At 44.6% G+C, this 144,179-nt stretch overlaps 2 protein-coding genes across 21 annotated transcripts; both read left to right on the plus strand.

Annotated features, from left to right (window-relative positions):
- The first annotated feature begins 36,545 nt into the window (after window positions 1-36,545).
- SRP72 (signal recognition particle 72) lies at window positions 36,546-81,882 on the plus strand. The gene is made up of 19 exons (XM_040362046.1): window positions 36,546-36,751; window positions 43,103-43,223; window positions 47,858-47,981; window positions 48,155-48,298; window positions 55,217-55,328; window positions 56,355-56,386; window positions 58,628-58,752; window positions 58,844-58,901; window positions 58,984-59,115; window positions 61,322-61,450; window positions 64,248-64,320; window positions 64,407-64,471; window positions 67,143-67,238; window positions 69,087-69,190; window positions 69,271-69,348; window positions 69,478-69,612; window positions 78,998-79,035; window positions 79,124-79,283; window positions 81,381-81,882. Exons 1-19 carry the CDS (start codon window positions 36,637-36,639, stop codon window positions 81,562-81,564), a joined length of 2,025 nt encoding a protein of 674 aa, XP_040217980.1. The 5' UTR covers window positions 36,546-36,636; the 3' UTR covers window positions 81,565-81,882.
- A 23,643-nt stretch (window positions 81,883-105,525) lies between these two features.
- Window positions 105,526-139,481, plus strand: ARL9 (ADP ribosylation factor like GTPase 9). Of its 20 annotated transcripts, none has more exons than XM_040362168.1 (7): window positions 105,526-107,084; window positions 107,460-107,554; window positions 107,696-107,796; window positions 107,860-108,197; window positions 123,163-123,334; window positions 126,927-127,102; window positions 138,567-139,481. In XM_040362168.1, exons 1-7 carry the CDS (start codon window positions 105,672-105,674, stop codon window positions 138,756-138,758), a joined length of 2,487 nt encoding a protein of 828 aa, XP_040218102.1. In that variant the 5' UTR covers window positions 105,526-105,671; the 3' UTR covers window positions 138,759-139,481. The 20 variants fall into 20 exon arrangements, with proteins under 20 accessions (XP_040218102.1, XP_040218109.1, XP_040218048.1 ...); XM_040362175.1 differs by lacking the exon at window positions 107,460-107,554 and having other exon boundaries at window positions 105,526-106,585; window positions 106,664-106,709; window positions 106,788-107,324; window positions 107,763-108,197; XM_040362114.1 differs by having other exon boundaries at window positions 107,460-107,584; window positions 107,726-108,197.
- The last annotated feature ends 4,698 nt before the right edge of the window (window positions 139,482-144,179 follow it).

A 144,179-nucleotide genomic window follows, 5' to 3' on the forward strand; every position in this document is an offset into this window, starting at 1 on the left:
GAACTAAAAAGCCCTGGAACTGAGCGCACTGGTGTGAACTATGCTATTAGAAACCATATAACCTACTTTCGGTGTGAACAGGCCCTATATGTTCGGGTTTCTGAAATAAAATGTGCATTCCTCATAAGACAGCTAACTATTTGTTAGCTTAATTTCTTGCATCTGCTTTTGCATAGCTCTTACACCAACATTTAATTAAAAGGCTATATAAAAATAGTCTGTATGTGAAAGCAAATGAATTGTTAATGCCTGTGTTCCCTTTTTATAACCAATGATCTTAAGGTGAGGTGGACTGACCAGAAGGCGGGAGATGGAGTGGCACTATTGCGCCTGTGCTGCGGCACGCGGCCTTGTCAGGTGGAAAAGCCACCCACGGCCACGCACTTGATCGGGACCAGTCCAGAAGGAAGGCAGGTGTGACTGTGAGGCACTACAGTCAGTGTATGTCAGGTAGGTCAGTGTGGGTCAGGTAGCAGGTAGGTCAGTGTAATGGTCAGGTAGGTGAGTTTAGTGGTCAGCATTGATGGGCACTGTTAAGCCAGGCAGCAATCAGCAAGTGAGCTTACAACCCCCCCCCCCTGCCAGGTTCGGACTTTGGGCTGAAGTCCCTGGTCTTTTTGCCACCTAGCAACGCTCCTGCATAGAACCATTAATTATAAAAGTGCAAAACGAAATTCAGCATGTAATACTTCAGTCTGTTTTCTGTTCAACTTTTTTCCAAGGAAAAAACACTGTGCCTCTTCTCTTATTATTTTATGTGGCCCAAAATCAACCGAAAATCCTTCTTTCCTGACTGACTCCATGGCAGCCTACGTGTGGGTTAATCCCGCCTCCTCTCCAATGTGATAGGACCCCATACCCATAAAAGTTAACTCACCAATAGCCTCAGTGTTCCTTTTTTTTCCTCCTCCATGGATCAAGGTCATATTCTTCAAGGAATGGAAAAGGGCACACTTTAAGCGGTGCAGCTCGGATCCCAGCCATGGGCGGGTGGAGAGCTTGCCCAGCATATCTGGTTATTTGCTGTGGCGTGTGCTGAAGACCGGATTCGGCTGGCAAGGTCCATCTTTATCTTATTCCATGGCAGTCGCCTATTTGTTATTCTATGTTGTCTGTTTGTACATGTGTGGCGGCTGGAGCGCTTCTGCGTTCCAGCACGCCTGTGGCTTCCTGATTCCCATCGCCTGAGCCCCGCGCATGAGCTGTACCCGCTCTCGGAGCGAGGCTTAATCGCGCATGCGCAGTCTGTTGGTTCCCGCGGCGGCCGCGCAGGCGCCGTGGGTTCGCGGTCCACTGCGCAGGCGCGTACGTGGAGGACGTGTGACGTCACCGGCGGGTGTTTTAAAAATCAGCTGCTCGCCTGTGTGCATTGGGTTTCCCTACAGGCGAGCAGCTGACTGAGTGTTTACTCTCTGTTGGCTGTCAGGTCAGTGTGTGTTCTTTGCTTCTGGCTAAATTGATTTTACCTTGCCTTGCTATGTATGCATACTATCTTATTCATTGTATTTATTTTAATTGATCATTCATTGAGCTATTTAATATTAATTTAAATTAATTTATTTGAATATTTATTTATTTAAATCATTTTATTTATTTATTTGAAAAAAAAAAAAAAAGAAAGAAACTTTTACTCTTAAAGGGGCAGTATGCTTATGTTCTTTTGTATCGTTCGGCACCATAGGTTCCTTATAGGTTCCGAATTAGTGTCATCCGTTACACGCAGGTCCGGGAATTATGGACCAGTCACCGTCTACAGGCGGCCAGCCCTCACGCACAAGGTATGTGCGGGAAAGGGTTCGGGCTAGGGGTTGCTAGTCACAATCCATGTGTGTTGACAGTTTCCTCCCTAAATGTTTTTTTCTAGCCCTTCCAATCCAGAACCGAACGCCGAAGACCTTGCCAGACCGCAACGCACTTCTTCTTCTTCTAAGTCGAGGTCCAAGCGTAGATCTCTATCTACTTCTTCCCACCGGAGGAGAAGCTCACATTCCTCCTTACGACACAGCTCCCACCGCCATGATAGTCGCTCTGATCGCAGAGCCTGCTGGGGATGTGACACTCGTGTCCCTGAGGGCAAGTCATTATGCGACCGATGCTATGCCCATGCGGTCGGGGAAAAAGAGACTGAAGGTCATCATATCGAGTCTCTGGTGGAACGTGTGGTTCAACGTACTCTAAGAGAGAATATTTCCCACACACAAAGTTGGACCAATATTGTCAGGTCCGTTTCTCCGACCATCGAGATCCATGAGGATCCAGGTCCTTCCCAGCCTCAAGCCTCTGCACCGGCTTTTCTCGAAGGTGATCTAGAGAGTGACGAAGAAGGCTTAGAGTTTGATTTCGCGCAAGTGATACCGCTCATCAAATCAATTAAAGAGGCTCTTCTATGGGAAGAACAATCCACTTCTCCAGCCAAGCAGAAAAAATACTTTAAACGCTTGGGGAAAGAACGCCCTACGTTCCCGTTCCTGACTGAACTAAAGGGTATCTTTGAAGAAGAATGGAGCAAGGTGGACAAAAAGTCATCCATGTCTAACAAAACCTCAAGACTTTATCCCTTCAAACCAGAAGATGTCAAGCATCTGGAGAATGTTCCTCTGGTAGATGCTGCAGTAACAAGACTGGCTAAACACGTCACACTACCGCTTGCTGACTCTGTCTCTTTCAAAGATGGTCTTGATAGGAGAATGGACCAAGACCTTAGAAGGATCTATGGCCTGGCAGGCACAGCGTGCAAACCGGCTTTAGCGTTAGCGGCATTATCAAAAGCTATGGAGGCCTGGACGGAAAATGTAGACTCTTTCCTCAAAGGCGTCTCGGAAGACCTGGCCAAGAACTCAGCCGCTGCGGAACTGAAGCTGGCAGTTGCATTTCTAGGAGAAGCTTCCGTTGACTTAATCCGTCTATTAGCTAGGATTATGTTATCATCTGTGACGGCAAAACGGGCCCTCTGGCTACGCCCCTGGGTCGCTGACCCATCGTCAAAGCAAAACTGGTGTAAAATCCCCTTCGAAGGGTCAACCCTGTTTGGCAACAAGCTAAATGACGCCATCTCTAAAGCTACTGGTGGCAAGTCAGGTTTTCTTCCCCAGGACAGGCGTCAGACCGGGAAAAAGAAACCTCAATTTCGGAGACACAGCCCGGACCGCGCTAGGGAAGCTCGCGCTTACAGACCTGGCGGGAACTTCAGAAGGAACTGAGTCTCCTTTCGTAAACCCACTTCAACTACCCAGGCGTCAAGCGGACGCGATCAGGGGAAATCTTTTTGAAACAACGCCCGCCCAAGCGGATCGTGTGGGAGCACGTCTACTCCTCTATCGGCACGTTTGGGCGGCCTCAATCAAGGACTTTTGGGTTATCAAGACCGTGACTTCAGGACACGCATGGTCCTTTTCCAGTCTTCCTCGTCCCAAGTTCATTTCCACCCTTCTTCCAGGGTCACCGGAACAGAGACAGGTTCTCCTAGACTACATAGACCTCCTGAAGAACCAAGGAGCAGTAGTACACGTCCCAAAAGACGAACAGTTTCTTGGGGTATACTCCCCTCTCTTCTTGGTACAGAAGAAAAACGGTACCTGGCGCCCAGTCATAGATCTGACGTATTTGAACAATTTCATAACACGCAAAAAATTCAAATGGAAACTCTATCGACAATCAAGCAAGCCATACAGCCGGGCGACTGGATGATTTCCGTGGACCTAAAAGACGCCTATTTTCACGTCCCAGTAGCAGCAGAGCTACACAAGTATCTCAGGTTTCACGTCAATCAGGAACACCTTCAATTCGTGTGCCTACCCATCGGCCTTACAACCTCGCCACGGGTCTTCACCAAAACCCTTCTAGCAGTGGTAGCTCTCATCAGACTGAAGAAGGTTCGCCTTTATCATTATTTGGACGACCTCCTTATCTTGTCCCAAGACAGAACTCATCTCTTGGCACAGAGAGATCAGGTTATCTCGACCTTGTCCGAGTTCGGATGGCTCCTGAACCTAGCAAAAAGCCACCTGGAGCCAACTCAGTGTCTAGTCTATCTAGGGGCTCAATTCGACACGGTAAAGAAGACCATCTCTCTACCATTAGAGAAGATTCCGGTAATTCAGGAGAGGATTTCTCGGGCCCTAGGTACTCGCCATCTAAAAGCACATCAATGTTTGAAGATCATCGGAACAATGGTATCCACAACACCAATGGTGAAATGGGCACTATGGAGACTACGTCCCTTCCAATCCGGCTTTCTCAGGCAGTGGAAGTCAGGGAGCAAGAATCAACGGATTCATATATCATGAACTATGAGGGGCAGCCTCTTCTGGTGGCTTCAACCAAAGAATCTGCTGAATTGCCACTCTAACGCTCCAGTCTCTTGGGTCACGGTGACGACAGATGCCAGTGGCTCCGGTTGGGGGGCCCTGTGCGGCACGAGCATGGCGCAAGGCAGGTGGGATGCTCGCCTCCACAATCCAGGCTCGAACATTCTGGAGCTCCGAGCGGCTTGGTGTGCCCTGCAGTCCTTTTTCCAACTCCTGAAGGGAGAATCAGTAATGCTGAGGATGGACAACACCACGGCAGTATCATATGTCAAGAGACAGGGCGGGACTCGGAGTTCATCTCTTCTTCAGGAAGTCGAACCCATTATGAAGTGGACCCAGGTGAATCTGGTCAACCTGACGGCTGTCTTTATCCCGGGTATTCAGAACTCACAGGCGGATTTTCTGTCACAAACTCAAGTGGACATCAACGAATGGTCTCTCCACGACCAATCATTCCGTTGGATCTTATCTCTAGGAATCAATCCCCAAGTGGATCTCTTTGCCTCCCCGTTCAATGCCAAGTTGGAGAAATTCTACACGAGGGGTTATTACAGTCAGGCAATCGGGACAGATGCCCTAACGGATCGGTGGAGATTCCAGAGGGCGTATGCTTTTCCCCCGATCACAGTAATCTTGAAATTTTTGAAGAGGCTTCAAGCGGAAGAGGTAGAAGTTACGATGGTAGCTCCATACTGGCCGAACAGGCCATGGTTCCCTCTCCTGGTCCAGCTGAGTCTTCGGGACCCAATTCCAATACCAGTCAGACCAGACCTTCTCTCCCAGGGATCACTCCTTCATCCCTGTCCGGCTCAGATGAAACTGATGGTCTGGTTCTTGAAAGGGAAAGGCTGGAATCCCTTGGCTGCGCCTCTCGGGTGATCTCTACTCTTATGAGCTCAAGGAAAGTAAGCACAAACAAAGTGTACGGTAGAGTTTGGGCCAAGTTTGTGGAATTCTCTTTAACTTCAGGCAAATCCTTCAGGAACCCGGACATTCAAGACATCCTAGGCTTTCTTCAATCAGGGTTAGATCTTCCCCTGTCTGTAAGCTCACTAAGAGTTCAGGTTTCGGCACTATCAGCCTTCTCTGGAATTTCTTGGGCAGCTCACCCGCTAGTCAAACAATTTTTTCGAGGAGCTTCAAGGCTGAGACCTCTAAGGAAGACAAGATTCCCCAAATGGGATCTCCCGTTAGTACTCGATTTCTTGAACGGACTCAGTATGTCGGGGCCCTCCCCGTCCTCGTTAAAGGACTTTTCAGCCAAAGTCGCCTTTTTGGTCGCTATCACCTCGGCCAAGAGAGTGTCTGAGATCGGTTTTCTTGGTTACAAAGAGCCGTTTCTCATGTTTTTTCCAGATCGAGTGGTTCTGATACCTATGCTGGGCTCCAAACCGAAGGTCTCGTCGGTTTTCCATGAAATTTAGGAAGTAGTCCTCCCTACTTTTAAATCCCCAGATTCTGACGAGACTCACCCTCTGGACATGGGCAAGATACTCACTGAATACCTTCAAATTACATCTACCTTTAGACGCTCCGATCATTTGTTTGTCCTACACTCAGGCAAGAACAAAGGGAAAAAGGCTTCTTCGAGAACAATCGCAACCTGGATCGTCCAGACGATACAGCAGGCTTATTGTGCAAAGGGCTTGGCTCCTCCGCAAGCGGGAGTTTAGGAGAGTTTTAAGTTTTTTCGGCCAGTGAGCTCCAATCAGAAATGCGAATGAGAAGGTTTTTTTTTCCTGGCTCTAAACGTTGTTCTCAAAAATATGCCTGTAAACGTCTTAATGTGCATGGACACAAAGGATAACATTGAGTTGCTTCTACAGGAAGAACACAAAACTCCTGTAGAAGAAAAACGTTTTTTATTCCAGTGTGCATGGAGCCTTAAAGTGGAGGTTCACCCGCAAAAAAAAATGTAAGATTAGATTCATGCTCATTTTGTCTAGGGGAATCGGCTATTTTTTTTTAAAACGAAGCAGTACTTACCGTTTTAGAGAGCGATCTTCTCCGCCGCTTCCAGGGATGGTCTTCAGGTCTGGGCGTTCCTTCTTGATTGACAGGCTTCCGACGGTCGCATCTATCGCGTCACGAGTAGTCGAACGTCGGTGCGGCTCTATACGGCGCCTGCGCACCGACGTTCGGCTACTTTCGGAAAATCGTGTCGCAATAGGTGCGACCGTCGGAAGCCTGTCGGAAATTCCTGTCAATCAAGAAGGAACACCCAGACCCGAAGACCATATATTTTCAGTTGTTTCACACTTTTTTGTTATGTATAATTCCACATGTGTTAATTCATAGTTTTGATGCCTTCAGTGTGAATCTACAATTTTCATAGTCATGAAAATAAAGAAAACTCTTTGAATGAGAAGGTGTGTCCAAACTTTTGGTCTGTACTGTACTTATTGCCCCAGGGTGGCTGTGCTCATTGCTGGTTGTCACCCAGGCTGGACTTCAAATGTTTTCCTCTGTTCATCTCTATTACAATAGTAGGCAGGCACATTTGTAGTGTAGCGCCTGGTTACTTCCAAGTACCGCTGCTAGTTAAATACAGAGGGGAATTAGAGTGTTAACTGACTCTGATACAATTATTATGTTTAAAGTTGGGTCTCTGTCTCAGCTTGGCTGTGCTGTGGGCTTATTCTGTTGCTCCTGGGGTGCTTTTCCCACCTCAGGACGATAGATGGCAGCAGTGGAGTCGAGGTTTGGGTGCTTTTTTCCCAGCAGCCTATCAGGAGGGTTTCTCCTTGCTGTGCATGCTGGGGGAGGGTATTTATGAGACAGACGACATTCGTCTGGGTCTTCTTCTTCGAGTGCGGCACCCACCTTTAGGGTGACCGCATCACGGCGCCCCAGCGTAATGGCCTTCCAGGCCAGGGTGCGCGTGCCACGCGGTGTTCCTGGTTCCGGGACCATGTTGGTCCAAAACATTTAAGCTGTGGCGGGGAGCCCAGTAGTGGACTGGGTTCCCAATTTTGAAAGATCCCAAGCGAGTAAGCTGTTCGGTGGGGAGTCCATCTGAGAAGAGCCAATGAGAGGCTGGTGATCCAATAGGGTCTCGACAAACCACCGAGGATCGAGGTAACCCGACACTGAGAGGCTGGTCACCTGTCAGTCGGTAACCTGAAAAACTACCTGAAGGAGATCCAGGCAACTAATCCATTAAGGAGGTTCATCTCCGTTATGACAATTCTGGGGAGGTTCTGTGGCAGAGACTTTTCTTTAAGTTCATTCCAGGAGGGTCCGTGGCAGGGACTTTTCCTCCAAGTTCTGAGTGCTACCAAGGAGGGTCTGTGGCAGAGATTTTTCCTTCAAGTTCCAAACGATACTCTGGCTGCCAGGCCAGTGAGAGAGGCCTGTTGTCAGGAACGTTACTTACCGAGGCCGAGATGCCAAGGGCGGCTCACCTTTGCGACTCGATGCGATCCACCCGCTGGAGTTTGAGACAGAGCGAAGGACGCACCAAGAGGCACCGGGTCCAGTGGCAGGAGGGAATCCAAGGTGGACCGGGAACTGGATAGCCGAAGCTCACTGGAGGCTGTTCAGAAGCACACAGGAAATAGTCTAAACAGAAGGTGCCCACGGGAAACAAGGTTGAAGATAATACCAGGAACGAGCCGGGGTCAGGGCCTGAAGCAAGCAGAATATCCAAAGTCCAAAGCCAAAGGTCAGGGAATAAAGAGATCAGGTAGTCCAAGTCCGAGCCGGGGTCAAAGGGTTACAGAAAGCGACAATCCAAAAGCAGGCCAAGGGTCAGGTAAACAAGATATCCCAACAAGGTTTTCAGCAGCAAGGTAAATCCAGAAGCTGTAACGAACCAGCAATTTGCAAGGAGGAAGGGGCTGGCTTAAATAGGCCGCTCAGGCCACTGATTGGTCCGAAGTAGCACGAGTTCAGAACCAGGCTCCGACGGACAGCAAGATGAATATCACTGAGCAGTGGCTCAGAGGCAAAGACCTGGACCAGCAACGGAGAGGCCCTGAGTTCAATTCCACCCAGAGCCAACTGGGGGACGACCACGCCTCGCTGTCTGTTTGGCACGGTAGCGATCGTAACAGTTCCCCCCTCTTAAAAACGCCCTCCGGGCGTTGGAAGGAGCTTCCTCATAGGCACAGTCTGTAAAGTTCAAACCACCCTCTTCACTAGAGTAGCTAAACACATCGTCCGACAGGAGAGATATGTTGCCATAGGCATCCATGCCATACACACAGTTCTCATCCAAACCATGGGGAAACAAAGCACCAACAACAGAGTCCGAAGACTTTTTCTTTTTCTTTTTGGACTTCGTTGCTTTTGAAGTTCTGGTAGGGGGTGCACTCACCGCTGGCAAAGCTTGTTCAAACACTACTAGATCCTGCTTACGGACCATAATACCATTTGAGGCATATGTACAGTCAGGTGGAAGAACTTCACTTGGGGACACCTGAGCTGGAACTTCAACTGGGGACACTGGAGCCGGAGACACAGGAACTTCAACTGGAGACACAGGAACTGGGGACACAGGAACTGGAACTGGAGACACAGGAACTGGGGACACAGGAACTGGAACTGGAGACACAGGAACTGGGGACACAGGAACTGGAACTGGAGACACAGGAACTGGGGACACAGGAACTGGAGACACAGGAACCGGAACTGGAGATACTGGAGCCGGAACTTCAACTGGGAAGGTAGGTACAGATTCTGAGGTATAGAAAAAACTCCCAATAGTACCCACCTGAAGAACCTTTGGCCGAGATGGACGAGTTGGGCAGAGAGATATAAGGTGCCCGCTAGCACCACAATAAAAACAAAGTCCAAAGCCTCTCCTCCGCTCTCTTTCTGTCTTAGATAGGCTGGACCGGATGACCCCGATTTGCATGGGTTCCTCATCCTCCAAGGTAGGCGTGTGTGCATCCACAGGAATGTCAAGACTTTGTGGTGGGGGAGCTTCGTGGCTGGGCACATACAGAGCTTCATAGCTTGGCACATACTGGGCTGGCTCGATGTCATAACTGTACTGGGGCTTCCTGTCCCTGGATACCCGTAGGCCACGTGAACTGAGAGCAGACCTGGAAGTGCTGATCTTCTTGGAAACAGGAATGTATGAGTCCAGAGCAGACATGAACGTTTCCCAGCTGTCCAAGACTGGACTCTTTTCCTGCAACAGCAGATGAGCCCATGATTTGATCTGCCCTGTTAGCAAGTTGATGGAAGCACGAACCTTAACATAGTCCGTGGCATAGGTCCTAGGTTTGAAGGTAAACAACAGCTCACAATCAGTTTTAAAACACAAGAAGGATGCACGGCTACCATCAAATTTCTCTGGCATGACAACAAACGGCTCAGAATATGCTGGTTCCGGGGCTGGGCGTGCTGTCCCTTTAAATATTTGAACTTCTTGTTGTAGTTCCAGAATGGTATGGTTCAGGCTGGAGACTTGCAGAGCCAAGGAGGTGAGCATTTTGTACAAGTCTGCGGACTCCATATTATTGGTCAGTCCATTATGTAAGGGCTTACCTTCTTGCAGTTTTTGAATGGCATCAGTCAATACAGACACCTGTTGACACAGGGCTTCAAAGGGTGAGCGTGCCCTGTCGGCCTCATACATCTGGCTGGTTCGTATTGTCAGGAACGTTACTTACCGAGGCCGAGATGCCAAGGGCGGCTCACCTTTGCGACTCGATGCGATCCACCCGCTGGAGTTTGAGACAGAGGGAAGGACACACCAAGAGGCACCGGGTCCAGTGGCAGGAGGGAATCCAAGGTGGACCGGGAACTGGATAGCCGAAGCTCACTGGAGGCTGTTCAGAAGCACACAGGAAATAGTCTAAACAGAAGGTGCCCACGGGAAACAAGGTTGAAGATAATACCAGGAACGAGCCGGGGTCAGGGCCTGAAGCAAGCAGAATATCCAAAGTCCAAAGCCAAAGGTCAGGGAATAAAGAGATCAGGTAGTCCAAGTCCGAGCCGGGGTCAAAGGGTTACAGAAAGCGACAATCCAAAAGCAGGCCAAGGGTCAGGTAAACAAGATATCCCAACAAGGTTTTCAGCAGCAAGGTAAATCCAGAAGCTGTAACGAACCAGCAATTTGCAAGGAGGAAGGGGCTGGCTTAAATAGGCCGCTCAGGCCACTGATTGGTCCGAAGTAGCACGAGTTCAGAACCAGGCTCCGACGGACAGCAAGATGAATATCACTGAGCAGTGGCTCAGAGGAAAAGACCTGGACCAGCAACGGAGAGGCCCTGAGTTCAATTCCACCCAGAGCCAACTGGGGGACGACCACGCCTCGCTGTCTGTTTGGCATGGTAGCGATCGTGACACCTGTCCAGGTTCGCTATACCCACTCTGGCTAGGGTGGCGAATAATTTAAAGTGTTGTTGGAAGCAGGACTGTTTCCTATTGTTACGCCTGAGTATGCTATTTCTCCTTCTACTTCATCTCTACTCTTCACCACAAGTTTTATTGTTTTTACCCGGCTGGGTAATAAAGAGCACAGAAAAAGACATGTAGTTACTGTTACATTCACCATACACCCCTAGGACGATGGAGGAGCCACAAGGTAATGTAGCGCTACCCCCTCCGGAGCCGCTGGTTGATTTGGGATCGGCGTATTAAGTTCCCTCTTATCGTTGTCTAGGGGTGATGGTAGTGAGTAGAGCAGTGAACGAATGTCCAATCAGCGAAATAGGTTTTCTGAATGCTTTATTTCTCGGCCCAACACGACCAATATCAACATGAGGTAGGACAGGAAAGGTTGATGAGGTAAAGAACTTTGCGATATCAGGCTTGGATGAAGAAGAAAGCAATCCTGCTTTCAGTAGTAGTAGATACAGTTCGTCGCCACTCCAGCCAGAGTGGGTGAAGTGCCCCCGGACAGACCCCTGCCACAGGCCTGGCAGCCGAAGTGTCACTTTAAGTATGCTGGGAGGAGCAGGTCTCTGCCACAGACCTGGCTCTGACGGAGCCTCTGCCACAGGCCTAGAACTTGGATGAGCTAAATGGTTGAGCGTATCCTCCCAGTAAATTTGCGCTAGGGTCACCGGTTGACAGTGGAAGTGTACCTGTCAATGTCCCGGTCACCAGATCCCCGATGGTTCGTTCAAGCCCTTTTGGACAACCTGCCTCCGGGTTCTCCTCAAGCCGACCCCCCACCGTACGGCATACAGCCTGGGATCTCCTCAGTAGAAGGGGGACCCAGTCAGTCACTGGGGCCCCTCTGTGGCATCAGTTGCTCCGGGCCAGAAGGGCCCAGAGTCAGGAACTCCGTGTTGCGTGCGCTACAGTAACGTGCCACCCAAACAAACCAGCAGCTCTTTCGGGGGTAGTGCTACAGTAGTTTACATAAAATATATTGGAAGGCAACTGAGATTGCGCTTTCAATTCAATTCACAGAAGTCTCATTCACATTATATGTGGTGGTGACCTGTGTTTTTATGCACTGTATTTACCACAATGCTAATGTGATGTGCAGTTGTGGTGTGGAGCACTGGATAGCATGACATTGCAGCCCAATGCACTGTGCTGCTGTGCAATGACATGAATCAAGTGTCACATGTGCTTCGCACTCTTCCCTGATGGAGCTCACACCGAGCTACCAACACCAATGCTGATATTTACCATGCGGGCTAGTGTGAACCCCCCAGAATTTCAAGGACACTACATTTCTGGCAAGGTATTTTCTGTACTTGCTGAAAATGTTCTTAGCCTGAAAGAAGAAAACAAATCCAGCCACCACATTTAGGAATTAGTAAGCTGAATTTCTTGTTCTTGGGTTTAGATATATATTATTTAACATGAAATCCCCCATAAACAAAAGGCTAGAGAAAATAGTGATTTAATGTGCACCTGTGCTTAGACTTTGGACAATTAAAAGCAATCCATGTTTTTAAGCGCACTACTGCCCTTAGGCCTCTTTTACACCAATGCGTTGTAGTGTACAAGATTCTTCAAATACTTTCCATCAAATTGTTTTTAACCAATATGATTCACATATTCGTGGTGCATTGTGTAAAATAGAATCTGTGGTTGTGCATCAGTGGGCCCATAGCAGTTGATAGGACTGTTAGAAAATGCGTATTATAGTGGGTAAATTAAATATTAAACACATCACCATGTTTTTTAGGTAAATATATTTCTAAGAGCCAGTTCACACAGGGGCAACACGACTCTGGGCGCGACTTTGCGAGGCAACTTCACCGCGACTTGGGGCCACTTACAAGGGCGACTTTAAGTCGCCTCCAGAACAGGTGACTTTGCCAGTGGCCAATCAAACAGTAATCAGCTCTGTGGGAGGGGTTTGCCTGAGAATGAAAAAAGGGGTCACACTATGGGAACACTTTCCTGAGACTGCGGCCTCCTTAGCCCAGGTTATAGGTAGTCTGGGTTAATAATGGGTTAATAAGTAGCAGGGCTTAGTTAGGCAGCACCTGTCCCTTTAAGAAGCTAGGATGAGTGCACAGCAGGAAGAGCCAATGGGTTTCCTAGGCATTCTCTGGAAATTTGGGATTGGCTATAAAAGGGTCTGCAGGTATGGGGTCCTTCCTCTTTTCTGTTGGACAGCAAAGAAGCTTGAACTCTGTTTGAACTCCCCTAAGTTGCTCTTACCTGATGGAAGCCCTGGTGTTGCAGTTGTTGGAGAAAGCAGGCAGCTCAGGAGGGGAGGCATGGCTGAGACAGTGCCTGGCGTCTGCTCCAGAAGAAGAAGCGCAGCTTATGGAGCAGGAGGGAGGCGTCTTAACAGTGGGCGGTGAGCAAGCTGAACTGGACACAGTACTGTGTGTAGCACGAGTCAGAACGAGGAGGAGCGTGCTGCCAGAGAGGGCAGGACAGGCTACAGAAGAAGCTGAAGCCATTTGTGTTTCTCAAGACCAGTGTGACAGGAAGTCAGGTAAATCTGTGGGTGTTGTCACAGACGGGACATACATTTCTGCCTTGTTTAGACAATACACCAATTGTTATTAGGCGTCGGCTGCAAATGTAGCCAGAAAAGGCTAAAGGCCGTTGAAAAACGTCAGCTGTTCAGAATGAGGCAATTAAGGCCTCTATAAGTAGTCCAGAGGATTACCACTGTTTGGCTGCATCCTGAGTCTTTGTGAGTAAGGAGAGCAGTGCCAGAAAGTCTTCTGAGAAGGTGAGGAGAGGATTGATTTTTCTGTGTGATAAAAATCAAGACTATTGTTTTTGTGCTGTATGACCAGCAGTGTCTGCCCAGCACTATGCTGTGCCAGACTCCATAGATAGGTTCCTGTGTGGAAGGTAGACGCCCAAAGTGGCCAGGGTTTATTTTATGTTTGATTTTGTTTATGCTATTTGGATGCTTGCACTTGTTTCCAGCAAGATGGAAGAATAAACCAAAATCTTTGTTTTCAACCGTTTTCGACTGCCTGTCTGTATAAATTCAGTGTGTGGTGAACCCATCCAAGGGGTCACACACCCCGCTACCGAGCTAACCCCTTACACATGGTGGAGAATGCGGGCAGTTAAAGTAAACCCAAAATGGAGGAGATACTGAAACAGCTGGCTATAGCAAATGCAAATCAACAGCAGACGAATGCAGGTTTGCAGCGGAGCCTTGCAGCTCAACAACAGGCTCACGCAGCTCAACAACAGGCTCACCAAGAGAGCATGGCAGCTCAACAACAGGTTTACCAAGAGAGCATGGCAGCTCAACAACATGCTCACGCAGCTCAACAACAGGCTCACCAAGAGAGCATGGCAGCTCAACAACAGGTTTACCAAGAGAGCCTTGCAGCTCACCGAGAGAGCATTGCAGGCTTGGAACAGAGACACCAGCAGCAAATGAAGGCCATTGTGAAACAGCTTCAGAGACAGCAGACCGAGGCTGGGAGTCAGGCCAATAACATACCGACTTTTCGGGTACGACACTTATTGCCAAAAATGACTGCAGATGAGGACCCTGAGATGTTTCTGACCACGTTTGAGAGAGCAGCGGAAAGAGAGAGTTGGCCTAAAGAACAGTGGGATGAACTAGTGGCCCCCCTATTATCTGGAGAAGCCCAAAAGGCATATTTCGATTTGGAGCTTGCAGACGCAAAAAACTATGTTCGATCAAAAGAGGAAATATTGGCACGTTTCGGTGTAGCCCTGGATGTCCGTGCTCAGCGGGTCCACAATTGGAGTTATCAGCAGAGGAAGCCACCTCGGTCGCAGATGTATGACCTCATCCATTTGGCTAGGAAATGGCTGCAGCCAGAAACTCTGTCCGGACCAAAAATTTTGGAGCGAGTAGTCATGGACAAATTTCTTAGGTCTCTTCCTAACACCCTGCAGAAATGGGTGAACCATGGTGGTCCGGAAACCGCAGACAAACTTGTAGACCTGGTCGAAAGGTACCTAACAGAGAATTCGTCCTCTTCCACCAGAGACGCACAGACTTTTCACCCCAAGACCAGACCCTCCCCACCTATAGGTAAGTCTGCATCAAGGGATGGGGGTGGAGAGAGGGACCAAGGAGCAACTAGAGGAATTATCGGGACTACTGCTAATGTTTGGCGACAGCGGCCTGGAAGACCCATCCCACAGATTTGTTACCGTTGCCGGGAAGAGGGACATGTCGCAGCGGTTTGCCCAGCGGTTGATGAACCCATGCAGTGTGACTTTCTGACAGAGACGACAGTCCCTTTTTGCAACCACATGCACTGCAGTAAAGGGAAATGAGAAACCTTTATATAGAATGTGCTTAGATGGTAAAAATGTTGTGGTATTATTGGATTCAGGTAGCCTGGTCACCTTAGTGAAAAGTGATCTAGTGGTGGGAAAAACCTTACATCCGAGGAAAATGGCTGTAGTTTGTGTACATGGGGACACTCGAGAATATCCGGTGACTACGGTTTCCTTTGAAACCTCCCTCGGTAACTTGTGTCACCAGGTGGGTTTAGTTCCCAAACTGCCACATGACGCCATTGTGGGAAGGGATTTCCCAAAATTCTGGGAACTCTGGAACTGCCCAGATTCCCCAGTAGGTGGTTCTTCTGAGTCTGAACCATCTACTCCAGAAACCTATAACTGTGAGGATTCTCCTGAGTTTCCATTCTCAGTATTAACAGGGGAAACACCAGTCCCTAGGGAGGAGCCTGCTACCTCAGAAGAGGAACAGCGGCCGTTAGGGTTTGATGACCTCGAGGTGCACAAAGAAAACGTTGTCACTGAGCAATTGAGGGAGCCCACATTGCTAAGAGCCCGGGAGAATGTAGTGAAGATAGATGGGGAGTTAGTTAACCCTGACGAGAGGGTTGCCCTCCCTTACTTCATTATTGAAAGTGACCCAATTACGTACATCAGTATATCACCCTCAGACAGACGGGTTAGTGGAAAGGTTTAATAAAACCTTAAAACAAATGTTGAAGAAGGTGGTGGATAAAGACGGAAAGAATTGGGATTATCTGCTCCCTTATCTGATGTTTGCAATAAGAGAGGTTCCCCAATCGTCCACAGGGTTCTCTCGGTTTGAGCTACGGTATGGGAGGCACCCTCGGGGCCTACTGGACATTGCCAGGGAAACATGGGAGAGTGAGAGTTCCCCCTCATCGAAGTGTGATTGAACATGTGGCCCAAATGCAAGACAGAATTGCCCAAGTGATGCCGATTGTGAAGGAACATTTAGCCCAAGCCCAATTGGCTCAACAAAGGATTTACAATAGTGGGGCCCAGGTCCGTTCCTTTGCACCTGGTGATTGGGTGTTGGTCCCCACGGTCGAAAGTAAATTCCTAGCCAAATGGCAGGGTCCATATGAAGTGTTGGATAAAATGGGAGTGGTGAATTATAAAATTAGCCAACCGGGAAGACGAAAAGCTGAGCAGCTCTATCACGTGAACTTGCTGAAACCATGGAAGGATAGAGAGTCCTTGGTCGCTAAGACTACCCGATTTTCTGCTCCATTTTAACCTGGCTGTCCCTGAAGTTGGGATAGCGGAGACTCTATCCAAAACTCAGAAACAGGAGGTTAAAGAATTTGTGCTCCGTAATAAGGAGAAGTTTTCAGACCTGCCAGGTTGGGTCTCCGGAGTTGAACATGACATTATCACTACACCAGGGGATAAGGTCAAGTTGAAGCCAATTCCAGAAGCCCGGCGAGAGGCAATTCGCCAGGAAGTAAAACAGATGCTTGAGGTGGGGGTGATAGAAGAGTCAAATAGTGATTGGTCAAGTCCCATTGTCTTAGTGCCCAAACCAGATGGAAGTTGGCGGTTTTGTAATGACTTTCGCCGCCTTAATCAAATCACTAAGTTTGACACCTATCCCATGCCCCGCATAGATGAACTGATTAATCGCCTAGGCACTGCCCGGTACATGACAACGTTAGACCTGACCAAGGGTTATTGGCAAATTCCTCTCTCAGAGTCGGCCAGCGAAAAAACAGCATTTGTAACTCCAGACGGATCTTTCCAATATCGGAGGATGCCTTTTGGGTTATAAAATGCTCCCTCCACATTCCAACGCACCATGGATAAGACCCTTCGGCCTCATCGAGCCTATGCTGCTGCATACCTCAATGACGTTGTCATCCACAGTGAGGATTGGGAATCACACTTGCCAAAAGTTCAGACTGTGTTGGATTCCATCTGGAAAGCCGGGTTTACAGCCAATCCAAAAAAATTTACCCTTGGGCTAGAAGAGGCGAAGAATCTGGGGTATACCATTGGAAGAGGTCTTATCAAGCCCCAAATAAATAAAGTTGAGGCTATTCAGGATTGGCCACGTCCCACCAACAAGAAACAGGTTTGTGCATTTTTGGGGATCGCGGGCTACTATCGCCACTTTATCCCCCATTTTGCCTCACAGGCTGTTCCCCTGACCAATTTGACCAAAGGGATGGAGTCTGTAATGACCTAATGGACTCCCGAAGCAGAAACAGCTTTTCAGGCTTTAAAACAGGCCTCATGTAGTCAACCAGTTTTAAATTCGCCTAATTTTTCACAGGACTTTGTGGTTCAGACAGATGCGTCAAATGTGGGCTTAGGAACTGTACTGTCTCAGATTATCAAGGGGGAGGAACACCCTGTTATGTACCTCAGCCGAAAGTTGAAGGCCCATGAAGAGAATAATGCCACCATTGAGAATAAATGTTTGGCGGTGAAATGGGCTTTGGATTCTCTCCGGTACTACCTTGTGGGTAGACAGTTTGAACTAGTGATGGATCATGCCCCATTGAAGTGGATGGCACAGAACAAAGAGACCAATAGGAGAATAAATAGGTGGTTCCTGGCCCTCCAGGAATTTATTTTTGTGGTAACGCATCGCCCCGGTGCTAAAATGGGGAATGCAGATGGGTTGTCCCAAGTGCATGCCTGCCTGGCAACCTGTGTCCCAACCCTAGGGTTGAAACAAGAGGGGGGGTATGTGACAGGAAGTCAGGTAAATCTGTGGGTGCTGTCACAGACGGGACATACATTTCTGCCTTGTTTAGACAATACACCAATTGTTATTAGGCGTCGGCTGCAAATGTAGCCAGGAAAGGCTATTAGGCCGTTGAAAAACTTCAGCTGTTCAGAATGAGGCAATTAAGGCCTCTAAAAGTAGTCCAGAGGATTACCACTGTTTGGCTGCATCCTGAGTCTTTGTGAGTAAGGAGAGCAGTGCCAGTCTTCTGAGAAGGTGAGGAGAGGTTTGATTTTTCTGTGTGATAAAAATCAAAAGACTATTGTTTTTCTGCTGTATGACCAGCACTGTCTGCCCAGCACTAGGCTGAGTCAGACTCCATAGATAGGTTTCTGTGTGGAAGGTAGACGCCCAAAGTGGCCAGGGTTTATTTTATGTTTGATTTTGTTTATGCTGTTTGGATGCTTGCACTTGTTTCCAGCAAGATGGAAGAATAAACCCAAATCTTTGTTTTCAACCGTCTTCGACTGCCTGTCTGTATAAATTCAGTGTGTGGTGAACCCATCCAAGAAGTCGCACACCCTGCTACCGAGCTAACCCCTTACACCAGCCAGGAGAAGATGGAGAAGATGGAGGCGGAGTGATGTCACGTGGCCGCCAGGACATTAGGAAGAAGCGGACCTGTTCTCAGTCGCCGGCGGGGAGCGGCGGACGGCGTGTACAGCCCCAGAGGCTGGCTCAGGACAAGAGAGCAAGCAGTACCAGCACAGCAAGGCACTCAGCAAGTGGAGGTGCCACAGCAGTATGCTAGTGTGGACACACTGTAGGTTCAAGACCCCTCTTCACTGCTGGAGCAAGTCACTCAGCAGCAGGTGTTACAGACTCCAGCAGGTGGTGAGTTAAACCAATTGTCTGTATTATCTGGATTGGTAGGCTCACTATCTTCCTTAATTCAATCTTTATCTAATGTACCTACTCCTACTGTGTCTGCTGCCTCACTGGTTTCTCTGCCAGTTAACTCTTCTGTGTCTTCTTTTCCTGTCAGCTCTTCACAGCAAAGTAATATGTGGAATGTAGGTTTACAGTCTGACAGAGTAGCCCCTGAGTCATTGCATACAGCTGCGCAAGCTAAAGTTAATGTACCTGAGACATACATGAAAGAGGTCATGCCCTGTGAAATGTTCCCTTTAGGGTATCATTTGAATACCACTATTAAAGAAAACATTTGGAAAGGGGATTATGTGGACATTCTCTCACTCTTGCCTGATCATAAGGACCTCTTGGCTAGAGCTGACAAGAGGAGAGAGGTGAGGAGGAACGGCGCAGGTTGATCGCTAGGTCATTTAACAGTTGGCTGCAAGCCTTTTGCATTTACTCCGGTATAATGGCAGAAAGGCATCCAGAAATGTGTGGGGGGCTTTTCCAGCATCTGGATCACATTCTGGAGGCATACAAAAATTTTGGTGGCCTGGGGTGGTTTTATTATGATGAGTCATTTCGTCAGAAATTGTCTATCCATCCGTCCCTCAGATGGGGTATTAAAGATGTGGGCCTGTGGCTCAATTTGATACTGCCGCAGAAGCAAGTAGCGCTTAGGCAACCAGCAGTTAACCCTTCCACAGCGTCCTTTAGGAAGGGCTGTTGTTTTGCATTCAATGACAGTCAATGCCGCTGGAATAATTCTTGCAGATACAGGCACGAGTGTTCAATCTGTGCGGGGTCGCACCCAGCGGCAAAATGCTTTAAGAGGAATGCAGTTGCCGGTTTTAGTCAGGCACAGCATATTTTTTCCAAAAGCCTGCACACCAGTGAGGCTGGAAAAATTATGCTTGTGGCTGGACATCTACCCAAACAGGGAGAAAGCATGTTTTCTCAGTGAAGGGTTTGACCAGGGATTTCCATTAACCTCCTTTTTGGGGGAAGGGTGTATCAGGGAGCGTACTTACCGAGACCAAGATGCTGCGGATGGCTCACCTTTGCGAACTGGCGCTAACCTCCCTCTGAGGGTGGAAACAGAGAGAGGGAAGCACCAGAAGGCACCGGTACCGGAAGCGGGTAGCTGGGTTGCGGACCTGGTGATGATCACAGGTGAGGGATCAGGAATCACAGGATTCACTGGGAGCTGGGAACCAAATGCCAAGTCAATCAGGAGCAGTGATTGAAGAGGGGAGCAAGTCCAGGAAGCTTAGCCGGGTTCAGGAATCGGAGACAGCAGCAAGTCCGAGATTCAAGCTGGGATCAGGGGTAACAGAGAGAAGCAAGTCCAAAGTCCAGAGCTGGGGTCAGGGGTTGGAGAAGGCAGCAATCCGTTAATCAAGCAGAAGTCAGGTATCCAATCAAGAAGTCAGGCAATCCGGGTCAAAAGGGTAAGTTCAACAGGTAAGGCACATACAGGAGCTGATGACAAACCAGCAACCTGTCATGTGTCAAGGGCAGGTTTAAATAGGGCGGTCAGAGTTCTGATTGGCCCCGAGGGAGCCGCGTGCGTGCCCGTGCGCGCTACCGTGCGCGCGTTCCCGTACCCGACGCGCCGCTAAGCCGCGCATGCGCGCGCGCTGCAATGATGTGCCCGAGAGCGCCGTTCTTCTGTGCATGTGCGCGAAGCCGTGGGCAACTGGACTGGTGCCCTGACAGGGTGTAAATTGGTGGGGAATAATTTGAAATCGGTGGACCAGTTTCCCCGGGGGGTGAGGGAAAAGTTATGCAAAGAATTGAAAGAGGGACGGATTGCAGGGCCCTTTGTACACACCCCTTTTTGTAATTTTTGGATTTCCCCATTAGGAGTAGTGCCCAAAAGGGAGCCTAATGAATTCTGCATCATACACCATCTATCCTTTCCTAAAAGTGAGTCATTGAACGATGATATTGATGGAGGTTTATGTTCTTATGCTACATTTTATAAATTCTTTATTTTGGTCTTTCTTTCACATGTAGAGAGATACAACCTTCAATGCGGTACATTTTATATAACAATCCTAATAAATATTTCTATCTCATCTACCTTATATTGTCATAAATCATATTTTCCAATATAACACAAAAAAAAAAGATAAATCATTCCTCTAGATTCGCTCTCTTTTTATTTTCATCTCGATTCATCCTATTCTATCATTATCTGCATTGGACTGCCGTAACTCTGTTATTTTCTCCCCCACCCCTCCCTAGATCCCTCCCTCCCCTTGTACCCAAGGCACTATCACCCGGGATTTAGTTTAGAACAGTTCAGTTATGTAGTAAAAGAGAAAAAAAAACACAGGGGAACAGAAAAAGAAAAAATTCCCCCCCTCTCCCCTCCCACTCCCTAAAGGTGATATATGGGGCCCAAATTTCTCTATATTTATCCTCCTGCTCCCTCATACTCATAGTAAGACTCTACATTTGCTGGACCTCCGCTATTTTCGTGATCCATTGTGCTCAAGTTGGAGAAGCTATGCTTTTCCAGAGAGCTGGAATACATGCTTTCGCTGTTACAAGTAGATGTCTCACCAATGATTTTTTATACTTTTCTGTTGAAAGCGGAATGTCAAACAAAAGGAAAGTAGCTGTTTTTTCTCCATGAGACACATTAGTAATTTATTTTATGGTTTCAGTAACCATCTTCCAGAAATCTTTTATTCCCGGGCAGTCCCAATAGCATCCATTTGAGGATGCTATTGGTAGGAACAGACGGTTTGGCCCAGGGGCATTTCTGGCGAAAGCTGACAAAGTCAGCGTTTCGGCTATTGCCCGTTTCCCCGGCGGCCTTTAATTCATTGGGTTTTTATTTTGAAGGGCACTACTTCTTTGACATGTGCCTCCCCATGGGAAGCTCATTGTCATGCTCGTACTTTGAAGCATTTTCAACCTTCCTTCACTGGGTACTTGGGGTTCAGACAGGGTCTGACAGTATAGTGCACTATTTAGATGATTTTTTGTTTATAGGACCACCGGATTCAGGGCATTGTGCGGAGTTGCTGGTAGCATTCCAAGGTATGGCCCGTTAGTTTTGTATCCCGTTGGCGGAAGAAAAAACTTGCTTGCCCAGCGCATCATTGGAATTTTTGGGAATCGAGATAGACACCCGCTTGTTTTCCGTAATCAAAGTTGCTGAAACTGAAATGCTTGATTGCGTAGGTGTTGCAAAGAAAGAAGATACGTCTGAAAGAGATGCAGTCACTCCTGGGTGTCCTGGCCTTTGCTTGTAGAATCATGCCAGTTGGCAGGATTTTTTCATGTCGGCTCTATCTAGCGATAGCGGGCTTGAAATCTCCCTTGGACCATGTGAGGATAACTTTGCCTATTAAGGAGGATTTGATGGTTTGGTCTAGTTTCCTTCATGGCTATAATGGGAAGTATTTTTTCCAGGAGGAGTTTTTTGCGGCACAGGATTTCTGTTTGTTCACGGATGCAGCAGGCTCCAAAGGCTTCGGTGCCATCTGGAGAATGCATTGGTGCTGTGCGGCCTGGCCGGAGTCCTGGGTAGGTTCAGGTGCTACCAAGAACGTGGTATTGTTAGAATTGTTCCCAATTTTGGTGGCTTTGGAATTGTGGGGCGCGGAGTTTGCTAATAAGCGTATCCTGGTAGAAACCGATAACAAGGGTGTGTTGTGTAGCGCTCACCCCCGAAGGAGCCGCTGATAATTAATGGGATGGCAGATTTACCTCATGGCTCCCTCCTCATGTCTAGGGATGAAGGATGCATACAACAGCAGCAAAGAAATGTCCACGAAGAAATGTCTTTTTATGTGCTCTTTATTACCCAGCCGGGTAAAAACAGTAAACAGGTGATGAAAGGGATAGAGATGGAAAAAGGAGAACAGCAGATTCAGGCGTAGTATTTGGAACAGTCCTGCTCCTATGCGTAACACTTTTCTCACCACTCCTATTTGAGTGGGCTTAGCGTACCCGGATAGGCCTCTCTCACTGACCTAGCAGCCGATGTATCGCTCGAACCTCTTCAGGATGAAGTCTCTGCCACAGACCCTCCCTGATTGCAGATACGGAGGAAACCCTCCTAGGTAAAGTTATGCCTTAATCTTCTCAACGTCGCCCAGGTACCGACTGAAAGAGGAGTCAATCCTTCAGTGTCCGGTCACCTCGATTCCCGGTGGTTCGTCGGAATCCTATTGGACCGCCAGCCTCTCATTGGCGCTCCTCAGATGGACTCCCCACCGAACAGCTACACTCGCTTGGGATCTTCAAAGTGGGAACCCAGTCGACCACTGGGTCCCTGTCCTGCTCAAATGTTCCGGACCAACTTAGACCCGAAACCAGGAACACTGCATAGCACGCACACTCTGGCCAGGTAGGCCATAGCGCCGTGATGTGGCCACCCTGAAGGTGGTGCCTCACCGGAAGAAGACCCTGCCTCAATGGCGTCTGTTCCAGAAGTACCCTCTCCCAGCATGCCCAGCGAGAACACTCCCTCCTAATTGGCTGCTGAAAAGGGGCACCCAAGCCTCAACTCCACTGGCGTCACCTGTTGTCCCGGGGTGCGATAACACCCCAGCAACAACAGAATGAGCCCACAGTACAGCCAAGCTGAAACAGAGACCCTAACCAAACATTGCAATTGAAATCAGAGTCCATACACTCTGATTATCCCTTAAATTTCAACAGCACCGGTTACCTTGAAAGTAACCCGGCGCTACAGTTGTATGCGGTGAACTGCCTATCATCAAGCTCCTGGTTGGTAATTAAAATCTTGCGTCAGGTGGTCTTCAGATGCCTCAAATTTAATATTTGGTTGAAGGCAAAGTATACTCCAGGGATATACATTGCTATCTCGTTTTCAGGTGGATCGTTTTCGGAGTTTGGTTCCAGGGGCGGACGTGGAAGGTACCCCTTGCCCAGCCCATCTTTGGGAGATGATCTAAGTGCAGTGACAGATGCTATTAGGGGTTCACTGGCCCCTAGGACTTGGTCAAGTTACTCCGCAGCTTGGAGCAGCTGGTTAGATTTTGCTAGCACGGAAGGTTTTCAGTATAATAGGCCTTCTGAGGGTGCTATTTTGGCATTTTTGTCCAGTCTAATGCGGCAGAATTTTTCTAGTAGCCATGTGTCAAAAGTGTTGGCTGGCATTTCCTTTTTCTTCTGTCTGTTAGGTCTGAAGTCGTGTACTTCTTATTTTTCGGTAAAACAGGCACTGAAGGGGTACAAAAAATTAAATTTTGTCACAGATGGCAGAAGACCAATCTCTCTAGGTATTCTCAGTAGCCTTTGCAGTGTTACTTCAATTGTTTGTTTTTCTTCTTATGAAGCTTTATTATTTAGGACGGCCTTTGTGTTTGCCTTTTTTGGTGCATTTCGTATCTCAGAATTGGTACCAACAAACAAGCAAGGTGGCTCTGGGATTCTTTTTGATCAAGTATTGGTGGATCATTTGGGGTTTCATATATGGCTACGGTATTCCAAAACAGATCCATTTACGGGAAAATGAGGAGTTACTCCTGTGCCCAGTAGACTTGGTAAAACAGTTCCTGGGGATTAGGCCTCCCGGGGGGGGGGGGGGGGATTTTTTCTTATACACGATAATCTGCTTCCCCTTACAAAATACCAGTTTGACGCAGTCCTGAAGAAGTGTTTGGAGAGCTTGGGATTAAGCAAATTTAGGTTTTCCTCCTATTCCTTTCGGATAGGCCAGCCTCGGAAGCGGCCCGGTTGGGTTTCCCGGAAACTGATATCAAGGCATTGGGGAGGTGGAAGTCGAAATGTTTTAAGTTGTATGTTCGCCCTAATTTGTTTGTTTAAATTTTAGGTACCCAGCAAACAGTTTGGATTCTGGGGCACTCATTTATTTATTGGGCGCAAAAAAGAGCGGCTTAACGCAGTTATTCCACTAATTTATCGCTGCACCCGGATTATTTTCGTGTACTATGGAAAGGTATAAGGGGCCTTCAGTGGTTCCAGCTGAACTTGCATTTAACCAGGTTATGTCACATGTGGCCGTTGCCATCTATCTTAATAATTCACTTGGGTGGTAATGACCTAGGGAAGGTTAAAACACTAGATTTACTATTTATGATTCAGAGTGATTTGCACTGTTTCAGTACGACTTTCCCAGGTACAACGTTAGTTTTTTCAGAGGTGGTTCTTCGTTTTTCCTGGCTCTCCTCTGCACAGAGGAGGGTTATGAAAAAAATGAGGAAGAGCGTCAATAGGGCTTGAGAAGTTTATGCCCCAGGTGGGGGTATTGTCCTCTAGGCATGTGGACTTGGAAGGGGGATATCCCGGGCTATACAGGCAGGAAGGTGTCCACTTATCAGAAGTGGGTATCGACATATTTAATGTTGATTTGCAAAACATGGATTGAGAAGGCCGCAACGCTTGGGGTGGGCCGTCCTTGATGCTCAAGTCCGGCGTGTGGGAACTTATTTATTTTTGAAGTTGTGCTACTACTCGAGTTCTAATAACTGAGCAGGTAGTATAAAGGTGTCGCGGCCAAGTTTTTGCCAAATAAAATGTTTCAAGTATTTTATTTACTTATTTGTACCTGGGAGGTTTGGTTTGGGCAGGTAGGGACTGCAGTCTCAAACTAGTTTCTCTTCCTGTAAAGTTGCTTCAGTTAAAGCAGAGGTTCCGTGGGTTTTTCGTTTTTTTTTTTTTTTTTTTAAATCCTTCTGCCGCTCTTACCTTGGTAAATAAGGAACTCGTGTGTCCCAATCTTCTAGCCGCCAGGAATTGTTTTCTCCCGCAAACGATATTTTATAAAAATCCATAGATGGACATTTCCATCTTGTTTGTGGGCACTGTGAAGCCCAGCATGATGTCCTTCCGGGATACTCCATACCTAAAATGGAGAATTCGTAGCCGCCCACGTCACATGACCCGCTTGCCGAGTCACGTGACCCGCGAGATATCGCTGGATTACAGCACAGCGCATCTCCTGGGATTCTCATCACTCACTCCCAGGAGATATTGTGCAGAGCCCCCAGTCAGGGAAAAGGAGCGACACGCCCACTCCCCGCAGGGAAGAAGACCCGGAAGTGAGGCTGAAGACAGGTAAGGGTTCAGATCTGAAAAAAAGACAACGCTAGAGGCATATATTAAGGCTGCAGAAATGATTGTTATAAAGTTCAGTTTGAGGGTGAACCTCCGCTTTAAGACAGGGGATCCGACTTGGAATCAATGGGTACAAGTCGCCTTGAAGTAGTACAGGAACCTTTTCTGAAGTCGGAGATACTTCAGTAGTGTGCATTAAGACGGCTCTCATTCACTCACATTTAATTTGTCAGGTCGCGGTAGTGTGAACTGGCTCTAAGGGTGAATAATATGTTAAAGGATATTGGAGCCAATGGTGAAACAAAAAGGAGAGAGGGGTTGCTGCACCAGAAACTAGTACAAATTAACGAAGAACAAATGATGTAATAAAGAGCACTCCCAAAACAATCACTATAAGTGCAAAAAGTGATCTATGCAAATAATATATATGCGTTTGTGACCGTGTATTTGTGAATTGCTTCACTTCATGTGCACAAAATGTTACAGAAAATTTGATTGATATGTTTTTTGATTGCTCAAACAAATATATATTATGCAAAGCTCAAAACGGCTCCAGAAATGTTTTTAGATGATTCCGCTCCAACACCATGTGAAAAATCAAATTTGTGTTCCAAATAAAATTTGTGACTTTTTACCCAAAGTGACAACAAAATGCGCTCACCAGATGGCTCTGGCCAGCAAGTGACCATAAGGCCCCTTTCACACTGGGGCGGGAGGTGCGGTGGCGGTATAGCACCGCTAAAAATTGCAGCGGGTTTTGGGCGCTAGCGGTGCGGTATTAACCCCCGCTAGCGCCCAAAAAAGGGTTAATACCGCCCGCAATGCGCCTCTGCATTGCAGGCGGTTTCCCATTGTTTTAAATGGGAAGGAGTGGTGAAGGAGCGGTATACACACCGCTCCAAAGATGCTGCTTGCAGGAGATTTTTTTCTCTCCCGCCAGCGCATCGCCTCAGTGTGAAAGCCCTTGGCTTTCACATTGAGAATGCTGGGCAGGAGTTTTTTAGGTGGTATTTAGGCACGATTTTTATCGCATAACCACCTGAAAAACTCATCAGTGTGAAAGGGGCCTTAGACATGAAGTAAACTCCTCAATTCCTGGAAACCATTCAACGATCTCCTTCCAATCGATCGTTCACAAGTGTTTGTGAACTTGGTTGAATGAACCCGGGACCAACCAGATCAAATCCTTAGTGTCTATCCTCTGCTCCAATCTCCCACATCTGCAAATAAAGCTCCGCCAAATAGAGCCAGGGATGGCAGATATAGTGTGCTAACGCTTGTTTATTGTTAAAAATTGTCACTTACAATTTTTCCAGCAGGGGAGTGCATCAGTATATCGGGAACATCTAGTGCGGTGGAAGTCCGTTCAGAAAGCGCTATCTGACCAACGGTGTATACTATGCATTAGGCAACTCCCCAGCGGAAGCCAGCAAGGATACCATCAAATGTGTAAAAATTGTGAATGGTATACACACCAATTTTGGAATCTGAGCAAAGGGCTTCAGGGAGAATATAACAACTTAAGATGCCAGGCCCACTCAGGTAATATAATTTAATATATAATATAATAGTTTTACCCCCTTTACAACCAGGGCATTTTTTGCTATTCGCCACTGTGCTACTTTAACTGGCAGGTGCTCTGTCCTGCAACACTGTACTTAAATAAAATGTATATTTTTTTTTACACAAATAGGGCTTTCAGTGATCAGGGATACTGACTTCTGAAAAAAATATCTACATGCTGTCATCAGTTCAATGTCACCATATGGATACTGTACTACTCTGGAAGGGGGGTAATTATCAGTGTTTTTTTTTTTTTACACTTGATTGCTTCTAAAGTGATGAGCTGTCATGAATGGCTTTCATTTATGACTCATTGTTTACTATTGTGATGCTGTGATTGATCCACAGCTATCACAGGGTACAGGGTACTGTAAATTTTCCCAGATACTGTATTATGTGATCAATGATGACCAATCACAGATCACACACAGTTGTAAGCAATGTATTCCAATCATGAATATTGTTTGCTATGTGACATATGATCACACAGGGATCATGTGGTATATGGGCCGCTTACAGCAGCCAGATACCGAGCACTGCAATTCGCTTTGTCCACTAAACACAATGCGTATGCGCACTGCGACGTACATGTATGTTGCGGTGCCTGGGGGAGCCACACGCCAGCAGTAAATATACTGTTGGCAAATGGTTAATGTCACCTAAAAACATAGACTTTTTACATCTTCGTGAGCCACTAGGAAGTCCCATAGTCTCTGGCTGTTTAACCAATTACTTTGTGGGGAGGGCGTACATGGACATCCTCCTGTGATCACACTGCCCGTGCGCTCCCTGCAACACGCTCTGTGATAGCAGAGTCCTTCGGACTCAGATGCTCACAAATCGGGGTGAAGGGCCAATTATAGCTGCCCTTTACTAAGTGATCAACTGTCAGCCAATGATTGCTGATCACAGGATGAAAACACAACCGGTTATCGGTTATTCTTTCCTCACGCTGATAGAGAAGAAAAAAGCCGATAACCAGCTTCTGTTAAAGGGACATCGGCACTGATAAGTGTCTTAAAAATGACAGCCCCCTGGGCTGCTCTTAAAGGCTACATCCAAGGTGGAGTTACGAGAGGTTTGCAAGAGTCACTCAGTGTGTTAAACTGTCAGGTAATGTAACTGCTTCCAGGGATTCCAGCTGTCAAACCGAGCGGTGATGTCGGGGGTGGGCGGGACCGAGCAGCTATCAAACACCAGCCAGTAAAATGTAGTGGCTATCCCAATTATTAACCCATTGGCTGGTGTTTTATAGCTGATCGGTGCCGCCCACCCCTGACATCGCTGCTGAGTTTTGACAGCTGGTCTTCTACCTGGAAGCAGCCGTGCACACCAGTGAGACTGACGCCAAAGACTTACTATTTAAACACCTCAGCTGCACAGAGACTTTGCTGTCTGATCTGCAGCTTGTACCTGTGAAAACCTGTTCCTGAGATCCTGATCTGATTCCTGTGTTTAACTCTGCTTGTTCTGACTATGTGTGCTCTCTGTTATCCTGACCTTGGCTTGCCTTGGTGACTACGCTTACCTCTCCACTGCTTGATATCCTGTTGCAAAACCTGGCTTTTTTGACCACGCATCCAGTGTTTCCTCTGCTCTGCATATACCAGCTTCCTGCTCCTGTTTGCTGTCTGCATCAGCTGAACTGACTATACCTGGTGTTAACCTGCTGGCCCACCCTGGTGACACATTCCCTGCACCCATACACCGCCAGGCTCTTGTAGCCACTGTTACAACATCGGTGGCCCTCGAACCGTTGTTGTAAGCCAGGCCTTCCCGTTGCACGTCAGGCTCACCCGTCAAGTATGTGAAGGGGCACTTTCTAAATGCAGCAGTTTGGTGAGCTTCCAGAAATACTTATTTTTTTTACCACCCCTGCCCCAACCGCACCCCCTTTAGCTGCAGTGGCCGGGGGTGTACACATGCCACAACCGCAGCTAGAGTTGCATGCCCTGCCATGGTTGGTGGGTGTAGTAGCTGCCATTGAAGCGAATGAGGACACACTGCAAATGCCCTGCAGCCTTGTGCATTACAGCAAACAAGGTTTTAAAGCAGGCAGCATTGTTGCTTTCTCACCACCTGCTTTAACCTCTTGGACACCGCAGGAGCATGCAGTTGCAGAGTGCTTGCAGAGTGGCCTCATTTGTTCAAATGGGTTGTGATTGGCAGGCAGTAGCACCCACCAAAAGAAACAGAGGATTTAATTTCTGCTGTGGCATGTGCACTCCTTTGGCTTCTGCCTCAGCAGCTAGAAGGGGTAAGAATTGGGGATGGTAAACTCAACCACAGGGTTTTACCAACCCCCAACTTTATGTGTGCACGAGCCCTAAGGGTGCCGCAGCCAAATGCAACTAAGGGCTCATTCACAAGTGTAGCCAGCGCTGCTGCTCCTCTGAAGAGCAATCCAAGTGTATTTGACAGGTGGTGAGGAGGCAATATGTTGCCTTCTCACCATCTGATTTAAACCCATTAATGCCGTGCAATGCACGTGATTGCGACACGGGAGTAGTAGCCCTGTTGTTGGAGACAATTTGTTACTAACGATATAATGGATATACAGTGTATGCATATTTTGGGACAGGTTTAAACTTATCTTCTCTCAAAAGGTTACTAGTGAGCTGCAAGATGAGAGTAAGTTCCAGGTTAGTTCCATATAATACAAACTTAGTTTAATTCTAGGAGCTTTTTTTATGTGTCTTCCTTTCCTTCACTTGGCTTCTCCTACCTTTTAGGGCTCCCCTGCCCATGGGGAAACCTTTGACTGGTCCAGGTTTGCAGTTGCGGAGTTGCTTTGCTTAATCACAGTGAGCATGTTTTAAATTGGTGTGTATTTTGTAATCGAATACTTCAGTTATATCTCATTGTTATATTGAAAAAGTTGTTTGGTGTAATGTATCCATGTTTTAATTTTTGAATTAAAGATATATCAGCACTCTCCACTCTTCACTCCTGAAAAACTTGCTAATAATCTGCAAAACCCGTAGAGAATCCCTTTGGATATCCCATGATGTTTAATATAGGCATTAAAGATGTTATCTTGATGATTTGTTTTCTACATCTTGAATTTTGGTAACCTAGGAGAAGTTTGTTCTTTTGGGTAAATTGCACATTCTAGTGCTGGTAGAATTATACAGGAATGATCTTTTAAACTTCTCCACAATTTTGTTAATTCTATTTAATAAAGATTTTGTAATTCAATAAAAGAAAACATTGTTTGGAAGTTCCTTATGCACCACAGAAAGTCCATATTTTTGCAATTTTCAATTCAGTTTAGATGGAACACCTGGGCCTATGATAATTCCCGACAATACTGTAGAATCCAGGGAGAACTGACTACCAGAGACTTCAGAGTGGAGACCCGGCTCCTTTTTGGACCAATGAGGCTATCAAAGTTATTTCTGCTTGGTCCTGGATGATCTTCCTGAACATTAGGGGTAGCAAAAATATTGGGGGAAAGCTTACCCCAAATTGAACCTCCCTTTAAAGAGGAATTAAACCCTGATGGGTTTTACTTCCTCTTTATTTCCCTGCAAAGGTAAAGCATAATGGGCTACTATGCTACTGTTGATTCTGAACTCTACAGGTTAATTGAAAGAGTGACTCATTCAATGTGGGAACATCGACTGTTAGGTGTTAATGTCGTCTGCTACTGTGATGTAAATGAATCTTAGTATGGCTCCTAAGAACCTTCCATTGTGTTGTGCTAATGGACACTGTATTGTGTGAAGTTCTATTGATGATAAATGTGGATTGTGAGTTAACACAGTCTAAAGGTCAGATGTCTGACTTATCAGCTGTAGTTAATTAGCTCATGTAAATGATGTATACTAAAGGAATGTGTATTGTATAGCAGATGTCTATCTTGAAAGGTCATATCTCAGAGTCACCTTGTCTGGCTAAATGATTAGTTAATTAGCTCATGTAAATTAGATCAAGAGCTGTGCCACAAGGTCTACCAAAAATATGTGTATTGAGCTCCTTGTGTCATGTGGTGGATGGAGTTGAGTTATTGTTCATTTTTTGTTACTGACTGTATATAAAGAAGAACCTGAGTTTCTCATTAAAGAGTCTATTCGTTTTGAACCAGAGAACAGAGCTGTGTGTCTTGTTTCTGGGGGAATCCGTATGGGTCGTGTTCGCCGGATTGTGGAGTGTCGATAACCTGTCTTGGGTTCGGAATGGAATATCTTAAACGGCGTTAACCCCTGTCCCATTTGGGGTTCCGTTACAGTTCTTTAGCTAGAAACATCCAATCCTCATTGCCTCTAGCATTGCTCCTGTTTCTTCTTGCTGGAGGCTGCCATTTTGCTGAAACCCAAAGCCCCAGCAGAAAATAATACTAAACCCATCAATTTAGTGGTTTCAAAAAACAGTTACATTCCTGGAAATGCAAACTGTCACATTTGTTTGTGTCCTCAACCAAACTATCAATCATTAAATGGCTGGTGTCATAACTGATCACTAGGGATAGGCTATCTGTTCGAATCGAACATGAGTTCAACTCGAACATTGCCTGTTCGCTCGTTCTGGGGTGTTCGCTGCAAATTCGAAAAGCCGCGGAACACCCTTTAAAAGTCTATGGGAGAAATCAAAAGTGCTCATTTTGAATGTTAATATGCAAGTTATTGTCATATAAAGTGTTTGGGGACCTGGGTCCTGCCCCAGGGGACACGTATCAATGCAAAAACAAGTTTTAAAAACTGACGTTTTTTCGGGAGCAGTGATTTTAATAATGCTTAAAGTGAAACAATAAAAGTTAAATATTCCTTTAAACTCCGTACCTGGGGGGGGGGTGTGTATAGTATGCCTGTAAAGTAGTGCATGTTTCCCGTGCTTAGAAAAGTCCATGCACAAAATGACATTTCTAAAGGAAAAATAGTAATTTAAAACTACTCGTGGCTATAATGAATTGTCGGGTCCCGGCAATACAGATCAATGTCATAGAAAAAAATAGCATGGGTTCCCCCTTAGTCCATTACCATGCCCTTTGGGTTTGGTATGACTATTAAGAGAAAAAAAAAAAAAGCATGGTGGCCCCCCCCTCCAAAATCCATACCAGACCCTTATCCGAGTACGCAACCTGGCAGGCCACAGGAAAAGAGGGGGGGAGAGAGGGCTCCCCCCCCTTCCTGAACCGTACCAGGCCTTCAACATGGGGAGGATGTCCCCATGTTGATGGGGACAAGGGCCTTATCCCCACAAACCTTGCCCGGTGGTTGTGGGGGTCTGCGGGCGGTGGGCTTATCGGAAATAATGTGAATTGGTAAGGGGTCACAAAGAAAAAGTTTAACATTTTCACAATTTTTCTTTGTGAAATGAATTTACATTGAATTATGTCCCCTGGGGGAGGACCCAGGCCCCCAAACACTTTTTTTTTTTTTTTGAGAATCAAGAAGATACTTTTATTACAATTTGGGTTAGGAGACTGTATGTCCTCATTAAAACTGCATTTTTTTTTTTTTTTTTTTTTTCCATAATTAATTTTATTGGTAAACAAAATAAGGTTTACATTACATTAGGACAAGGAGTCTGGAAAAAAACAGTAGGTTTTACAGCATTAATAATCAGAACTAGCATGCAATCAGGAATATAGAAAAAAAAAAAAAAGTACAGCATTTGTCGACATATTTAACAAGTTATGGGATGCGAGCAAAGTTTATGACAAGTTTAATGACTATCTGCGCATCCAACGCCCAAACACTTTTTATGACAATAACTTGCATATTAGCCTTTAAAATTTGCACTTTTGATTTTTACCGTTCGTGTCCCATAGACTTTAACAGCGTTCGTGTGTTCGAACAAATTTTTTGCCTGTTCGCATTTTCTGCTGCGAACCAAACCGGGGGTGTTCGGCTCATCCATACTAAACACATGTGCAGCACAATGGCAGTTGCAATTCAAACAGAAGCAGCTTCCTTAGCTGTGAAGAATAGGAGTGTATAATTCTAATTTAAGGCTGTCATCAGATCAGCCTCTACAAACTTGGCAGTGCCTAAAAATGGAGAGAAACTGAGCATGTGCAGAGCAGGATGTGATAGTGTATTAGTGGATTTTACACAGTATTATAGGTACTTGTTTGTATTGTTTTCCATAGCTATACCTGCAAAAGGGACCAGCCTGAAGTGATCTAGCAGGACTTAAAGCGGAACCCTAAAAAAATTTAAAAAAATTGACAAAAACGCTCCAAAAAATGTGAAAACATTTCTTTTTTATACTTACCAGCAATGGCTGTTGCTAGGCAGATCGTCCTAATCTGCCACTTCCTATTCGGCGGTAGTCTTCATTCTTGTCCTCCTCGTGTTGTCTTCTGGGACATTTGGGCACGCTGTCTTCTGGGACCTGTGTGTGTCCTTGAAGACAGCCAGCCATTCACAAAGCGTCACACGACTCGCGCATGCGCAGTGGGAAATGAGCAGTGAAGCCGCAAGGCTCCACTGCCTGTTTCCCTTAGTTTAAATGGCGGCACCGTGACCCGATCAAATGGACGGATCGGCCTCGGGCGGCCGACATCGCGGGCACCCTGGACAGGTAAGTGTGCTTATTAAAAGTCAGCAGCTACAGTTTTTGTAGCTACTGACTTTTAAAAAAAAAAAATTTACAGCTGGACCTCTACTTTAATTTTCTGACTAAAGTTCCACTTTAAAAAAAAAAAATTGTGGGTGGCCTTATGTACACTGCTGCTGGTAAACTGACGTTTAGGAGCAGTTGGGCATTTTTATCAACTGCTCCTGAACTCTCCTCTGATATCTTATCAGTACACGTACACATGGGGCCAGAGGCGATTAAATTCGCATGTGCTGCGCTATATAAGTTTTCATTCATTCATTCATTTTTTTTCATAAGTTTTTTTCATTCATTCATATTCTCGTATAATTCCGGCGGGAGGCGCGTAAGCCATTTACACTCCGCCGCCCCAACCTACAGGAGCAAGTGCTGTATTCCCCAAACACTTGCTCCGTAGTTTGGGGCGGCGGAGTGTATTTGGCCCGGCGTATCCCCGCGTATCTCCAAGGGGGCGGCTTCTATTTAAATTAAGCGCGCCCCCGATTCTAACGAACTGCGCATGTGCCGGGCTTAAAATAGCCCAGTGCGCATGCTCCAGTTCTCGGCGGAAAACGTCAATGACGCCGACGTGTGCGTCATTGACGTAAAGTCGTATTCAAGTACGACTTAGTAAAACGACGTACCCGACGGGAAAACACGACGCGGACCCGACACCATACTTAACATGGCCTACGTGGGACTGGCGTAAGGTTACCCCTCATATAGCAGGGGTAACCTTACGCAAACGACGTTAGCGACGGTTACGCGACGCAAATTAGTTCGGGAATCGGCGTATCAGGCTCATTTGCATAAACAAATGAGACCTGAACGTAAACGCCACCTAGCGGCCGGCGGAGTAATTACATTTAAGATCCGACAGTGTAAGTGACTTACATATGTCGGATCTTCAGTGTATCTATGCGAAAATGATTCTAATAATCACTCGCATAGATACGCGGGTCAAAAAAGAGAGATACGACGGAGTATCCTGAGATACTCCATCGTAACTTTACTCAGAATATGGCCCAGGGTTGTTTATGGTCATTTCTAGGCAGTTCAGAAACTGTGTTTAGAAGCATTTCAAGCGCTAAACGCAGTAACTCACATTTAGTTTACAGACGTTTTTCATTTTAACAAAAAAAACGCAAATGCAACTAAACGTGGCATGTCAACGCGGCTAAGCGGCCATTTTTAGACGTCGGTTTCTAGATGTCAAGTTAAATAGTTCAGGGGAGGTTGAACAACGTCCCAAGTACACAAAGCCAAAGAAATGCGTTCAGAAGCTGTGTTTAGAGGCATTTCAAGCGCCAAACGCGGTAACTTGTGTTTAGCAGCGTTTCTTTTACAGACGTTTTTCATTTTAACATCAAAATAATAATTTTAAACGCTTCTAGAAGCAAACGCGGCTAAACGAAGCATGTAATTTGCGGCTAAGCGGCCGTTTTTAGATGCCGGTTTCTAGCTGTCAAGTTAAATCATTCAGGCGCAGTTAAACGTCCAGTGTACATGAAGCCTAATGCCGCATACACACCATCACTTTATGTGATGAAAAAAACGACATTTTCTGTGAAGTATAAAACGACGTTTTTGAAACTTCAATTTTCAAAGACGAAGTTGCCTACACACCATCGTTTTTCTCACAATGTTCTAGCAAAGCGAGGTTACGTTCACCACGTTTTTCCATTGAAGCTCGCTTCATAACTAGCTTCTGGGCATGCGCGGGTGTAAAAACGTCGTTTTAAACGTTGTTTTTTGCTACACACGGTCAATTTCTGTGAAGTAAAAAACGACATTTTGAAAAACGACACATAAAATTGAAGCATGCTTCAATTTTTTTTTGTCGTTTTTCACAAGACATAAAACGACGTTTTCCCCCACACACGGTCATTTAAAGTGACGTTTTTAAAAACGTCGTTTTTTTTCATCACATAAAGTGATGGTGTGTACGCGGCATTACCCATGTTTTACATTTCATCATTGTTCCACATAACTGAGAACATATCCCACTTTCTGTGTCTAGTCCGCGTACCCAACACATTCCCCTAGTTCTACAGAGCCTTTGCTGGTAACACTGGACCCCGTAAATAAGAATGTCTTCTATACGCAATGGGAAGAATTAATAAAAAAAGCTTTGTCTCCGCTGCAGCACAGCCAATCGGTTTTTAATCTGTAAGGAACAAATAAAAGCTAGAAACTGATTGGTTGTTATAGGCACTGGAATGAGTTACAATAGAAGACACTTTTTAGTAATTATCTCCAATATGTCTGCTTCTATATATGAATTGCCCCTTCATGTGAGGGAGAAAACCCTATATACGGGATTCATTCCTTTTCACCTTGAGAATATTGACTAGCGATCCCTAGTCAGTTTTAGGCAAACTAGATGGCAATGGTCGAGTATCACTCGACACACTCCTTTACACGTATGTAAGTTACACAAAGGTGCTGCTGTTGATTTTATTTAAAACAAAAAAATCGAACGCTATCAACACAGAGAACGGAAAACAATCTCCATAAACCATGCGCATAATATCATAGTTCAGGAAGCGGAAGGGCGTGTATGTACAACAAGGCCCCGCCCATCAGCCTCTGCTGAAACGTGTCAGTCGCGAGCGCTTGCTCGGAAAATTGAATCTTCAGCTGCCATCTTTGCTGAGGTCAAGGCAACCCATGCAGACGAATGACTGAAATATAGCACGACAAATATTAAGTCAACGTAGCTCAGTCGGTTGATATACCTGTAACTCTCACGTAGGTTTAAAACGCAAAGCAAAGTGTATCATATATATGGATAGTTCTTCAGTTTAGCGCAGTTCCTGCCCTCAACAAACATGGAGTGAGGTGTTGTCGCGAACTTGACGTCATCATTACTAGACGTTCTCCCCATCGTTACTTTACGTGCCCGTACTATTCCAGAGGCTGAAGATGGCGAATTCCGGGGCCGCAGCAGGCTCCGGTGCCCTGGCGTCTCTGTGGAGTGATGTGAATAAAGCGGGACAGAACGGGGACTTCACAAGGGCTCTGAAGTCTATCAATAAGAGTAAGTAAGGGCAGCCGGCACTGTCCCATGTGTTTGTAAGGCTTGTGACAGGTAAACATTGATCTGTGGGTATGGTTTTACTGAAGCACAGATTACACATTTGTTTATAGAACATACATTTTTAGAAAATGAAATAGTGAAACACATTCTCCTTCCTATGTACTTCTGCTTACTGCAGAGTCACTGGGAAGTCACATCATGCCTAGACTGCCCTGCATTATGTGTCATGAAGTGTGGAGGACTTCTGCAGACTTTATGAAAGATGAAGCTTTGAGGATTTTATTTACAATACCACCTTCACCATGTAATCTGCTGGGGAAAAAACAGATCTGCTCCCTGCAGTATGACCGGATCCTACTCTGTGAGTTGTCCACATTATTCTCACGTAATTCTCAACCAAACACATGCACTTGTACATTTTTTGGGCTTTATAGCCACTGGTGCTGGATGCTGGCTTCTCCATTTGAACGCAATCTGATCACGACAAAGGCTGCTTTTCCCTAAAATAGTTCCAGGGTGTACAACTACTTTAAGAACCATCTCCTAAACCTCCACAGTTTAGGAGATATTTACAATGGAGACGTGCACCGATTTCAACGGCGCAGGCGCACTTTATAAACAGTGATCGTGCCGTTTTCTAAAGGAGGTCGTGCCATCACTGGCGGCTCCGGTCAGTCACAGAGCGGGAGTTCGCGGCCCCAAAAGAAAGAGGGATGAAGATGGATGCTAGTTGGGACAACAGTGACATTGCAGGCTTCGGTTTCAGGTAAGTGACAATAATGGGCTACTATGCGATACATAGTAGCCCATTATGCTTTACCTTTGCAGCGAAATAGAGAGGAAGTAAAACCCATCAGGGTTTACTTCCTCTTTAAGTCATCTGTTTGTTCTGCAGTTTCCATGGTGCTGCACATTTGATCAGTTATGACACCAGATGTTTGGCTTGACAGCTCAATTCCTTGATGCCTTGAATATAACTGTTTTGGAAAACTGTAAAATCGCTGGGTTTAGTTCCGCTTTAAGGTTACTTTCACACTTCAGGCGTTTTAGTGCTAAAAATAGCGCCTGAAAACTGCCTCCCATGCCTCCCCAGTGTTAAAGCCCGAGTGCTTCCATACTGGGGCGGTGCACTTGTAGGACGGGAACAAAAGTCCTGCAAGCAGCATCTTTGGGGAAGTGTAGGAGCACTGTATACAGCGCTCCTACACCACCCCTGCCCATTGGAATGAATGTGCTGCACTTCGGAAGCACTTAAAGGAGTTGTAAAGGGAAAACTTTTTTTCCTTAAATAGCTTCCTTTAACTTAGTGCAGTCCTCCTTCACTTACCTCATCCTTCGATTTTTGCTTTTAAATGTCCTTATTTCTTCTGAGAAATCCTCACTTCCTGTTCTTCTGTCTGTAACTACACATAGTAATGCAAGGCTTTCTCCCTGGTGTGGAGTGTCATGCTCGCCCCCTCCCTTGGACTATAGGAGAGTCAGGACGCTCTCTACGTTTCAGATAGAGAAAGGAGCTGTGTCTTTTTTTTTTTTTTTTTTTTTTTTTTTTTACCTTTACAACCCTTTTAAAGCGGAGTTCCAGTCACAACATTTTTTTTTTAAAGTCAACAGCTACAAACACTGTAGCTGCTGACTTTTAAAGCGGAGGTTCCGACGATTTAAAAAAAAAAAAAAAAGTCAGCACCTACAAATACGGCAGCTGCTGACTTTTAAAAAATGGGCACTTACCGTTCCAGCGTGCCCGCGATGTCAGCAGCCGAGGCTGAGCAATTGCTCGGTCCTTGGCTGCTTCCACCGCCATCCTCGGTGAGGGAATCGGGAAGTGAAGCCTGACGGCTTCATTGCCCGATTCCCTACTGCGCATGCGCGAGGATCGCGGCGTGCCGTCACTAGTCCCCGCTCTCTCCTGGGAACAGTGTTTCCCAGAGGACAGCAGGGGTGAGTGACGTCGCAGGCTGGATTCCCCGCGGGGATCAGACCTGGAAGTGGTGCAAATACCTGTCTCAGACAGGTATCTGCACCCCCCCCTCCCCCCTGAAAGGTGCCAAATGTGTCACCGGAGGGGGGGAGGGATCCAAAAAGCGGAGGTTCACTCCCGCTTTAATAAGGCCACTTGCCTGTCCAGGAAGCCAGCGATGTCGCCCCCCCACCGGCCCAGTGTGAAAGCAGCCTAAAAGTGGGAATAAATACTCCTATCATCTTCAGCCAAGGAAGCTGCAATCTTAGGGCCAGATCCACAAAAGGGATACGCCGGCGTATCTACTGATACGCCGTCGTATCCCTGTTTCTATCTATGCAACTGATTCACAGAATCAGTTACGCATAGATATTCCTAAGATCCGGCCGGTGTAAAAGTTTTACACTGTCAGACCTTAGGATGCAGTACCGCGGCCGCCGCTGGGGGGCATTTCTCGTCGAAATTCCGCGTCGGGTATGCAAATTAGCACTTACGGAGATCCACGAAGCGGTTTCCCTTCGTGAAGTCTCCATAAGTTGTTAGTTTTGCAAACGCAAAATTAGGGCTACTTTTACAAAGTGTAAAGTTAGTACACCATGTAAAAGTAGACCCTTCTTTCCCGTGAGGCTGTCCAATTTTTTTAAAATTTTCTTTTTTTTCCCGACACAACTTTTTTTGCCCGGCGCGATTCACAAAACTCGGCGCAATGTAATTTCGCGCAATGCACGTCGGGAAAATCGCGTCGGGAGCATGCGCAGTACGTCCGGCGCGGAAGCGCGCCTAATTTAAATGGGACTCGCCCCATTAGATTGGGCACGCCTTGCGCCGGCCAGATTTAAGTTACACCGCAGAAAATTTCTAGGTAAGTGCTTTGTGGATCGGGCACTTAGGTAGAAATTTTCTGGCAGTGTAACTTAAATACGAATATTTTAGGGTCCTTTCACACGTCCTGTCAGTTTCTTTTTCCGCTCCGTCGGCTCAGCGGGGACCCCCGCTGAGCTCTCGGCGGATAGGGCGGTCCCCGCACACAGTGCGGGGACCGCCCTGTCTCAGCTCCGCTCTGCCCTATGGGGAACCGGATGCAGACGGACCGTGTGTCCGTCTGCATCAGTTCCGCTCCGCCGGACGGAAGAAAAATAGGGGTTTCTTCCGTCCGAAAACCGGATGCGGACGCTAGCGGATGCTCCATCCGCTAACGGACGAGTTCCCATAGGGATTCATTACAAGTCCGTTAACGGACTTGTAATGAACGGACAGGCGGAACGGACATGTGAAAGGGGCCTAAGTTACACCCGCTGGCTGTGGATCTGGCCCTTAGTCTTTATTTGATCTTCAACTGTCAAATTGCTGCACATGTGATCAGTTATGATACCAGTCATTTGATGGGTTGACAGTTTGGTTGAGAGCACAACCAATGACAGTTATATTCCTGGCATAATCTAGGCATGCAACTGTTTTTTTAAATTAAATTAAATTGATGGGCTTGTTTCTACTTGAGGCTCGGTTCACATACACTATATTGCTAAAAGAAGGGACACCTGCTTTTACACGCACATGAACTTTAATGGCATCCCGGTCTTGGTCCGTAGGGTTCAATATTAAGTTGGCCCGCCCTTTGCAGCTATACCAGCTTCAACTCTTTTGGGAAGGCTGTCCACAAGGTTTAGGAGTTTGTCTATGGGAATGTTTGATCATTCTTCCAGAAGCGCATTTGTGAGGTCAGGCACTGATGTGGACGAGAAGGCCTTCCCCGTTCTTCACTGTGGCGCTGTCATTGATCATGTGTTCCCTAATATAGGGAAACATGATCAATGATGTCACACGTCCAGCCCCGCCCCCCTACAGTTAGAAACGTATATGAGGTCACACTTAACCCCTTCAGCGCCCCCTAGTGGTTAAGTTCCAAACTGCAATTGTCATTTTCACAGTAAACAATGCATTTTTATAGAATTTTTTTGCTGTGAAAATTACAATTGTCCCAAAAATGTGTCAAAATTGTCCGAAGTGTCCGCCATAATGTCGCGCTCACGAAAAAAAAGCTGATCGCCGCCATTAGTAGTAAAAAAAAATTTTTTTTAATATACAAATGCAATAGAACCATCCCCTATTTTGTAAACCCTATACATTTTGCGCAAACCAATCGATAAACGCTTATTGCGTTTTTTTTTTATTTATTTTTTTACCAAAAATAGGTAGAAGAATGCGGCCTAAACTGAGGGGGAAAAAAAGTTTTTTTTTATATATATATATATTTTTGGGGGATATTTATTATAGCAAAAAGGAAAAAATATTGCATTTTTTTTAAAAAATTGTCTCTCTATTTTTGTTTATAGCTCAAAAAATAAAAACCGCAGAGGTGATTAAATACCACCAAAAGAAAGCTCTATTTGTGGGGGGAAAAAAAGACGCCAATTTTGTTTGGGAGCTGACCGCGCAATTGTCAGTTAAAGCGACGCAGTGCCGAATCGCAAAAACTGGCCAGGTCCTTTTACTTGCATTTTGGTCTGGGTCTTAAGTGGTTAAAGTTTGTGTAAACCATTATCCAGTGATGTCACTGGCCTCAGGTGATACACGGCAATAAAACAAATCCTCCTACATAAGTTGGACCTGTCTATCTGTAGTCTTCATTTGTTCAAATAGTTGAATTTTATAAAGCTTGTTTGACAGTTCAGAAAAGGGAGCAGAGAGCTGAAGTTATAATCTGTAGAGCTCAGTAAGGAGAGGTCTGAGAGCTGATTGGAGGGAAGGGACACACACACACACCCTTCACACAGGAACAGAGCTGAGGCTGTCAACCAGCTTGAGCTCCCTCCTCTGTCACCATTTTTCTCTTGGTGTCAGTAAAACTTGTCAGAAGGTATTCATGATGAGGGCAGAGTGATAAAGCAGTGGACCTAGGTGAGCTTAATTGAGACAAGTGCATACTAAAGAGGCATATGCTTTGTCCAGATTTCATGTCTAAGATTTACAACCACTTTAAGGTAAAAGGGGGGAAAAAAACACTAACTGTCCTACTCACACCCATCCCTAAACACTTACTGGACTCATCTTGCTGCTTTAGGTCCATCCTGGCTGCAGAACCACTCTCCCATCTTCCTATATTCATAGGAGACACTAAGAGTAGCAAGAGCCATAGGCTACTGCTGCTGTCAGACAACCTCCTGTGGGCAGGGGGCAGCGTGTGTTTTATTGATGCACACAGGCTAGCTCAGGCGTATGCATGTGCCAAAGAGGCAAGGGACCATTTAGTGCAACATCATTGCACAGATCAGATTAGTACAACCTTTTGTTTAAAAAAAAAAAAAAAAAAAACGGCCTTAATATCAAACAGTGAATTGGATGTGACCTGGCACACTCTCTTACACATGGAAGACCTCCATCCCTATATTGGTTTATAGAAAATTAGAAATTGTGGGACTTTATGTGAGGCCCGCCATGTCAATATAGAAACGGGATCAATGCAAAAATGAAATTACAGAACATGATTTATTGTTGCAAACTAAATTCATACCAAATTCTTGAAAAAAATACTTACACTAAGATATGCTGCTCATAGCATGCAATACAATAAATAGATATGATGCATAATAAGAAGACCTAGTACCTCGACATCTAGTGGCCCTTGATGCGTTTCTTGGCATTACAAATATTCATCAGGAGTGTATCGGCATTTTTTAACAATCGATATCCATTTCCACTTTCTAGTATATTGCATCATTACCCTCCTAATGAATGGTTGTAATGCCAAGAAATGCGTTGAGTGCCACTAGATGTCAAGAGATACTTGGTCTTATGTACATGTATCATATCTATTTATCAACTGTGCAAGGACCGCCCTGTCTTTTCTCCGCTCTCCCCTATGGGGGGATAAGAGGAACACGGACCGTCTGTCCGTGTTCACCCGATCCGCCAGACGGATGGAAAAGTAGGTTTTTCCTCCGTCACACTTTGGCTGTTCAGAGCGGGTCGGATGTCAGCGGGAATGTCACCGCGGCTCCATAGAGGAGCACGTTTACAGCCACTGCAAGTGCTGATCGGATGCTAATTTTCCAGCATGCTCTTTCGATAAAAGCTGATCGTCTCTGTGAACTGGAAGATATTCAACATGTGTGTACCACACTTGAGTTGTGGCCCTTGTGCTGATTTTTCTGTCTTGTGATTTATTTGGCTGCACATATGCTCTAATTATTCTAATCTACATATTCCTCCCTTGTGATTGCCTTTACTAACAACTATTTCGAAAAAAGCAAAAAAAAAAGTCTGCATGCATGAGTTATGCATTTGGAATAAACTCCCAAATTTGTAACACTGTTCTAGTCTTTTGCTGCTATAAAAAATTGTATATTTTTTTTGCGTTTAGTAGCAACTTATGTTTTTCTTTGTTTTTCTTCCAGTATTGCAGGTGGCAAAGGATGATGTTAAAGCGCTGCACTGTAAAGTGGTTTGCCTTATTCAGAATGGAAGCTTTAAAGAAGCCCTTACTGTAATTAACAACAACACTAAACTGCTAACCAGGTAAAGTCTTACAGCCTTTGTGAACAGGTTAAATCATTGGTTTGTTGTAATACAGCAGGTTGCAGAGTTTTATTTTACCTCAAGTCTGCATATCTCCCCTTTGTCTCTATGCTGATACTATATATGGGTAGTTTTCATCACCTGTGATGGGAGACAGTTTGTTGTGAACTTTATACCACCAAATGTGAAATTCTTCACACAAAACAGCTGCTGTGTGTTAAAGTATAACTGAAATGTCGTCTTCTTTTTCTTTTCTTAAAACACAGGGACGACTAAGTACTGTGAATGCAACTGTTGAAGTGTACCAACGTCCCAATAGTATGAAAATGGGAATTTAATCTGGACTAATGGAAATGGACTTTTGGCTGTACAAGTAAAAAAAATCTATAAATATTTATTCGTAAAAAGGATATACGAAGAAAATTATATACATAACTTTGTGAACAAATGTTAGTTATATGGTATATACAGCGCTGTTACCTAGCCAGCCTTTTGGGCATGTGGTAGGTGGTTTAAAACACTGTTGTATATGGAGGTAAAAAGTTTGTGCCAATGCATGATTTACTGAAGAACGGTAGTGTAAGGTAGGCGACGGTTACCCCATCCAAAGTCCCCTTAAAGTGTCCCAGAGTCAGGTATGACTCCAAATATTAGAAGACTTGTACGCTGGATAACAGGGGGGAGAAAGTAAGGTGAAAAATCGCCACCCCAGCACAGAAAGGAGGGTAGTCCTTTAACGAGTGCAGTAATATCTTGGTATCCGGAAAGTGGCACCAGAGGGGAGCACGGAGGGGGTAATATGTCCGTGTCGCACTTCCACGTGCAGCGCGTGGAAGTACCTGTCGCCTACCTTACACTACCGTTCTTCAGTAAACCGTGCATTGGCACAAACTTTTTACCTCCATATACAACGGTGTTTTAAACCACATGCCCAAAAGGCTGGCCAGGTAACAGCGCTGTATATACCATACTTTATTACTAACTGTCTGATCCACATAATTTTGCGGAGACCTGTTCAAGCTACCTCTATGCTCCTGATGAAGCTACCTCTATGCTCCTGATGAAGCGACCTGTACATGAAACATGTCGAGAGTAAAAGCAAGATTTACCATTCCGCATATCAAACTCAGTCTCAAGGATTAAAAGTTTATTTATACTCTCTGGTGCTATATTCTCATGAGTGTATTTGCATAAGTATAAGCTTTTATGTATTGTTCCTTTATAACATGTACTGAGTTAATATGCTGATACTGTACCAGTACCAAGTTATGTATATAATTTTCTTCGTATAGCCTTTTTACGAATATTTATTTATAGATTTTTTACATTTATTACTTGTACCGCCAAAAGTCCATTTCTACGAGATCTAAGAAAAGAAATTGATTAACATATAAGATGGAATAAATCCTCTTCCCAGTGGCACCACAGTGATTCCAATCACTTTTAAAGCCTCGTACGCACGGTCGGACATCCAACAAATTGGATTTTTGTCTGAAGGGAGTTGTCCGGTCACACCCATAGCATACACACACTCTGACTTTTCTGCAAACTTTTCTAAAACTTTCCCAACATCACATGTTTTTTTTCTGCTCTTTACCGCCACCCTTTGATTAACTTCTGCTATTGTTGGTTAATTTTAACATTGGTTCTGAGCATGCGTATTTGCACTTTGTACAAAAGTCCAATGACTTGCTGTACACACGGTCGGACTAGGCACCATCAGACTTTTGTTGCCGAAAAGTTTGTCCGTTTGCAGACCGAACTTTTTGGTCCGATGAAACCCGAAAAAGTTGGTCCGATGGAGCGTACACACGATCGGACAAATTTGAAAACTTGTGGATTTTGAAGTTTGTTGGCCGAAAGTCCGACCGTGTGTACGGGCTTTAAGAAAAACCTGTTTACCGGATGGCAAGCAAAAAAGGCATGTGGCTATAACCTAGCCAAGGCCTTTAGCTTGCACAGACGAATATCACTGGCCGAATATCCCAGGATGGATGGCTGTAGATCTCCCAAGCCCTGGCACCATCTATGAAGTCTGTGGCTGTTAAACCCAGCAATTGACCCAGAAAGAAAGACGGACCATAGCGTAATACAGTCTAATCAATTTAATTTATAAAGTATTGCACTTTCAGTACACTAAACAGTTTGCATATAAAAACAAGCCGGCCGGCAAACGGAAGCCCGTCGTCCTAGTACACAGAGTGGTGATGTCAGCACCTACACTCCTTAAGACGCGTTTCGTCATACATGATGTTGTCAATGGTTCCCTCATTCAGCCAGTGATTGTCTGTGCAAGCTAAAGGCCTTAGCTGGGTTATAACCACATGCCTTTTTTGCGTGCTATCCAATAAGCAAGTTTTTCCTAGGGTGGTGGGGCACTTTTTTATTGGAATCAATGTGGTGCCACTGAGAAGAGGATTTATCCCATCTTATATGTTGATCAATAACATGCTGTTTTCATTAAGAATTTTCCTGCAAGATTTGGGACTATTTAGCGCAGCTTCTATCATCTTTCCATCTATTGTGTATATCCCACTTCAAACTGCTGCTTTGTTTATATTATCTGTGTTGGTACACTAACGCGGTTTCTTGCTTTCAAAGCGGTGTTCTGCCAAATTCTATTTTTTTTTTTTTTAATTCAGCAGCTGCAAATACTGCAGCTGCTAACTTTAAAAAATATGGACACTTAGCTGTCCAAGGCGCCCACGATGTCCTCGCCCAAAACCTAGGTGTCCCTCAGCTCTCGGGGAGGCGCCGCCATCTTCGGTAAGGGAATCAGCCTTGCGGCTTCACTTCCTGGTTCCCTACTGCGCATGCGCGAGTCGAGCTGCGCAATCTCACTGGTCCCTGCTGTCTTCTGGGAACTGTGTGTCTCCCAGAAGGAGGAGAGGTTGGACATGGCCTAGATATCCATGGGTACTGCAGCTATCTATGCCAGGAAGTGGGAGAAAATGTCTGTATTACACAAGTATCTGCTCCCATAACCCAATCCAAAAAGCGTAAGTTCCATTTTAGGGTGGAACTCCGCTTTAATACTAACTAAGAATAGAAAAGTTTGTGTAGTTTTAGTAAAAGATGCTGGGCACAGACAACACTCAGTTCACTAAAATGCTGTGTGTTGGCAGAGCTTAGGAGCGGAGTGCATGTTGGGCAATGGGTATTCTGTACTTGTAGGGTCTTTAAAGGATAAGCATGCTGCACATTACACCCTGCACCTGCTCTAACTTTTCAGCAAAAAAACACACCGCTCTACCCACACAGCCAGTTCAATCAATTGGACTCAAAAATGGATGGCAAGCAAAAAAGGCATGTGGCTGGCTATAACCCAGCCAAGGGGTTGTAAAGGAACGTTATTTTTTTTTTCCTGAATAGCTTCCTTTACCTTAGTGCATTCCTCCTTCACTTACCTCAACCTTTGATTTTGGTTTTAAATGTCCTTATTTCTTCTGAGAAATCCTCACTTCCTGTTCTTCTGTCTGTAACTCACCACCGTAATGCAAGGCTTTCTTCCTGGTGTGGAGAAAGCCTCTTGAGGGGGCGAGCAGGCAAGTCAGGACACTCTCTTTTTTGCAGATAGAGAAAGGAGCTGTGTGTTAGTGGGCATCCTGACACTCCTGCTCGCCCCCTCCCCCCTCAAGAGGCTTTTCCACACCAGGGAGAAAGCCTTGCATTCATGTGTGGAGTTAGACAGAAGAACAGGAAGTGAGGATTTCCCAGAAGTAATCAGGACATTTAAAAGCAAAATTGAAGGATGAGGTAAGTGAAGGAGGACTGCACTAAGGTAAAGGAAGCTATTTAGGGAATTTTTTTTTTTATTTTTTTTTTTTTTTTTTACCTTTACAACCCCTTTTAGCTTGCACAGACGATCGCTGGCCAGATTAAAAAGGCTTTTCAAAATCTTCTACAGCCTGTGGTGGCTGGATATTGTAGGCACAGAGCAGCTGTTCGGACCAGTGCCCCTTAGTAAAACTGGAAAGACAACACCGTCCTGTTCATTTTGAGCTACACATGTACAGTGTACACTTTCATGTCACAGCCGGTGATGTAATTATAGGCAACAGGACATTGCACTTTCCCATGGCACTAGGGGGTGCTAGTTGCAGTACCTACTGTATGCTGATAATAAATTGAGACAGAACCATTCTAGGCTATGGAAGACTTTGGTTTTGGTCTACATTCTTTGAACTGAAGGAGAGTCCTGGCTGGAAGATTGGTTTAGCACACCTTCCATCTATACCCATATGGGCCAGTGTAGTGTGATTTTTGTTTTAGCCATAGAGGACCAATTCTTTAAAGAACAAGCTACACAAAGCCAAGTATCCTATACTGTCATAAATGTTGCATCTTTCCCACAAGGTTGCAGGTTTTAGGTTACAGCAATATGCTACAATTTTAGAGTAAAACTATTGAGTTTTAATTGGAAATCAATAGACACCATAGCTATGCAAGTTAAAGACCTATTTATTCAAATTTACATGCACATTTATATGAATTGATTACAAGAAAATAGTGAAAACGTATGTCAAACTGCAAAGTGTGTAGTCATAAAATTACTATTGCTCTTTTTTGCAGCCTGTCTCTAAAATGGCTGATTTAAAAAAATATATATATTTTATTTTGCCTTTTTTCTCTAGTGATATAATAGCCTTTGAAAAGGCATACTGTGAGTACAGGTTAAACAAGATTGAAAATGCTTTGAAAACCATAGAAAACACCCCTCACAAGACAGATAAACTGAAGGAACTCCAAGGACAAGTAGTAAGTGTTTTTTTTTTTTTGTTTTTTTTTTGTATTTATTTTGCCATTACCCACTTTATCCGGAAAGTTTGCAGTTCTTAAGCCAAATAATTTGCTGTTCTAGATCAGCAGTGTCTATATGCATGTATTTGAATTTATATATTTACATATAGTATTTTATTTTTACTATTAAGCTGTATAGGTTGGAACGGTATGAAGACTGCTTATCCGTTTATCGAGATATAATTCGTAATTCACAAGATGACTATGATGAAGAAAGACAAACAAACCTTTCTGCTGTTGTTGCTGCTATGAGTCTTTGGGAGAAGAAACCAACTGTAAGAGACTTTCTAACTGTGTGTGTGTGTGTGTGTGTAATTATATAATTTGTTTTATTTCAGTTATTTACCAAATCATATTCAAGCTATAGCTCTACAATGGCAATGTGCTGAAAGTGCACGCTCTCAGGTTTAATTTTGAGGGTACATCCAAATCGGAGGAAGGGTTTAGAGGCAGACGGTCCTTTTAGGTGCTGTTTGTTATTGAGTGATGGTATATGCTGGGTGATACCAAAAATAAAGAAGAAATTCCGCGCTGGAAAATACACAAAAAACTTAAAAAAATGCAAGCCAGCACTGGAGGATAATTCAAATAGAAATCCCAATAGTGATCAATGACAATAAAGTGCAGCGCAACAACATATAAATTAAATAATAACACAATTGATGATCAGATAAAGTGTACAAAATTATATATAAATATAACTCTAATATTAACACAAAAAGAAATCCATAAAGTGCATCAGTGGAAAAAAGTCCAAAAGGTGCTCCAAATAATGAAGTGACTGATTGTGATTAAATCTCAAAAAGCTGTGATCGACAGGAAGGTTCCTTCACCAATAGCTAAAGATGGCCCCTCACCTCAGCCATTCGACCATGGCTAGGTCACAAAACTTTTGAAAAACCTCCAAGGTAAGTGTAAGGACACGTCCAAGCTTTAAAGGTTACCAGCAGGCAGCAGACAGCTCAATACTCCCAACGACCACGGAGAAATTTTCCTTGGGTCCCTTTTCCTCTTAATGTTACTGTAAGGCCCCGTACACACGAGAGGATCGATCCGCTGGAATTTATCTGTGGACCGGTTTCATCGGATAGATCCGCTGCTGTGTATTAGGCATAAGAAGAAAGGCGTGTAGGTGTCCAATGGCAGAAGTAGATCTCAGTCAATGGATACATAGGCATTCCATAGCATGGTGGGTAGTTCAGCTGAAACTCAGCATTGCATCCAGGTCCAGCCCCTTGGGCAGCAGAGATTCTTATAACCTTTTTTCTTGTTCAATACTTTTCTTGTTTCAATATAGATAGGTAATTTGAAATACAGAAGGCGGTAGAGACTGTGTTCCTTTTTTGTCCTCCTCATGGACCTACATCACGTTTTGTTCCTGCTGGCGTCCGTTTGGAATATTTCCCGAATGTTTGGCATATCATCCATGCAGCAGAGCTCAGGGCTGAGCTACGAGAGCTCGTAGCTCAGCCCTGAGCTCTGCTGCATGGATGATATGCCAAACATTCGGGAAATATTCCAAACGGACGCCAGCAGGAACAAAACGTGATGTAGGTCCATGAGGAGGACAAAAAAGGAACACAGTCTCTACCGCCTTCTGTATTTCAAATTACCTATCTATATTGAAACAAGAAAAGTATTGAACAAGAAAAAAGGTTATAAGAATCTCTGCTGCCCAAGGGGCTGGACCTGGATGCAATGCTGAGTTTCAGCTGAACTACCCACCATGCTATGGAATGCCTATGTATCCATTGACTGAGATCTACTTCTGCCATTGGACACCTACACGCCTTTCTTCTTATGCCTAGTACACAGCAGCGGATCTATCCGATGAAACCGGTCCACAGATAAATTCCAGCGGATCGATCCTCTCGTGTGTACGGGGCCTTACAGTAACATTAAGAGGAAAAGGGACCCAAGGAAAATTTCTCCGTGGTCGTTGGGAGTATTGAGCTGTCTGCTGCCTGCTGGTAACCTTTAAAGCTTGGACGTGTCCTTACACTTACCTTGGAGGTTTTTCAAAAGTTTTGTGACCTAGCCATGGTCGAATGGCTGAGGTGAGGGGCCATCTTTAGCTATTGGTGAAGGAACCTTCCTGTCGATCACAGCTTTTTGAGATTTAATCACAATCAGTCACTTCATTATTTGGAGCACCTTTTGGACTTTTTTCACTGATGCACTTTATGGATTTCTTTTTGTGTTAATATTAGTTATATTTGTATATAATTTTGTACACTTTATCTGATCATCAATTGTGTTATTATTTAATTTATATGTTGTTGCGCTGCACTTTATTGTTATTGGTATATGCTGGGTGGCTCTTTTTCACTCTAATATGGTGGCTGGTTCACCTTTTTGTCTCTCTCCTGCTAGTGGCTTTGAGCCTGCTTGCTGGTGTAAGGGCTTATATTTTAGGCCCTCCTCCCAGGTAGGTTTTGGCTAAAAGCCTTTTGTGCAGTACAAGGACAAAGAGACTAAATGGGAAATGCCTAAAATGTGCAGCCTGAAAGAAGAAAGTGTCTTTTAGCTGGAAGAAAAGTCCTCTGTCAGGAGTGCTTGTATATGTTAAAAAAAATTAAGCTGGTTTACTCTTCAAAAGTTTATTAAAAACAATGAAGAAAGATGGCTGTAACTATGCAATCTTTCCAAACTAGCGAAGCAGGCACCTCTGGAGCCTCTACCTAGTACTTCCAGCACTACTCCACCTACACATTCACAGACCATGGGACTGGTAGAGGACTTGGGAATATTAGAAGAACTGTGAGAAAGTTCTGACTCAGAATCAGAGGAAGGAGAACTAAAAGAGGAAAAAGTCCCCAATTTCAGTGATTCCTGTTTCCCTCAGAAGATACAGAGGGAATACTGGAGGCCATTTACGATACACTGGGCTTAGAAGTGGAAGAGAATAAGGTATTATTGGTCCACAATCAATTGTACACAGGTCTGCAAACAAAACAAGCTAAGCCTTTTTCAATCCATGAGACCCTAAAAGACATGATACTCACTCAGGGAATGGAAAGAACCTGAAAACTTTTTTTTCCCCAATAACATTTTAAAGGATTTCCATTTAAATAAAATAGATGATTTCCATTTAAAGAGGACAGCGGTCTTAGGACAAATGCCCCAAGTTGGATGCATCCTTGGCTAAAGTGTCAAAAACCTGAATTTTCCTTAGATTTGGGAGTTTTTTAAAATACCCTATGTATAGGAAAGTGGAAGGGCATGGGAGGCTTGCTCTTTGAACTTCATACCAGTGCTGGCCACTATGTGTGTGGCCAGGACCTTGGACCTCTGGTTGAAACAATTGCGTATACTGCTAGAAAGAGACACACGAAGATGAAACTTTTGATGCTCTTCAGACTCTTAACAAAGGGGGAAGCTTACATCGCAGATGCGTTGACAGAATCTGTTAGATCGACAGCACTTCTAAACAAAGCGAGGAGAGCAATTTGGCTCAAATCATGGAGCGGGGATGTCTCTTAAGTCCAGGTTGCGTACACTCCCCTTTTCATGGAGAAAAAAGACAGACGGAAAGAAGGGCTTCCCCATTCCAAGAAAATGAACAACAAAAATTTTTTATTTTTTTTTGTCCCTTCAAGTGGCCACGAGTAAAAGATCCCAGGAAGCAGGAATGGCAAAACAACCGTGTGACTGGGAGAAAAGGTCTTCTTTTAAACCCAGCCCAGGCTAAGGAGAAACCACAGTGACTCTCCTTGCCTGGTGGGAGAATGGGGTCTTTCCTTGCGCCATGGCAATCAATCACGAGTGGCAAATTGGCCCCCCCCCAAACAGATTTTGCCTGACAACTCTTTCAAAAAACGAAACAAAGACCTCAGCTATGACATCTGTTACTAGATATACTCGGTCAAAAGGGGATAACCTTGATTCCGTAGATTCAAGCAAGGAGGCAACTTCTCCTACTTATTTCTGAGGGGGAAAAAAACACAGGGAAATTCAGATTAATCCTGAACTTGCGTTTGTGGTACAAGAAGTTCAAGATGGAATCTCTCTACACAGTAAGAGAACTCCCAGGGTATTCATGGTCTCCTTTTGACTTGTATGATCCTTGCCTACATATCCCGATCCATCCGGAATCAAAAAGATTCCTAAGATTTGCAGTAAAAGGATCAGGAAAGACTCCTCTTCCAGTGCAATGCGCTCCCCTTTGGCCTTGTATTTTTACCAGAGGCCTTATTGGTGTTAAGAATGGAGGGTGTACAGATCATCCCTTATCTGGACGACCTTCTGATCTTTGGGGACTCGGCGGAAGAAGTTGTACAGTATCTCAATGCAACGATCAACCATCTACAGAAATTAGGGTGGCTAACAAACCTGGAAAAATCGAAACTCATGAATTAAAGTTTCTAGGCCACAGGATCAATTCTACAGTGACTCCAATTTTTCTAACCGAGGAGAAAATCCTAACTCTAATATCAGCTCTGTACCAGAATCCTCAATAAAATATCTGAGAATTTTTGGCCTAATGAAGGCGTCCATACCCGGAGTTCTGTGAGTGCAGTTTTACATGCGCTGCCTTCAGAACTTCATGCTCTCTGTGTGGAACAGGCAGGTTTAAGCCCTACCAACTCTGTTGGAAGTCCCTCAAGCAGTGAAGAAATCATTAAGATGGTGGTTAGTTGAGGAAAATCTGTCAGTTGGTCGGCTATGGTACCAGCCAAATCCGGTTGTAGTCACTACGGACACAAGTGCGTGGTGTTGGGGGTGCTCATTTTCTAGAGCATTGGGCTCAAGGAGCATGGCCTCTGCAGATGGAAAAGGCCTTATCCAATGCAAAGGAGTTGAGGGCAGTCCTAGAAGCTCTAATCGCTTTCAAGGTCCCTTTTAAGGGGTGAACATATTCAAATTCTTTCAGACTACTTAAATGTCTGTTGCATAAATAAGCGGGGCGGCACAAGAGCCGCAGGACTGATGGAGATAGCCGAAGACCTTTTTGGCCTTGGCAGAAAGAAACCTGGCATCTTTCAGCTGTGCATTTAAAAGGTGAAATTAACAGATTGGTTGAGCTGGAGGAAAATATCAGACGGAATGGTCCCTGAATCGAGCAATCTTCAATCAAATCTGTCTGAAATAGGGAGCACCAGAAATCGACCTGTTTGCTACCCAGGAAAACAGGAAAGTAGACCAGCTTTATTCCTAACAGAGTGACCCCCCTCAGCTTGGGCTTGGATGCTCTTTCCCAATTCTGGGGTAACTGCCTGGTCTATGCCTCCTTTTGGTATCCATAAAAAAAAAAAAAAAAAAAAGTAATTCGTAAGATGAAAGATTTTACGCAGAAAAGGTGATCCTTGTTGTCCCCTACTGGCCCAGGAGGGCATGGTTCACCGAGCGGCTCACACTGAGTGTAGCAGACTCTTGGAAGCTTCCCTGCTCCACATACCTCATCCATCAGGGAGTGTTAACACATTCAGCTGTGGACCCATTTTCACTGACTGCATGGCTTCTGAGAGGGGTCTACTCAAAAGGATTTTCTTAAAATAATTGAAATAATGATCGACTATGCGTTCCCATTATTCCGTCAGTACTGGACTTCCTACAAACAGGGGCAGACCTCAGTATAGCCCCCAGCACTTTAAAAGTGCATGTAGCGCCCCTTTCAATGGTTTATCATTTTTTATTTTTTTGGATGTGCATCTGGCGGAACATGCCCCAATCAAGATACCAAGATACTAACATTGAAAACGGTGCTCCTAGTAGCTTTAGTTTCAGCTAGAAGAGTGAGCGAGCTCCAGGTGCTCTGAATAGTGAAGCCTTATTGTATCATCCTACCTGGCAAATTAGACCTAACCTTGGCTCCCGCTTTCCTGCCTAAAGTGGCTTCAGACTTCCACCGCTCAAGAAATTATTCCTTTTTGTAATGAGCCCAAACATGTCAAGGAAGTAGTGTTCAACAAAGTTATTGTCAGAAGGTGCCTAGTTGCCTGCATAGAATGTACTAAGGATTGACGATCTTCCTCTAGTCTTTTCGTGCAGTTTTATGGACCCAACAAGTGCATCAAAAAGATTTGCGAGTGGATGAAGCTAGCAATCTCTGAAGCTTATCTAGCATCTGTATCGCATCAGTCTAACTTAAAAGCTCATACTACAAGGGTGACTTTGTGGGCAGAACGGGCAGGAGCTTCCCCATCCAGATCTGTAAGGCAGCCACCTGGTCCAGCTACCAAACATTCATTAGGCATTATCGGTTGGCTTTACTGTCTAGCATGGATCAGTCATTCGGGAGAAAGGTGCTGCAGGCCGTATAATGTGTATCGCATGTTTCCTGTGCTAGGTGGGAGGCGCCTCTCTCGTAGACATCTTGGAAAGTAAGTTAACAGGTAATAATTTTTTGATCTGAATGAGGAGAGGGGGTACTGGGACAGCTGAGGCTCTTGTGCGCATCCCTGGATAAAGAGGGGGCTCAGGTGAGTATTAGGGGGGCTGTGGGGGGAGCAGCACACGTAAGGTTATTTGCCTTTGTGCATAGAATGCATGAAGGTTAAAAAAAAAAAACAACCTTCAGCCTTACATTTTAAGACCCCTTTTGGGGCGGCTAGTTTTAGCTGCGCTTTTCAGCCGGTAGCGGGGCGCTTTTAACCCCCGCTAGCGGCCGAAGAAAGGGTTCAAACTGCCTGTGTTGCGGCACTTCCGAATCGCTGCCCATTCATTCCAGTGGGCAGGGGCGGTGTATAAAGTGATCCCACACCTCTTCTTTTTTTTTTTTTTTTTTTTTTTTTTTTTTTTTTTCTTCCCACAAGCGCACTGCCCCAGTGTGAGAACACTCAGGTTTTCACACTGGGGAGGCACGAGAGGCAATTTTCAGGCGCTATTTTTTTTTTAGCACTAAAACACCTGAAAACTGTCCCAATGTGAAAAAGGTCTCGCATTCGCTGGCTCATTCCTGTACATATTTCAGTGTGAGCCCTATTCTATTGCAGAGGCTAATTTCATTCAAATAATGGCACCAGAGGCAGGGAGCTTTTGTTACTATTGCACTCTCATCTGAGTTTTGCAGGAGCTTTATGCTGAAAAGGACAGCATAGCAGTAAATGTAGCTCCCACTTTCCTTCACAAAAATAGTTCCTGGAGTTATAAAAATGTAATCTGTTACTTTGCTTCACGTAGTATTTGTCTGTCTTTAAAAATGCAAAAACCTTTTTATTTTAAAACATAATTTATTGTGTTTTTTTGTGTAGGAAGACTACGGTTTGCAAGAGACCTCTTATGAACTATGCTTCAATTCTGCCTGTGATTTAATAGGGCAGGGAAAGCTGAATGAAGCATTGGAAAAACTACGGGAAGCAGAACGTAAGTGGTTTGTAAACCTCAGCATGCTGTGTAAGTTGGGCTGAAAATAATGTACAGAAGAGTTTAATGGGCAGAAGCCATGAAGAAATGCCTAACACTGAGGGAACTAAAATGTGTCACATTCTGTGGGCATGCACTATTCTTCACTTGATGAGCAGGCCTTTTCTGGCACTTTTCGTTCACACGTTTTAAAGCTGTATTTTTTATTTTAATTTTTTTGTGGAAAATTTACTTATAATCCCCAAACTGTGTGTGTGTGTATATCATTTATTGCACATTTTCTGACACCCTAAGAAATTGCTAATTTTTTTTTATGTCACACAGTATTTGCGCAGCGGTTTTTCAAGTGCAATTAAAGACTTTGTGCGTTTGTTTGTTTGTTTTTTTTTTTTTTTTTTTTTTATTAAAATAAAATAGAAAAAAATACCCCAATTTCTTTGCAAAATAGGAAAAATTGTTATTCCAAGCAAAGAGATGCCCAACATGTCACACTTTAACTTTGCGCACAAACTACAATACCTAAATATACGTGTGTGTGTGTGTGTGTGTGTGTGTGTGTGTTTTGTATTATTTTTTTGGTTTAAAGCTACAGAGGAGGTCTAGAGCTTAAATTATTGCTCTCCCTCGAATATTCGCAGCAATACCTCATGTGTGGTGTGACCACTGTTTACATATGCTTGCGTGACTTAGGTATGCGTTCGCTTTGTGCGCCAGCAAGAAGGGATGGGGGTGCTTTTAAAAAATCTTCATTGGCTCCCACTGCTGTCGGTCAAATCAAGTGGGAGCAGAGCCGCTTTCCACTGTCGGTGTATATAGACGCAGACATTGAAGCTTGGGAGCAAGCCTTTTTTTTTATGTCTTGTCTGTGTTTAATATAGATCTGACTTTTTTTTTTTTTTATTATTTCATAATTGAGTCTCTATTTGTTCCTGTATTATACATTTGTATGACAGTAATTTTTAGCTAGGACTGAAACTGATCTCTGTCTGTATAAAATACTAATGTATCTATCTTTCTGTATTTCAGAGCTCTGCAGAGAGTCCATATCGGAAGACTCAGTAAGTATATTATTTTAAAGGCTATATTACATTTTTTAAATTCAGTAGCTGTTGAAAAATCTAGGTATGGTAAACTAAGACATTCTCGCAGGAAAAAAAACGTGGTACATAGTCTTATAAGTTGATGTCCACAAATTGCACCCTGCCATTCGGTACAAAGCCACTTGTTTGCTTAGGAAAATGAAGAAGGTACTACACTTACTTGTAAAATGAGCGACCAGTCATCGGCCACATTCGTGCTATTGTAGTACCTTCTAGAGATCAATATGCATTACTCCACTATCCTTACTGTATAGTATGAAAAGGTGACCTACAGATACCTGCTTTGAATGCCAGAGATTGTTAAAATGAAGCTGCTGCTTTGCCCTGATAAATCCAAATCCGCTAACCTGATTGCAAGCCTGAGTCTCATTACAGCCATAGCGCTTTTGTTGAGCAGCTGCCTTTGCCTTGTTTTTGAACGATTATGGCTTATAATAATTGGAAAAAGTAGTAGGGGGGTGTGGTGAGTTGTGGTGTGTTTATAAAAAATGTTTATGGGGGATATGGGTACTATATACAAGAAAGTTAATATTTTTAAGAAATGGCAACATAAAAAGAATGTATGTAGCATGTTTGAGGGCATACTAAGGCACTCTATTGAAGAGTTTGCCACATAAAACAGTGTTTTATAAGTAAGAACCAACATGAATTTACGACAGGCCACAATTCTGTTAACATTCTGTGAATAAGTGAATAGTAGTGTAGATAGAGGTAAGGTAGTACATCTAATTCATCTTGGAAAGGCATTTGACCATTTTTTTTCATACCCCACAAAAGCCTATGGCTGGATTCACACCTATGCATTTTTAGTGCTTTTTGCAGATTTGCTCTACAGAACATGTTCCATAGAAAACCCTGTTAAATGGACTGTATAGCAAAAAGCACTAAAAATGCATAGGTGTGAATCCAGCCTAAGGTCCCATGCACACAGGACGCCGGTGCAAACTCTGCTGAACACACGTTTTTAAAGGCTAAAACCGGCGTTTAGAAATGCCCGTTTTTTGACGCGATTTTAGCAGAGTTTGCATCTATAAGCGTTTAGTTAAGAAACATCATAAAGACCCTCCCTAAGCTCAACAAACAAAACAAACGGTATTATTTAACCATTTCAGCCATTTTGTAAGACCAGAGTGAGTAGCAGCAGTGTACTTGTATTTAACGTGTCACTTGCCACGTCACCTGCCACAAGTTGTGGATTGTCCGCTTGCCACAAGTTGTGGATTGTCCGCTATGCAAGCAATTCGTTTTTTTTTATTTATTTTTTTAAATGGTTTTTCACCTTTTGCCATTTTTAAGATTTCTAATGTAAAAAAAATGGGTCACCTTTAATAACGTTTACGGTGCCGCGTTTTGTGTCTGAACCCATTTTTTTTGCTTTCAGAAAAACCAGGTTAAACGCAACTGCATATAAATGGCAATAAACGAGACACTGTACATGGACACACAGGATAACATTGAGTTCAGGGGCAGTTGAAAAAAGCGTTTAACTGCCGTCCCATATGCATAGGGCTTAATGGCTAAAACTGAGGTCTATTGGCTTGGGGGAAATTTTTGTATATGTGGATGGGTACAGAGAGTAGTGATAACTGAATTCCAGCCTCTGACTGAACTGAAGTTGTGAAGTGCCCAGGGTTCTGACTGGATCCAATGTAATTTAATCTTTTTTTTTTTTTTTTAATCTAATTGAAAATAGGAGTTCAATATCATTATTTGCAGATGCGAGCAAATTATACTAGGGGGGGGGGGGGGGGGTGGAGAATCTCTGCACAAGATATAATAAAAAATAGGGAAATGGATGGACATGTGGCAGATGAGATTTAATATTAAACAAAAGTTATGCATTTACATGCTAAGGAAGGTGTTACACTGAGGGAATCTGTGATGAAGAAACATTTGGGTGTCCTTTGAAGACTATGGACTTGGCTGTAGCATTCAGTGTCAGTTCATTACCAAAGCAATCAGAATATTCATTATAAAAAAAGGTATTTACTCCAAGGATACTTTTTTGAGAGCGAGACTCTGCAGTTTCTCTTTAAGGATTAATATTTATTTTTCTTTCCAAAACCTGTTGAATTTTTTGTGTGGTTGGTTTTAAGCTACTGTTGCAGTGTTCACCATATTAATTTAACTTCTTTTTTTTTTTTTTTTTTTTTTTTTTTTTTTTTGCGATCATACTAATTACTTTTATTATGGTTTCAGGACTTAACAGAAGAAGATATAGAGTCAGAACTGGCAATAATTCGTGGACAAATGGCTTATGTCAAGCAGCTTCAGGGTTTTGTAGATGATGCTCTTCAGCTTTATAACCAAATTATCAAATTAAAGTACGTTGTTTGAATTCATTCAAGCTCGTCTGCTTCGTGTGCCTTTTTTTTAAACATATTTGAGTTTGGTGTGACCCTTTCTTTCTTACAGGCCTACTGATGTTGGTCTGTTGGCGGTTGTGGCGAATAACATCATTACAATTAACAAGGTATCTACAGTTGTATAACTATTCAGTTAATTCCCTAATTGAATGATTGTATGTATTTACATGTGTTTTTTGTTTTAACAAGGACCAAAATGTGTTTGATTCTAAGAAGAAAGTGAAACTTACAAATGCTGAAGGAGTGGAGCATAAACTGTCCAAGAAACAACTTCAGGCCATTGACTTTAACAAGGCTTTGTTGTCAATGCATACAAATCAGGTATGGTTTTCCTCCATCCTATAAACTGAGTTCAGTGCCTTTTGCTGTGCTGTTCCATATGTAATAACCTTGCTTTCCTGCATGTTGGAGTGCAATAAACCTTCAGCTTTTCTTTTGGCTTCAGTGCCCATTCAGACACATGTATTCTTCATGTTTTGAATAGCAAATTTTGTATGTTCTACAATCCAATTTGTTAGTGTGGTTTCCCCCCCCCCCCCCAATGCGTGTAAGGAAATGGCAAACAAAGTGTGCATATTAAATGAAAAGACCTGCAGGACCAATAGACATAAAACACAATATTTTTAAATGGTGTACTGTAAGCCCCTGTGTGATGGGACGTATGCAGTGCTGTATTTTTAGGTGACGGGTAATTGAGCCAGTAGCTGTAGGGGTGGAAGTTGACACTAACACAAAAATCATGACCTCTACAGACATCCACGCTCTAACACTAACCTATCTAGCCCTGTAAAGAAGAAGAAATCGGTATACATACCTTTTTTGACCTGTTCCTAGTGGTGGAAGCTCTGCAGAGGAGAGGACACGTCAGACAGCAGCTGTGAAATTAATGGGTTGAGACATCACCCATAGACTTACTATGGGGCTTCCATTGTCGGCTGTGTCCTCTGCACCTGCAGTTGACAGCTCAGCGTGGGATCGGGTCCTATCCGCTTTAGAAAGGGTATGTATACTGTTTTTTTCTTTACAGGGCTAGACAGGTTAGTGTTAGATGGTGGATGTCTATTGATTTAGCGGTTTTAGTGTTTGGTTGGACTTATCCTTTAAAGGTAAATGGAGATGAAAGTTCAGTGCAAGATTTTCGTAGCCCAGATGGCTGGGGAAAGTAGTAAAGGGGGGACTTACCTTCACCTTCCTTACACTTACCATAACCAATATGACAACATCTTTCCTTTTAACATTTGTTAGATTTTTTTTTTTTTTTTTTTTTTTTTTAAGCCAGTTGCTAAAAATACTGCAGCTGCTGACTTTTTAAAAGGACACTTGCCTGTCCAGCGTGCCCGCGATGTCTGCACCCGAAGCCGAGCTATCGCTCGGCTCTTGGGTGCTGCCGCCATCTTCGGTAAGGGAATCGGGAAGTGAAGCCCGAAAAGTTCCTTTTTTGGATGAAACTCTGCTTTAATGTAACACCAAAATTAAAAAAAATAACAGTCCATGAGTGCAAAACAATCCAATGAAGGACTGACCCGTGCAGAGTGAAAAGAAAGTATCCGTCACCAGCAACATCAGCTTGCACTCGGGTTTCTTACTCGATGTCCAGGACCACAAATTATAAAGGTCAAACAAGCGCCAGCAAGTTTATCCAGGAGGGTAACCGTCACATGGATCACAGATCGTATAGAGACTCGCTATAAAAAAAAAAAAGGACAACTCCCATAGTAAAGTCCATCATGATGTAAAAGTTTTAATAAAAAATAAATGGCTACAATTGCCTTCATTTAAAAAAAAAATTGGCGATTTGTTTTGCATAATAAAAGTGCAGCAGGTTGTTGGCTTTGAACACTATTGCTGGTTGTCGGGCATGCGTGAGGTAGTCACTGGTAAGCCCATAAAACGTTGGGTGCTTTATCGCCACTTTTGCGGCGTTAACGGTGCACATAATTTTTTATGGTCACATGACCTTTTTAGACCTTTGCAGCACTTTGGAAGTGCTTGCCATTCATTTCAGGGGTGTTTTTTGAGGTGCTTTATAAAGCACTCCAAAAATGCTGCTTGCAGGACTTTTTGCACCGCCCTGCCAGCGCACCGCCCCAATGTGAAAGCATCCGTTGAAATTGGAAGCAGTTTTCATGTGCTATTTTTAACACAAAAGCGCCTCGGTGTGAAAGGGGTCTTTAGCTGGAAAAAAACTGACGTATAGCTGGGGAGAGAATGTCCTCCATGATATGCAGTAGTTGTCAGTTTGATGCATTCATCTTACCAGCCTGTTGTCTCATCTTCTCTCCTCTCTCTTTTTTGATTGGGGAAAAAAAAAATATACTTTTTTTTATTATTTTTTTATTATTGATTTCATTATACAACAATACAAAAATCCATAAAACATTTCCATCCAAAAAACTCCACCGAACAGCGCACAACAAAAAAAAATGTGCCTGTTTTGTTTCCAGTTATATTTATAAGTATACATGTTTTTTTTTTTTTTTAATTTGATGATTTCTAATGTGTGTAATGCATGTGTTGTGGTTTTTAGGCTGATCAGTGTCGAAAGTTGGCTACCGCTTTACAAAATCAGAAACCTGAACATCTCCTTCCTGTGCTCATTCAAGCTGCCCAGCTGTGTCGGGAGAAGCAGCATGCAAAAGCTATAGAGTTGCTGCAGGTACAACTGGTGTTTCCTTTTATATTCTCCCAGATTCATATCAGTTGTGTTTTATAATTTGGTCTAATTTTGACCATGTTGACAAAGTCATTTTCTTCTTGGAAGGTTTTATACTCCTGAAGGTACTTAAAAATATATATAACCCACGTCTGGATCTTTCTGTGAAAGATCCCAAAAGCACTCTAGCCTCATCAATACAAATATGAACAACTTTGTCTGAATGCAGTGACTGGCATGCCAGTACCTAGATCACAGTAGAATAAAAGACTGTTTTAGCTGAAGATTCTTGAAATTGGTATACCTGATATAGTAAGCAAAATACCTTTTAAACTCATCTCTGCAGCATAAAATTTTAAAGATTAAGGTAGTGAAGGAAACTTCCAGACACAGAAAGATAGGCTGAAATGAGAATATAAATGCTTAAAAAAAAAAATCTCAAGTCTGTGGTCTACATATATAACTTGATTTTGATTGACTTTTTTGACCTGTGACACAGCCTGGTTCTTCCCAAGCCTTTCATCAGTTATGTGGATGGATAGATCCAAAAGACTCCCGGGGGGGGGGGGGGGGGGGGGATTCTAAAACTATGGCAGACAGCATCCCATGCAGCGGTGCATAGCACATTTAACAAGTAAGAAGGCGCAATGCAAAGATGCCTCAATATAATAGTCTGTAGTTCCCGATAGTCCAAAGAACGAATTTATATATATATATATATATATATATATATATATATATATATATATATATATATATATATATATATATATATATATATATATATATATATTACACACACATACCCACAAGTGTATGTACAGTGCCCCTTACAAGCACTGTACAGACATTTTGCAGCCGCAATAGGAGTGCATAGCCCGCCCTGTTCCAGTGTGCCCCTGACACCCCCACTACAGCTCCTAACACCCCCTGACCACCCTATAAGTCAAAAAAGGTAGTTTCACTGTAAGTACATTTTTGTTTTACATACATGCTCTGGTCCCATTGTGTACTTAAAAGTGGGGTATGCCTGTATATCTCTCTATATCGCCACTAAGAAGACCAGAAGCGTGTTCCTGTAAGCTAGGTAAAAAACAAGGCAAGGGGCGCCTCTGAGTATGTTTTATAAAAACATTTATTAGAACAACAATTATCCACTTGCATGGAGAATAGAGTTCAGTTCAGATCCTGTTTCTGGGCTGAAGAGATGGGACTGCAGGTCAGTTTAGATGGCACGGCATCAGATCCAGGAAGGATAGGATGGCTGAGCGCAGCAAGTTCTCCTTCAGCTTTTCCAGGTCTTGCACATCAAGGTCAGTTATAGTCGGTAAAAAGGGCATCTAGCAAGATGTGGTGGTTAATGGGGGGACTCAGACGCCAGAGCCTGTAGCTAGCCACGCCGTGGCTCCATGATGCTCATCCGCAGTATGGTAAGAACACGGCCGTGTGATCGGAGCCAAAGTGAGGCTTGGTAAGCAAACACTGCACGATCCTGGGCTGTGACGTCACAGCTGTGTGACGCGTTTCCGAGCTTACATGCTTATTGGTGTAGAAAATATCCACGCTCTATTTTTCAAGCATGGGGTATGTGGAAACAGGACAATCCTTTTTTATAATCTGACAGGGAGCGGGGCCAGGACATGTATAAAGAGAGTCAGCTGAATATAGGGAAAAATGTTGGAAGACACAATGCCAGAGAAATGGCACACTATAAATTGTAAATGGATAACACATAATTCATAGAAAAGTTCATACATGAAATTAACCGTGAAGTAATCTATTTGTGAATGATACATGGATTTAAATAATTTGACATTTTAAAAGAGAATGTATGTCAGTGTTAATATCAATATTAATCGATTTCAACACTAAATATTTAAACTATGTGATAATTCTAAATTAACTTTAAATGAATCCAGCTCATATTAAATCAATTAATTAAACTCTAAATATTAAAACCATTATCAAATTAATCAATTCAACATTAAATATTTAAAACTATGCAATAAATCTCATATTAAACTGGTCCAGCTCCTATTAAATCAGATGAAACCATGTACCTTAAAACTAACTAGTGGATAGATATTTCATGAATAAATACAAAGGGGATTTGCCTTTTGTAAATGACCCCCTATGTTTTTAATTGACTTTTTGCCCTGTGTGACAGCTCTTCTTTTTATTTTTATTTTATTTTTTTCTTTGGACATTTCAAAGACTCGGTTTCGATTTTTAACTAAAACGCAAGCGCGCATTTGCTTTTCTGGTGACAACCTAAAATGTTATATTTTCTTTAACTTTTGGCGATCATGGTAAACGGGACAAATCGGGATGGTGAATCTCCTTAATGGGGACACGGCAATAAAACTTGACCAGGGCTTCTAATCTCCCCCCAAATAAGTTTTGCCTTTTACTTCTCCTTTTTAAACTACAAATTTTCTGCATTCATTAATTGCACACCATGACCAGGCCCTTTTTTTTTTTTTTAAGATTTGGCACTGCGTTACTTTTAACTGACATTTTTTTTTTTTTTTTTGTTCTAAAAAAAAAGACCTGACTTTTTTTTTTTTAAAAAGAACCATATATTTCTACTATGAAACCTATCCAATAAAATCAAATTTCTTCATAAATTTAGGCCAATATGTATTCTGCAACATGTTGTTTTTTAACAGATACTAGTAGTAATGCTGTGCAATGTATAACAAGAGGCTGATATTAAGTCGGCAAGCTTTTTGATTATTTAATTATTGTATACCCTTTTTTTTTTTTTTTTTTTTTTTTTTTTTTTTTTTTTTTTTTACAGGAATTCGCTGACCAGCATCCTGCTGTTGCAACACAAATCAAACTTACAATGGCACAACTGAAACTTGCACAAGGTTTGTGTCTGCTTTAATGAAGTTTTGGCGTATGTTGCTCTTTTTCTTCCATTGTTTTAACTTTTTTTTTTTTTTTTCTTTTGCAGGTAATGTAACCAAGGCATGCATAATCATGAAAAGTATCAAAGAACTGGAACATAAGCCTGGCATGGTGAGTTTAAATAAAGCTATGCTTCATCATTCTTATTTAGTCTCTTTTTCATTACTTCACCCTAACCTGTGCTATGTTCATAAACCAGCTTGTGCTCAGTTTTTTCCCCAGTTGGGGTCATTGGAACACTCTCAGCTCATTACATGGGAAAATCTGACTCGACTACCTAGAGACTTTTTTTTTTTTTTTTAACTCTGTACTGCCAAAACGCATATCTCCTCCTTGGTTTCACATATCAGATCCTGCTTGGAGCTCTGATTTATCATTTTGTTCCCAGTTTTAGAGGCATTGATGCCAGTGGAGGGGGGCCAAGTACGCCTCTGTCAGACCTCCACCGGCGCTCCACCCAGCACATAACACTTTAAGATGCATGCTTTTGCCAAGAGGGAGTAAGGATATCCACACTACATCGTGGGCCTTCCTCACACTTGCTAAGTGGTGGAACTATAGGTCCTTGAAGATCGAACAAAAAAGAAAAACAGTTTCCTAGACCATGTCACCACGAGGCTACACATAGATGGAAAGAATTTGAAAATAGAAGAAGATAGGGGAGGGAGTAGTGAGAGAGTAGCAATAGAGTTCGGAGCATACCTGCTAGTGAAGTAGAAGTCTTCAAATCTGCATCGAGCGGGCCGGGCCCAAGGTCAAGCCACCCTCGCATCAGGGCATCACCCCCACCCGGGTTCTAAGGGCTGGTTCGGCTAGTTCCAGTAGTGCCATATCTAGGCTTGAGGATACCTCCCCAGAGTCAGTCACATACGCCACCCAAGGTGCCCACACCGTATTAAAGCGATCCAGGGTACCCTTACAGGTCGCTATCCAGTGTTCAGCCTCTCTGATTTCATTTACTTTGGCCACCCATTCCTCCCTTGTCGGAACCTGCAAGCGTTTCCAGTAGATGGGCACTATGCGTTTAGCTGCGTTAAGATGCGGTAATGCACTTTTCTTGTATCTACTAATTGGGATTTGAGGGACGTTGAGAAGGAAGTGCTCTGGCGCAAAGGGGAATGTGCAGGTCCAGAATCTTTTATTTGGAGTTTGATGTCTTCCCAAAAGGGCCTGATTCGGGGGCAGCCCCACCATATATGTAGAAGCGTGCCTCTATGGCCGCATGCTCGCCAGCACTGATCCGACACGGAGGGGTAAATACGGGCTAAGTCAGCCGGCACCCTGTACCAGCGCGCCAAAAGTTTATAATTTGTTTCTTGAGTTTTAGACTCCACAGAACTGGAGTGAGCGAGATGGTACATGTGTTTCAGCTGAGTGTCGGAGAATTGAAGATGTAAATCTCTCTCCCAAACCCGTATATGTGCAGGCTTGGGGTCTATGGTGGCAGATCCTAATAGGCGGTACATTTCGGAGATCAGGTGAGGGAGCGGGTCTTCGTCTAAAAAAAGGCGCTCAAATGGCGTGAGGGAAGTAAATCTCTAATAGAGTGGCCATGAATTTCAAAAAAATTGTGAAGTTGCCTATACCTCAAAAAAAGTATCCCTGAGCCAGCGTGTCTGGCCTGTAAAGATTCATAGCTGAGAAGTCTGCCGTTGCTCATGAGCCTCCCGCAACTAGCGTTTCCATCCTCCACCCAAGGGCCAAAAAAGGCCATTTGTTCGCCCGGAGGGAAACAAAGAAATCCGCCCAGCGGGGCCAGTGGAGACACTGGGGGGGGAAAGGTTTAGGGAAGCGTTTACCCTGTCCCAAACCGAAAGGGCGTGCATCGTCAATGGAGAGGTGGTGTCTGACAGCCCCCTAAACTCCCTGGACAGCCATGGTGCGTATGCTAGGTTTCTCCCAGCTAAACATTTTTCAAGGGAGACCCAGAGCTTGGTTTGTGTGTGGAAACGCCAGTTGAGGACCCTCTGCAGAGCGACCGCTCTATAATACCTTGCCATGTCAGGGACTCGCAAACCTCCAGTCCGCTTAGAGCGCTTCAGTATTCGCATTGCTATGCAGGGTTTACACGCATTCCCCACAAACCCAGATAGCAAACTAGAAATTTGGGTGAAGAAAGCTCTCGGCAGCATTTGAAGAAAAAAGAGTACCCTCGGTAAAATAGTCATTTTAATAATATTTATGCGGCCTAGCCAGGTAAAGGCAGTCTTAGTCCACTGGGTCAGGTCTCTCTTAATCGCAGCAATAAGGGAGGGATAGTTGGCTGTATACAGGTTCTTCTTCCTTCTTCTTTTTTCTTTTTCTCCAGACACTTGAGAAAAAGCTGGTCTATCTAACGACTATACCCCATATTGGTGTTCTGGTAATTCAGTTTGAGTAGTGACTTTAGGATGTGTCTGTATTAGGTACACACTAAAGCCCTGGTGCCCAACCCGAGAGCTGCTTTTGGTATATGATGTGCAGCCCTTGGAGCTCAGCAGTATGATCTCTGATTGAACATTGTGGGTAAAGGCACTGATCTCTACCAGCCTCATGTAACATGTTCCCAGTTTTGTATTGTCGCATTTCCGCACTCTGACCATTTTTGTTTCTTGTTCTCTTATTGCATGCATTACCAGAAGTATGTTCAAGGAACTTCTCTGTTAAAAAAAAAAAATTGCATAGGTCTCATCATATGTAAAATGCTTGTGACATTTTTTTTTTTTTTTTTTTTGTGTGTTTTTTTTGCTGAAGTACTGAAAAATGTGAATGTTTCTTAATGGTATTTTGTACCCACATCCAGGTGTCTGCCCTTGTTACAATGCACAGTCACGATGAAGATATTGACAGCGCCATTGAGGTCTTCAACCAAGCTATTAGCTGGTATCAGGAAAATCAAGTAAGAGCTTTGTTTATGTGAAAATCATAATAAAAAATGTGTGCAGAAGAATAACTGGTCACTATTTAATGTATGTGTATTGAGCATCAAAAAGAATGTAGTAAAAAGGTTAAACCAATCTCTCTTCAGTACATAAAGTGCCCACACACCAGATCTTTTTCTGCTTTTGACCTGGGATTCGTTCATTATATAGGTTTGACTTCATAAGCATGTATTCAAATGTGAAAGAACCAGACATTAGGCTCTCAATCTAGCTGGCAATTTTCATAAACCAGATAGATGATGGAAAATGTGATGAGAACCTGTTGTCTAAAAATATGTTTTAGTTTACTGTAAGTAATGGCTAATCCTTCACCAGTGATCCCAGACACAAGTGTAAGATTATATTGGAGAGGTCTGTTTGTGTTTGCAATGTGTGGTGCTCTGAATTATCCAACTAACCTGTGCAAGCTAGATAATTTTGGCATGCAATAAGCCAAATCATTCCTGAACAGTGTATAAAACTGGTACACATTTATGCCAAAAGATGATCTGTTGATGATGGAAAATTTATCTCTAAAGAATCTTTAGATTTCGGAATTTATTTTTTCTATGGGGTTACATCACCTCATGCCCTGACATTATAAACTTTTTTTATTTATCGTGATTATTTTAAAGCGTTACTACTAGATTTTATTTATTTTATGTGTGGGTGGTGTTTTTTGTTTTGTGTTTACATTTTAATGTCAAGTCCTGTTTACAGGCAGGAACTACAAGCTGCCCTATATTTAATGCTTTTTAGCCAGAAAACTCTCCTATATGCATCTCTCTAAAACTGGTTTCACTGTCAGCTTGACGTCCCTGATTTCAGGGCTAATCCCAACCTACCTTCAATAACGCTATACAATGAGAGCAGGTCAGTGAAGTCCTACCTTTTGTAACAGAGTTTATTGAATGGGGACAGACAGTTTATTGGCTTACAGGAGTAATGGCAGCAACTTGTGTTGGCCGCTTTTATAAACTGCATATTTATTTTTACGTTTTTTTTTAGGTGTAGTTTGAAGCAAAAAAAAAAAAAACTGAGACCATTGTCGCAGAAGCAAGTGAGGAGAAAACCTCCAAAATGTTTTTTTTTTTGCCAGAATTAGAGATGGGAAATCCTCTAAAGAGGATAGATGTTCCTTCTTCTATAGCTGTTCTTAGAGGGGAATTCCCATTACTTTTGGAGATATTACGCTAACTTCCTCTTGAATTTTCCTGGCACAAGGGGTGATTGAAAATGTCTTCAATACACAGACCGCAAAAGCCCTTCCATACTCTATCTACAACACTTTAAAATAGCTGATAGGTCACTGTTATTATTAAACGCAAGTCTACTCTGGGGAGCCCATGAAATTGTTGGGGTCCAGCCAGTTGGTAAAAAAAATATATATATATATATATATATATATATATATATATATATATATATATATATATATATATATAATTTGTTTCTTTGTGACTGACTCAGTATTCATAGATATTGCAAAATAACCCCTGTAATGTGTCTTGTCTTTTTTTTTTTTTTTTGTGTGTGTGAGAAATGTTATTTTCTATTTCATTCTAATTTCTAGGTCCATCTAGTGGCCATATAGTGCAGGATTTTAGGGAAAGGGTAACCGCCTTCCCCCACCCCCCCCCCCCCCCTTCTTTTTTTTTTTTTTTTTTTTTTTTTTACATGGACCCCTTGGTTTGTATGTTGGATAAGAGCAACTTGGCTTGGCAAAGTGTTGCTTCTCATCTGTAACTGACAGAATTGTGGCTTCATTTGGAAAACAATACACATTTTGTTTTTGTAATGCAACTGTTTTTTTCTTTTTTTGACAGCCAAATTCTCCGGCTCACCTATCCTTAATAAGGGAAGCTGCTAATTTCAAATTAAAACATGGACGAAAGAAGGAAGCAATCAATGATCTTGAGCAAATATGGAAGTAGGTGTTTTTTAATCCTGATATACATTTTTATTCTGCAATGGATGCAAGCTATAACTAATTGCTCTTGTGCATCACAGGCAAAATCCCAAGGACATCCATACTTTGGCTCAACTCATCTCTGCATACTCACTCGTGGATGCTAATAAAGCAAAAATGTATCCTTCCTGAATTTATTTTATTTGTGAAGTTAATGTGATTTTAGTATTGTGAAATGTTCCCAGCTGTACGTCCCTCTTTTCGTTCATGAACTATTTTATATTCTATCCTTACATTACCAAATGCAGCTTAAGCAAACATTTACCCTCTTCGGACACAATGCACCTAAAAGTGGATGTGGATGCCTTGGAAAACTCAGCTGGAGTCACATTTATTCGAAAGAAGCCTGCTAAAGTGGCTGGAGAGATCACTAAGGAACAAGGGTATGTTGGTTAAAACAAAGGACAAAGCCGCACTTTATATTGGCTCACCATGAAGTTTAATCAAAGGCTTCTGACACAATCTCTGCCCTAAGCCATAACCTCAGGCATGTGTCACCTTAATTTGGCTTATTTGTAGAGCTGTGAATGAACTGTACATAGAAGGGTTGTGAGCTTACAAATATATTTTGGTGCCTGTTCAAACAAAATGTTTTATACAAAGTTTAAACATGTTTCTAATAAATTAAGGCAAAGCTGTAAAAATATCCCTTGTATAACTTTAAAGTCTTGGCCTCCGTTGACAACTATATCTTTAAATGCACCTCAACACCCATACAGAGTATACTGTCATTGTTTCTGTAATATGACGGCATATACATTCTGTGGCAGGTGCTGTGCAGCAACAAACGATTGTAGCAGCTCTCATATAGCTGGAAAAACAGGTTCTGCTGAATAAAAAAATCTTTCTGATTTTTCAGAAATGAAAATACCCTTTTATTATATTCCTAGCAGAAGTGTGTCTGTTTTGATAAATGAGCTGAATATGGGAGAACACATCACTGCAGTGGCATAGAACAGTGTTTCTCAACCTTTTTCTGGTCAAGTTGCCCTTGACGCAGCACAAGGCTGCAGCATGGTGGTGGTGATGCATTTAGGGCAGGGGTCTCCAAACATTCTAAACAAAGGGCCGGTTTATTGTCCTTCAGACTCTAGGAGGGCCGGACTTTGGCCAGTGGGAGTGGAAAACTGCCTCCCATGCCGCCCAAATGTGAAAGTCTGGGTGCTTTCACACTGGGGCGGGACGTTGGAAAAATTCCTGCAAGCAGCATCTTTGGGGCAGTTTGGTCCCCAAAACGCCCCTGCCCATTGCAATGAATGGGCGTCGCTTCTGAAGCGCCTGAAAACACAGGCGGTTTTTAACACCTTTGGCTGCTAGTAAGGGTTAAAAGCACCCCGCTAGTGGCCGAAAAGCGCTAATAAAACGAGTGGTGCTTTTAGCTCTAATGCACGGGCATTGGCCCCAGTGTGAAAGGACGTTAAACGAAAACCTATACTTTTAAATCGCTTAAAGGGGTTGTAGAAGGTTTTTTATCTTAATGCATTCTTTGCATTAAGATGAAAAGCCCTTCTGTGTGTAGCAGCCTCCCCAGCATCCCCTAATATTTACCTGAGCCCCATCTCTGTCCAGCGATTGTCCACGTGTCCTTTGGCAATCAAACTCTCCCTCCTGATTGGCTGAGACACAGAAGTGGCGCCATTGGCTCCTACGGCTGTCAATCAAAGTTGGTTAGCCAATCAGGAGAGGGGGGGTGCAGGGCTGAATGGCATCTCCATGTTTGAATAAACACATGGAGCTGTAGCTCTGCTCAGGTGCCCCCATAGCGAGCTTTTTGCTGTGGGGGCACTTGACAGGAGGGAGGGGCCAGGGGCAGCAAAGAGGGACCCAAGAATAGGAGGATGGGGGCTGATCTCTGCAAATTTACTACAACAGAGCAGGTAAGTATCTCATGTGTGGTTTTTTTTTTTATAACTAGTCTATGCAATCAATTTATTCCTAATGACCTTCCTCCCAATGCTAACTAAGCCCTGTTGCACTTAAAGCGGAGCTCCACCCTAAAGTGGAACTCACGCTGATCGGCTCCCGTCCCCCCTCCAGTGTCACATTTGACACCTTTCAGGGGGGAGGGGGGCGCAGATACCTGTCTAGAGACAGGTATTTGCACCCACTTCCGGCCACACGCTACGGGCAAAAGACTGGTTTTTCTGACTTCCCGTCTGTCGCCCGTTGTGTGCTGGGAACACTCGGCTCCCAGCACACAGCGTGTGAGCCAATCGGCGGGCGCAGCGCGACTCGCGCATGCGCCGTAGGGAACCGGGTAGTGAAGCCGGAGCGCTTCACTTCCTGGTTCCCTCACTGAGGATGGCGGGGGGAGCAGCAGAGAGACGAGCGATCGCTCATCCTCTGCTGCGGACGGCGCTGGACTCCAGGACAGGTAAGTGTCCTAATATTAAAAGTCAGCAGCTGCAGTATTTGTACCTGCTGGCTTTAAATATTTTTTTATACTGGCACATCCGCTTTAAAACATTACTAAACCCAGGACCCTGCAGTCACGATCTGGTCTCACACAGAACATGAAAATGCAATTATCTTAGTAACAAACTGCTAAATATCTTTTAGCAGTATATCGGTTTTGTGACTTCTATCGGTATCCGGCCGAGCACTGGTTAAAGCTTGTAGGAGTTTTCATTCTGTTCTGACTATCCTATGAGGCTGCATTACCCCTGATTTTCTATCTGTACCCATCCAAAAAAAAAAAAAACTCTGCACATGCTCAGTTTGGTGTGTGTTGCTAGAGTGCCCCCAAGGCTCTGTACTATCAGCAGATGGATTGAGGACAATAAAAGAAGGGGCAGATAAAAGAAAACAGGCCTTTTTACACAATGCAAAATATTACCCCTTAGGTTCTATAGTTAGTATAACAAGCATGCTTTACTTAATGTACAGACTGATTTTACTGTTGTGGGTTTAGTAATACTTTAACTTGGATCAGTGAGCCAGGCTGGCACTCTGATATTGCATCTTCCTGTCACCCAGAACCCCTAACACTGCATCTATGACTCTGATCCTCTTTGCCTCTCAGCACCTCTGACAATGAACACCAAAAACCTAGATAATGTACCTTTTCATCCAGCTAGCAACTCTGACACTGCATACACCACCACAGCCCCCCAGTCGCTGTCACCTTTTTGAAGGGACATGCAGAAAGGAGAGGCTGAGTTTGGAATTTCTGCCCTCTCTGCCTACTCCCTCCTTCCCTTTGCAGACTCTAGAGAACAGTCAGTCTATTGTCCACTGGGGGCTCTGTACACGTTTTGAATGTGTTCCCAGGGTATGGAGGAAGAGTTGCACACTTCTTGGCTGAGAGGAGGAGGGAGGCCAGACTAACCTTTCAATGCACCAGCCATTTTATAGTCCAACATCCAAAAGTATTTTTTTTTTTTCTTCTATATATTTTTTAAGGATATTCATTTTATTTGCAATACAACACTACTGTGTTTATCACTACTCTCTCCTAAACGTTTGAACTTTCTATGTTATTATTTTGGACATGTATAGCTAGATTCAGAGAGAGAGTTAGGCCGGCGTATCAGTAGATACTAAGTTTAAGTGTATTCTCAAACTGAGATACACTTAAACCTAGCCTATCGTATCTTAGGGTGCAATATTTAGGCTGGCTTCTAGGTGGCGCTTCCGTGGAGTTCGGAGTAGAATATGTAAATGACTAGATACGCCTATTCACAAACATACGTGCGCCCGTCGCAGTAAAAATGAAGTTACTTACTGGTAACGTTCTTTCCCGTAGTCTTTCAGGACAGCCACCTGAGAGACCTTGGCTCCTCCCCTCTGTTGGAAACACCGCGCCAGCCCATAAATTTCCTCCTCCCCTGCTGGTCCTCCGTTCTTTTAGAGCACCTCCAGTTGCTGGGGAGACACAAGAAAACATGATACACATCGTTAACCATATCACAATTCCTGTAAGGAAATCTTATACATACCTTTGGGTGGGTTACCCGGCTGTCCTGAAAGACTACGGGAAAGAACGTTACCAGTAAGTAACTTCGTTTTTCCCCTAATCGTCTTTCAGGGCAGCCACCTGAGAGGATAACCGAGCACTTACCCTAGGGCGGGACCACATTTTGTAAGACCTTGCGTCCAAAGGTCTGATCCTTAGCTGACCAAAGATCCACCCTATAGTGTCTTACGAAGGTGGCAAAACTGGACCATGTCGCCGCTTTACAGATCTGCTCCGGCGTTGCTCCAGCTCTCTCTGCCTGTGAGGCTGCCATAGACCTTGTGGAGTGCGCTTTGATACCCTCTGGAATCGGTATGCCTCCTAAACTGTAAGCTTAATCAATGGCTTCCTTTAACCATCTAGCTATAGTGCGCCTGGTAGCTCTATGTCCTTTTCTAGCTCCAGAATGCAAAATAAATAAAGAGTCAGTTTTCCTTTAAAGTTTTAGTCACTTCTAAATAATGCAAGACGCATCTCCTGACGTCTAAGCTATGGAATTTCACTTCCTGTCCTAGAAGGGTTCGGACAAAATGAAGGTAATATAATTTCTTGTTCTCTATGGAACCTTGAGATTACTTTAGGCAGGAATCCCGGATCCAACTTAAAAATTATACGATCTGCGAAGATCTGATCGATAGGGCCTCTAACTCACAGACCCGTCTTGCTGTGGTGATTGCCACCGAAAAGACTGCTTTTAACGTCGGCGTCTTTAGATTGCAATCCTCCAAAGGCTCAAAAGGTTTGGATGTCAAAGTTTGTAGTACCAATGACAGGTCCCATTTCGGGAAGACTGAATTCTGATTAGGTCTCTGCCGGCTCAAGGATCTGAAGAATCTGACTATCCATGGGTCAGATGCTAGCCTTTCCTCTAGGAACACTGACAGTGCGGATACTTGACCTTTTAGCGTACTAAGGCTTAGTCCTTTTTCTACTCCCTTCTGTAAAAACTCTAGGACGGCCACTGAACTCTGTGTATTAAAGGAGTTTTCTGTGCACCATTTGCCAAAGCACTTCCACACCTTCTCATAAATTTTGCGTGTCTCTATCTTTCTACTTTTCAGTAGAGTTGCAATTAAGTGGTTCGAGAAACCTTTTGCTTTCAGCAGCTGCTCCTCAGAAACCACGCGGCCAAGTTCCACTTTTCCACTTGGGGGCAGTATACTGGGCCTTGGGAGAGTAGGTCCTCCTGGACTGGCAACAACCAGGGGGGTTCTATAGCTAGCTCTTTCAGTATAGAGAACCACGGTCTCCTGGGCCAGTGAGGTGCTATGAGAATCAGGTTGGTGTTCTCTGCACGCAGTTTCCGTAACACTTGTGGAATTAATACTGGTGGAGGAAAGGCATAACATGTCCTGAAAGTCCACCCTTGTGCTAAAGCATCCACTCCCAGTGCTCCGTCCTCTCTGTTTAGAGAGAAGAAGGTCTTGACATTTTTGTTTTTCTTGGATGCGAATAAATCCACTTGAGGTGTTCCCCATTTTAGTGTGATCTGCCTGAACACCACCTGATTTAGTTCCCAGTCGCTTTCCTTCAGCTGAATTCTGCTGAGGAAATCCGGCACTGTGTTTAAATCCCCTTTTAGGTGGATTGCTGATAGCGGGAGAATGTTCCTTTCTCCCCATGTCAGGATTTCTTTCGCTAATGTCCACAGGGTTCCGCTTCTTGTTCCACCCTGCTTGTTTACATAGGCAATTACTGAAGCGTTGTCGGATCTTATTTGAACATGATGTCCTTTCAGTTGTCCCTGGAAAAATTTAAGTGCAAGCCCTACTGCCTTCAATTCTTTCCAATTGGAGGATCTCTTCCCCTTTCCAAATCCCTTGGGTTATTTGGGAGCCCAGATGTGCTCCCCATCCTATCCCACTTGCGTCAGTGGTAAGGATTTGGGAAATGGGAAGTGTCCACAGCCGACCCATGGTCATGTTTTCTACCGTCCTCCACCACCAAAGGGTTCTTTTTACCTGTGTTGGTATTTGAACCTGGGTGTCTAAGGACTCCTGCTTGTGGTCCCAAACCTTTAGAAGGAACATTTGCAGTGGTCGGAAATGTAAGGCTGCCCATTGAACAGCTGGGATTGCTGATGTTAGTAACCCCAGTGTTGACATGATCTGTCTGATGGCACATGGTGAATTTACCTGAATTGCCCTGGTTTCTTTTTGGATTTTTTCTATCTTCTCTTTGGGTAGAAAAATCCTTTGTTGCACAGTCTATCACGTACCCCAAGTATGTAATCTGTTGTGTGGGTCTTAGATTTGACTTTTCCACATTTATTAACCTCCCTAGGTCTTTCAGAAAGATCTGTGTGGTCTCAAAGTTCTTTTGCAACCTCGCTGGGGTTTCTGCAAACAGCAGCAGATCGTCCAGATATGCGATGATGGAAATGCCTTGGACTCGCAAGGGTGCCAGGGCTTCCGCCAGAATCTTGGTGAAAATTCTGGGTGAGGAAGAGAGGCCGAAGGGTAAGGCCTGGAACTGTAAATGTAAGGTTCTGTTTCCCGTCTCTATCGCCAATCTTAGGAACCGTTGGTGGTCCTTGTGTATTGGGACGTGTAAGTAGGCGTCCTTTAGATCTAAGGAGACCAGGAAACAGTTTGGAGGTAGTAAGGCTTTCACTGAATAAATTGAGTCCATTCTGAACCTCTTGTAGGTTATGGACAACAAGTTCAGGGGTTTGAGGTTTAAGATTGGTCTGACCTTCCCCGTGGGTTTTTGTACTCCAAAAATGTGGGAGTAGAACCCGAGTCCCCTTTCTTTTTTGGGGACCTCCACTACTACCTCCTGTTTTTTTTTTTAGATCCTCCAGGGCTCTCAATAACCCTTCGGCCTTTCTTCTGTCCCTCGGAAGTTTCGTTAAATAAAACTTTCTTGGGGGTGTTTTGGAGAATTCCAGATGATAACCTTCCTTTATGATCCTCAATATGAATCGATTGGAAGTCACCTTTTCCCACTGAGGGAGGAAGGCCCCCAGTCTTCCTCCCACTGTGAGCAATCTGTCATTTTTTTATCATAGGCTTGTTCAGGAGCACGAAAAATAGCTCCTGCTTTGCCTTTCCCCTTCTGGGCCCAGGGCCTTTTTTGATTGTCTACCTTGGGTGTGAAGCGGGGACCTTTTGGTACCCAATTAAATTTGTTTTGTCTCTTTTTGGTCTGCTGTGGCTGACTCCAGGGTGCTTTGCGTTTCAGCGGAAACGCTTTTTTCTTATCCGCTGTACGGTCCAGCACTTTCTCTAATCCAGGCCCAAAGAGCAGGTCCCCTGTAAACGGGATGCCTCATAATTTGGTTTTAGACGCGCAGTCCCCCTGCCATGTCTTTAACCATAAGGCCCTCCTAGTTGAGTTAGCTAATGCAGACGATCTAGCTGCCATCCGTACCAGTTCAGCTGAGGCGTCTGCAATATAAGCTATGCCTCTCAACAATGTGGGAAATGAGGATAGGATTTGGTCTTTTGCCATCTCCTCCTCAATGTGCTCCTGAATCTGGTTCAGCCAAAATTCCATGTTCCTGGCTACCACCGTGACTGCCATTGCTGGTTTCAAACTACCCAGCGTGGAGTCCCAGGACTTTTTTAGTAATGAATCCATTTTCTTATCCATAGGTTCGGATAGAATGCCCATGTCCTCAAAAGCTAGGTCTGTGTGCCTTGAAACTTGAGAAAAGGCAGCATCCAGCTTTGGTGTCTTATTCCAAATTGAGGATGGGTCATCCGAAAATGGGAATCGTCTTTTCAAAGCTTTGGAAAAGAATGGTTTTCTTTCTGGTTTCCTGCCATTCTTTTTTAATTGCTTCGATCAAAACATCATGGACTGGGAAATTTTTACTTTCCTGGTCGCCTAAACCCTCATACATCTGGTCATGCAATGATAATGTTTTTTTCTCTGTTTGAATACCCAGAGTGGCATATATAGCTCCCAATAAGTGATCTACATCCTCCAAAGAGAGTTTGTAGCGGGAGGGCTTCCTGGAATCACCTTCCCGAGCCTCCTCCTCTGATTCCTGTGAACCGGACACTGCGCTGTCAGGTTCCTCTTCTAGCTCCTCACTAGGAACTCTTGAAGGGCCTGCACTAGTGGAAGGTCTTACTCCCGGGACTAACGTTGTTGCCTGTACAGGAGGAGCTGACTGAAGCTGCGGGATCTGGAAATTTTCAAAAAAAAATTTGAATGACCCAAAGGTGTTAGAAAGTTCTTTAACTGATGATGCCAAATCACTTTGTTCCGCAGTGTGCTCCTGTACGAACTTATCAATACAGTCGCTACAAATAGCCTTTTTCCATGACTCCCTAAGTGTGACTTTACAGGATGGACATCTTTTCTTTGAACTGTGGGTATTCTTGTCTTTGTCAGTTTTCTGAAAGACACAAGTGAAAATATATACCCCATGATTAGTACCGTAGCCTTCCCCCTGCTACACAGCAGGTGCGCAGTGTCTCCATATGGGCTTACCACACTAGGGGCCCTATGAATCACCCTCTGACACTGAGGGGTTAACCCACCTCCCCCTCCCTATTACCCTGGGGGGTGTAGAGGGATGGTGGGCTATTTTGTAGGAGAGGGGAAATCCACCCTAGGTTCCCCTTACCTTGCTGTGGCTGGAGCTGGTCTCTGCTGGAGCAACATCTTTTCCTTCTGTTTCCGACATGTCTGTGTCACCAGCGCCGCGTGTGCTGTCTCTACAGCGTTTATGCAGATCCCTCCAGCCATTGCCTGGCTCAGTTTTTGAATTTCGCGTCCGGAACCGGAAGCCGCGAACCCGGAAGTACACGCCCCCGTGCCGGAATGACGTCACCCGCCATCGGCTCCGAGCGGTCCTAGTACACAGCGTGGCTTGCGCTTCTGGAATCCCCATTCCTCCGGCAGCCACACGCGCTGAGTATGGGACGCTGGCTGCACTTCCTCGCACCGCACTCGGTGCATACAATTACGGAGCCCCCCCGACTTACACCTGCGCTCAGGGATGTGAGGGTGGCCATCTGTTTCAGGTTAGTACCTGTTTTTAAGTCCAGAGAGCCCCTGCTCCCTTTCAGGACCGTCTTGCCTGAGCCTCCCTTGGCTCATCCTGGCTTGTTCCTATGGTGTCTCCCCTCTGGAAGAAAACACAAATAACTGAGGACCAGCAGGGGAGGAGGAAATTTATGGGCTGGTGCGGTGTTTCCAACAGAGGGGAGGAGCCAAGGTCTCTCAGGTGGCTGTCCTGAAAGACGATTAGGGGAAAGATATGCCGTTTACGTAAGGCGTTTTCAGGCGTAAAGTTATTCCATCAAATAGCTGGACTAGTCAATGTTAAGTATGGCCGTCGTTCCCGCGTCGAAATTTGAAAATTGTACGTCGTTTGCGTAAGTCGTCCGTGAATGGGGCTGGACGTAATTTACGTTCACGTCGAAAACAATACGTCCTTGCGGCGTACTTTGGAGCAATTCACACTGGGAAATGTACATGGACGGCGCATGCGCCGTTCGTAAAAAACGTAAATAACGTCAGAACACGCCCCCTCATCCTAATTTGAATTAGGCGTGCTTACGCCGGCCCCTTTTTTACGCTGCCGTAAGTTAGGAGGCAAGTACTTTGTGAATACAGTACTTGCCTCTCTGACTTAAGGCGGCGTAGCGTAAATACGATACGCCGCCTTAAAGTTGCGGCGCTCTCTGTGAATCTATCTAGTAATTTCTATATCAGGTTGAAACTAGGTAGGAAACTATAAAAAATTCCATTTTACTTCCCGTATTTTTCTTTTACCATAAGTGTAGTATAATCTTTTAGCTTATTCAAACAATGACTTTAAGATTTCTGACGGTTTTTCTCACTTTTCTAAACAGTCAAGTGGACCTTAAGAAAAAAAAGAAAAAGAAGAAAGGTATTTAAAAAAGGGAATTGCCCAAAAAGTAATAAAATAACTATGTGCAGTACCGTGCCTTGATCTGTACTTTACTTCAATAACACAGGTAAACTACCCAAGAATTGTGATCCCAAAGTTACTCCAGATCCAGAAAGATGGCTTCCCATGAGAGAGCGTTCATATTACCGTGGAAAGAAGAAGGGAAAGAAGAAGGAGCAGATCGGCAAAGGGACCCAGGGGGCCACATCGGCTGCAGCAGCTGAACTGTAAGTGTTCTGTGAACTAAATGGGACAAACAAATAAAAAAAATACCCATGTTTTAATACATTTGCATATTTTAGAGATGTGTTTACTTAGGGTAAGCTTTACTTACCCAAGACCCTAGCAGCTGTCTTCTGTTGCATTTTATAGTTTTTAAAATTAAAACCAAGGAAGTGAGGAGGGGGGGTGGCTTTCTTCTTCCTCTTTCTCGTGTCCTGGGCAATCGGCAGAGTGGCACCTGGTCTGTGAATCATGGCTCCTTTATAGCAAGGAGCCACCAATGTTGAGGACATATGCTTTTAAAAGGGTTTCATAGTAATAGTGGCCAACAGCACTTTGAACAGTGCTTGTTCAGCAGATCTACACCCAACACTTCTTGTAGTTCTGATGCAGGTAGAGGTCAGTTTCCTTTGACACACAGCTGGAACAGACCTTACCTGACACTGTATGGTCAACCAGAGCACTGTGCTGATTGAGGTGTCTGTCTAAAGCCTGGCAACTTGTGAGCCTGCATCACTGTATGCATGCTCATGCCTGGTTGCACCATGTTTCTTCTAAACTTCAACTCTACCTCACAGAGCATCTCTCTTACAAGTTTCTATTGGCCTACCTTACAAATCCTTTAGCAAACTTGCATGCCCTCACTGCCTCACAATGCTTTTAGCCACTGCCATGCTGGACACTAACGCACTCTCTGCCACGGCTCTAAGGTGTGCTGTTGCACTCTGTGCCACTGCTCTGCCACACTCTGCCTCAATCCAGTAGACAAAACACACTTTGCCACTGCCCCACCATGCACCACTATATTCTCTGCTACTACCCCGCTGCTCTCTGCCCTGTCCTCATGCCCTTTCCACCAGGCACCACAATGTGCTCCACCACTGCCCCACACTACCACTCTTTGCAACTACCCCACCGTGCACCATTGCATTTTCTGCCCCACCGCACTCTGTCGATGTACTGCCAAATACTACGCCACTCCCACTCACCTCTGAAGCATTCTCCTGCCCTGCCAATCCCCACCACATTCTCTGCCACTGCCCTACCGAACACCGCAGCACCCTCTGCTATAGCCCCATCACTCCATATGCTGCCACTAGAGTTTAGCACTACCCCACTCCCCTCTAAACTGCTATGCACCACCACACTCTTTGCACATGTATACTTGAACATCTTAAGGACCACTGCACTGTCTGCCCTGACACACGCCGCATTCTGGCATTGCCCTGCTACACTCCACCATACTGTGCTAGATACCACACTATGCAGAGTTGCATTCCCTGCCACTAGATCATTGTGCTTTCTGCCACTACCCTGACACACTCCACTGCCACTTCCTCACTGCCCATCCTTCAATTTCTTTCCCTCATTGTGCTTTCTGCCACTGCCCTGGCAAGCTTACCACTGTTCGCCACTGCCCTTCAACACACCACCACACTATCTGCCTCTTGAACCTCTGCACACCACTGCACTCTGTCACTTCCACCTTCATTGCATTCCTTGCTACATCATCATTGCAAACTCTGGCAAGAAACACTACGCTGTACTCTGTGCCACTGCCCCACCTTGTCCCATTGTTTTTTTTTTTACTGTTACCCTACCAAGCATGCTCTGCCACTGCCCTGCTCTGCTCTTGATACCAAAGCATTCTGTTACTGCCCCACTTTACACCCCTACACTCTGTTGCTGCTCTACTGCACCCACCACACACTTCCATGCACCACCACAGTCTACCACTGCACACCATTGCACCCTTGACCAGTGACCTCCACCACCGCACATTACCATTCTCTCCTTTTCTAGCATCACTTGTTGCCTCTCACTATTGCTAAGCTGTCATACACTTCCGTGTTTGTCGTGTTCAATGAATGTGCACGCTTTTTGCTAGTTAATTTAGTATAATAAGTTGTTGTTCATTAGGTCATGTATGACCAACTTTTCTTATGGAAGTTTCTCAGCAGACATTCTTGTATATGAACTTTCCAGTAGCACCCTGTTCTATTTATATAAGCTAATAAAATTATGGTGACTGCAGTTGCTGTCGCTTTCCCTGCTTGTTTGCTGTTGACTTATTTTTTACAAATTCTGTTTGTTCATTCTAGGGACGCAAGTAAGACAGCTAATAGTCCTCCAACCTCTCCAAGGCCTGGGGTTCCAGCAGCAGGAGCCAGTTCATCCTCTACAGGCAACGTCATACCTCCCAGACAGTCAAAGCCTGTGGGAGCTGCTGGCACAAAGAAAAAACAGCAACAAAAGAAAAAGAAAGGAGGAAAAGGCAACTGGTGATGGAAAAGGGCAAATGATTAAAAATAACTGTTTCAGCGACTGCCACCGACACTTATTTATGTCTTACCATGTGCAATTTGAGGCACACATTTTATTGCATAAAACCGATGGATCACCCTTTTGAAATTGTTTTTTTTTTTTTTTTCAGTTTTACAACAATCACAGGCAGTTCATTTTCCTGGTATTTTATTTTGGCTTTGTTTTACCATGATTTTCATCTGATCATGTTTTAAAATTAGGACCACCTCGCTTGAGGAAGACAAATCAGTTGTACGAAGGTGTGTTAATTTATGCATTAAATGCAAACTATTCGCCAAGTCTCTTGTACTGTTTTTAAGGCATACATGTTTATGCTATGCATGCTTCAAAAATATATGCGTGATCTGGTCATTGCTGGAGGCCAGACTCTGTACAAACAGCTAAAGGGCTTTATATATGTTTGCTTTTATATGTAGTTAAGTATTGTTGGTGATCATCGCATCAGATAGAATCGGAAGAGAAAATCTAATTCTGTTTTGTGTTTTTTGCTTTGACCGATGCACACTGAAGCAGCCTTTTTAACAAATAAAGTATCCTTTTCTGCAAAGGTCTGACTTGGACATGACTGCAGTTTTATAAACATTTGTGATTTCAGAAGGTGAGACAACCTGCATTATACCACAGGAACCAGTAACGTTTTATTGCAGCAAGATCTGTGAAGGTTAAATTGTGTGTATATTCATATATAATAAAGTATGTACAGTTGTGCTTATAAGTTTACATACCCTGGCAGAATTTATGATTTCTTGGCCATTTTTCAGAGAATATGAATGATGACACAAACTTTTCTTTCACTCATGGTTAGTGTTTGGCTGAAGCTATTTATTATCAATCATCTGTGTTTACTCTTTTTAAATCATAATCATAACATAAACTACTCAAATTACCCTGATCAAAAGTTTACATCCCCCCCAGTTCTTAATACCGTGTATTGCCCCCTTTTTAACATCAATGACAGCTTGAAGTCTTTTGTGGTATTTGTGGATGAGGCTCTTTATCTTCTCAGATGGTAAAGCCGCCCATTCCTCTTGGCAAAAAGCCTCCAGTTCCTGTAAATTCTTGGGCTGTCTTGCATGAACTGCATGTTTAAGATCTCCCCAGAGAGGCTCAATGATATTGAGGCCAGGAGACTGAGATGACCACTCCAGAACCTTCACTTTATTCTGCTGTAGCCAATAACGGGTCGACTTGGCCTTGTGTTTTGGATTGTCATGTTGGAATGTCCAAATACATCCCATGTGCAGCTTCCTGGCTGATGAATGCAAATGTTGCTCCAGTATTTTTGATAACATACTGCATTCATCTTGCCATCAATTTTGACCAAATTTCCTGTGCCTTTGTAGCTCACACAGCCCCAAAACATCAGCGATCCGCCTCCGTACCTTTCATCAGTGGCGTCACTAGGGTTGGTGTCACCTGGTGCGGTATAACATGGTGTCACCCCCCCACCCCGGAAAAGTGCTGTTGCAGCGGCGCTTTGCGGGTGATTTTAACCCTTTTCCGGCTGCTAGCAGGGGTTAAAAGCTCCCCTCTAGCGGCCGAAAATGGCGGCGCTTTACCGCCGACGCACCCAACGCCGCAGTGTAAAAGGGGCCTAACCGAGGGCTCCAACACAATGAGTGACGTCGGCACAACTCTGCCCCCACACTTTTCATTATCTGCTGTCCCCAGGGACAGATCTGATCCAGAGATCCCACTGTATGGTGATCTCTGGATCGGATCTGTCCCTGGGGACAGCAGATAATGGCATCATTGGCATTGATGATTTGATTTGGATTTTGGAACTGACCTGCTGACATGGTGTGTTTGCTGGACCGGATCTGATGGGTGCAGAGAAGATGGCAAGATGCTGCTGTGACCTTAAACTTGCTGGATGCATCTGATGTGGGTGTGGGTCACTGTCTGTCTACACCTGTGCTGTGGTCTGTGGACACCCCCTCCCCCTTTATCTAAACCAGATTAGGGCGGCTCCACTCGGCTACCATACCTGGTGACTGTGGACAGCCCCCCCCCCATGAAACCAGCTTGCTCAGGGGGGTGGGTGGGTGTGACACATGGGGGGGCACAAGGTGGTCTGCTAGACACAGCTATAGATAATATATCGTATATCTATATATTATGTAATATAGCTGGTCCAGCCGCCCCCTCCCCCCCACCAGACCAACTAACTCAGCTACTGTGCCTATTAAATCTAATATAATATAATCTGTGACCAGCAGCACCGCCCCCCCCCTCATCATCATTAGACCAGCTCAGGGTGGGAGTGGCTCAGTCAGCTAATTTAAATTATATAGTGAGTGTTGTCTGTCTGATAAGGGGGGGGGGGGCTGCTGGACACAGATATATTATATTAGATATAATAGGCACAGTAGCTGAGTCAGTCCTCCATCTCAGGGGCTGGTAAACAGTGAAGGTGTCATGTAGGTGGAACTTGTTCTGGTCCCGGCAGTGGCGGCTGGTGCTCAATTTTTTTTTGGGGGGGGGGGGGGGGCGCGGGGCGCAAAAACGGAAAAAAAAAAACAATTGCAGCCTCACTGTGCCCATCAAAGGCAGCCACTGTGCCATGCCATCAAATGCATCCACTGTCATGCCATCATTTTTCGCCACTGTGCCCATCAATTGTCACCACTGTGCCATGCCATCAAACGCAGCCACTGTGCCCATCAATTGTCGCCACTGTGCCCATCAATTGTCACCACTGTGCCATGCCATCAAACGCAGCCACTGTGCCCATCAATTGTCGCCACTGTGCCCATCAATTGTCACCACTGTGCCATGCCAAACGCAGCCACTGTGCCATCAAACGCAGCCACTGTGCCACCAATTGTTACTACTGTGCCATCAACTGTCACCACTGTGCCCAGCAATTGTCACCACTGTGCCATGCCATCAAACGCAGCCACTGTGCCCACAGTTTTCGCCACTGTGCCATGCCATCAATTGTCGCCACTGTGCCATCAATTGTCGCCACTGTGCCATCAACTGTCACCACTGTGCCCAGCAATTGTCACCACTGTGCCATGCCATCAAACGCAGCCACTGTGCCATGCCATCAAACGCAGCCACTGTGCCATGCCATCAAACGCAGCCACTGTGCCATAATTTTTCGCCACTGTGCCCATCAATTGTCACCACTGTGCCATGCCATCAAACGCAGCCACTGTGACATCAATTGTCGCCACTGTGCCCATCAATTGTCACCAGTGTGCCCATTGTGCCATCAATCATCGCCACTGTGCCATCAATTGTCACCAGTGTGCCCATTGTCACCATTGTGCCATCAATTGTCACCACTGTGCTGCCGTGCCCATCAATTGTCACCACTGTGCTGCCGTGCCCATCAATTGTCACCACTGTGCTGCCGTGCCCATCAATTGTCACCACTGTCTGTGCCATCAATTGTCGCCACTTTGATTCCATCTTTTTGGATCAAACCGGCCGGCGGTGGACTCTTTGGACACCCCCAAACCCCCCCCCCACCTGTTTCTATTATGCCTGCTGCGGTGGAATCCCCCCCCCCCCCCCCCGCACCTGTTCCTAGCCGCGGTCTGGAGACAGAGAGGACTGACTGCAATCATCACAGCAGGTGCCGTGCCAGCCGTCAGGACAGGTCACTCACACGTGCAGCCAGCCGTTGAGCAGCCGCCGCGCCGCCCGGGCGGAGATACTGAGTGTGTGTGTGTGTGTGTGTGTGACGTGCCTGACGTCACATCATCACACAGTCACAGTGCAGAGGCAGGCGCAGCGAGGCGGAGGAAGAAGAAAGAGTACCCCCCCCACCTGTTCCTATTATGCCTGCCGCGGTGGACACCCCATCCCCCCCCCCCCACACTGTACAAAAGTTAAAAGTACAGTCGGATGGACACACACGCGGCGGCGCTGGGCATGTCATCCATCTTAAAAAAAAAAAAAAATTTAATTTTTTTTTTTTTTTTTTAAATGTCAGGATGGTGTCACCCCTCTAGCGGGTGTCACCCGGTGCGGACCGCACCCCCCTAGCAACGCCTCTGCCTTTCATCATAGGCCTTGTTGACTCCTCTCCTATTGTAGCGTGTATGGCCAAAAAGCTAAATTTTGGTCTCATTACTCCAAAAGACAGAAGGTTTGAGGCTTGTCTCTGTGCTGTTTGGTGTATTGTAAGAGGGATACTTTGTGGCATTTGTGTAGTAATGGCTTGCTTCTGGTGACTCGACCATGCAGCCCATCTTTCTTCAAGTGTCTCCTTATTGTGCATTTTGAAACAGCCACACCACATGTTTTTAGAGAGTCCTGTATTTCACCTAAAGTTATTTGTGTTTTTTTTTGCATTTTTAATTCCTTGGATATCTTTTTATATCCCTTTCCTGTTTTATACAGTTCAACTACCTTTTCTCAACTCTCCTTTCAGGACAATCTTGGAGAGAGCGCAGCTCCGCCTCTTAATTAGGAAACGCATGCATTCTTTTAAAACCCTCCTCTTCCACCATGGCCTCAGTTATTGTGTTTCCTCCACCATGGTGGAAGTACATGTTGGTCAGAGGAGCTGCGCTCTCTCCAAGGGGAGAGGAGTGGGCTCACCTTTCTCTGAGTATTCTGCCTGGTGTGCAGTGGCCATCCCAGCCCCCCCCCCCCTTGACTAATAGGGGGTTTTCTGAAGTCCCCAGCCTTTCCATGCTCAGTGGCAGCTAAGGCTCTGCAGGAAGTCAGCGCTAAAGCACCCGGGGTCCGCAGGTTTAGGCTCAGGTGGCCGGGTGGTGTGTCGCTGCGGTAGCAGTCTCCTTTACGCATGGCGGTTCTGGGGTCCTGGCAGGCGGGTGACATCAGTCACAGTAGTGCGGCTTCCTGTAGGGGCGTGGTGCCGCTTGGTCCACGCCGCCTGGAACGCAGAGGCTCGGGGACAGGCCTATCGTGCGGCGTCTTCCGGTTCCAGCCATCTCTGACGCCGGACCCGGGAAATTAAAAAAAATATATATCAGATGGTCCAGCTGCTTTTCCTGTTAAGATGGAGGAGGGATCGACAGCGGAGACAGGCGCCCCAGACACCGCTCAGCTCAAAGGAGCCTATACTGCAGGGTCAGAGGTAAACTTTTCTCGGTCCCTGTCAGCTTGCACATGTGGTGGTGATTTGTTTATACGGGTGCTTTCCCTTGGTTTGGTGGTGATTTTTTCTTTAAAAAAAAAAGTGGGACATCTCTCCTCTTTATGTTTCTTCAGGAAAAACTGAAAACCAAAAAACCACCAACTCAAAGGAAGTGTCCTTCTTGCAAGAACCCTCTTAGAGATACATGGCAGAAGGCAATGTGAAGAACTTGTATCAGGGATCTGGTGGAGGAAGAGACATCCCAGCAATATAAGGATTTATTTTCCTCTGTGCGAGAACTCACAAGTTCTCTGAGTTCAGTTAAATCCATGTTGGTTCAGAGTCCAGCAGTACAAACTGAACCCCAGCAATCACCACCCAGCCCAAAAGCCTCCACCTCTAAGTCAGATATTGGAGATTCTGGGGATGAAGGGACAAGTACTCTTCGCTCAGTCAGAGATTCAGATGAGGAGCAAGAGGTAGCAGAAGTTCCAGATACAAAATCTCTTTAGACGAAGTGGACGATCTGCTGAAAGCAATTTTATACTACACTTGAAATTCAGGAAGAAAAGGTACAATTGTCTCTTCACGACAAAATGTACCAGGGGCTGGATGACTCCAAACATAAAGTGTTCCCAGTCCACAAAGCAGTATCGGATCAAATTAAAAAAGAGTGGAAAAATCCAGAAAGGGTCCTTTCTTTTCTAAAAGCCTAAAAAAGGTGATTCCGCTTTGAAGATAAGGATTCCGAAGTCTGGAATAAGAAGCCACGAGTAGATTTGGCTTTCTCTCAGGTGTCACGACGCATGGATCTTGCGTTTGAGGACATGGGGTATTGAAGGACGCCATGGATAAAAGGGCGGACTCCCTGCTGAAAAAGGCTTGTGATTCTACGTCACTCAGTCTTAAACCTGCTATGGCTTCCACAGTGGTGGCAAGAAATTTAGTGTTGGGTGGAAAAGCTGAAGAGCCATGTAGAAGCAGGCACACCAAGAAAAGATATATTGGAATCTTTTCCCCTGATTTTTAAAATCAATCAGGTACATGGCTGATGCATCAGCTCAATCAATCAAGATGGCAGCTAGATCTTCTGCCTTAGTAAATTCAGCAAGGCGTGCAGTCTGGCTTAAAACCTGGACAGGGGGACACGGCCTCTAAAATCAAACTCTGTGGTTTACCCTTTGCAGGGGATTTGCTTTTTGGGCCAGATCTAGAAAAAGTTTTGGACAGAACAGCCGACAAAAAGGCAGGCCATCCCTGCCAAAAAGAAACAATTGGTTAAAAATAATTTTCAGCAAACCTACAAAAATAGAGAGAACAAAAAACGCTGGGTTCCACAAAGAGGTAGGGGAAGAGGAGGAATTATTTTCAGACCCCCCCAGATCAAACCCCAAAAGACAAATCACAATCTGACTCCAGTGGGGGGAAGATTATCCACTTTCTTTCCTCAATGGAACCAATTGGCCAAAAGTCCCTTTGTAAAAAACATTGCACAAGGGTACAACCTGGAGTTCTCAGAATGCCCTCCATGCAGGTTTTATGTTGCAGCCCTACCAAGTGATCAGGAAAAAGCTTCCGCTATGATGAGCCTGTTAAAGGATCTGATCCAACAGGAAGTGATTGTGCAGGTCCCAAAACAACAGGAGGGAAGAGGTTTTTACTCCCACATATTTCTAGTAAAAAAGCCCTCAGGCAAATTTCACCTAATTCTGAATCTGAAGATCCTGAACAAGTCAATAAGGTACAAGCACTTTCGTATGGACACTATTCACTCCATAATGAAGTTGTTAACGCCGGAGTGCTTCATGGCTTCTCTGGATCTAAGAGATGCTTACCTACATGTACCAATAGCTCAGGCCTCCCAAAGGTTTCTTCGCCTGGCAATCAACCTAGGGACTTTAATTTGGCATCTACAATTCAGGGCTCTGCAGTTCGGCCTCTAGTCCTCCCCCAGGATTTTCACAAAGGTGATGGCGGAAGCCTTGGAACCTCTGAAACTGAGGGGGGTCTCGGTTGTTCCATATTTGGACGACCCTGTTTTTTTTGCAGATTCAAAGGATCAGCTTGTGACAAACCTCTAAGTGTCACAGACTCATCTCAAGAGCCTAGGGTGGTTGTTGAATCTAGAAAAGTCAAACCTAGACCCTGCACAGGAGATGAGGTTTCTCGGTTACACCATCATTTCAGTTCTCCAAAAGGTGTTCCTCACTCAGGAGAAGATAGAGAAAATCTATACTGCAGTAAATCAGATTCAGACGAATCTCTCAGTGTCAATACGGTCAGCCATTGCAGTTCTGGACCTACTCACGGCTTTGATTCCTGTGGTCCAGTGGGCGAGATTACACTCCAGACCCCTGCAGAGGAACATCTTACAAGTTTGGTCTCACCAGGAATCGCTGGAAAAACATTTCAAACCAACATCCAGGGTAAAACGGGCCCTCTGGTGGTGGAGAGCTTCTTCCAATCTGTCGAAAGGGTCTTTCATGGGTCCTACCTTTAGACAAGCGTCTAACAGATGCAAGTTCTTGGGGATGGGGAGCCCATCTGGACGGGCAGACCGCACAAGGGTCTTGGTCCAAAGTGGAGGCAAGGAAGTCATCAAATTGGCGAGAGCTGAAACAGATGCTGAAGGGTTGTCATGTTCAGGTCTTGTCAGACAACACAACAGCAATTGCCTATGTGATCAAATAAGGCGGGACCAGGAGCCAAGGTCTGATGGAATTAGCCAACCAGTTATTGTCCTGGGCGGAGCTAAACGTGATTTCTTTGTCAGCAGTTCACCTAAAAGGATCTCAAAATCTGCTAGCAGACCTTCTGAGCAGAAGGAGAGTAGTAGAGGCAGAATGGAGTCTGAATCAGGAGATATTCAACATGATCTCCAAGGAATTGGGGCATCCTCAAATGGACCTTTTTGCCAGCCAACAAAATTCAAAGGTCCAGGAGTTCTTTTCTCTCACAGAGGAGACCAGGCGATAGGCATAGATGCTCTAGCCCACCCATGGGATTACCAGCTGTGCTACGCTCCCCCGCCCCCTTCCCTTAATCCCATTAGTTTTAAGGAAATTCAGGGAAGAAAATACCAACCTAATTCTGATTACTCCCTTTTGGCCAAAGAGGCCTTGGTTTGCAACAGTATTGAATCTGGCTGTAAAGCCTCTGTGGAAATTACCGTCCAGAAAGGACCTACTAACACACGGCTCTGTGTGTCATCCAGAAACCGACAGGTTACACCTAAGCGCTTGGTTTCTGAGGAAGACATTCTAAAAACCAAAGGTTTGTCTGACAAAGTAGTAAGGACCCTACTGTCCAGTAGGAAGGAGGTAACTTGAGCTATATATCTAAAGTGTGGAAGACATTCAATTCTTGGTGTTCTTCCAAAGACTTTCAAACCAAGAGTGTAGTTTCAGTTCTGGAGTTTCTCCATGAGGGAATGGAGAAAGGACTTGCAGCCAGCACCTTAAAAACGCAGGTAGTGGCTCTTTCTGTTTATTTTGAGAGAACTCTGTCCAGAGAACCCTTCTAGGTTTTTTTTTAGGGCACTTGCACGGAACAGACCAGTGACCCTCAAAGTTTTTCCCAGTTGGGACTTATCTGTTGTTTTACAGGGTTTAACAGGAGCTCCGTTTGAACCTTTTAGAAGCTTCTTCTTTGAAAAATGTAATCCTCAAAACAGTTTTTTTTGGTGGCCATTACTTCAGCAAGACGAGTCAGCAAACGACAAGCTCTGGCCATTACAGAACCTTTTCTAAGAGTCTTTTCAGACTGGGTGATCCTTCAGATGGATCCCGCCTGTCTTCCAAAAGTGTCATCAAATTTCCATCGGTCGCAAGAAATAGTCCTACCCACTTTTTCTTCAAATCCTACTAACGCTGGGGAAGAAGCAGTTCATACTTTAGACGTGAAAAGATGTCTGATACAGTTTCTTTTAGTCACCAAAGAATTCAGAAAATCAAATGCTCTCTTCATAACATTTTCAGGTCCCCGGAAAGGGGAAAATGCGTCCAAAAGTACGATAGGAAGATGGCTCAAACTCGCAATTATGGAAGCCTATAAAGCTAAAGGAGAAGTGCCTCCCTCATGTATTGCTGCACACTCAATGAGATCAACTGCAGTTTCCTGGGCCGAAAGGGCTGGTGCCACACCCGAGCAGATTTGCAAGGCTGCCACCTGGTCCAACTACTCAACGTTCCGCAGGCACTATAGGTTGGACTTATTGTCTGCCGCAGATCAAGCCTTTGGCAGGAAGATACTGCTGGCAGTAGTCCCACCCTAGGGTAAGTTACTTGTTTATCCTCTCCAAGGTTGTCCTGAAAGGCGAGTTGAGAAAGACTTAGAAATACCGTCACCGGTAAGTCTAACTAAGAGCCTTTCAGGACAACCGCTATTTCCCTCCCTAATGTATATTAAAGTAATAGTTAAAAATCTATCATGGTGTTGTAGTTTTCTGTGCTTTATCTTCTTGAGAGTCGGACCACAATAACTGAGGCCATGGTGGAAGAGGAGGGTTTTAAAGGAAGGCATGTGTTTCCTAATTAAGAGGCGGAGCTGCACTCTCTCCAAGGTTGTCCTGAAAGGCTCTTAGAAATACCGTCACCAGTAAGTCTAACTAAGTCTTTCCGCAGATCCTTTTGACAATTCTTTTGCTTTCCCCATGACTCAGAATTCAGAAATGTCAGTGCAGCACTGGATGGAAGATGCAAGGGTCTGTCAGGAGTCCAGAAACTCGTTGACCTTTGTGTGTGTGTGTGTAAAATATTTATATATATATATATATATATATATATATATATATATATATTACATACGTACGCACACAAATTACCAGCAGACAGATCACGGGTGAGGATGGTTACCTTTTTAATATCCATTCAAACCTCTTTGTGTTCACTTGTGTGCATGTTATCAGGCCAAATACAAATGTACACCACATTTTTCAAATATTTATTTGTAAAAAGAATTGAAAATCAATTTCCTTCCAATTCACAATTATGTGTTTATCACATAAAAAAAAAACAATAAAATTCATTTATATTTTTGGTTATGACATGGCAAAATGTGAACATTTTTAAGGGGTATGAATTCTTTTTCAAGGCACTGTTACCCAGAATGGCCCGAAGCATCTCATTCTGGAAGGATGCCATCTCTTCTGTCCTACCCTTGATGCAATTTTCCTGACTCGGCTTAGGAAATAGTTATCTGAATCCAGCCTTCTACGCTATAAAAATAACAATAAGTCCTCAAAGAATCCTTCGACATATAGGCGTTGTGACGGAATTAGAATATCCCCGTCAAGCATTCCCTTCTTCCCATAAAAGCAAATCACCCCAATATTCCACGAGGAGGAATATTCCTCGAATCGCCTAATAAGCCACACATGAGCCCAAGCTTACTGCTGGAACAAGACAGACTTTAATGGTACAACACACAGCTTATATGTAATTTACCAAACTGTTACAATGACAATCTCCGCCCCCTCACACAGTGGGGGCTCCCATACAGATTATAGGCAGACACTTCGGAGTCGACCCTGACAGACACATTTCTTTAGATAATGACATCAGTGAAGGTAATTACTAGTTGTACAGAATACGTTATCTAGACAGCCTGGCCCCGCATATAGAAGAGATAATTACCACAATGAAGCAATCAGAATAATTAACACGAGCCACGTCTAATCACAGTAAACACAGGTCTCCTTCACACACACAATAGATCAATTACCCTTTGAAATAGGACTGGCTGAGGAAGGGTCATTAACATTTCAATCAGCCTGTTAGCAGAGGAGTGAGTCACACCTGAAATCACCTTCCCTCTAACACACACACACAGCATTAAACAAGCAGGGAGAATTACACTGAAGCATATGCTTCACAATGTCCCCCCTTTTTCTCCCTGCTCCGGCAACCCGGTTGGACCTTCCCTGGTCCAGTAGGGTTGACGGGTTCAGAGCTTTTAGTCCGAGGTTAACTCCGTTTGGCGTGACAATCCATCGGCATTCCCGTTTTGCTTGCCTGGGCGATAATGAATCGTAAAGTCATAGGGCTGTAAGGCCAAGCTCCAGCGTAGCAGACGGCGTTGTCCCCTGAAACCTGGTTAAGCCACACCAAGGGGTTGTGATCGGTGATGAGAGTGAAAGCCCGGCCATAAAGGTAAGGTGTGAGTTTTTTGAGTGCCCATACCAAGGCCAAACACTCCTTTTCAATGGTGGCGTAACTGACCTCCCTTGGCAACAGCTTCCGACTCAGGTATGCCACCGGGTCGTCAGATCACACGTCGGTCAGTCCCCAAGTCTTTGTGTGATCTGCAGAGTCACCAGAAGTCAGTGTGAAGACGGCGAATGGGTCTGTGCGCCGCCGTCTAGGTGTCCCGCTATGGGAGGGGCAGGTTATGGCTCTGAAGTGACAATCACAGGAGATTCATAAAAAGAAAAATTGATATTTGTTGAAATGCTGTAGCACTGGTGCTCAGAGTCTGAGGGAGGGGGGGTTGGATCAGTGCCCCATAGGGTCAGCCACCCCCTGCTCCCTCCGCAGCCGCAGGTTCTCCTCTTTGAGCTTCTCCATCTCCAGTTCATGGAGCTTGGGGGGGTCAGCCTGCTGTGACCTCAGGCGGTTGTTCTCCTCCAGGCGGCTTATGCACTCCTCCAGCTCCATGTACTCACGGATCAGCTCCTGCTTGCTCATGTCCTGCAGGCTCTCTACGTGGTCCTTCATCATCAGGAACTGGGTGGTGGTGTAAGGGGCCACCGGTGGGCCCTTGGCGAACATCTCGGCCCGCATCTGGGACGCCCGCTGCGACTCCCTCTCCTCCAGTCGCTTCTTCTCCTCCCAGGTCAGCTTGTGATACGGCTTCCAGGACCTCTTCTTCTTGGAGGGTGGCCGGCGGTGCCTCTTTCTGCCCAGCTCCCTCCAGGGCCCCTCCGGCTCATGGCTGTCGCCCGCCCGGCTGTCTCTTAATCCCCGGGCGTTTTTTCCGTTACCCATGACCAGCTGACAATGGTGTTCCCTGTTGTCCGTAATAACAGATTGTACCATGAGGGCTTCGTAAGGGGTGCCCAATGGTTCTTCCTGACCCAGCTCCTGGGGATCCCAAGCCGAGTCTACACAATGGGCTGCTGCTGGTGGGCGGTACCCAGGTTGAGACCAATTTGACCTGGTGTTGTCGTTCATGGGGCAATTCTGCTTGAAGTGACCCAGCTGTTTGCACCGGAAGCAGCGTTGTTCGTTGTCCTCCTGGCGTGGATAGCGAGGGCTAGATGTCACCGGTCTGTTAGGAGGTTGGTATCTAGCGGCTGGTGGGTGTGAGGGCACCGTTGGTCGTGGAGGTTGTACCTGTGGTGTGACCTGGTTCATCTTGCGAGTATCCGCATATTCATCCGCCAACTTAGCGGCCTCTGGTAGAGTCATGGGCCTGCGATCTCTCACTCAGTCTTTGACATCCGTCTGGATGTGATTGTAAAATTGCTCCAGGAGCATTAGTTGCAAAATGTCCTCTGCGGTGGTGGCCTGGCTGCTGTTAACCCAGTTAGAGGCCGACAGGGATAACTGGCATGCCCATTCCACGTAAGAGTCTTTCGTGGTTTTGCGTGAGTCCCTGAACTTCTGTCGGTGGGACTCTGGGGTTACTGCATAACGAGCCAGGAGCACTTCTTTAACCCTGGCGTAGCTATGGATATCCTGATCTGGCACGGTCCGGAAAGCATCAGAAGCTTTGCCTGACAGTTTGCCTGACAATATTGCAACCCACTCTCCTCTAGCTATTCGGTGCAGGTTACATTGTCTCTTTAAAATCTGCCAGGTAGTTATCAATTTCACAGTCCTTTTCATCAAAAGCTTTAAAAGCGCTAAACAGAATCTTCCTTGTGTCTGCTGTGCTGTACTCACTGTTTGGAGAATGTGTGGCTGCTTGTTGGACTGCTGCCAGTTTTAACTGTAGCTTTGCGTTTACTAACAGGTCCATCACTTTGAGCACCACATCTGCCGTTGGGTTCGGACCGAACCATGCTAGCTTCTCTCTCATTAGCTTGTTGGCTGGTGATTCCTCTTCCTGAATCACTGGTGTCTCCATCTCTTGTACTGCTGGCGTTGCTGCAACCAAGTTCTCCTGGTCTAGCTCCATTAATTCTGCTATGATGACCCGCTTGGTTTTGTTGCTAGCAATCCTTCCACAAACTTCCAGTAGTTCTTCCAGTGTCTGCTTGGAATCCGGGTGTAAAGGAGAGTAGAAGGGAAAATCCCACTGCTGCCACCAGTTGTGACGGAATTAGAATATCCCCGTCAAGCATTCAAGGAGGAATATTCCTCGAATCGCCCAATAAGCCACACATGAGCCCAAGCTTACTGCTGGAACAAGACCGACTTTAATGGTACAACACACAGCTTATATGTAATTTACCAAACTGTTACAATGACAATCTCCGCCCCCTCACACAGTGGGGGCTCCCATACAGATTATAGGCAGACACTTCGGAGTCGACCCTGACAGACACATTTCTTTAGATAATGACATCAGTGAAGGTAATTACTAGTTGTACAGAATACATTATCTAGACAGCCTGGCCCTGCATATAGAAGAGATAATTACCACAATGAAGCAATCAGAATAATTAACACGAGACACTTCTAATCACAGTAAACAGTAAACACAGGTCTCCTTCACACACACAATAGATCAATTACCCTTTGAAATAGGACTGGCTGAGAAGGGGTCATTAACATTTCAATCAGCCTGTTAGCAGAGGAGTGAGTCACACCTGAAATCACCTTCCCTCTAACACACACACACACAGCATTAAACAAGCAGGGAGAATTACACTGAAGCATATGCTTCACAGGCGTGCCCCCATTTTTCCAGGTGGAGGGGATGATTGCTAATCCTTGCAGGTCCATGGATCATTTTGCCCTTAAGGCAGTGGTCATCACCCCCGTCCTCAGGGCACACTAAACAGGTCAGGTTTGTAAGATAACTGAAATACATCACAGGTGATATCATCTGCTGCTCAGTGATTGCAATATGCTTGACCTGTACACTTGAGGATAAATAAAATCTTCATTGGACACCGAGGACAATCACAAATGTCACTTTTTTGAAAGATCTAGTGAAACTATATTTCTCCATTCTACTTACCATGTAAATATTGGATACTGCAGCTGAACTTATATTTACCCAATATCAACTTTTGTTTGTGGTTTTCTTTCCCCATTTGTGGATATTCCTTGTATCCCTTGGGGATATACATCATTCCCCCGTTTCGGGTCTGATACACAGGACACATTTTATTTATTTTTCACTTACTAATGCCACAGGTTTTTGAATTTAGGGCGATTATATTATGTGTTTTTTAGGTTTTGATATTTAGTAGTTTAAATATTGGATCATGTTATTGGATACACTCTAGTATCAAGTGCACTTTGAGGTTTATATCTAACTCACACGAATCAATATCACCCCATTGAAGGGTAACACTATTTTGGATCACCTTTCCAGGTTATTTATCACAATTCTGTAAACTCACCCATTGAAGAGTGACACTAGTTTGGATCACATTTCAGGTTATTTTTCACAACATTGTAAACTCTAAGGATCAACCACTTCCTAATTACATTAAAGGGAGGATTAAATGTGTAGCAACCACTTAGTGTATATATATCCACTGCTGACTGGCCCCCAGGAAGAGCGACCCGAACATTGACTTGCTCTTCATGGATGGCATGCAGCAACGAGCTTCACTTTGACACAACTATTAAAGCAGAGTTCCACCCAAAAGTGGAACTTCTGCTTTTCGGAACCCCATGGTGTCACATTTGACACCTTTCAGGGGAGGGGGTGCAGATACCTGTATAAAACAGGTATTTGCACCACTTCCGGGTATCCGCGGGAGTCTTGCCCCTTTGCGTCACCCCCTGCTGTCTTCTGGGAAGCACAGTGTTCCCAGGAGAGAGCAGGGACCAGTGACGGCACTCCGCACACTCGCACATGCGCAGTAGGGAACCGGGCAGTGAAGCCGTAAGTATTTGTAGCTGCTGGCTTTTTTTAAAAAAAAATTTGGGGGGTCCTCCGCTGTAAGTATAACTCTACCCATTTGGAAGGTTCACTATCAGTTTGGATATAGTCACTTAAGAGGAAGTGGATCTTATTTAATAACACTACTACATGTTACCCTACGGAAGGATTTAACCATATCTCTACCCATACTACTATCTAATTGGAGGGCAGCGCCACTTACCCCAATACCACACATCCTTTACACAATTCAGATCCTTTTTGTTAGGGACCTCTAGGGGAGGCAGCAGCCCAGGAATATTTTCTAAGCACCTATTTAACAATTATACATAATTACAGTATTTTAGTGTGCATCTTCCCAAGGTAATACATAAAACCTGGACTGTTAGTGGGCCCTGAGGACAGGGTTGATGACCATTGCCTTAAGGTGAAGACAGTGCTCCATCAGGTGCCATGCTCTACTCCCCTAATCCACCACACAGATTAACAGACTACCTGTGGTTCTCTTCAACCTTCTATCTTGTTTCTAGGTATGCAATTCTTGTTTTTAACTCAGAATTTTATTTTTAACTGAGCAATTACCCTCTCCTCTGCTCTTTTATGTGGATGCTGTAGAGCCATTTATGAGACAAAGCTCCAGAACATGCAGAAGAATCCTGTGGTCAGCTGAAGATGGAGGAAAGTGCATCTTCCACAGCATAAAGTTTTAAAACCCCCTTCCCCAGAAGTCTCTATGTCTTCATTATTCTATCCAGATTTCAGCTTTTAAGCCTTAATTCAGCTCTTCTTTTTGGCACAATATTCGGCCCACAAAGTCCTCTTCCTAATTAAGAGGCACCCTCACTTCTAAGACTCAGTGGGGGGGGGGGGGGGCATCTCTTTGTTTCACAGATATTTTAGACCTGTGGGTATAATCAGTGGTTTCCAATTTGTACAAAATATACAGTAGTTCAAAACGATATCCTCTCATTGCTTTCTTCTCTCAAATCAGCCAAAATATCTCCAAGAACAGTCAGATTTGCAGAATGCCTTGACCCATCTGTTGTCCTAGGGAGTAGTTGTGCCAGTATCCTTACAGCACAAGTTGAAAGGATTCTATTCAAACCCGTTCACAAAGGATTTGTCATATTTTCTTTACCAAAACCCCTAAACAAATAGCTTAAATATTCAAAATTTTGCATGCAATCTGCAAGGGCAATTTTTGCCTCTCTGAAACCAGGGGAATATTTGGCATCTGTGGACATCCAAGATTCCCATGTATTTTCTACACTTTGCAGTAGAAGACAATAACTTCCAGTTTGTCGCATTGCCATTTAGCCAATCCACTGCTCCCATAATATTCACAAAGGTCATTGTACTCCTTGCCCTTCTAAGAATATGAGGCATCTAGACAACCTTCTTCTGAAGGACTCATCTTCCTTCCAGCAATCTGCAAACATAAACAGGGTATTTCAAATGCTTTGGGCTTTCAGTTGGGTGATCAACTTCTAAAAATCCACTCTCCAACCTTTTGTTTTGCTTGGAATATTTGGGCTTGATTGTAGAAACAGCCCAAGCAAAAGTCTTCCTTCCAAAGAAGAAACGGCTGTCTTTCAGAACTCACACTCATTGCTTGGACTTTAACCTGTCACTATAAATATGTTATCACATGGGGTCTATATATCACATATGCCATAACAAATAAGCTAAGTAAATAAATTGTTGGGTGAGGTTACCTACAAAAATTACAAATACACTATTCATATTATACAGTATATTGTTGCACATGTTTGAGTAATAATTATATTCACTGCTAATCCTAAACTGGTGACCTGGGAAGGTTTTTAAAGCATCGCCTTTAAACAATTTTGAATACCAAAGTTTGTCACCGTTTCACAGGCATGCCCAATTTTAAGACTTGCCTGGACTGGCAAATGGCTTAGGCTCTCAGGCGTACCGCTGAGAGCCTAAGCCAGTCACTCCCTCCAGAGCCCAGGGAGCGCTGGAGGGGCAGAGCAGAAAGCTGAAGACTGAGGCCCCATACACACCATAGAATCTATCCGCAGATAAATCCGTGCAAACGGGTTTCAGCGGATAGATTCTATGGTGTGTACACTCCGTGGGATATTTATCCGCAGATAAATCTCCCCTGGGATGGATTTCCAGCAGATGGATATTTGCTGACATGCTCAACAAATCCATCTGCTGGAATCCATTCCAACGGATGGATCCGCTCGTCTGTACAGACTTACCGGATCCATCCGTCTAAAGGGATTCCCCGCACGCGTCGTAATGACTTGACGCATGCGTGGAATTCCTTATATGACAGCGTCGCGCCCGTCGCCGCGTCATAATAGCGGCGACGGCGCGACACGTCATCGGCAGAGGATTTCAGCGCGGATTTCAATGCGATGGTGTGTACACGCCATCGCATAGAAATCCTCTGAAATCTTTGAGAGGATTTATCCGCGGATACGGTCCGCTGGACCGTATCTGCGGATAAATCCTCTCGTGTGTATGGGGCCTGACAGTTACTGCCTCTCTGCTCACTGAACGCTGAGACCCAAGAGCCTGCGGAGGACAGATGAAACATTGGACTGACTGATCAGATCGATGTTGCATCCATACTTCTCTTTTAATTCTTTGTGGCATAGATTCAACGAGGTGTTGGAAACATTTCTCAGAGATTTTGATCCATATTGATATGATAGCATCATGCAATTGCTGCAGATTTGTTAGATGCACATCCATGCTGCAAATCTCCAGATCCACCACATCCTAAAGGTGCTCTATTGTAGTGGTTCTCGACCTCAATCCTCAAGTACCCCCAACGGGCCATGTTTTCCTTTACTTAGCACAGCTGCTTTAAATCAATATCAATGACATGGTATTGATAAGAGTTATTTTATCTAAAGACCTGTACACACGGCCGGGAATCTCGTCAGCTGTTGCTGCCATCTCTTGCTGTTGCTGCCATCTTGCTACACCCTACACTATGCCTTGGAAGCTACCGCGCATGCGCCAAAGTCTCATTGAGCATGCGCGAGTTTCCATGGAGGCGGGTAAGTATACAGACGCTTGGGTTTCTCGGCAGGAGAATCCTGAGAAAAATAGAGAGCAGGTTCTCTATTTTTCTCGTCGAGATTCCAGGCAGTTTTCTCGACCATACACACGCACGGTTTTCTCTGAAAAAAGTTCTCCCGGCATCTTTTTTGTAGAAAAAAACGTGCGTGTGTACGAGGCTTAAGGGACGTTCCTAAAACATGGCCCATTGGGGTACTTTAGAGCAGTGGTTCTCAACCTCAAAGTCCCTTTGTATTGAGATCTGGTGACTGTGGAGGCCATTGGAGTACAGTGAACTCATTGTAATAATGCTCAGAAAACCAGTGGTGAGATGATTTGAACTTTGTGACATGGTGCATTATTGTGATAAAATGGAAAAGTGTAGCGCTAGTATCTGTGTATAGATATGGGAGAGAACCACATCTAATAGAACTAAACCAAAACTACGTATAATAATATATGCCTTAATAGTTGAAAGTGTCTCCACGTGACCGTGCTAAACAAATTAGTACACCAACATAATGTGAAAACACAAATAGTATCACAATAGTGGTGAATGAAAATAAAAAAGTGCATGAAGTGACTAAAGTCCAAACAAATGGAGATGAAAATGACTCCACCACGAGAAAATCTTGAAGATGGAACAAACAGCTTGACAGAAGTACCACCACCAATGGTAGGAAAGGGGTTTACCAAATGCTGATGACTGGGGAAGGTATACACTGCCCAAGTCACCAAAAGCTTAAAAGTAGATCAACTTGATCTATACAGCTGGTCCTGGATCCAATCGGCTAATCGGCAATGATGAACCCAAATCACAATATAAATCATATGTTCTTAGAGGCTCAGTATCCACATGCCATGCGAGAATGATATAAGAAACTCACATAGCGTGATACCATATGAACAGTGTTGTTTATTAAAAGTAGGAAAAAACTCACACGTTAGAAGCTCGTCATGGGCTTATCATAATGCAGGTACCAAGAGAGATGTTGTGGATGGGTCCATCAACAACAATGCTTTTGGTACCTGCATTAAGATAAGCCCATGACTTTTAAGCTTTTGGTGACTTGGGCGGTGTATAACTTCCCCAGTTATCGGGATTTGGCAAGCCCCTTTCCTACCATTGGTGGTGGTACTTCTGACCCCACCATCTGAATATCACAGCTGAAATCTAGACTCATCATACCAGGCAATGTTTTCCAATCTTCTATTCTCCAATGTCGGTGAGCCTGTGTGAATTGTAGCCTCAGTTTCCTGTTCTTAGCTAACAGGAGTGCCACCCAGTGTGGTCTTCTGCTGCTGTAGCCCATCTGCTTCAAGGTTTTATGTGTTGTGCATTCAGAAATGGTATTCTGCATACCTTGGTTGTAACGAGTGGTTATTTAAGGTACTGTTGCCTTTCTGTCATCTAAAACCAGTCTGTCCATTTTTCTCTGACCTTTGGCATCAACAAGGCATTTTCATCCACACAACTGCTGCTCTCTGGATATTTTCTCTTTTCCGGACCATTCTCTGTAAACCCTAGAGATGGTTGTGCATGAAAATCCTAGTAGATCAGCAGTCGATTCAGATCAGAAATACTCAGACCAGCCCATCTGGCACCAACAAGCATGCCACATTCAAAGTCACTTAAATCCCCCCTTTTCCGCCATTCTGATGCTCAGTGTGAACTTCAGCAAGTCATCATTACCACGTCTAGATGCCTTAATGCATTGAGTTGCTGCCATATGATTGGCTGATAAGCAATTTGTGTTACCAACATTGGTTTGTGCAGCTTATTGCATTAGGGTGTGCACCCCAGAGCACAAACACACATGTATGTATATGAGCAGAGCAGTGGACTGTGTCAATATCCTGTTCTGGGGCTTTGGTGAAATATTAGCAGTCTAAACAGACTCCTTATGTCTCAGAAATCAAAAAATTGGCCTGCGCAGAAAGGTGATGTAAGCAGTGTTGTAAGTAACGGCGTTTAAATAAACGCTGTTACCTAACGCAGCCCCTTTTGAGGGTAACGAGTAATCTACCTGATTACTCTTCCCCTCTCGGCAACGCCGTTCCCATTACTTGGGCGGCGTTACCGCAATTACATCTACCGCCACTAGATGGCACTAGACAAGTGACTGCCGGGACACGCCCTCTCCTCTCCTGATTGGCGGAGCGCTTCCTCTCCTCTTCTCTTCCCTGGCCAGCAGGCGCCTCTGGCTCTGATTGGCTGAAAGTGTTTTCTGCGGCGCCGAGCTTCTTCTGGTTCTCCACCTGTTGCTGCGGATGGTGCCAGGCTCTTCCAAGGATTTACAGGTGATGTGTGCGGAGACTGGGGGCTAAGGACTGCCGGGGGACGGGTCACCTGTTTCGGGGTGGGACGCCCCACTGCTCCTCATTGTCTGCCCTCCAGCTCCAAACATGCTGACAGCGGATGGGACATACAGTGAGGCTGCAGATTTCTTCCCAGGAATCCCCTTCTCCTGTATGGAGGAAATACCTAATTGGTGTCACAGCAGCCCCAGCCACTCACTCTGCCTCACTCCTCCCTGCAGCCCCCACCTCTTCCTTCCACAGCATGGAGGGTGTCTGCTTTCATATACACCCCCCCTGCCTGCCTGCCTGCCACAAGTTTCATCACCTGAACTATCCCCACTTCCTCGGGCCCGCAGTGTGAAGGAGAGAGCTCCATACTGAGAGATGTGTGCTCTGAGGGGAGAGAGCTCCATGCTGTGTGTTCATACACACCACTAGTGTGAGGAGAGGAGGGCAGGGCTCTGACTTCACACCACAGGACAGCCTCAGCTTCTCCCACACACCACAATAAAGGGTTAAAGCACCACTCTTGTCAGAAAATAGGACCTTCAGTGTTTTTTTTTTTTTTTTATATTTTATTAAAATATAACAACTGACATGTATGTACATAAAAAAAAAAATAGGTACCGGATTCTTAAATATAATGTAACATATCAAATGCAAGTAACAATAAGGAGTTGGGACCTTCAGTTTTAAAATAGGCCAAGCATCACACCGCCCTCCTACACCACACGCAACATTGTAGAATGCACACCTGCTGCTTTGAATGGTCTCCTAAAGTGGTATTAATGGCATTAAAAAGGCCCCCACTGCAAGCCAACCCCATAATGTTGTAGTATGCACCAGGTACTAGCACATTACGGTAGACTTATTTAGCCAAAACTCTCAGTCTGAGGGTCTGATAGAACGTAATTGCATTGTAGAATATTAAAAAAAAAGTCAGTTACTTTGCTGAGTAACTAATTACTTTTTCAATGTAGTAACTGAGTCGCTAACGCAATTACTTTTTCGGAGAAGTAATTTGTAACTGTACCTAATTACTTTTTTAAAGCAAGATGAGCAACACTGGATGTAAGTGCCCGGTATTGAAGTGGTTAAAAAAGAACACAGGAGCGATTGGGATAGATTACTCAGGGTGTTTACTTAGAAAAGGAAGGGAATGATAAATTAAACATTTACCAGCCCCTTCCCTCGTGCTCCATCCTGAAACATCCCCTGCAGCCCGTGGGAGAGGAGGGAAGCTAGCAGCACTGCAGGGGGCACCAGGAAGCAGGGGAAATCGCACCACACAAGGTGATTGGGGTGTGCCCAGGCACATCCAGGACACCCTGTGCGCACGCCTATGGTTACCAAGCAATTGAACAGGGGTTCCTAATAAAGTGGCCGGTGAGTGTATATAGGGGTTAATGTTCCCCTAACCACTTGTCGACCGCCGCATGCCTATTTACATCAACAGAATGGCACGGGCAGGCAGATTGGCATACAGGTACGTCCATTTGAATCTACCACCCAGCGGGCACTCGCCCGCCGCGCGCCTTGCGAGTGCGGCCGTGGGTCCCGGGAACTCGATGTTCCCGAAAGGGCCGGGATTGCGGTCGGCAAGAGCAGAACAGGGGAATGCCTTTGTAAACAAGACATTCCCCTATTCTGCCTAGTGACACTGTCATCGATGACTGTTCCCCATTATCGGGAATGGTCATCAGTGCGTGTCACATGTAGCCACGCCCCCTAACAGTAAGAATCACTTCCTAGGAAACACTTAACCCCCTGTAGCGCCACCTAGTGGTTAACCCCTTCACTGCCTGTGTCATTTTTATAGTAATCAGTGCATTTTCATCGCTGTAAAAATGACAATGGTCTCAAAATGGTGTCAAAAGTGTCCGATGTGCCCGCCATAATGTCGCAGTCATGATAAAAATCGCCGTTCACTGCTTTAACTAGTAAAAAAAAAAATATTTATAAAAATTCCATAAAACAGTCCCCTATTTTGTAGAAGCTATAACTTTTGCGCAAACCAATCAATAAACGCTTATTGCGATTTTTTTCACCAAAAATATGCAGAAGAATACGTATCGGCCTAAACTGTGGAAAAAAAAAAAAATTTTATATATATTTTTGGGGGATATTTATTATAGCAAAAAGTTAAAAATATTGAATTTTTTTCCAATTTTTTTTGTTTATAGCGCAAAAAATAAAAATCGCAGAGATAATCAAATACCACCAAAAGAAAGCTCTATTTGTGGGGAAAAAGGAACGTCAATTCGGTTTGGGAGCCACATCGCACGACTGCGCAATTGTCAGTTAAAGCGACGCAGTGCCGAATTGCAGAAAGTGGCCCGGTCATTGACAACCAAAATGGTCAGGGGCTTAAAGCGGGGGTTCACCCAAAAAAAAATGTTTTAATTTTACACACATTAGAGCCAGCATAGTAAGGACATTTACATTTGCCGTTTTTTTTTCTTTCTCTGTACATACCTTTATATTCTGTTTTTGTCCAGGGCTTCCAGGTTCCAATGACTGCAGGACTGGGAGTTCCTATCCTTCCGTTGGATGATTGACGGCTTGTGAAACAGGTGACCTGTCGCACAACGCGCGTCACCAGATGTCGGGAAATAGCAGAGCTGCGAGTCGGCACTATACGGCGCCTGCGCAGTCAGCTCTACACGGCAGGCACAGGTGTCGTATAGTGCCGACTCACAGCTCGGCTATTTCCGGAAATCTGGTGATGCGCGTTGTGCGACAGGTCACCTGTTTCACAAGCCGTCAATCATCGAACGGTAGCACAGAAACGCCCAGTCCTGCAGTCATCGGAACCCTGAGGCAGGAATAGGAACGCCCAGTCCCGGAGTCATCGGAACCCTGAGGCAGGGACAGGGGCGGACTGACCATTCAGTCACTCGGGCACTGCCCGAGGGCCCCATGCCACTAGGGGGCCCCATCCGGGTTGCCAGGCTCAGTAAAACCAGGGACAGTATGTAAAAATCTGTGTTTTTTTTAGATCTGTCCCTGATATGTCCGAAAATGACATGCTTTTAATGTGAATATCCCAAGATTTTAGCTGCCCGCCTCTGCACTACCTCCTGGCGTGGTGGTCATCTGTAAGCCAGAGGGGCCCCATAATCTTCTATTGCCCAGGGGCCCCATGAGTTGTCAGTCCGCCCCTGGGCAGGGATAGGAACGCCCAGTCCCGGAGTCATCAGAACGCGGAAGCCCTGGACCAAATCAGAATATAAAGGTAAGTACGGAGAAAAAAAAAAAAACTGCTGAAAGTATATGCCCTTACTATGCTGGCTCTCATGTTAAAAAATCGCTTTTAGGGTGAACCTCCCTTAGCGGCTAATAATGGATTGCTATGTCCATGAGACGCACATTGGTGGTGTGTACCTATGACAACGTGTGAGAGTTGTATATGAAGAGAGGAGTGAGTGCACCGCCTATCTACATGACTATGGCACTTACCATCCACAGAGGGCACTGCTCCGCTCCCTCCGGCTCTATGACTAGCACTCCCAGCCGGAAGTATTGTACAGTGTGTGTGGGCGGGGCTCTGTTATTGTCCGTACACATGGTACCCCAGTGGATGTAGACCTGTGTACGGAAAGCCGGTGTGGGGGCATTTCTCGACAGGACCCCGGCGGTGTGGTGTACATAGAAGGCGGGTGGGATGTCTTTCCTCAGGGAGATGGGGCTAGCTGCTGCCCTTCTGGCCGCTACCGGAGGAGCGGCAATTGCTACATGGAGCTACATCAGTGCCAGGAGAAGGAAGGAAGCTGGACGGGACTGGAAACCACCACTCGAGGAGCCCCAGAAGACGGAGGAACCATCTACTGTGCCTCATTCCACACAGGACTCTGTGACCAGACATTGTGTACAAGGAACAGAGCTAGGCGACTCCGACATACAAAGGGGAGGGGGAGCAACAGGGCAGGGCACCGTGCTAGTGCCAGAGTATGGGGAGAGAGCAGGGGGTACATACACAGTACAGGGAGACAGGGCATCAGCAGTGCAGGTGGAAGGAGACATAGGGGGTCCATACACAGTACAGGGAGACAGGGCATCAGCAGTGCAGGTGGAAGGAGACATAGGGGGTACATACACAGTACAGGGAGACAGGGCATCAGCAGTGCAGGTGGAAGGAGACATAGGGGGTACATACACAGTACAGGGAGACAGGGCATCAGCAGTGCAGGTGGAAGGAGACATAGGGGGTCCATACACAGTACAGGAAGATAAAGGAGCTGAGGAAGATAGATCAGCAGTGCAGGTGGAGGTAGAGAAAGAATGCAGTGCACACACCTTGCAAGTGAATGACAAGGCGGAGCATGAAAGATCAGCAGTGCAGGTGGAAGTAGAGAAAGAATGTAGTACACACACAGTACAGGATGACAGGCGATCAGCAGTGCAGGTGGAAGTAGAGAGAGAATGTAGTACACACACAGTACAGGATGACAGTAGATCCCAGCCAGAGAGATCAGCAGTGCAGGTGGAAGTAGAGAGAGAATGTAGTACACACACAGTACAGGATGACAGTAGATCCCAGCCAGAGAGATCAGCAGTGCAGGTGGAAGTAGAGAAAGAATGTAGTACACACACAGTACAGGATGACAGGAGATCCCAGCCAGAGAGATCAGCAGTGCAGGTGGAAGTAGAGAACAAATGCAGTACACACACAGTACAGGATGACAGGCGATCAGCAGTGCAGGTGGAAGTAGAGAGAGAATGTAGTACACACACAGTACAGGATGACAGGAGATCCCAGCCAGAGAGATCTGCAGTGCAGGTGGAAGTAGAGAAAGAATGTAGTACACACACAGTACAGGATGACAGGAGATCCCAGCCAGAGAGATCAGCAGTGCAGGTGGAAGTAGAGAACAAATGCAGTACACACACAGTACAGGATGACAGGCGATCAGCAGTGCAGGTGGAAGTAGAGAGAGAATGTAGTACACACACAGTACAGGATGACAGTAGATCTCAGCCAGAGAGATCTGCAGTGCAGGTGGAAGTAGAGAAAGAATGTAGTACACACACAGTACAGGATGACAGGAGATCCCAGCCAGAGAGATCAGCAGTGCAGGTGGAAGTAGAGAGAGAATGTAGTACACACACAGTACAGGATGACAGGAGATCCCAGCCAGAGAGATCAGCAGTGCAGGTGGAAGTAGAGAGAGAATGTAGTACACACACAGTACAGGATGACAGGAGATCCCAGCCAGAGAGATCAGCAGTGCAGGTGGAAGTAGAGAGAGAATGTAGTACACACACAGTACAGGATGACAGGAGATCCCAGCCAGAGAGATCAGCAGTGCAGGTGGAAGTAGAGAGAGAATGTAGTACACACACAGTACAGGATGACAGTAGATCTCAGCCAGAGAGATCAGCAGTGCAGGTGGAAGTAGAGAAAGAATGTAGTACACACACAGTACAGGATGACAGGCGATCAGCAGTGCAGGTGGAAGTAGAGAGAGAATGTAGTACACACACAGTACAGGATGACAGTAGATCTCAGCCAGAGAGATCAGCAGTGCAGGTGGAAGTAGAGAAAGAATGTAGTACACACACAGTACAGGATGACAGGCGATCAGCAGTGCAGGTGGAAGTAGAGAGAGAATGTAGTACACACACAGTACATGATGACAGGAGATCCCAGCCAGATAGATCAGCAGTGCAGGTGGAAGTAGAGAACAAATGCAGTGCACACACAGTACAGGATGACAGGAGATCCCAGCCAGAGAGATCAGCAGTGCAGGTGGAGGTAGAGGAAGAATGCAGTGCACACACAGTACAGGGTGACAGGAGATCAGCAGTGCAGGTGGAAGTAGAGCGAGAATGCAGTGCACACACAGTACAGGATGACAGGAGATCCCAGCCAGAGAGATCAGCAGTGCAGGTGGAAAGAGAGATAGAAGGTAGTGCACACATAGTACAAGGTGACAGTAGATCCCAGCCAGAGGGATCAGCAGTGCAGGTGGAAGGAGAGAGAGCACATAGTAAATACACCGTACAGGTAGATAGGAAGACATACATTGTGCAGGAAGACAGAAGACCAGCAGTGCAGGTGGAAGAAGATAAACAAGGGAGTGCACACACCGTGCAGGAAGGGAGATCAGAGCTGCACACATCCCATGTGGAGCCCCCTATCATAAAGGAGCTCAGTGACAGCGATATTTGTACAAAAGTACAACCTCAGGTAAGAGTTCTGTGTTAAACAACGTTTGTTTCCTTCCTGTTTTGTAACCTTAGTTTTATATGCTTGTGCAAGTCAAGTAGACTTGTAGGCTGCTGACACGCCAAAGAAAATAAGGTTGGCTGTACTTTAATTTTTGTTTTTGTTTTTTTCGTTCTTCCAGCAGACCAAACAAATAAAAATAAATAAATAAAACATCCACATGAACAGATATAGCCAGCACTCGCGTTTAGAGCTTACGTGATACTTGATTTCACTTGAAGGAATACAACAAACAATCCTCCAGGCTCATGCTTTTCAGCCATCAGTAAATCTCAATCAGGATTTGGGCTCGCTGAGGGCTGAAATGCGTGAGCCTGGAGGATTGTTTGTTGTATTCCCTAAAGGGGAGTTCCATCCAAAAGCGGAACTTCCGCTTAATCCACTCCTCGCCCCTTACATGCTACATTTGGCATGTAATTTTTTGGGGGGGGGGGGTGGGGGCTAAGATGATACGTCATATCGCCTTTTGGCGGCCCCTCCCTGTAGGCGATCGCCTGGGACATGTGACAGGTCCCAGGCGATCGCCTGTCCAATCAGATAGCGCCGCTCACGCATGCGCAGTGAGTGCCCGGCCATGATGCCGAAAGCTGTCGTGGCCGGGTGCCCACAGTAACAATGAGAACGCCGGCCGGAGAGGGGGGGAGCGGAGCGGAGCTCCGGCCGGCGCGTCGCTGGAACGTGAAGCAGGTGAGTGCATGTTTATTAAAAGCCAGCAGCTACACATTTTGTAGCTGCTGACTTTTAATAAACATTAAAAATGCCTGGAACACCCCTTTAAAGTGATATAAAGTATTGCATGAGCTCTGGAAGCGGGTGCTGGATATATCTGTTCATGTGCATGAATTTAAAGTGGTCAGGATCTTTCTGCTGTACTACACTTCCAAAAATAGTTACCTATTACAGCAGGGGTGGCCCGGTGGCCACATTTGGCCCGCGGAGCCCTCTGATATGGCCTGCGACCTCCTGCTCTGGGAATGAATAGAATAGAATACTGTTATTAAAGGTACATTTATTACTAAAATCACAGTGTATATATGGGCATATTTGTTCTGTAGTGGTTACTGGGCTGCTTTTAAACCGATTACCTGCACTGAGCCATATACTTCTAATACCTGCGAGTTTGGTGAGCTTTCTGAAAGTGCACAACACCTACAGGATATAATGGAAGTCTTTGGGCAAAGTGCAGCCAACCTGCAGGAAAGCCACAGGTGAACTGTGCTGCACTCGTGGTACAGGTAAACAGCCATGCATCAGTGCAAAAGCAGCTTTAGGCCCCTTTCACACAGTCAGTCCGACCCAAATCAGACCCTCCATTCACCTCTAAGGAGTGGCAGATATAAATGGACTTGTGTCTGTTTACAAACACCTACCTTCAATCTGATCCGCAAAAAAAAAAAAAAGGAGTAGAGTGGGCTGCCATCCACCTGCTTCCGCTCAATGTGGCCTCCGACCGGTTACCAAGTCGCTTAAGCGGCCCTCGCTCTTCTAAAGGTTGGGCACCCCTTTATTACAGGTTAGCAGAGGCTGCTATTTACTTGGGACATTACCTCATCCACACAAGCAAGTGTCATTGTATCCTGATAGCGGAGCAGTCACACTAATATATACACCAAAAACGTTGATCAGCAGCTCCGGCTGATTGGCTGTTTTGTCCTGTCAATGGCTATAAATGGATCAAAATTCATTCAGACCCTGCCAAAAACTTCCAACATTTGATCCATCTTTGTTCAGCTTTATAAAAATGAAGGTAAACCAATTCTACGTCCAATTCTACGTTTACACTGAAATACTGTATCGAAAGTGGCCCCTTCAGTAAATGTACTACTAGTCTGCAAAAAATGAATTCTCGATATGTCACAACGTACATCACAATAACAGGTTCAGGAGATATTTACCATATAGGCTTTAGCCGACGTCCTCGGCGCATGCGCACTGAAGAAATGGCACGATTGTGCCGTTTCTAAAGGGCCTGTGCCATGACCGTCGGCTCCCACATGCATGCGACTCCGGCCAGTCACAGAGCCGGAGTCCAGGGCCCCGGAAGGAAGAGGGGCAAATATAGATGAGGGGATATTGCGGGCTTCGTTTATGGGTAAGTGCTACATAATGGGCTAGTATGCGATGCATACTAGCCCATTATGCTTTTACTTTGCAGGGGGGAAAAAGAGGAAGTTAAACCAATCAGGGTTTACTTCCTCTTTAAGCAAGCTCAAGCCAAATACTACACCTAGCTGCCTTGGACAAGTGTAGTGGCCAGTGTGTGTGTTCTTGTTAGCTTGTGTTTTTGCTAATGAAAGGGCTCTTCTCCATTTTTTGTCATTCACAACACTAGCTGACATTTTCAACTCTTTGTTTTTGTTTTCTTTGTTTTTGTTTTGCAGGCCACATCGCCAGTCCATTTCATGTGGCCTTCACACCCAGGGCTTTTTTTCAGCTGGAATGTTGTGGAACTATGTTCCTTCAGACCTCACTCTCTGCTTCCCTATCACCTCCACTGTCACTTGTAAACACAGAAGCCTTCTGTGTTTATAAGGACAACTTTCTTTTTGGCAGCTCTTGCAGATCCCTGCCTGCTCTGCACTCACGGCGGGAAAAAAGGGAGATGCAGGTGCAGTGTGGGATGGGGCATCATGTGCTAAGCTGCATTGTGATCCCCATTAAGGATCAGCTCTGGCGTGTTCGCACAGCCCACGTGTAGAGCCCACCAGGAAGTTGACACTGCGCTAATCACAGGCAGTGAGACATTGTCCCGATACGCGGCTGCAGAGATCGAGAAATGTCTCACTGCCTGTGATTAGCGCTGTACAGTGCCGACTTCCTGGCGAGCTCTGCACATGGGCTGTGCGAACACGCTGGAGCTCATCCTTAATCCCCATCTGTACCCAGGTGTACAGATGCCAGCCAATAATCTCCTTGCAAGTAAGAGAGTGAGGCGGAGTCTAGAGGCTGGTGGGTTGGTGCACTCTGTGCATAGGGCAACCCTGAATCCTGCACTAGGCACCAGAAGTTGTATAGCTAAGTGACGAGCAAATCTCTTTCTAGCTTGGGGAACACCTACCAGTCATAGGAAATTGGTCACTGGATTTGATGGCTTAGCCCCAGGTTCTAAGGGACAGGGGCCTATCACATTTGACCATCCTTAAATTCCTGGAGGTTAGCACGTCAACTTCTCACAGCCTGCCATCGCACCTGGAAAAGTTTGTTGTGAAACTAAAATTGCTCCCGACAGAGGCAGAACGGCGGTTTGCCTATGTAAACAAGGCAGATAGCCGTTCTGTGACATGGGAGGACAGAGATCCTGTGTTTCTGCTAAGCAGGAACACGGATCTCTGTCTTCCCACAGTACAAGTTACCCCCCCCCCCCCACTAGAGCTGGACGATTCTGGGAAAAAATGCGAATCACAATTTTTTTTATTAGAATAAAGATCACGATTCCTCTTATATACGGCCTGAATGTTTTTGCTTTTGAAGGCAGTTAGCAGGGATGACTCATTATAAACTGTCAGGGCCACAATTAAGTCTTAGTCAGGCATTTGTCTAAAATCTTTTAAGCCTTGTTACACCCATATTTAGGGTGTAACATGGTGCCAAGCTGCTGCCCCCCCCCCCCTTTCAGAATCATGAGGTTCTTTTACCTGGTGGCTGCTGTTGCTTAAAATGTTAATGGCTTCACTCGCACAGCCATGTCAATCATTCATGGAGATCTGTGAATTAATAAACCACCATTGAGCCATCGCAGCAGAAGGACTTGTAGGTATCAGTAGAACACTCGCCGTTCAGTAACCAAGCTGGAAATAATCTGGTGATGTGTAGTTTCAGTGAAACCATCTTTTCCATAAAAGGAACTTTTTATGCAACATTTTGACTTGCCTGCTGTATTGTATGAATGTTTCAAATACTAATTTGTAGATTCTTTCTAAAAGCTGCATTCATAAAAAGATTATTCAGAGTAACTAAGTTGCATCTAGACCAGGGCTCAAAATTTCAAGTCTTAAGCCACTAGTCAGGCCTCAAGGGTTACTCGCCATCAGTTGCCCAACCCTATCCCTACACTGCTCCGCCCCTAATTCTGCCGCTAATCACGCCCTCATAAATTATCTCATGAAATGACACTTAAATGTTTTATGCAGAATTAAGTTACGGAAATAAATATAAACAACAACTTTATCAGTTCCCCTCAGCACAGCCTTACCTGTGCTCATCAATGCAGCCTCACTGTGCCCCACATTTCAGCCCCACTGTGACCCCCATTGCAAACTCATTGTGCCCCTATTGCGAAGTCCTTGTGCCCCCCCCTTGCAGAGTCCTTGTGCCCCCCCTTGCGGAGTCCTTGTGCCCCCCCTTGGCGGCCAGATCATGACAGGATGAAGAGGAGAGCCGCGGATCGAGTGGGGGGGAGCACCGCGGTGGGCTGGGTTGATCGGGAGCTGTCAGATCACCGAGGAAGAGGAGAGCTGCGGATCACAGAGCGATATTGCCCTCTGTTAGAACTTACATTAAAATTTCCTCCGCTCTGCTCGTTTACACAGCCCCGCCTCCTCCTGACCCCGCTCCTGTGATAGACAACACGTCCCATCATTGGACCCGCATTCTGTGTATCACAGGTGTGGGGTCAGGAGGAGGCGGGGTTTTGTGAGCGAGCAGAGCGGAGGAAATATCAATGTAAGTTCTAACAGCGGGCAATACCACTCTGCGATCCGCAGCTCTCCTCTTCCTCTGTGATCTCTGACAGCTCCCGATCAACCCAGCCCACCGCGGTGCTCGCCCCCCCCACTCCCAGGCAGCCCAGCTCCTCGCCAGACTTCATTTTCCACTCGCAAAATGCACAGGGAGGCATTCCTGTACATATTCTGACTGACAGGTGCCAGGTGTAGTTGACCTTTCAGACACTCTTATGCCTTGTACACACGATCAGACTTTGCGATGGTAGAAGTCAGATGGAATTCTTTCATCACATATTCCGACTGTGTGTGTGTGTGTGTGTGTGTGTGTGTGCACCATCAGACTTTTTTAATTCGGAATTTAGAAAGAGAACATGTTCTCTTTTTTTCCGACGGAAAAAAATTCTATCGGAAATTCCGTCTGTCTGTAGGGAACTCCGACGGAGAAAACAACACGCATACTCAGAATCAAGTCGACGCATGCTCGGAAGCATTGAACTTAATTTTTCTCGGGTTGTCGTAGTGTTGTACGTCACCACGTTTTTGACGGTCGGAAATTTGGTGTGACCGTGTGTATGCAGGACGGCTTGAACGGAATTCTGTCGGAAAAGTCAGTCGGAGTTTATCCCAACGGAAATTCTGATCGTGTGTATGGGGCATTAGGGTTAGCACTGTTTAGTGTCATCACAGTTTTTGGAGCTTACCAAATGCCCCATGTATTAACCACTAGCTGACCAGCCGCCGCAGTTATACGGCGGCAGGTCGGCTCGGCTGCGCGAGATCACGTAGCTATACATCATTTCGCATTCCGGTCATTAGGGTCGTGTGCGCGCGGCCGGAGGCACGCGCCGGCGCGCGCGATCACCGCCGGCACCCGCGATCCCTCGTTACAGAGCGGGAACCCGGGAGCTGTAAGTGTAAACGCACAGCTCCCAGTCCTGTCTGGGGGAGAAATGACTGATCGTCTGTTCATACAATGTATGAACAGCGATCTGTCATTTCCCCTAGTCAGTCCCACCCCCCCCCCTTCAGTTAGAACACACCTAGAGAACATAATTAACCCCTTCCTCGCCCCCTAGTGTTAACCCCTTCCCTGCCAGTGGCATTTTTACAGTAATCATTGCATTTTTATAGCACTGATCGCTATAAAAATGGCAATGGTCCCAAAAGTGTCCGAAGTGTCCGCCATAAGGTCGCAGTGTCGATAAAGATCGCTGCCATTACTAGTAAAAAAAAAAATATTAATAAAAATGCCATAAAACTATCCCCTATTTTGTAGATGCTATAATTCAGGGCTCGACAATATCCGGGCGCCAGGTCGACCTGATATACCACCAAAAGAAAGCTCTTTTTGTGGGAAAAAAAGGACGCCAATTTTGTTTGGGAGCCACGTCGCACGACCACGCAATTGTCAGTTAAAGCGACGCAGTGCCGAATCGCAAAAAAGGGGCAAGGTCCTTTAGCTGCATTTTGGTCTGGGTCTTAAGTGGTTAAGTCACTCATTTTTTTCGTGACTGCGACATTATGGTGGACACTTCGGACAATTTTGACACATTTTTGGGACCATTGTCATTTTTCACAGCAAAAAATGCATTTAAAATGCATTGTTTATTGTGAAAATGACAGTTGCAGTTTGGGAGTTAACCACAGGGGGCGCTGTTGGGGTTATGTGTTCCCTGAAGTGTGTTTACAACTGTAGGGGGGTGTGGCTGTAGGTGTGATGTCATCGATTGTGTCCCCCTATAAAAGGGATGACACGATCGATGACGGAGCCACAGTGAAGAAAAGGGGAAGCCGTGTTTACACACGACTCTCCCCGTTCTTCAGCTCCGGGGACCGATCGCGGGACTCCAGCGGCGATCGGGTCCGCGAGTCCCGCGGTCACGGAGCTTCGGAGCACGCCCGCGACCCCACGGCTGGGCTTAAAGGACAACGTACCTATACGTTGATGTGCCATTCTGCTGATGTATTTCAGCGTGAAGGGGTTCTTAAGTGGTTAAAGTGGTAGAAATCCAACATAAAAAGACAAAGTAATCCCCCCTGAAAAGTTTAAGTCATAAACTGCACTGCATAAGAGCACATAAGAGCCTGTATATGGAGCCCTCCAGCGCACTACTATCATCTTCATCTGGTCTTCCTTTCGGGTTGGCAGATTCCAGCCCTATGAATGTCTCGGGGTTGCACTGATGTCACTCCTGAGCATGCACGTGGGAGCTCTCGACTCAGGCACGGTAGGTCTAGCACGGTATGCCGTCCCTTCAGAGCGAATGTGCCAGTGACATTACTGGCTGCATAATGTGTGAATATCTCCTAAGCAGTGCAAGTTTAGGAGATATTCACTGTACCTACTGGTAAGCGTTATTATAGGCTTACGTGGAGTTTAATTCTACATTAACCCCTTCCCACTGCTGCCTCCCAGCACTTGAAGAGGTTCTAAATGCTGGGAGGCGGAGGTGGGCATTGCAATCATATGACCACTGTGATTGGCAGTGGTCATATGGTCGGATAGCTCCTGATCCTAAGTATGCATTTAGAGCTTTCTGATACCTGCCGGCTGCTGTGCTGTGTGCTTACATAGGGCCGCATACACAGTGGGGAAAATAATTATTTAATCCCCTGCAGATTTTGTACGTTTTCCCACTTGCATAGAAATGATTAGGTAGATTCAGGTAGATTGGCGCATATTTGGGCCAGCGTAACGCAACGTATATGCACTACGCCGGCATAAGCCGGAGAGCAAAGTTGATGATTCACAAAGCACTTGCTCGCCAATGTGCGCCGGCCGAACTTAAAATTGGAGGCTTAAGCCGGTGGAAGTGGGTGTGAACTTATGCAAATGATTGTGTGAGCGTGGTGCAGTGGCTTACGCCCGGCCTAACTTCAACAGAGCATGCGCAGTGATGTCCAAGCCGGAGAGCTTTTCTTGTGCGCATCTATGTCGGCCAAACTTCCCGTTGTACGCCGGCCTATTGGCTTGCGTCGGGCGCATAAATACCCCCAGACATGCGTCCGTCCGACGCAAAATTACATCCTGCTTTCCCCCCCTGAGCGTGGTAATTTTGCCCCCGGCTTGTTTTTTTTTTTCTGTCTGATGGCTGCTCCTGTCAGCAAGAGGAAAACATTTTTTACTGCCCAGGAGAGGGCTATCATCTCTGGGATGGAGGAGTTTGATGAGTTCCTCCATGGACCTGAAAGCCGAAATACCACCCGTGCCAGGAAGCAGGAGATCCTGGACACCATAGCCACTAGGGTCAATGCCCTTGGCAATGTCCCCCGCCTTGCAAAGGACATCTCCAAAAAGATCAATGACACTTCGTGTGCGTGAGAAACTTGCCAAAATAAACAAACACCGGACTGGCACTGGGGGTGGACCACCCTGTGATGTAGAGCTGACCCCGGAGGATGAGAGGATCGCCCGGTGTCTGCATAGGGAGCAGGTGGAGGGTGTTGAGGGGTTTGATTCCCGGGAAGAGGTCTTGAGGACAGGTGTGTTTTATATTTCCTATCTGGTATGTAGCATGTGTGGGTGGGGGAAGGGAACATGTGACATGTGTGTGGGTCCCCCAACATGTGACTGCTTTATGTCATCCACAGATGTGCAGGAAGGGGCGGGCACATCTGGTGTCGGTGGCCGTCCCACCACATCGTCTGAGGAGCCTCAGGAAGACCCCCAAGATGCTGTGGTGGTGGGGACTGTCCACACCTCTCCTATTGAGGTGGTGTTGGATAAGTCAGTGGACCTTAGCCAGATTGGGCTTATCATTGAGGCGTCCATGTTGATGGTTGGGCCCTCTAACACCTCCACCCCCATGATAGGAAGCCCCTCAGCATCACCCACCAGTAGGGGAACCACCTCAAGGGGCTCCCCATACACCTGCTCAGTTGCCTCTTCTGGCCCCAGGAAGGCGACCAGGAAGACCAGGGGTGTAGCGGTGGATGTACAGGACCAGATTGCCCAGGATCAAAGCCAGCAGACCCGGCATATGGGGGATATCGCCGGGCATCTGCAGAAGATGGCTGAGAATGCTGGACAACTACGGGAGGCAGTGCAGGAGGTGAGCTGCAACAGCTCTGCAGTGGCCACCTGTGTGGTTGACCTGCAGGCCACCACTGCCAACCTGGTCACCAAAGTGGATTGCCTTATTGAGGCTGTTAAGGCTAATACCACTGCCGTACAGGAGAAGGGGAGACTGAGGCAGCGGACTGAGAGGGCAAACCTCACCCGCCAGCTGAGGATGCAGGCCCAGACTAACCAGTTCCTCAGCCGGATAGCCGTTGCCTTGGAGGCCAGGCAGCCGTCACCTGCCAGGACTGGGCTACCTGCGGATGAGCCACCTCCAGATCTCCCACCCCAGGCTCCCCCCAGGCAGCTGAGGAGCCAAACACCTGGCACCAGGCGCAGCCAGCGGAAGGGAAAATAAATGCCCCTTTTTTTTTTTCTGCTCAGGTGATGAGCTTTTTTTGTTTGTTTTCCTTTGATTTCTGCAAGCACACAGTGAGGAGTGCTGCTACAGTGTGACTGGTGTGTGAATGGGGGGTGTCACTCCTGCTGGCAAAGGGGTGTCACCCTCTGCCGTGTGAAAGGTGTATGAATGTACAGTGACATAATTGGAGCCTTGGCGTTGCTGCTCCAAAATCCTGTACTTTGGTTTAATCCAATTTGATGAGGATGTGATGTGTCTGTGCTAGGGACCACAGTGGTGTGCATGCATGCATTCTCATTGTGCCATGATTAATGTGTGTTTTTAATGTGAAAAGATGTCTTCTGTGAGGCGTCTTCTGATTTCTGCTCCCACAGCAGACGGGGTACCCTCGGGCAGGGGGGGATTGTGTGGTTCGGGGGTCAGGTCATCACATATGTCCATCTGCAGGCCCCTTCTCACGGCGAAGTTGTGCAGCATGCAACATGCACCGATGATCTGGCACACAAAGTTTGGGAAATACAACAGGGTACCCCCAGACTTATCCAGGCATCGGAAACGGGACTTCAGGAGGCTGACACCATCCCCTTGTCCTGCAAGTGTGGGTGCTCAGCTTGCTCAGCTCGTCTGTAACGGTGCTGTAGCTGCTCTCCAGCTGACCTGTGTCCGTCTGGTGCAAAGTTATTCCACCTTTTTGATGGAATAACTTTAGGCCAGACGTAACACTTGCGCGCACCGGACTTAGCCTACGTCGGGCGCACTTGCATTCGCGAATCGGCGTATCTCCCTAATTTGCATATTTAAATAGGAAATCAATGCGAGCAGAAGATACGTCGCGCCTAAATATGCGCCCAAGTTAGGCCGGCTTAGAAAAGTTGCGTCGGTTGGAGGAAGCCTATTTTCAGGCGTATCTTGTTCTGTGGGTACGGAACAAAAGCGCGCCGGCGCACATTTACACCTACGCCGCGTATCTGTAGATAAGTCGGCCTAACTCTTACTGAATCTACCTACATGAGCCTATAATTTTTATCATAGGTGTATTTTAAATGATAGATCTAGACCACAAACCAAAAAAAATATGATACAAATGTTATAAATTGAGATGCTGTTCAGTGAGTAAAATAAGTAGTTGATCCCCCTACCAATCAACAATAATTCTGGCTCCCACAGACTGGCTACAGTATGTGCTAATGTTAGTCCTGTCAATTTAGGTAGGTGCTCCTAATGACAATTCATTGTGTGTATAAAAGACAATAAAAAACAAAGTACAGCGCTCAGTGAACAATGACAGCAATATTCAGTTGAACAATATTTGTATGAATAACCGTGACATATGTGAAAAATAATAATAAGAATAGTCCATAAACAAAATCCTCATCCGACCGAATGAATGAAAAAAAAGTTCATGAAGTGCTGATAAGTAAAAGTGAAACAAAGATCCTCCAACGGAAAGGACACAGAATGTGTGAAATGTAGTCTCAGATGGGTTGACCATTATTGCAGCGGTCTAATAAGGCTCAGGGATGTTTAGAGTCTTCCCAATAGGACTATCTCTGGATGTGGAATATGCAAGGGACAATTCCAAACCATGTACACTCGAGTAAATCAGTGCCTCATTCAGGCTCCCATGAAAAGAAAAAACAAGGGGACCACATAGTGTAAAACCGTATGATGGCTGCTTTTAATGAAGGTAGGATGCACTTAGTTAGGTAGAACTTTAGGCGCAATGACACAAGGGGAAGTGGCGTCTCCTCTAAGCTTCTTTCGTCTGCTTGACTCCGTTGTTGCGTGTCTCCGTACGGTGCGTGATGACGTCACTCAGCTAGGCCACACCTACGCGTTTCGTCATCAAAGGACGTTGTCTGGGATAGGCTGCTGAGCGTGCGTCATCACTGAATCACTTACATAGCACTACAACTCCATTTTGAATGAGGGCAAATGCAAAGGAAGTATGGGAAAGGCAAAATAAGCATACAGGTATTAACGTGTAACGTCTATGGAGTAAGCAGACTTAAAGAGTATGGGCAGACATCTGCCATCTTGTGGAAAGAAAGGAGAACTACAATTCTACGGATATTGAAATGTTAGAAAAATGAATAAAAAAATTATACATTTAAAATAAATTAAAAATTCAAGGGTAATTAAAACAGGTAAAATAAGACAGACATGTAAATATTATTTAAAACCTCTTAGGTATTATTTAAAAAACAATTGATGTCCCAGTCTACGTTTAACCCGTACGGAATAAAAGATTTCATGTTAAAAGAACATGTTGAGTCTCAAGTTTAGATATGGAACGGACTTTATTCCTCCAATGTGGGCATAATTTCTCAATCGGTAAAAACAGGGTCCCTCTGATATCTTTAGCCTGGTATTTGGCATAGTGCTTAGACAGGTTATGCTTAGGGGCTTAAGTGTGAACTTACAAAACAAAGCAATGCCACTGTACCATTTTAGGGAGGTAAAAACAAAACAAAAACACTGACACGATGACCCAGTTGCTGCACATGTTTTGTTTATGTCTTCCACCGACCTGTGATGCTCAGTCTACATCATGGCACGTAAAGGTGTATAGCTTTTAGGTTAAAGCTGGATTAGAGTTAACTGTATTAGTAAAATCCTTATTAATGGTGGCTCCAATTAAATACATCACAATTGTTTTCCTACTTGAGCTCCACTAACTGCTGTTAGTGTTTACCTCAATGAGTCCTAGTGTCTGGTCATGAACGTGGGGTGCAAGAAGCCATGGAGAAAATAATCATGAAGGTAATCTTTTTACTGCTTTATAACAGCTAGAAAATATAAGTAATTCTCTTCCTTTGATTTTACAGCACTTTTTAAAACTGCTTGTTTTTTTCTTCTACATATGAAAGATTGCTTTAAAGCGGGGGTTCACCCTTAGAGGGAACTTTTCCCCCTTAGATTCCTGCTCGTTATTACTAGGGGAATCGGCTATTTATTTTAAAATATGTGCAGTACTTACCCGTTTACGAGACGCATCCTCTCCGTCGCTTCCGGGTATGGGCTTCGGGAATGGGCGTTCCTTCTTGATTGACAGGTTTCCGAGAGGCTTCCGACGGTCGCATCCATCGCGTCACGATTTTCCGAAAGAAGCCGAACGTCAGTGCGCAGGCGCAGTATAGAGCCGCACCGACGTTCGGCTTCTTTCGGCTACGAGTGACGCGATGGATGCGACCGTCGGAAGCCTCTCGGAAGAATGTCAATCAAGAAGGAACGCCCGCTCCCGAAGACCCATACCCGGAAGCGACGGAAGAAGATGCAGCTCGAAAACGGGTAAGTACTGCACATATTTTAATACAAATAGCCGATTCCCCTAGACCGAACGAGCAGGAAGCTAAGGGGAGATTTTTTTTTTTTTTTTAAATGGGTGAACTCCCGCTTTAAGAAAATAATAGTTTACATTGAATATTGTTACCTGGGTCTGCAATATGGATCAAATACTAATGATTTTTTAGTATGCAACAGATTTTCCTAAATTATTCATTAATTTATATAAACTGTAGAAAGCAAAGATATTTTTGTGTGACATGCATAGCTATTTTTAAATTGTTTAGGCTTGCTGATGTACGTGTTTTTTTTTTTTTTTTTTTTGTTTTTTAATCGTTCGGAGCAATTAAAACATAGGTATTCTTCATTTGGTTAAAGCGGTGGTTCCCCTAAAAATAAAATGTTAACATTGCCTTTCCCAAATAAATTACGATTAGAATCGGCCGGTTTTATTAAAAAAAAAAGCTCCGTACATACCGTTTGTTAGATTCGTTCCCACCGCCACTTCCGGGTACGATGCTGGCGGTGGGCATTCCTATTTGATTGACAGGCATCCGACCGATGCATACATCGCGTCACGAGATCCCGAAAGAAGCCGAACGTCGGTGCGGCTCTATACGGCGCATGCGCACTGACGTTCGGCTTCTTTCGGCATCTCGTGACGTGATTTATGCGTCGGTCGGATGCCTGTCAATCAATTAGGAATGCCCACCGCCAGCATCGTACCCGGAAGTGGCGGTGGGAACGAATCTAACAAACGGTATGTACGGAGCTTTTTTTTTTAATAAAACCGGCCGATTCTAATCGTAATTTATTTGGGAAAGGCAATGTTAACATTTTATTTTTAGGGGAACCACCGCTTTAAGACCTGTCTGTGTGTTAACGTGTATCTAAAAAAATAATAATATTGCATCTTACCAGCCCCTGTGGTAGCTGCATTTGTTTTTGTTTTGTTTTGTTTTTTGACCACATGGTGCTGCAAATTACACACATTCTGTGCTTTTGTGCTTCAATTTTTTTTTTGTATTTTTTTTTATTTATTTTTTCCACTGGTGGTAGCCATGGTTGTTACATAATTTGTTCATCACACTGTCTCCATTACATGGTAGATTGATGGGATTAGTAGTCTACTTAAGCAAGATATGGTTCTTTGTGCTTTATTATAAGCAAGTAAATGACACATTTACATGGATGATGCATTTCTGGCAGGACCAACATTTATTTTCTGTACTTGCTAAAGAATAAAAAAAAGAATTAGCCAACCCATCTAAGGAATAGTAAGCTGCAGTATAATCCTTCTTTTTTTTTTTTTTTTCTTTTTCAAATATTTTATTGAAATTTTAAGAATTAAATACATAGCAATAAATATACATAAATCATATAATTCATATAATATGTAGATTACACAAAATACTTCTCAAATACTTTTTTTTTTTATTGATCTGAAAACAGACAATAACAGAGATATGTCAGTGGCAGTCATCCATAAGTTCCAAACTATATATCGCATGGAAAACTATTCATTTGTAAACTCACAGAATTAGAGTGTGTGTGTATATATATATATATATATATATATATATATATATATATATATATATATAAAGCTTTCTAGGTGATCATATGCTACCTTGACATTTTAATTGGTTGAAGGTTTGTGTAATTTTAAAATGTTGAGTAAAGTTCCCAGGCAGTTCTACATTAATTAAACAAAAAGTTGCATCAATAGCATGTAAACATACTGTAACCACTTCTATTTTTGCATGCCCCCCCCCCTATTCTATTAAAAATGGGAGTGAGGTGGCAGTTCGTAACTCTAGGAAACTTCCAGCTGTTTTATAACCCACTTCCACAATCATGGTAATGGTACTAATCCATCTGTAGGATGAAGATCGGAATACAGCAAATGGCTGCTGATGTTATGCTCCCTTGATCATTTTGTTCCCACAGCCTGCTGACTGTACAGTGAAACCACAACCTATTGCTAACCTTCAGTGGTAAAAACTGTACTGGAATTCTGGGTCAGCTTCTGATATGCTTTGTATACAAAAGTATCGAAAAGCAAATTTGACCTTCCTATCTGTAGCATGCCAAGCACTTCCTAGTGACAACTGTAGAATTTCTTTTATTCATATCTTTGTAAATGGGCATGCTCTGGAGGACCTGGAGGTTATTGAATTGTACCCTTTTGACAGCCAAGGAGTCACCTTGTATAAGAAGAGCATTTTCCAGCAGGCAGTAATTCATATCCTCCTTTGAAAAGCTATGGGGGCCACAGGTATCCAACATTTCATCACATTAAGGCTTGTAGCTCTTAAAGAGAGCAAACATTTGTTACTGTAGCCAGCAAAGGCTCTGTTTTAAAAAAAAAAAAATTCTAATAATGATTAAAAGGGAAATCTATTAAACGGGTTTTAAGGTGACCTAACGTGTAGACACTGCTTAAATGGCCTCCACTGTGAAATAAAGCTTATGACAAATATAACTGACGTATTAAGTAAAGTAAACAAAATACAAAAATAACAGTAATACATTTTTTTTTCTATTTCTCTATAGGTAAAAGCCTCCTTGCGGAAACAAGTTGTGGTAATAGGACATGATGGATCTGGAAAAACAAGTGTCCTAAATTCCATAGCGGCTTATAAAGGGAAATTTGTCACAACACCTACAGCCGGTGTTAATGCATTGTGTGTCCAGAATGGAACCTCTAAAATGGAATTTTTGGAAAGTACGTATTTTTAGATTTGTGAGCATAAAGGCAACAATTCATATTTCTTCCTCTTGGGCCCCTTTAACACTTGCTGACCGCTTGTCCATTTTTCATCTATCTGTTGATGGATGAAAAACAGACATCAATGCATTTCTATGGAAAAATGGATGATTATCCATTTACATCTGCTTCTGTCAACATTCGTTTTTATGAACAGATCAAAACCTCTTACTTTTTTTTTTTTTTCCGTTAAATAAATGGATCAGATTAAAAACGGATGCAAACAGTTTGTTTTTAAAAATGTGACTGAACTGATCAAAGGGACGTTCCGCATGTATGAAAGAGGCCTTACTGTTAAAGAGAAACTGTCACTACTAACATAAACATAAGTTGATATACTCATATAAGAATATGTCAATCTTCATGTGTTTTTTCAGTCTTTGCCACACTGAGCTGCAAAACAGACCTTCTAATTCACCCCCTCACTTCTTGGCAGTGACTGGAGTAATATTGCTCTGTAGTTTAGACACGTGTTGCTGCTCCCCATCTCTAGCCCTGACATCGGCCAACATCATGGCAGGGGTCAGGGGGGCCTTATACAACATATCTGCAAATTGTTAGAGGTTTCCCTAGCCCCTGCCATGACCTTGGCTGGCTTCTCCTTTTACTGACCAGTCACAGGCTTGGGAGGAACGAGACCTGTAAGTATTACCCAACTACAATAGAGAAAAATCCAGTCTTCTGACCTGCCAGACAGGCTGTGCTGTATGGCAGATCTTACAACTGGTTAGACAGGAATGTGAATGCTTTGCAGGTAAACTAACTCCCTTTTATATGTATTTTATCTCTCCATTTAGCCATCGTTTTAGCATTTACACATGTCCGTTATTTTTCTACGTTCCAACAAGGAGATTGCCCTTTAATTCCTGCCCCAGAGGCATAAAATAAGAGATCTCTGCAAAGGGATAACTCCTAGACAACAGGTGTCAAACACAAGACCCACGGGCCGAATCCGGCCCTCCAGGCCATTTTATGTGGCCCTCACACCTCTTCTGCAGTTAAAGGAGAGCTCTGGTCCTAGTACTTTCTGCTTTCAAGCAATACATACAGCTTCTTCACAGCAGCAGCATAAGGAAAGGGGGGTGCACTGTGATGTAAGGGAGAGTGGGGGACTCCACTTTTGATGGTGTGGTGGCTCTTGACATCTAATGTAAGGGGAGGGGATGCGCTGAACGTCTAATCTTATAGATACAACCTGCCCTTTTGAGGGCAATCATAATGCTGATGCGGCCCACAATGAAATTGAGTTTGACACCCCTGTCCTAGACAGTTGTCATCAAAGTAGTTTACCCATTGCGAGATTTCCTCTCACCCCCTGTTTCTGTGACAACGCAAACATTTTGGGTTTCTGATGACTTTCTATAGACAGTGGTTACCAGGTTCATTAGAGTGTAAGGCCCGGATTCATGTACGAGTTACGCCGGCGTATCTCCAGATACGCCGTCGTAACTCTGAGTCCGAGCCGTCGTATCTATGCGCCTGATTCTTAGAATCAGTTACGCATTGATTTGTAGTAGATGCGAACGGCGTAAGTCTCTTACGCCGTCGTATCTTAACTGCATATTTACGCTGGCCGCTAGGGGCGTGTACGCTGATTTACGCCTAGAATATGTAAATCGGCTAGATACGCGAATTCCCGAACGTACGCCCGGCCGACGCAGTACAGATACGCCGTTTACGTTAGGCTTTTCCCGGCGTAAAGTTACCCCTGCTATATGAGGCGTACATGCGGCGTACCAATGTTAAGTATGGACGTCGTTCCCGCGTCAAATTTTGAAAATTTTACGTTGTTTGCGAAAGTCGTTCGAATAGGGCTGTACGTAAGTTACGTTCACGTCTAAAGCATAGATAGACGATTTACGGCGTAATTTCGAGCATGCGCACTGGAATTCTTTAACGAACGGCGCATGCCATACGCGGGGTCACATGTAATTTACATAACACACACCCACATCTTCCACATTTGAATTAGGCGGGCTTACGCCGGCCTATTTACGCTATGCCGCCGCAACTTTGGTTTGAGAATACGGCACTTGCCTGTCAAAGTTGCGGAGGTGTAACGTAAATAGGATACGTTACGCCCGCACAAAGATACGCGCGTCTACGTGAATCCGGGCCTAAATCTCCCAAGCAGGGACATGGACAGCAATAAAAATCTGATGGAGGTTTAAACTTTTCCACATTCTTAAACTAAATAAAAGGTTCTGGCTTTTAATACTCATTTGCATTTTGGGAATTACTGATTCTCTCTTAAAATCCATTGTTTGTTTGTTTTTTGTTTTTGTTTTTTTTATCTTTTTCTTTTGTTAGTTTATTCTGTTTGTGTGCTAGTTCAATAACAATTGTTACTTTATAATGGAATAAAGGATCATTTACACATTAATTATATATAAAAAATTTAACCAGACAAAAGTACTCTAAAATAGACTAATGTGCAAATATTTTTAAGGCCGGATTCACACCTATGCGACTTGGTTGCGGCTTAAACCGCATCCAATTTGCATAACATTATAAAATACATTGTTTTCAATTAAGCTGGTTCACATATGTGCGATGCATTCGCACTGCTCATTGCCGAAAAAACTTGTGCCTTTTCTAGGCATTGCGGTGCGGCTCAGGTGTGAATTCAGGCCCATTATATTCTATGGGCACGCATCTGATTCGCAGATGTGTTCATTTCTCTTTAGGATTTGTCTCATTCACCTCAATACACTTCCCCCCCTCCCCCTCCCCTCTCCCAGGTCTCTAAATTCGCAGCTAAAACGGAGATGATCTGCTGAACAGTTCTCTTATCTCTCTGCAAAGATAAGAGAGCTGAAATTTGCACCGCACAAGTGTGAATCCGGCCTTAGGCCGATGTTCTACAGACTCAGTACTAATGTGCCCCTCATGCTGTTGCCCTTTGATTTACTATCAAACACAAAGGACACTGGTGATGTACCCTTTTCCACCACCAGTTCCCTCCCCTTTCCACCTATCCATTTATGGAGTGGGCATTCCGGCCTTAAACCCAGATTTTAGATTATAGCCTGCACATAGTGGTAATTCACTGTGTGTAAATTTAATATGGGTTATTCTTCTGAATCATGTTAATGAAGGATAGAATGAGTGAAATCCAAGTGGGTCAGTCAGTCTTACTGGTGTATTTGTTTCTTTAAGACTATACTCACAGTTCATGCCCACAACAAAGGCTTAAGGCTCCTTTCACGTAAGTGCATCTCCAAACTCACACGATTTCCAGTGCAACTTTGATGTGACTTTTGTTGCAATTTTGAGTTAACTTTACATTCTATGGATCAGTCGCTGCGACTTTAATGGGTACCATTGAAAAGAATGGTGTGCAACTTGTCATTCAACTTTGATGTCCAAAGTCACATGACAAATTGTGTATGGTACCTTAAGAGCCTATGGAGAATTTTATATCCTATACCATCCACTCTTTTAGTAACAGTATCTATTTTAACATGTTTTAATCACATCCTTACCAGGTAATGAAGTTCAGTAAACTGTAGTTCACCTTCATTGAGTAATGTTGCTTTTTCACCAACAGTTGGAGGAAGCGAACATCTTCGTCCCTACTGGAAAATGTACCTCTCTAGAGCATTTGCTGTCATTTTTGTTGTGGACTCTGCAGATCATGGTCGCCTTCCACTTGCTAAAAGACACCTACATCAACTGATTCAACAAGATGCATTAATTCCGTTAATGGTTCTTGCTAATAAACAGGTATGTTGAAGTTGCTTTTTTCTTTCTTTATTTGCATGTGTTTTAATGCAGTGCCCCACAGTTAGATCAACAATGCATTAAAGCGGTAGTAAACCGCTGGAAAAAAAACCTGCAAGACTATGGCATAATGTGCTAGTATGCATCGCATACTAGCACAATATAAAATACTTGCCTTAGAACGAATCCCCCCACAGTGGAGCCCGGTCACCAGGGGGGGCTGACATGTTACCCCCGGGGTTTCTTCCGGATTTGCAGGCTCCGTCGCTGTGAGCACCAGAGTCGCAAAGACACCACTCCCAAGCAAATGACCTCCATTCCGGCAAGAAGCTCTAAAGTTCCGGCACGATACGCCAGACTTTCAGATCGCGTGCGGCTGCATGCAAAATGGATATCTAAAATGTGCAGGTTTAGGAGATATTCATTTTGCATACAGGCATGCCTTATTGTAGGCTTAACTGTAGGTAAAAATCCCCAAGCGGGGAATACAACCGCTTTCAACCAGATCTTCATTACATAGTTGTAACACGAAGCTTGAGATCCTCATTTGCCATAACTTTGCTCTAATTTCAAGATATTTTCTGTTTTGAATGCATCAAGCCCCAGACCCATGTTTTTTTTTTTTTCTGTGGTGTTTAGACAAGCAAACACTGCTAAACCTTTTAGTATATTAAGAACAGTACAACGTGCTAAAATGTTAAACTTCCTTTTAACTGAAACTTTAAGGAAAAAAAACAATGCTCTTGGTTTCCATGCTCTTTATTACTTATGTTTTAGAATTAGCTTCCTTTGCTCCCGCTATAGGATAATCTCACAGTAGAGTACACTGCCAGTATGGTGGTGCAGAGAGAGCGTTTTGGAAAACTCTAAACCAAATGAGCATGTGTGGATTTCTCCACAGCTTATTCCAGTCTTTTTCAACCTGTTTATCGTGGGGAAACTCCTAAAGTAATTTTCAAATCCTAGGGAACTACTGCAAAAATGTATTTCTCAAGTTCACAGTTTATTAGTGTGATCAGTAAATTGTAGATACAGTAGTAAACAAAATAATAAAGAATGTGCTGTACCTAGAAATTTTGACACCCAGAACAGGTCATTTCATGACACCCCCATTCTCAACATTATTTTTAACGAAGAAACAAATAAAAATACCGGCCAGAAAATGAATTTCAAAGGAAGAAGAAAACTTGGACTACAGTATATTGGGCAGGCAAGGAGTACACACCCATATAAGAACGGGATTTTTTTTTTAATTGTACAATTGGTTTAAAATATCATACAAAATTGTAAGCAATGCATATATATTTTAAAAACAAATGTGTATCGGTTTGCTCATAGGCCAAGCTCACTACACATTAATAGTAAGTAACTAGTATTACATACAATATGGATATAACTGATATCATGTGGATCTTCATGAGTCAACGTGTTTCGCTTGAAGTAGCTTTATCGGGACACATGAAAATAACACAGTATTTCTCACATCACTGGAGTTAAACCGGTATAAAGATGATCCCCTGGGTAGGCACCAGAGTAGGGGTGCAACGGATCACAGTTGATCCGTGATCCGAACGGGTCACCCCCTTCGGATCGGAACACACTGTGATCCGCAGATTGCCACGGCTCCGGAGCTAGGCCGAAGCCGCGGCCTTTCCTAATGTTATGGCCGCGGCTTCGGCCTACCTCCAGAGCCGCGACCATAACGCTAGGAAAGGCCGCGGCTTTGGCCTAGCTCCGGAGCCGCCGCTGTAACATTAGGAAAGACTGCGGCTTCGGCCTAGCTCCGGAGCCGCGGCCATCTTGGTACACCCGGTGGCGGCCCTCCTCTGTTTACACCCACAGAGGAGCAGCCCGCACTCGTGGGACCCGCCGCTCGTCTGTCGGTACTAGCTGGGGGGGTCACTGTCCTGAGAAGGGGGGGTCACTGTCCTGAGAAGGGGGGTCACTGTCTTGAGAAGGGGGAGTCACTGTCCTGAGAAGGGGGAGTCACTGTCCTGAGAAGGGGGGGTCACTGTCCTGAGAAGGGGGGGTCACTGTCTTGAGAAGGGGGGGTCACTGTCTTGAGAAGGGGGGTCACTGTCTTGAGAAGGGGGGTCACTGTCTTGAGAAGGGGGGTCACTGTCTTGAGAAGGGGGGGGTCACTGTCTTGAGAAGGGGGGGGTCACTGTCCTGAGAAGGGGGGGGTCACTGTCCTGAGAAGGGGGGGGGTCACTGTCCTGAGAAGGGGGGGGGGGTCACTGTCCTGAGAAGGGGGGGGTCACTGTCCTGAGAAGGGGGGGGTCACTGTCCTGAGAAGGGGGGGGTCACTGTCCTGAGAAGGGGGGGTCACTGTCCTGAGAAGGGGGGGTCACTGTACTGAGAAGGGGGGTCACTGTACTGAGAATGGGGGTCACTGTACTGAGAGGGGGGGTCTCTGTACTAAGAGGAGGGGGGGGGTGTCTGCACCGAGGGGGTATTATAGTTGGTGGGGGGGGGGGGGAGATGTGGATATTACAGTGGGGGAGATTTTTTTTTTTTGCCGATCCGAAAAATGATCCGATCCGTGACTCCTGATCCGAGGAACGATCCGAACCGTGAGTTTTTTGATTCGTTGCACCCCTACACCAGAGTATGAAGAGGGACCAAAAAAAAATCTGGACACGTAAACACCTGGGATTCCCTATTCCAAAAAATGGTTCAACAGATATACTAGCTGGCCGTAACACAAATCTTCCATGAGATCCAACAGAATCGGAGATCCAAGGTTAAGCTATAGTAGGACAGATATCCTATCAGTGCAGGTATGTGTAGTGGCAACTCCAAAATCAATAGGGACTAGCGACAGTAGGAGGGAATACATGCCACTCAAGTCTGACAAGTCAATCTGGTGCCCACATCCCCCAAGGTGTCCTGCAGCACACCTGGGTATAAAATGCCATCACTTCCTCTGCCTTAACAAAAATGCTGTTACTTGTTCTTAGTGTAAAAAGCATTTGACTAAACCTGCATCCAATTAATAGTCTCCCATGAGGCTAAGTAACTTTTTTTCCAGGAGAATGACATCCACACAACACTAACATTTTCACTGCAACTTCTTAAAAACTGCAAATACTACACTACACCTTTTGCTTTTTTTTCTCCCACTCTCTCTGCACCACCCACCTAAGACTGGGAACCTTGCTTCAGTGACTGGCAGAGTAGTCTGCTGCCTGACCATACCTTTACTTGTTTATTATAGTTGAGTGGTTTGTGGTCTTCAGCCTATCACTATTTCTGCCATAGGTCACCCCTTCCCATCTGTTTCTCTCTCATGTTGCTGTGTCCATAGCAAGGTGACAAGCAGATACTTGCTAGTCTGATTGTGATGGACTGCCTGGCACCCAGCTGAGAATTGCTCCCAAGGACTAGACAACACTAGCTTAGGTTCAAACTGGAATTCTTTATTAAAAACGCACACTGAATTGATACCACCCAAAATGAGATAAGAGCGTGATCACATTATCCTAAACAATGCAAACTGTAAACAGTAATATAATCAGTACATCTACTCATCTACAGCTGATAGTGATCTAATTAACTGTAAGCTAATCAACAGGCACCCAAACTTTGATTAGCCCAGGAGTGTCCACCGCAGACATTCTGGCACCAAGCCCACAGATACCCAAAGTACATTACACACGCTGTCTGTCTGGTGTTTGGCTTTCACTTCTGTAATCTGTCCACTAAAAAAGTTCTAAGGCCCCGTACACACGAGAGGATCGATCCGCTGAAATTGATCCGCGGATCGGTTTCAGCGGATAGATCCGCTGGTGTGTACGATCCAGCGGATGTTTATCCGCGGATATATTTCGGGCCGACCGATTTCCAGCGGATAAAAAATTTCCTAACATGCTAAGAAATCTATCCGCTGGAATCGGCTCCAGCGGATCGATCCGGTGGTCTGTACAGACTCACCGGATCGATCCGTCCGAACCCATCCCTCGCATGCGTCGTAATGATTCGACGCATGAGTGGAATTCCTTGTATCACCGCGACGCGTACGTCGCCGCGTCATCATCGCGGCGATGGCGCGACGTGTCACCGCGGACGGAATTCCGTGAGGATTTTTATCTCCTGGTTAGTACAACCAGGAGATCAAAATCCGCCAGAGGATTTATCCGGAGGACCGTTTCCGCGGATAAATCCTCTCGTGTGTACTAGGCATCAGACAAAACTCATACAATGTTCCAGAAGTCTGAAAAATTTACATTTATCTGCATAGGTTTCTTGAGGATAATTGTTGATAAATATTTCTGTCCCAAGTGGAGTAGCTTCTCTAACCCAGTCTGCAGGAGGGACAACATATTCCTTCTGAACATTAACCTGTACAAGATTAATATTGCACCTTTCCATCAACCCCAGAAGTGAAGCTTTCAGAGAATTAACCCAAGCCTTGCTCTCTGCGTTCATCAAATTGTCCATCATTAGAGAATGATCTGCTCTCCATGGGATCAGAGGCTGAACTGAGCTCTTTTCCATGCTCTGGCCAGGAGAAGCAGACAAAATCCCCAGTCTCCTCCATGGGCCATAATCAGTGGGCAGCAGGTCAGCCCCTAGTCCCCTGCAAAAGCACCTGTCCTGGTTGGGTTTGCAAACATACATAATACATACAGTGCCTTGCAAAAGTATTTAACCCCCTTGACATTTTTCATTTTTTGTTGCCTCAATTAATATGAAATTAACATAGATTTGTTTGAGGATTTGCATCATTTAATTTACAGAACATGCCCACAATTTTGAAGATGTTTTTTTTGTGTGAAGCAAACAACAAATAGGACAAAATAACAGAAAAAGTCAATTAGCTGGATTCATAGAGATTTAAGCCGGCGTATCAGTAGATACGCCGACGTAACTCGGAATCGGCGCCGTCCTAAATTTAAGCGTATTCTGGAAACCAGATACGCTTAAATTAGGCTAAGATACGAGCGGTGTATCTTCGGGTGCAATATTTAGGCTGGCCGCTAGGTGGCGCTTCCGTTGAGTTTGGCGTAGAATATGTAAATGCCTAGATACGCCGATTCCTGAACGTACGTGCGCCCGTCGCAGTAAAGATACGCCGTTTCCGTAAGAGTTACGCCGCGTAAAGTTAAAGCTGCCCCCTAGGTGGCCTAGTCAATGTGAAGTATGGCCGTCATTCCCGCGTCGAAATTTGAAATTTTTACGTCATTTGCGTAAGTCGTCCGTGAATGGGTCTGGACGTCATTTACGTTCACGTCGAAACCAATACGTCCTTGCGGCATACTTTGGAGCAATGCACACTGGGATATGAACACGGACGCCGCATGCGCTGTTCGTAAAAAAAAATGTCAATCACGTCGGGTCACCAAACATTAACATAAAACACGCCCCCCCATCCTCATTTAAATTAGGCGCGCTTACGCCGGCCCCATTTACGCTAAGCCGCCGTAAGTTAGAAGGCAAGTGCTTTGTGAATACAGTACTTGCCTCTCTGACTTAAGGTGGCATAGCGTAAATACTATACGCTACGCCGCCTTAAAGATCCGTGCCCCTACCTGAATCAAGCTAAATGTGCATAACTATTCACCCCCCTAAAGTCAATACTTTGTAGAGCCACCTTTTGCACCTATCACTGCTCCAAGTCGCTTTGCATAAGTCTCTTTGAGCTTGCCACATCTTATCACTGGGATTTTTGCCCATTCCTTCTTGCAAAACTGCTCCAGCTCCTTTTAAATTGGATGGTTTGCGCTTGTTAACTACTTGCCGACCGCCCACCGTCGTTATACGTCATCACTTTGAAGATGAATATCTCGGTAACGGCAGCAGCTGCTGCCACAATCGAGATATTCATCTCTTCAGTGGGTGGTCCTGTCAGCGATAACGGCAGTCTCCGCGGCGAGATCGCCGTTATCGGTGGCGGGAGAGGGCTCCCGCCGCTCTCCCGCGCCCTCCGCCGCTTACTGTAGCCGTCGGTAGCGGCGGAGGAGATCGGGACCGTTCGGCAGCTGTGCAGGGTTGCGAGTGAAGGAAAAAACGTCAGTCCCGCCCAGCGTCTTAAAGCAACATTATTATTTTTTTTTGTCATTTGAAAAAATGACAGTTTAAATTTTTTTTTTTTTTTTTTTTTTTGCATTTAAGCCTAAATATGAGATCTGAGGTCTTTTTGACCCCAGATCTCATATTTAAGAGGACCTGTCATGCTTTTTTCTATTACAAGGGATGTTTACATTCCTTGTAATAGGAATAAAAGTGATAATTTTTTAATTTTTTTGATTTCAGTGTTAAAAATTGTAAAGTAAATAAAAAGAAATACGAAAAGCAAAAAAAAAATGTTTTAAAGTGCCCCGTCCCGACGAGCTCGCGCGTAGAAGCGAACGTATACGCGAGTAGCGCCCGCATATGAAAACGGTGTTCAAACCACACAAGTGAGGTATCGCTGCGATCGTTAGAGCGAGAGCAATAATTTTAGCCTTAGGCCTACTCTGTAACTCAAAAAATGCAACCTGTAGAATTTTTTAAACGTCGCCTATCGAGATTTTTAAGGGTAAAAGTTTGACGCCACGAGCGGGCGCATGTTGGGTATCATTTTACTCGGCGTAACATTATCTTTCACAATATTTAAAAAAAAATTGGGCCAAATTTATTGTTGTCTTATTTTTTTATTTAAAAAAGTGAATTTTTTCCAAAAAAAGTGCGCTTGTAAGACCGCTGCGCAAATACGGTGTGACAAAAAGTATTGCAATGACTGCCATTTTATTCTCTAGGGTGTTAGAAAAAAAATATATAATGTTTGGGGGTTTTAAGTAATTTTCTAGCAAAAAAAAATGTTTTAGTCTCGTAAACACCGAATCTGAAAAACAGGCCCGGGGCTTAAGTGGTTAACAGCAATCTTTATGTCTGACCATAGATTTTCTATTGGATTGAGGTCTGGGCTTTGACTAGGTCATTTCAACACATATACATGTTTCCCCTTAAACCACTCAAGTGTTGCTTTAGCAGTGTGTTTGGGGTCATATTCCTGCTGGGAGGTGAACCTCCATCCTACCCTCAAATCGCACACAGAGGGGTACAGGTTTTGCTCAAGAATATCCTTGTTTTTAGTACCATCCATATTTCCCTCAACCCTGACCAGTTTCCAAGTCCTGACTACTGAAAAACTGGTGTTCTTTGGGAGATGTGATGTGTTGGGTTTGCGCTAGACATAGCGTTTTCTTTGGCCAAAAAGTTAAATTCTAGTCTCGTCAGACCAGAGCACCTTCCTCCATATATTTTGGGAGTCTCCCACGTGCCTTTTCGCAAACTGAAAACGTGCCATTTAGTTTTTTGCTGAAGTAATGGCTTTCTTCTGGCCACTCTGCCATAAAGCCCAACTCTATGGAGCGTACGGCATATTGTTGTCCTATGTACAGAACTTGTCTCTGCTGTGGAACTCTGCAGCTCCTCCAGGGTTACCTTAGGTCTCTGTGCTGCCTCTCTGATTAATGCCCTTTTTGCCCGGTCTGTGAGTTTTGGTATGTGGCCGTCTCTTGGCAGGTTTGCTGTTGTGCCATGTTCTTTCCATTTGGTTATGATAGAGATCATCAAAGATTTGGATATTTTTATATAACCTAACCTTGACTTGTACTTCTCAACAACATTGTCTCTTACTTGTTTGGAAAATTCCTTGGTCTTCATGGCAGTGTTTGGTTAAGTGGTGCCTCTTGCTTAGGTGTTGCAGCCTCTGGGGCCTTTCAAAAAGGTGTGTATATGTAATGACAGATCATGTGACACTTAGTTTGCACACAGGTGGACATAATTTCACTAATTATGTGACGTCTGAAGGTAATTGGTTGCACCAGAGCTTTTTATGGGCTTCATAACAAAGGGGGTGAATACATACGCACATGCCAATTATCTTTTTTTTTTTTTTTTCTGAAAAATTGTTTTATGTATATATTTTTCTTCACCAACTTAGACTATTGTGTTTTTGATCCATCACATTAAATTCAGATTAAAAAAACATTGAACTAAAGTCTGTAATGTAACAAAATAGGTAAAAAGCCTCGGGGGTGAATACTTTTGCAAGGCACTGTATATTTGTGTTCACTTCTTTGAACTAGTGTATTTCAACCCCCACCTAAAACTGATAGAGAGCCAGTAAAGTACACCCATAGTGGTGCCAAAGAATGGGTTGCTGTGCATTTACAGTAAAACCTTGGATTGCGAGCATAATTTGTTCCGGAAGCATGCTTGGAATGCCAAGTACTTGTATATCAAAGCAAATTTACCCATAAGAAATAATGGAAACTCAAATGATTCGTTCCACAACCATTTATTCATAAATGCTTCAGTTTATAGTCCATATAAAAAGATTATAGCAATGTGATTAGGTTGTTCAACCATAAAATGTCCATCCACAAATGGAAGCCTCCACAAGGGGTTTTGAAGAAAAATCCAGCAGGAGCTCCAGAGTATAAAAGTGAAGAGAGGCGCCTCTAAAGCCAAACAAACTGATCGTGTGTGGGGCCCACACACGATCGGTTTGTGCGATGAAAACCGTCCCATTGGTCTGTTTTCATCGGACAAACCGATCGTGTGTACAGGGCTTAAGTGTAGCAATATGGTTACATTTAATGAAGGTACAACATTTAGCAAATCACATGGTTGATTATTAAAAGAGGCACATCTAAGTATGCAGGCATCTGGGGTAAAGCTGTCCACACATAGACCATCCTCCACACCGCCGGCTCTCACAGCTGTCAGTCTGCAATCGTGACCGGGAAGACTACCCTGCAGTAGAGCGATCTGAAAGCGAGGCTTGAACCACTCGTGGAGCTCAGTGTGGAAGGGACGGCGACGATGGCGGTGCGGAGGATGGTCTATTTGGACAGGTTTCCCCCGGATGCCTACAGACTTAGATGTGCCTCTTAACCACTTGACCACCAGGCCTATTCTGGCACTTCTCTCCTTCATGTGAAAATCACAATTTTTTTGCTAGAAAATTAATCAGAACCCCCAAACATTATATATTTTTTTTTAGCAGACATCCTAGGGAATAAAATGGCAGTCATTGCAATACTTTTTGTCACACCGTATTTGCGCAGCGGTCTTACAAGCGCACTTTTTTTGGATAAAAATCACTTTTTTGAATTAAAAAATAAGACAACAATATATTTTGCCCAATTTTTTTATATATTGTGAAAGATAATGTTACGCCGAGTAAAATGATACCCAACATGTCACGCTTAAAAATTGCGCCCGCTCGTGGCATGGCGTCAAACTTTTACCCTTAAAAATCTCGATAGGCGACGTTTAAAAAATTCTACAGGTTGCATTTTTTGAGTTGCCGAGTAGGTCTAGGGCTAGAATTATTGCTCTGACTCTAACGATCGCGGCGATACCTCACTTGTGTGGTTTGAATACCGTTTTCATATGCGGGCGCTACTCGCGTATGCGTTTGCTTCTGCGCACGAGCTCGTCGGGATGGGGCGCTTTAAAAAAAAAAATTTTTGTTTTCTTATTTATTTTTATTTAGTTTTATAATTTTTTACACTGAAATAAAAAAAAAAAAAAAATTGATCACTTTTATTCCTATTACAAGGAATGTAAACATCCCTTGTAATAGAAAAAAGCATGACAGGTCCTCTTAAATATGAGATCTGGGGTCAAAAAGACCTCAGATCTCATATTTTGACTTAAATGCAAAAAAAAAAAAAAAAAAATGTCATTTTTTCAAATGACAAAAAAAAAAATGTTTCTTTAAGAGGCTGGGCGGGACTGACGTTTTGACGTCACTTCCGCCCAGCAGAGCTATGAGGACGGGTGAAGGAGATTTCTCCTTCAGTCCTGTCCCCGCTCAGCTGCCGGACACATCCGATCCCCTCCGCCGCTACCGACGGCTCCGGTAAGCGGCGGAGGGCGCGGGAGAGCGGCGGGAGGGGGGGGGCCCCTCTCCCGCCACCGATAACGGCGATCTCGCGGAGACCGCCGTTATCGTGTACACCACCGCCCCCTGAAAAGATGAATATCTCGGTTGTGGCAGCAGCTGCTGCCGTTATTGAGATATTCAACTTTAAAAACAGGACGTCTTTTTGACATGGGGCGGTGGTCAAGTGGTTAATCATAAACCATGTGATTTGCCGAACGTTGTACCTTCATTAAATGTAACCATATTGCTACACTTAGGCCTTGTACACACGACCAAACATGTCTGCTGAAACTGGTCCGCGGACCAGTTTCCGCGGACTTGTCCGACCGTGTGTACGGCCTAGCGGACCTGATTCCTGGGCTAGCGGACAGGTTTCCAGCGGACAAATGTTTCTTAGCATGCTAAGTACGACTCATCGGACATGCCCGCTGGGCCGAAATCCCTCGCATGCGTCGAAGTGATTCGACGCATGCGTGGAAGCATTGAACTTCCTGGGTCGCGCACGTCGCCGCGTCATCGTCGCCGCCACGTCACCGCGTATTCTGTCCGTGGGGAATTTGGTCTGATGGTGTGTACACACATCAGACGAAAATCCCCCAGCAGACATGTCCGATGAAAACGGTCCGCGGACCGTTTTCATCGGACATGTCTGGTCGTGTGTACGAGGCCTTAGAGGTGCCTCTCTTTTATACTCATTGTGACTTGATGCTACTCTTATATCAAGACATCGCTTGTATATCAAGTCAAAATTTATATTTGTCTTGCAAAACGCTCTCAAACCAAGGTTTTGCTGTACTAAGAATTCCAGCATTGGTAAAACCATAATGGCTATCAATGATAACAAATAGATGTGTTACCAGTATTAAAAATAATATTATTGTTCATATTATTGAATTTATAGTATTTATTAACTTATTCTTCTGTAATAAATACATTTAAAGCATGTGTCATAAACCGTGCATGAAGAATTCAGCATCTAACACATTTTTTGGAAAAGTATAGACGGGTTTGAACCTCTATCAAGATTTTATTGTTGTCGGCATTACACTATTGGAGTGATTTATTCCTGTGTGGTTACCAGAAAATTGATTGGTATTGTGATTAGACATCACTATACAAGTCAGGCCCCATACACACCATAGAATCTATCCGCAGATAAATCCCATCAAATGGGTTTCTGCGTCGTAATGATTTGACGCATGCGTGGAATTCCTTATATGACAGCGTCGCGCCCGTAGCCGCGTCATAATAGCGGCGACGGCGCGACACGTCATCGGCAGAGGATTTCAGCGCGGATTTCAATGCGATGGTGTGTACACGCCATCGCATAGAAATCTTCTGAAATCCTCGAGAGGATTTATCCGCGGATACGGTCCGCTGGACCGTATCTGCGGATAAATCCTCTCGTGTGTATGGAGCCTCACAATCTATCCAAGATGAAAAAATTTTATTATTAAAATATAAAAAGCTGTGGCTTGGATAATATTTCTTTAAACAACATATGTAAATAACTGTTCAATACAATGAATTTGTTTGTTGGTGTCATTTAAAATCTAATCTACCGGTATTTATTTCTTCCCAAAGGACCTAAAGAATGCATACCACATCACTGACATTCATGAGGCTCTTGGGTTGTCAGATATTTGTGAAAACCGGAAGCTCTTTTTAATTGGGACTTATGCGACAAAAGAGGAGTCTGAGGTTTCTTCTGGGATTCTAGATGCCAAGGAGTTTCTTGCACAGCTTCTTTCCGAAAGTTCTGCTAAAACATCCTAATTGCACTTGTTACAAGCGCATGCCAAAGTAATGCAGAGTACATGCTGCAGTAATGCTGTGTACTTTGTGATTTTACTGTGTAAAAGAGTTCCTTTCATTATACTGTCTTAGTAATATATTTCTAAAGATCACATTTATTACGTTTGCAACTTGCCTTTTTAGAAAGTGGTGATTATTGACTACACAATACATATTTAGTTGAACATTGAACACATGGCTATTTCAAGATTTTTCATGATCTATTTTTTCAGCCTGAACAGAACTATGATGTTCAGGTTTTATATACTGGTATCTGTCAAGGAGAAAGTCAACATAACTGTGTAACAGAATACATGGAATTTTGTTATGATTGGCCTTCATTTATCAAATGGATCAGATTTTTTATTTATTTTTTCCTCCTTAAGCCCCATTTACGCTAGTGAGTCTGCCATCATGCTGCCATGCACAACAATGTCATTCTCTCTGGTGCCCGTTCACATCATTGCAACATGGTGCAGTGCGGTTTTTGAAAGGTAGCTGCTTCTCTTGGTGCAACATTGTGCACATTTGGCCCTATAGGCTTCAATAGGAGTACATGAAAAGTTAAAAAAATACACATGCATATGCGTTTTTCTGATGCATTTTTGTCAGGGTTCTGTATTTAACAAAAAATTGGCGTGAAAAGCATGCTACATAAACACACTGAAAACAGATGATTATACAGCAGCACTAGTGTGAATCTAGGCCAGTGATGGCGAACGTTGGCACCCCAGATGTTTTGGAACTACATTTCCCATGATGCTCATGCACTCTGCAGTGTAGTGGAGCATCATGGGAAATGTAGTTCCAAAACATCTGGGGTGCCAAGGTTCGCCATCACTGATCTAGGCTAATGGTTCTAGAAAAAGTGGAGTATCTGATGGACTGAATTGAATAATACTGATTTTCTGACACTTTTTTGATATGTTTGATTTACTGTATTCCTCTTCACTTCACACATATTTTTCTATTGAAATTAAAAAACATATATTGTTGTCCAGTTTTAAATGTGCTAAATAAATAGAGAACATTTTTGTGAAATCCAGAGTCCTGTTGGTTTGTTAAAGTTCTAAATTTGTTTTTGTAAATGGTTCCTGTCTACACGGTCTGCGTTGAGGCTGCATTCACACCTGAGCGTATCGTTTTCGGGCAGAAAGCTGTGCGTTTTTGCCGTGATTTTGCAGTGTTTTTGTACAGGTCAAAGGGTCACCAAAGTAAAAAGCAGAAAAACACCGGTAATCTGCCTAAAAAGAGGCGTGTGTAATTTTTTGAGTTTCAGGCATATTGCTTCAGGCGACAGAACCCTCACATGTGAACAGGGGCCATTTAAATCAATGGGATTTGGCTTGTTGGGCGGTTTGGAACTTTTGAGATGTTAGTTTTGCAAGCTTCAAACACTCAGGTCTGAATGCAGCCTGAGGGTTGTGCACCCACACGGCTGTCAAATGGGGAGCAGCGGCTGTGTCCCAAGTGACATGAATAGGACTGCCTGCACAGGGATGCAGGAAAAGCCTGTGCATTCCCATGTGGACAAACGCAGCCCTTGCACGGGCATACGCTGTACACCTTTGTGAATAAGGCAGTGAAATGACTGTTTTACCACTTATAAAGATTTTAAAAGCGGCTTCTTGTAAAGGAAGAGATTGCCTAGCTGTCAAGTGTACAGTGATTTGTATCTTCAATCTGTGACCGAAACACTACAGTGTGTCAGATACCTGGTTCCAAGCTGCCCTCTGTGGCTCCACCGGTAGTTTTAATGACTTGTTTTCCTTTTCCTTTTAGAAATGTAATTTTGAGCAGGGACTGTTCTAAAAATGGGAAAAACACGCCACTGTACAGGTATACAACAAACAAAAGTCACTGCCCCTACCTATGACTGGTCTATACAATAAGGAGCGCTGGAAAGGGCGCATATACATACAAAAACATAGAATATCCAGGCTCAAACTTACCGACCAATCAGCAACCAACCAAATTCACCTGTCTAACTGTGTGCGTTAAAAACAGAGGTTTAGTTGCACACATTTGCAAATGCATGTGTAAGCTGCAAGGCACTCTGTATACTGCAGTCCTTAGGACTGCAGTATACAGAGCGCCTTGACGGGGCCTGCAGCTTACACATGTATTTGCAAATGTGTTTTTAACGCACACTGTACAGGTATACTATAGACATCCCCCAGGTACAAAATTTGAAGGAATATTTCACTTTTATTTTTAAAACTTTTTTTGCATTGATACATGTCCCCTGGGGCAGGACCCAAGTCCCCAAACACTTTTTATGACAATAACTTGCATATTTGACTTTAAAATTAGCACTTTTGATTTTTCACGTTTGTGTCCCATAGACTTTAAAGGAACACCTAGTTACATTTAAACATTAAACATTTTTTTTTTTTTGTAAAATAACAAATATGTTGTACTTGCCTCCACTGTGCAGCTCATTTTGCACAGAGTGTCCCCGAACCCTGTCTTCTGGGGTCCCTCTGCGGCTGTCTCGGCTCCTCCTCGCAAGAGCTTTCCACCTTCATGCGAGTGAGCTTGCATGGTGATAAGATTTTGCCGCATCATCGGATGTGATTGACGGCAGCGCCAGCTAATGGCTGCGCTGCTATCAATCTGTCCAGCCTAGCCAATCAACGGCCAGGCTGGGAACCGAAGAGGATCACGAGGACGCATGCGGGACTTTCGAGGGGTGAGGTAAGTAAAATGGGGGTTCGGGGGGGCGGTACTGTCGGATGTTTTTTCACTTTAATGCATTAAGGTGAAAAAACATTTACCTTTACAACCCCTTTAATGATGTTCGAACAAATTTTTTGCCTGTCTGCATGCATGTTCTGCTGCAAACCGAACCGGGGGGGGGGGGGGGGGGGGTTCGGCTCATCCCTACCGGCCAGCTGCCATGTCATTACTGTCTTGTAGAGATTAAAATCAGTGTCTGACCTCTCCTTTTCCTCCGCATTTCTGTTTGTTTGCCACAAGCCGTGCTGCATATTCGTTCTATGCACACTACAAATCCCACACTCCATCTCAAGAGCAACCAAGAGAGGGTGGCTGTTTTTACTTACAGTGAGACCATGCAAAGCAAATTCAGCTGCCCTCTAAAAGGAAATCAGACCACAGCAGTGAAGAAAAGGCATTGGGCTGAGATTTAGGGTCGCTTCAAGATTCCTGACTTTTCCTAATATGGATATTCCTGGGTTCATTTACTAGCCAGGATAACTTTTTTTTTTCAGGAGGTAGCCAATGGCTATTTATCTTCTGACGTGACAAGGATAAAGAGATTAAAAACTTCCATCATCCAGGGTTTTAATGGGCACATCGTTCCAGAGGTCACTTCAGCTGTGCTTACAGCTTTATCATTCCACGTATGGAAACCTCCTCCTGTGAAGGTGTAATATCTCAAATATATTTCTACAAAATCTTTGTTATTATTTTTTATTAAATATTTCCATGCAAAAATATGCAATTCATTTTTTACATATATTTGTGTAATATTCAGCAATTCTGCATTGCTTTATTGCTGCTTCACATGTACATATTGTATATGTTTAGGATCTGAATAGACCTATTTCCAGTTTAGATTATATTACTGGTTAAATATAGCTTTAGTTGCATAAATATTTTTTTCAAATAAATTCAAGAGTGGACATTTTAAATATATTACATTTGTATATACAACATAGATAAGTATAAGCCCAATGCACAAACTGTACGTATATTATATTTTTCTTTTTAAATAATTTTGAGCTGTAGGAAAAATAGTTGAGATAAACACGTTGTATAAAATGTGCATTCACAGTGCCTCCTTAGTCCATGACTGATCCACATTCTGACGGTAAACCCTCCGATCTTTTCCATTTAGCTAATCGATTTTTGAACCATTTCTAGGGGGGGGAATAAAAGAAGCATAATTACTTATTGCAATTTGGATACTCTGTAACACCCCCAGCTAATTAATAATTTCTCTTTATAATCCTAGCCAAGTATTTTAGCATATCCACTAAACGGCAGTCCTCTCTTGCTGTGGCAATATATAATATTCCCTGCACATCTCATGCCTGTGGGGAATGAGTCAGTCTGTAATATATAATTTGGTGTTTATTACACTTGTTTATCTGGAGAACGCATCCATTGCCTGCACTAATAAAATCTGCATTTTTAGCAGCATGAAGGGCCCTTTGAGTAAATAAAATCACAGAAAAAAAGTTGGATGGACAAAACTTTGTAATAATTGGAGTCATGTCTATTTTATTCATAAGTTGTTTTTCCACAGTTGGTAATCGTCCTATTCCACAATGCTGCACATGCTGTGTGTTGCGGCGCCTTGTGTTAACACAGTCATGTTTATTTGCATTCCAAATGAACTGGCTGTAATAAAGCAGCGCATCTTAACGCACGGTGATGCTTTGCATTAGTAAAATGCACAGTGATTGGACGCTAAAGGAAACCTGTGCAGAGAGAAACTGAGAAGCTGCCACTCCAGACCTACTCAGAAAATGCTAGTTACCTGGCAGTTGTACTGACCCTCTGACTTCAGTACTTGAGTTGCTGAGCTGGAATTTGCAGACCACAGCTGACTACCATTCCATTTTTTGAATAAAGTTATTTCATTCTTTAGGCCAGATATGTCCTGCTTTGCTCCTGAAAGTCTCTCTGCAGACACTCTAAAGCAGGGGTCTCAAACTCACAGTCCTCCAGCTGTTGTGAAACTACAAGTCCCATGAGGAATTGCAAGGCTGTCAATTACTAGCATGACTCCTACAGGCAGAGGCATGATGGGACTGTATTCTATCTAGGGGTGCATTGTTTTACATTTCAAAACTTTGAACTGTAGTTTCCGCTGCTTTGACCAATTTGTGTCTGTCGACCTACCCCTGAGGCAGGCTAAAAGTTCAGCTCAAGCTAACTATAAAAAAAAATTTGAAATAAAAAAGGAAACTGGCACAGAGAAACCATGGGGACTGTCACTGCTGACCTTGCCTTCTTAAAATACTAGTTATTTGGACATCATGTTACTTTAGTGACGTCTATTTTGGCATTATACTCACTTTGAATTGATCAGCATGCTTGTCCTGAATCAGTAATTAAAATTTTTAAAACCATTCAAACAGCATGACACGCAGACAACCAGCAAGTTTTCTTTTAAAGTGCCCATACTTTACCCAATCTACATAGACACAATGGTGGTTATTTACAAAAGGCAAATCCACTTTGCACTACAAGTGCAAAGTGCACTTGAAATTGCACTTGGAAGTGCAGTCGCTGTAAATCTGAGGGGTAGATCTGAAATGAGAAAAAGCCCTGCTGATTTTATCATCCAATCATGTGCAAGCTAAAATGCTGTTTTTTATTTTCCTTGCATGTCCCCCTCAGATCTACAGCGACTGCACTTCCAAGTGCAAT

This window comes from Rana temporaria, chromosome 1 (assembly GCF_905171775.1).
Source record: "Rana temporaria chromosome 1, aRanTem1.1, whole genome shotgun sequence".
Taxonomy (NCBI): Eukaryota; Metazoa; Chordata; class Amphibia; order Anura; family Ranidae; genus Rana; species Rana temporaria.

Excerpts from the sequence above, each read along its gene's own strand:
- SRP72 (XM_040362046.1), top strand. The coding sequence starts at position 36,637 with ATGGCGAATTCCGGGGCCGCAGCAGGCTCCGGTGCCCTGGCGTCTCTG. Across the intron at positions 36,752-43,102 it reads TCTGAAGTCTATCAATAAGA|TATTGCAGGTGGCAAAGGAT; the intron begins GTAAGTAAGGGC and ends TTTTTCTTCCAG. Across the intron at positions 47,982-48,154 it reads AGGAACTCCAAGGACAAGTA|CTGTATAGGTTGGAACGGTA; the intron begins GTAAGTGTTTTT and ends TTTACTATTAAG.
- ARL9 (XM_040362059.1), top strand. The coding sequence starts at position 105,672 with ATGTCTTTCCTCAGGGAGATGGGGCTAGCTGCTGCCCTTCTGGCCGCT. Across the intron at positions 108,198-123,162 it reads GTACAAAAGTACAACCTCAG|GTAAAAGCCTCCTTGCGGAA; the intron begins GTAAGAGTTCTG and ends ATTTCTCTATAG. Across the intron at positions 123,335-126,926 it reads TAAAATGGAATTTTTGGAAA|TTGGAGGAAGCGAACATCTT; the intron begins GTACGTATTTTT and ends TTTCACCAACAG.